Here is a 144,179-nt window from a genome sequence, read left to right as displayed (position 1 = left end):
ACAAATCTTTGAAAAAAGAAATTGAAGAGGATATCAGAAAATGGAAGGATTTCCCATGCTCTTGGATTGGGAGGATCAACATAGAAAAAATGGCAATTCTACCGAAAGCAATCTATAGATTCAATGCAATCCCCATCAAAATCCCAACAAAATTCTTCACAGACCTTGAGAGAACCATAATCAACTTTATATGGAAAAATAAAAAACCCAGGATAGCCAAAACAACCCTATACAATAAAAGTACTTCCGGAGGCATTACCATCCCTGACTTCAAACTCTATTACAGAGCTACAGTAATGAAAACAGCTTGGTATTGACACAAAAACAGAGATGACAACCAATGAAATCAAATTGAAGTCCCAGATATTAATCCACAAACCTATGAACATCTGATTTTTGACAAAGGAGCTAAAATTAGACAGTGGAAGAAAGAAAGCATTATGATCTTTAATGAAAATCTACAAACATTGAAATTCCAGTGTCTGTGAATTTCGCAGGTATGGTCAGAGAGTCATTGTTTTTCATGAATCCTCTACACTTTATTTGCATCAGTATAGAAAGGACCTGAAACCCTGTTACACAGGGCCTGTTCTAAGTACTGGCAGTGTCTTGGAGGTCAATCTGCAACTATAACAATGCACAGAGACCAAGACATGAGGACCTCAGAACAAGACAGGAGGCAACAGACACGGTCAGGCAAACTTCATGGCAGTGCCCTCAAAACTACTTTGCAAAGTATTGCCAAGGTTTACCTATCAGTAAATCTTAAATGTCAAAGGTTGTAAGATTAGATAGAAGGAAGTAAAATATTCATGTCAACATTCAGAGGCATTGGTGTACTGGACAATTCCTAACAGATCCATATTTGAACCAGCAGAAGATGAGTATATATTAAAGCTATGCTGTCAGAGTTTTAATACAGCTTTGTTATGGTTCTAATGAAATGTTCCTATGGGCCTACACATTGAATATTTGGTTCTGTAACTGGTGGTGTGCTTTGGGAAAATGATATAACCTTAGGGTGTCATGCCTCGATATAGGAAACAGGCAATTGGAGAAATGCTTTTTAAGGTTCTACCTAGTCCATAAGCCTCTGCAGTTTTTGCTTACTGTTGTCTGTGAGGTTAGTAACTCCAGAGCCATACTCTGGGCTAGCCATGATGTTCATTCCAAGTGTGTGGAACCAGAAACCCAAGAACAGGACCTTAAAAATTGTGAGCCAAATAAAGCCTTCTACCCGTAAGAAGTAGGAGTATGTTTATGCCACCAACTTCGGTCAACGAACTTCAAAGTGACTAATGGTGTTCCACTGGGAACCAAATAGCTGTAGTTCTGTTTGACTGGCTGCAGTCACAGGGTTAAGTAAACGAGTTTGACCAGAAGAACGCAAAGGACAAACATGGCCCTAAGGGGAAAAGTATGTAACTCTTTCCATTATCATGTGGAGAGATTTCAAAACAGTTTTGTAGCTCAGAATCAAAGTGTAGGAACAGTCAGATCTCTTGATTCCCTGGCTTCACAGATCAGAGAATAGAGTAACTAGTGTAAAAAAGGTATGTCCATATGCTCTTAACTCAAAAGAGATTGCTCAAGAATGAAGTACCATTCTTCTTCTTTCTCATTTAATATCAATTTATTAATTTATCATTTATTATATAATGTGTCAGGCATTAGGAATATAAGGATTTAAAAGCAAAATTTTGTCTTCAAGCTATCTAACATATCATGAGCGGATCTTTCTGCTTAATGCTATTTCCAGAAAGAATTCACTTCTCCACAGCTACAAATGTGCCATTGACAAGAGGAAATGCACAGTAGAAACAAGACAAAAGCATGAAACATGGACCTCAACGACAGGACTTTTCAAGACCTTTGCATAGTTCCCAAAGTCCACTTTTATTTGGGTCTAATTATCTAGTCTTCTGATTTGACAAAATTCCCTTGTCTATACTATGTCCCTTGATTGGATAGTAGAAGCACCGTTCTGTGAGATAGGGAGATATTTTTAAAGGCAGATGTCAATTCTATCAGTTTTTCTGTTAATATTTTTAAAATTAGAATGGTGATCGTGGAGTTAGAACTCTTGACAGAGATTTCTAGATTATTTGCACGTAGAATTTACTTTTAACCCCCACTCCACATTCACCTGTTTTAAATCTTTTATACAGGTACATGGCAACTTTAAGTTAAAAAAATCTTGACTCTTATTCCAGAGCAATCTTAATTCATCTTCTCTCCTACATTTTAATGATCTCCTATCATTTTAATGATAAAATCATTGTCTATTTATTTGCTTTGTTTTGCATTCATTGGGCAGTGAATGGTACCTAGCAGATGCAAGTGTGGCCAATATGACATCTGGGGTCTAGTGATCCATAGTTTTGCTTTACCATGGGAAAAGCAACAAATGAATAAAATGTGATCCAATAAGTATATTTTTTCAGCATAAATCATAGAAAGAATCTCACTGAAACTATTTTGAGTGCACACTGCTAACAATTGTATTCAAATCAAAGAGTATGCAAGTTTATTCTTAGCCATAACTTACAATGAGCTTTGGCTAAAGTAATTAATCTCAGGAAGATTCTGCTAGCTTTGGGGAAATTTTATTTCACTGTATGATTTCATGGAACTCTTTGGGACCTTGTGTCAGATAAAGTAAGAAAACTCAGTTTAAGGAATGTACAGAAGCTAGATACAAGTAAGTATTCAAGCAAAGCTCTGTTTGGTCTTTGGGCATTCCTGCCATCAGTGTTCCAGTAACTGATTCTAAGGAGAGTCACAAGCAATTGCAACTTCCACAATCAGTGCCTAACAACTGATTTTTTTCTTTGAATGAGAGGACAATTTGGAAATGTTGGAAGGAGTATTTGGTTCAATTGATATGCTTTTTATCTGAAGTCCATGTTGGGCAGGCTGAACGCTTCTGCAAAGTGCTTTAGACGCAATCTATTGCTACTCACCTGTCAACTGATTGTCATTCTTTCCTCTGGGCCAGTCTTTCCTGTTCTTAACCAAATCTTCTGAAAGAAAAGAAAACTAAAGAAGAGGGGACAATGCAAAGAAACTAGGTACATCGCTACTATTTCATCTATCATTCTGCCTTATATACAGCTAAATAAACTGTCCTTTATATTTTATATTTTATTTTTATAGTGGAAAAATATAAACACACTCACTACAATGGGTTGGAATGAAATATCTCATCAATCACAGAGTCCAATAGTGCCCTGCAAATATTGGCTTACTACACTCTGTGAAGTCTGTCACCTTTATACACTATGCAAATGCTAGAAACTGCATAATAAATACAGATGAAATAAACAAAAATTAAATGCACAGAATTAATCCAGAAGTCATTATATATGTAGATTAATTTATTAATCTAATACTATAAAATATTAAGCCAATACATTAAAAATGAAAGTCATTGAACCATAAGTAAACCCAAGGATTTAAATTACCACTGATATTATTAATGCTTTGTCAAATGAGAGCTACCAGCCAGCCGACCTTTGGCACAGGAAGTATTTGATATCACTCTCACTTAAAGACATACACACCATTGGGTGAGATATCTGCCTTTTTATTTTCTTATTTCTCTTTTTATTCCCTCATTTTTGTGTTTCCCTCCACTTACATCAGTAATTTCTAATAGGTTATTGAATAAGTGGCATTAGCAGTTATCTAATACTTAGAATTAGAGTATGTCTCAAAAATATTTGTTTCAGGATCAGAAGCTGATATTTTGATTTTTATCTCTGGTGACAATATCTTTCTGATTTCCATTTCTGCTTTGAATAATGGTAGGTCCCTGTTGGCAAAACCTCAACTACTAAATCTTTGAAAACAGAACTCTGAGATGAGAGTTCACACACGTACTCTCATCGTGACTGAGTAGGTAATAACCCATTCTGATGTTCATTACTGCGTTTACTGATAGATTTCTGATTCCCTGCAACAGATACTATACTTGTTTAAAATTTTGTTATTTAATTTTTGATGGACAGTAGCGTTTTATTTGTGGTGGGGAATTTATTTTTTAATTATTTAATTTCCTCTTTTCGTCTTCCTTTCCCCTCTCCCACCCCTCCCTTCTCTTTCCCCCCCATCTTCCCTCTGCTTTCCTTTTATCCATCATCGCTGTCAGCTCTCTTCTTTTCCTCTCTGCCGCCTTAATTTTCTACCTCATCTTTCTCTCCCATCCTTCTTTTCTCACTCTTTCTCTGTCTCTCTATAATTATTTGATGAATGTACCAGTCAGTACCATCTAGTAGATTGACGCTATCTGAGAAGCTGCTTATGCTGGAGAAGTCTTTAGACGTTCCTGGGACTAAACCCCAGAGTCAGTTCATGTGTGCCCATCCGTCAGCAGACACTGCTGTTCTCCACCCTCAGGCAGTGCTAAAAGCTCCTGCCTGATCCCTCCAGTACATACTGTGAGCACTTCCAAGCTGCTCCCTAAAGTGACACTGGATGTACTCAGCATCCTATCATCTGCTCAGGGCTGTTCCTTTCACTTCAAGTGCCTGATTGTGGTTCATTGCCTCTGCAGAAAGATTTAGTAATTTGTTGCAATGATGATCTGCTTTCAGGAGAGCATGGGGGCAGCTCAAAATATTTGCCATTGAGTTTTAATCAATGTCGTGGGGGAAAAAATGTTGAACGTCTCATGCGAAATTGCTGTGATCATCTTTGATAACTACCAGAAAGAGCAGAAAATTGCAGAAAATTGTTTAAAAAATATAGTTAAAATGATTTAGCGTTAGTGGCAACCTCACTTTCAACTCTGGCTGTTTCATCATTTACTTAATGTAATCTATGATTTTATCTATTAGCTTAAATTTCTCTTTCAATTTTCTTACTTATGTCAAGATTGCCTGAGAGCCCGGCATCTGGCTTTCAGGAAACAGCCTTTGCTGAGCCCTTCTTCCCAGCACCTGGCTATTTGCATACCCAGGTCTGCAGCTCCAAACAGCGATGAATGCTTACTCAAGACAGCCGTTCTGTGCAATTATTTTATAAGCATTTGGTTTCCATGAAATTGAAAATATTTCAAACTCTTCTGCTAGCATTTTAACTAATCATGGATATTTGATTTCTAATAATCATTAAGCTCATAACTTCAAATTTACATAATAATGATTATATCCATAGATTTGTGCTGCTCCCAGCCCTGGGCAGAGAAATTCTTATTGCCAAGGTTAGTGGTTAATGCAGAGATTCATAACTGTTCAAAGCTGAGAATAAGGGACTATGAGTGTTCAGTCATAAGTGGAATATCTAGACCAACCCTTGGCCCACAAAGCTTAGGGAAAATTATGGAAGATGAGTCAGAAAGATGGTAAAAGGCAAAGGATGGGGAAAAATGACGTTAAATGATGTTGTGTCCTTTGGACTTAATATGGCTGTTAATATGAACATTCATAGGAGTTGTAGTACCTGCATAAAACCTGTACAAGATAAGTCAGTTAAAATTTCCAGCACACAGGGTAGGGGCTCTGGAGGCCCTTAGCTGAAAACTAGGGAAGTTGTTATCTGCTGTGCCCAGGGAGAGGCACATGTTTTTAGGAGTGTGACCACTGGTAGATTATCCAGGCCTCAGTGAATGACTCCTACTCATGTATGCATGGGCAATACTGCTCAGACTCCGGGGATTTATAAAATTAAAATGGTTTTAAAAGGAGGACATGAAGTTTGGAGGGAGAAGAGACAAACGTCTTGAAGGAAGCTGGATGAATAGAGTGAGGACTAGATATGATCAAGATACATTATATATATGTATGCAAATTTTAAAGAATAAAAACCAACTGAAAAAACCTTAGGTATCAAAAACCCATTCAAAATCATATATAAAAATTTAACAGGGGCTAGAGAGCAGTTAAGAGCACTTGCTACTTGTCCAGAGTTTGACTCCAAACCCCACACAGCAGCTTGTAAACACTCATAAGTCTAGTCCTAGAGGCTCTGACACCGTCTCTTGGGCTCTGCAAGCACCAGACATGCATGTGATGCAGATAAATACATACATGCAAAAACCTATCAATGAAAAATAAATAAGATATTAAAAACTTCTATTTAATAGGGGCCAGTGAGGTGGCTCAGTTGGTAAAGAGGCTTGCTGCTAAAACTGACAACAGGAGTTGGAATTCCAAACTCTATGTGATAGAAGAAGAGAACCCACTTCCAAAACAGTGTTCTCTCATCTCCTCAGACATGCCTGATAGACACATATTACCCTTTCCCAATAAGCAAAATAAACAAACAAATGCAGAAACTCAACTTTACAAACTTATCATTTAGCATTCAGACAGTGATTTCAATCATCAAATTTTATTTTACTCATTGAGTGTGGGGTTGTGATTTTTTTATTGAATTTATTTCTTCTTGATCAATTCTGGTTGATACTTTTTTCAGGATATAAGTAAGTTTGAGGATCCATTGCAGAACTGCAGCCATGCAGAAGACAGAAAATAACAGTGTGGTTTTCCTAAATGATTCATCATGGAAATAAAAAGCACTAGGTTCTTAACGTGAAAAGTAAAAGTCCAGAATCTAACATTTAAAATAAAACTGGGAAAGAACTTTTATTCCTGCAACAAAAAAGAAAAAAGAAAAAAGAAAAAAAAGAAAGAAAAAGAAAACAGTCCTTCACTTTTTAAGTCAGTCAAAGACACTAGAGAAATAAATAACACATACGTGGTCTGTAGACAAAGAAAGTGTTCTAGAAAGTAGAAAGGTATACCAATGATGTATCTCCCAGGAGAAATCTTTTATTGTAAGAATTAGTTTTAGTTTTAGCTTCTTTTTTTTTGGTAATGCTTTTTCTTTTTTCTGATAATTTTTTATTACTTTAGAAATAATACCAATCAAAATTTTCACTTCTTCCCCTCCTCCCATTTCCCTCTGGCACCCCCACTCACCCTCCCTCCTCCTCCTCCAGTCCTAAGAGATGGCAGGGTACCCTGCCCTGTGGGAAGTTCAAGAATTTCCCCCCTCCATCCAGGCTTAGGAAGGTATGCATCCACATAGAATAGAATCCCAAAAAGCCAGTACATGTTGTAGAGACAAATCCCAGTGCCATTATCATTGGCTTCTCAGGCTGCCTCAATTGTGAGCCACATTCAGAGGGTCCAGTTTGATTCCATGCTCGTTCAGTCCCAGTCCAGCTGGATTTGGTGAGCTACCATTAGTTCAGGCACATTGTCTCAGTGAGCGAACCAACCCCTCGTGGTCCTGACTTCCTTGGTCATATTCTCCCTCCTTTCGCTCTTCAACTAGGCCTTGGGAGTTGAGTCCAGTGCTCCCATGTGGGTCTCTGTCTCTATCTTCATCCATTGCAGGATGAAGTTTCTATAACAATATTCAAGATAGTCATCAGTCTGAATATGGGACAAGGCCAGTTCAGGCACCCTCTTAATGTGTATGTTGTGTGCATATGTGTGAGTGTAGGTCACCTGTGTGCAAGTGCCTGTGGTGGCCAGAAGAGGACACCGGATGCCCTAGAGCTGGAGCCATTTGGTTGTGAGCTCATCATGAGTTGAGCATGTGCTTTTGACAGCTCAGTCATCTCTCTGGCTCCGGGGAGAACGTTAAAAACAGCAAGATACTTCTAAATCATGGCAATGCTTTCAATGATATAGGGAACATTCTGTAACAAGTCATTGAAATCTACCAGAATAATACCAACTTATTCAATTGTCATATTGGAACAAAAGGCAGTATTCTCAGACTTCCTAATCTGCCCAGAATATGGCCCATTGCTCTCATGTTTCTTCTCATTTCAAGGATTAGCACAGTTAAATGGAAATAAAATGAAGGTTTTCAGGATTTAAGTAGTGATTAGGCTTCTAAAATTTAAGAAATTGATACTTCTTAGAGCACAAATATATTCAGATAAACTGATATGTAAAATTCCTATATGTAAATGTACTCATCTTTTTTTTATTTAATTACCAAGTATGTATTGAGTTGTTCTCATGCACAAATCAATGTACCAAGTAAACAAGGAGTGTAATAAGTGCTCAGTACTACTTAGGCTCAATTTTTGCCTCTTACACACAACTAGTATTTTTATCCAATTGATATCAGCATATGCAATTCATCGAAAAAATTTCATCCACATTATAGTGTTTGCTATTCTCCAAACCAGGAAGCATCATGTTTGTTGTTTTGGGAGAATGTCATATAAAGTTTATTTAGCACTAGACTGTCAGAAGTGAGGATGGAATCTACATATTTTGTTAGTTTGGCTGGCTGCATCCTGGTCCTCGCTGTTGGAGGAACAGGCACAAACCTTTGATACAATGAAAGCTGGCCAAAGGTGACTACAGAATGTCCTGCAAGAAGAAAAACATGTGTGGGATGCCAATTTCATAATTTCCTAACATTTTTAGATTTCTTCCATCAAACTTGTTTAGAGGACTTCTAGGCCAAATCCAAGTAAACCCAATTTTTAAAATTATCTTCTATTTGTGTCTCTTTAATCCTCTTTATCTATCTTTATAGATTCAGAATTCCTGAACTAATATTCCCTTCAATGGCCAATTTGAGTAACTTGATAAGAACAAAATAATCCCTTATTCACGGTCAGTGCTGGAGAAATTTACATATTTCCCATTAAACTCCTTATATATTTTCATTTGTTTTCATCCAAACATTGAAATATGAGTCTAAGTTTCCTGATAGTCAGGGCTATCAGAAATCCCTCCCCCATCCAACATACTGTTTAAAGCATGACACAGGCACATGGAATGTAGAAGACTGACTCTTAAAAGGTTGGCCAGCATCTAGTATTCACCATTTTAATCTACTTTGGATAATATGTGGGAAAGAAATTATGGGCTCCACTCAAATATATGGGAAAGTTCTAGATTGACATTGTTATAAATTTTGAGTAAAGATGTTCTTTTTATCCTTTATATTGTGAAGACCTCTTTCTATATCCATTCATGTAAATAAAGCAGATTTTCCTTGTCAAAGGGCATCTATCTCAGGACAGGGTGAATATTATCATGAAACCTTAAAAGAACATAAAAAATCCAGAACCTCTTAGAAAGTAGTACTTGTAAGAAATCGGTAGGAGTTTGCCTATGAAGAGAAACATTGGAACTATGCAAATGAGTTGTTGTGAACTCAAGATAAAAGATGCAGTTTCTAAATTCTGCACTTGGTGTAATAGCTCAAGATGGAAAAGGATCTTTTCTACTCCTTCTCTTTATGATTAAATACATTTGCAATTAGTTCTTCCCTAGAATAAAATAAAAAGACTTTTGCAATTTTAACACTTTAAATTATTTAAAATTATTCTAAATAATAAGTTATTTTTACTTTGCAAAAGTGCATATAGACGAGAGATCCTCTTTCAGCTAAAACACTTAGACATTTTAATATGAAAAACTGGAGTTGGAAACATATATTCCATGCAGGAGATTTTGCACCTGCAGAGGAGAATAATTTCTCAACTAAAGTATGATTTATGGAGCAGAGTAATTGAAAGTAACTGTTTAAAAGTTTTTAAAACAAGTCTTGTGTCTTGCACAACATTGCAAACACAAAATCTTGCAGAAGTTTCTGTATCTTCTGCTACTCAGGAAAGGTTGCTTTGCTCATAGTAGAGCAGGGATCTCTTCGATATTTAACAACTATTTTTTTTTTGCCACCACATTCTGTCTCATCAACAAAGTTTGCAATGCTCCTGTATGTCTTCCTGTAAGAACCATCCCGCTCAGTTTTCCTTCTAAGGCTTGTATACCATGAAGCAATGTATGCAGATCCACTGTCTACTTATCAGCTTGACTACAGGGAAGGCCCCTGGTAACAAGCTTTACATTTGGGGACATTTGCTAGTGTAAAGCTACTAGACTCTGTGTTGGTTTTTTCAAAAAGGTAATTCTGGGTTTAAAAGCGCTGACTGATTTTCTTTGTTGAACATTTGTACTGTTTGTTTATTACACACAGAGATTTACAGAGATGCCTTTCTTCTGTTTTTCTTTTCTTGCTGTCACCTATCAACTTGAACTTGAGGAAGCAAAGCCAATGGTTAACAGATAGAGGAAGTGGAGGTTGATTGTTTTCGGTTGAAAACTGATGTGTCCCTCTGTGGGAGGAAGACTGAGCTTCTGACTTGGTGACTGATAATGGGAAGTATGAGGGCTCCTCAGGAAATACTGAGGTGGAGGCAGTCAGCGGGGATGTTTTAAAGGTCTAGCCACGCACTTAAGGGCAGCTGTGACAAATGAGACAGTTGCCAGCCACCCAGCCTATTCATCCCACTCCCAGATCATGATGAACTCCAAATCTCTTGGAGAAGTCTTCTTGTTCCTCTTCTGAAAACTACCTACCTCATGATAAATATGCATGGTTCAAATACAGCATTAAATGCAAATTTTCTTTTATTATTGTTTTACTTTTGATAATATCTATATCCTTTTTTATTTCAATCTCTTTATTATTATCTTAGATATTTCATAGAGGTCCATTTACACCAGATACATGAAAGTTATGTATTGGAATTTTTATTTTAACACTATATACTATACTCAAAGTTTTATAAAATTTTGGAACTATGGTTAGACATATTATGAATGCTACATGTAGAAAATGGAGGTTCGGGGGCTTGTGAGGAAATAAAGCTTTATGGAAACAAAGGTTATTTTCTGTTTCAAACAAATAGAATAGGAAAGAGACACTTGGAAGAGGACAGATGGGAATATTTGAAGGTCCTTCAGCCAAGGTAAAATGCAATGGTACTATCACAGCAGTTTGAAATTGTGAAACATTGCTGCAAGTTCAGGAAGGAGAACATGTGCGGGTATCAGCATATCAAGAGGAGTCTGAGAGGAGAAGGGGAAGGATTATGATGTTTATGTAATGGGAATCTACTCCTGTATGTTAGTCTTGGCTAACAGGAGGTTGGTGGCAATTTATTACTAACGTGGAAAGTCATAATAAAATCCTACAAGGACATTAATAAACAAATTCCTAGAAATATGCATGTAGTGTCTTCATTCCCACTAAGTGGTGATGGGGAACTGTTTGATGATACATTTCTTTCACAATACCCAGGACAGGGGGTCAAACGTAGCTCTGAAAGAATTCTATCAATAAGAAGATACAGATAATAATAAAGAAAAACAAAACAAACAAAAACAAACAAAGAGTTTAGACAAAGGCCCAAGGGAACCACAACAAATGATACTACCAAGACTTCTCCCATGACCAGTTCCTGTCTAGACAGAAGTGTGATTCCTAAACTTGACTGTTTGAGACTCATCCACTATGTAACCATGTAGATTGTCCATGTTATGAAAGAACACTGAAGCATTTATACCTGTCTGATGTCAGTATGTTGCTGAAATGTCAGTGTGCAAGAAAATTCTATCATATATATGAGAGCATACAATGCCTAGATCCGGAAAGATAGGAATCTTTTCATTCTTGGTCCTACTCAAGGCGATCTCTACATATAGAGTGTTGTACAGATGCTTAATTTTATGTATGCAAGAATTTTGATATCAAAAATTGTCATTTCATTCACAATGAGAAAAAAGACATACTTGAGGCAATGCAAACTCCTTAAATTAGTAATATATTTTTCTATTTAACATTCTGTCTTTGTTAAGACAAAGACATAAATAAATATATAGAAAAATATATTTGAAACTTTAAAATTTTTCAACACATTCAAAAAATGCATTTTTCAGGTAGATAATATGTGACATCAAAGGGTTAGTTTTTCCACTAATAGCTACTTCTATTTATTTGTATTCATATTTACTGCCCTATTATTATCTAGAAATGGTAGCTCTTCTCCAAGTAATATGCATCTTAAGAATCAGAAAGCCTCCTCTGACATACACTCACTCACTTCCTCTTTCTTTGTTTCTTTCTCTTTTTTTGCTTGTTTCTGGTAGTTTGGGGTGAGAGACTTTTGAGGATTTTCCTACTTGGGTCCTAAATACAATGGTGAGCAAGGCGGTATATGAGAGAGAGGAGTGAGACACGAGAATGAAAGGAGGAGGCCATGTTTCCATTCAGTCAGTGGTAGAACTGATACAGTCACCATATGAAGGAAGATCACAAACATCTACAGCTGGAGGTAGAAGGACTTAGCACTTATGTACGCTAGGCAGGAGAGCCTGAAGTTTCTCCCTGGGCCGATGCTGAGGTGTGTGAAGTGCTTCTTTCCTTTCTGGAGATTTTAGAGGACAATCTTAATCTGACTCATCCAGCTGTTCCACTTACTCTGTTTTCTGACCCCTTCTGCTGAACAGCTGCCCTTGATGGGGGTACTGAATGTTTCATCCTTATTTCTGTCACCTTAACATCTTCTTCTCCTTCCTTTGTATACTGTAAGGGATCAAGTAATTGCTTTGGGCCAAAAGGATTATCTGGGATAATCCTTGTCTTTTAAAATCTGCTGAATTACACCTGTAATTTCATTTTGCAATCTCTGTAGTCACAGACGTTTATGCAGAAACAGTCATTTATGAATGAGAATATGAAAATATTTAATGGTTTTTACTTTTTGATGGTCTTGACAAACTTTTTGAGGTTTTTTTTATTTGTTTGTTTGTTTGGTTTTGGGTGCTGGAGATTGATCCATGGACCTTAATATACTAAGTAAGCCATTAGTTTACCATGAAACAATCACTGGCATCTTATTTTGTGTGTTCCAAGCGAAAAACATTTGTAGTAAGGAGGAAGCCATTTATTCATTCTGTCTGCCCAGAACCAAAATAACCAAACAGAAACTATATTATTTAAGTCACTGCTTGGCCTATTAGCTCTAGCTTCTTGTTGGCTAACCTTTACATCTTTCTTAATCAATGATAATCACAACATACAGAGGGGAATCCCACATCAAATATACATTCAGGAAGTCTTTCTAAATCCCTAGATTTAATGGGTATGAGATAATGTATTCAAATGTTTCAGTTTCTGTGTATATCATACTGGATATCAGCCAATCCAAAGTATTTCCTTCTATTTCGAAAATGTACCCTTAGATGTTTTTTTTTTCTTTTTTCTTTTACAATTATGAAGTACTAAAATTTTTCAGAAAGTTCTTTTGGTATGGTCTCTTCTCAATTTACTAACTATGGTCATTATAAGTAGTTGTAATGTAACAATTGCTTTTTTCTTTTTATTGTCTAATGTACAAAATTCAAGTCTGGTGTAATGAACATGCAGAAACATTGGTTTAATAATCTTGACATTGACAGTCACTAAAATGCATTTTTATTCACATTGACTTAACTATTAGTTTAGGACTCTGTAAGATATCAACTATTACATTTTTACTATGCAGTAGTCTACAGTATACTACATGCTAGTTACTAAATATAGAATGAGCATGTCATGTGATTCTGCAATCTAGTGGTGGGGCAGACATGATAGACAGTTCATTCCAAATGAACTGGGGAGAAAAGGAGATAAATTACAAGGAACTTCCAAACCTACCAAAGTGAACACCATGAAGTTTTGTTCTGTTTTGTTTTATTGGTGTATGTATGTATGTATGTATGTATGTATATTGATTTTATCGAGCTATACATTTTCCTCTGCTCTTCTCCCTTCCTCTCCCCTCCCCTTCAACCTCTCCTATCGTCCCCATGCTCCCAATTGACTCAGGAGATCTTGTCTTTTTCTACTTCCCATATAGTTTAGATCCATGTATGTCTCTTTTGGGGTCCTCATTGTTGTCTAGGTTCTATGGGATTGTGATTTGTAGGTTGGTTTTCTTTGCTTTATGTTTGAAAACCACTGATGAGTGAGTACATATGATATATGCAGGTGTCTTCCCTTTACCACACAACCTCTCCAGCACAAGCTGTCATCAGTGTTTTTAATCTTGGTCATTCTTTCAGGTGTAAGATGGAATCTTAGAGTTGTTTTGATTTGCATTTCTCTGATGGCTAAAGATGTTGAGCATTTCTTTAAGTATCTTTCAGCCATTTTAGATTCCTCTGTTGAGAATTCTCTGTTTAGATCTGTACTCCATTTTTTATTGGATGATTTGTTCTTTTGATGACCAATTTCTTGAGTTCTTTTTATATTTTGGAGTTCAAATCTCTGTCTGATGTGGGGTTGGTGAAGATCTTTTCCCATTCTGTAGGCTGCTATTTTGACTTGTGTGATCATTTTCATTGAATTTTAAGAAATCTTTAATTTCTCTCTTTATATCTTCCATGACCTATTGATAATACAGAAGAACATTGTTTAATTTCCATGTGCTTGTAGGCTTTCTGGAATTAGTGTTGCTGTTGAGTTCTAATTTTAAGCCACGGTGATCTTATAAGGTACATTGGCTTATTCCAATTTTTTTTTGTATTAGTTGAGGTTTATTTTGTTACCAAGTATGTAGTCAAATTTTGAGAAGGTTCCATGAGGTGCTGAGAAGAAGGAATATTCTTTTCTATTTGGATGGAATATTCTATAGATGTCTGTTAAATCCATTTGAGTCATAACATCTGTTAGTTCCTTTATTTCTGACCTATCCAATGGTGAGAATGGAGTGTTGAAGTCTCCCAATATTAGTGTGTGGGGTTTAATGTATGATTAAACTTTATAAGTGTCTCTTTTACATATGAGAGTGCCCTTTTATTCAGGGCATAGGTTTTCAGTATTGAGATTTCCTCTTGATGGATTTTTCCTGTAACTAATATGAAATGTCCTTTTTTGTGTCTTTTGATTGATTTTAGTTTGAAATTTATTTTGTTATATATTAGGATAGCTACACCAGCTTGTTCTTAGATCCATTTGATTGGAAAAATTTCCCCAACCCTTTACTCTGAGGTTATGGCTGTCTTTGAGGTTGAGGTGTGATTCTTGAATGCAGCAGAAGGATGGATTTTGTTTTTGTATCCAATCTGTTAGGCTGTGTCTTTTTATAGCTAAGTTAAGACCATTTATATTAAGGGATATGAATGATCAGTGATTACTATCTCCTGTTAGTTTAGGTTTCATTGTTGGTGATATTTTGTGTGTTTCCCCTTCTTTGGGATTGGCTGCTGTGAGATCATCAATTGTCTGTGTTTTTGTTTATATAGCCATCTCCCTTGGGTTAAAGTTTTTCTTCTAATAGTTTGTGCAGGGCTGGGTTTGTAGCTAGATATTGATTAAATCTTGTCTTATAATGGAATACCTTGTTTTATCCTTTTATGGTGATTGAAAGTTTTGCTGGGTATAGTAGTCTGCACTGGCATCCATGATCTGTTAATATCTGCATAACTCTTGACAAGGATGTTCTGGCTTTCAATGTCTCCAATGAGAAGTCATGTATAATGCTGATAGGTCTGCCTTTATATGTTACTTGGCCTTTTTCCTTTGTAACTCTCAATATTCTTTCTTTATTCTGTATGTTTAGTGTTTTGATTATTATGTTGCATGGAGACTTTTTTAATCCAGTTGATTTGGTAAACTTCTTGTATCTTCATAGGCATATCTTTCTTTAGTTTGGGTAAGTTTTCTTCTATGATTTTGTTAAATATATTTGTTAAATATATTTTCTGAACTTTGAGTTGAACTTCTTCCCCTTCTTTTGTACCTATTATTCTTAGGTTTGGTCTTTTCATGGTGCCCCATATTTCCTGGATATTCTGTGCCAAGCTTTTGTTAGATTTAATGTTTTCTTTGACCAATGTGTCTATTTCTTCTATGTTTTCTCAGTGCTTGAGATTCCCTCTTCCATCTCTTGTATTCTGCTCTTTATGCTTGTATTTTTGTTCCTGATCATTTACTCATGATTTCTGTTTCTATAATTCCCTTGGCTTGTGTTTTTCTTATGGTCTCCATTTCCGTTTTCAAGTATTCAATAGCATCTTTCATTTGTTTGATTACTTTTTCTTGATTTTCTTTAAGGGTTTTTTTGATATCTTCCAGTTTTTTGTTTGACTTTTCCTTCATTTCTTTGAGAGTACTTTTTATATCCTTTTCCAAGGCCTCAAACATTCTCCTAAAGTTATTTTGTAGGCCATTTTCTTCTGCTTCATCTATATTTGGTTGTTCAAATCTTGCTGTTGTAGGGTCCTAGTTTTTACTGGTCTTTTGCTGCTCTTTGTGATGTTGCGTATGTTCTTACCTTGTCTATCCATCTTTTCCTCTGATTGGTGTAGTTGTGGCTCTAGTGATCAATCTTCCAGGTGCCAGTGGATCCAAGGATCAGATGGTTGCTCCTCATGGTGCAGTCTGTGCCATGATTCCAGTCACCCCATTGGTCACTTCATGTTCCTGGTAGTCCGTAGGCACTCCCAGGGTTTGCCCTGCTTCTGTGGAGTTCATTTTATCAGAACTGCCCCTGCCTAGGTTGCTAGTTCACTACTGTTTCTATAAATGTCCCTGATCTTGATCCACTTCTACAATGGTCCCTGGCTCCAATCTACTTCCTTAAAGGTCCTAGACTCAAGTTTGCCTGTACCCACAGAGGTTCTGGCTCAAGACTATTCCCTCAGAGGTTCCAAACTCACACCCAGACCCAGAGAGGTCCTGGCTCAGGCCTTCTCCCCTGGATGTCCCAGACTCATGCTTGGACCCACATCCCTCTGTGGTTGCTTCCCTGTGGAGTTCTGCTCCTATGGAGTTCACTAAGTGCTGACTCAGTCTTGTTTTCATAAATGTCCCTGGTTTTTCCTTATGGAAGTATTACAGATCTGAAGGGAAAGGTATTCTAGCAGTCAGAAGACAGAGTCACACTACACAACAAACATCACACAAGAGATTTTTTTGTAGGGAGAGGGAAGACACAAGAAGGTCCCTGGCTTTGCTTGGGAGAGAAGCATTCTAATTTGTTTATTTATTTTAATACAATCTTTTCTCATCCTACACAGCCTTCCCTGCTCCCACTTCCTCCCACTCCCATCATACCTTTCCTCTCCGTCCTCCCATCTCCTCCCCAGAAGTGGCAAAGCTCCCCAATGGAGAATCAACAAAACCTGACACCCCATATCTAGGCTGAGCAAGGTATCCCTCCAAAGAGAATGTATTCCAAGATGCCAGACCAAGCAGTAGGGAGAAATCCTGGTCCCACTGCCAGTGCCCCCACAGACAGCCCAAGCCTCACAACTGTCCCCCACATTCAGTGGGCCTAGCTTGATCCCATGCAAGTTTCCCTGAGGTTTTGGACTCTTGATAAAAGGACTTCTCAATATTTCAGGATGGCATCATTGACATTGTTGAGTCTTACCCTCATCATTCTAGGATAGGAAATGCTTACCCCTGGTTTCTCTTATGCAGCCCCTGACCCACAACACAAAGCAGATCATCTCCAGAACTTCTGCAGGATGCCCATCTGCCTTGTTGAAACCAAGGCAGTATTGCCAATAGTTTCCAAATCATCCTTTGGTTCATATTTGCAGTTCCCTTTCATTCATTCATTTATTCATTCATTTGTTCGTTCATTCATTCCATTTAGTACTCTCTATCAGTGTTTCTGCTGCTATAGTTCTGGTATTAGCAAGCTCTTCCTAGCTTTGCCAATTAATTAAAACTATGGTTCATGCTAAGGATGGTTTGATGAAAAGTTGGCCTATCACACTGATAATGTTCTTTTCTGAACAGTGTGTGTGTGTGTGTGTCTGTCTGATAGGAGATCCAAAACTGTCTAGATATTTAATTTCAAATCTGTTTTTGCCTAATAATTCAATCTCAGATCATTTTTTCCTCAATTTTACTTCCATTGGTTGTTTTTTTCCTTTCTCTCTCATTGCAGACCGCCCCCACCTCCCTAGGAGCCTAAACTAGCACTCATCTTGGATTTGAGCTGCAAGTGAACTGATTGACAACAAGATCAAAACTAATGCTATTCAACTGTGAGTCTCACAGGAATGACCCCCTCTGCCAAAATAAAATTTTCTACCACAGCAAGACTATATGCTGGAGCAAAAGTAATTATCTTAGAGGACTCAGGGTGTCCCCTTAAGAAGTAAGGATGTCTGAGAGCCACTGAGGCTGAGACAATGATGAACAAGGCCATGCTGTGACCAGATGGCTTACTTATGCATACTTCTTCATCTGTTAAAACTAAAGTTCTTATCAGTGCTGAGAAAATGACTTGGGGTTCACAGTACTACATTCTGTTTCTCTTTCTAGCAGGCCTCTTTGATTAAGTCTCCTTGGTGTGTTTTCCTTATTAGTCATCACTTTAATTGGCTTATTGCTTTGGATTCCTAGGATTGACAGAAAACTCTATAAAGTTTTTGTAATGAGCTGTGTTTGATTCCAAGATCAACATAGAGGCTATGTCTATGAGCCTCATCCTACATAAGTCTTCAGGTTCTGGTCTGGTTATGACATTGAACTCGCAGGTAAAGTCTTGTCCCACTTTTCATACCCTTCTTGCAGGAAGCTTTCTTTCCTTTTACTCTGTTGCCTAAGTATGCATCAGTAATAGTAGTAGCTCTCCTAACCTCCTCCTTAGGGTTCAGTCTTCACAGGTGTTTGACTAGTAGCATAGTGCTTTACCCAGCATTGGAGTACACTCTGTTGGTGCTCATACTGGGCTCCAAATATAAGGTGTAGACTGAAACATCTCATATCTCCATGCTGGGTGTCTTGAAGTTTAGTGAGGGGTAATGGCATAACTTTTTCTTTATAGCTTTATTCTATATGGCTTCTAATATTTTTATGTAAAATGTAGACACTGTGACCTTTTGTCTTGGTTCTTTTGAAGATAATGTGGTGTTTGAATGGGTGTCCATTTTGGTTCAGAGTATATGAGAACTTGCTCATAGAGCTACTTCTCTATTTTCTACCACATAAATTTTAATAGAGGTAAAATAGTTGAAAGAAACTATTAGAAAGCTTTAAATACATACTTTATATATCTGTAGAAATTAAATGATACCAAGAAACAATACCTATAACCTTTTCATATGTAATATGAGCTACACATGAAGATAGTGAAGATCTGAAGCAGAGGAAGATGATGGCAGCCCAGGACAAAGGGATCAGATCCTTGATGCACACTTTGTTTCAGCTTTGCTCTATGTGCTCTGTTTCAAAGGGAAGTCCTAATGACTCCTGAATGAGTGAGGACAAGATTCTAATAAAAGTCAGGGCTTTCCAAATTGAGAAGAACAGGATTTCAGATCTCCCTCTATGAACTGTCTCTGAAAGCACTTGTAAGAAGGCAGACTCTGCGGTCAGTGCCCAGTGATTGTCACGTTAGCGTTCATAATGACCATAAGAGGCAGTTCTCACAGATGGTTTGGAAAAGGTAAATAAAAACTGACACTTAGACCTTAGGTGATTTGGGATAACACAAAAGCAGAATTAGTATTGGATTTTGTCAATTTTTCTCACAAAGGCATGTAATTTTAGAGATAGTGGGGAGAATTGTGTCACCTATGCTTTGGTAAGCAAAATGATGCTTACTCAACTAATGAGAAAGAATATAATGTTTTATATTATTTAAGTGTTATGATTAAAATGACCAACATGACAAAATTTAGAGTTACTTTGAAAACAAGTCTGTTAGGTATACCTGGGAGGAACGCCCTAGATTAGCTCCCATTAGGAGATGCCTATGAAAAGTGGTCTAGACTAGGTTAATTGATGTGAGAAGACCTTTTTTAAATTGTGGGCAGTACCACAGTACCACAATCTGATATCCTGAACTGCATAAAGAGGAGAAAGTTAATAGAACATTCATTCCTTTTCTTCCTTGTGGATGTAATGGTACAAGATTGGTGTAGGAGGGTCTTCTTTCTATGTGTTGCTTTCATTGATTGAATAAAGAAAACTGCCTTGGCTTTTGATAGGGCAGCTCTTAGATGGGCATGGTAGATGGAACAGAATTCTGGGAGGAAGAAGGCAGTGTGGCAGATGCCATGAATCTCTGGGCCGAGACAGATGTAGGTTAGGATCCTTGTAAGAAACAGTCATGTGGTGACACACAGATTAAATAGAAATGAGTTAATTAAGATGTGAGAGTTAGCAAAGAAGAGGCTAGAGATAATGGGCCAGGCAGTGTTTTAAATGAATACAATTTCCCTGTGATTCTTTCAGGGGTTAAGCTAGCTGGGCAGTTGGGAGCCTGGCAGGATGCAGCCCACCACTACTTTTACTTGTCTCTGTGACTTCTTTAATAATGGGTATACCAATGAACTATGAGCCCAAATCAAGTCTTGCTTCCTCACTTTGGCCTTATCAGGCAGGCCCTTCCTTACAGCAAGGAGACAAATTGTACTGTATATGACATAAGGAACCCAACTTTAAAAGGTTAATAGGGAAGTTCAGGGGAATCAAGTTACAAATAGTTTATTTTACATAGTGAACAACTAAGAGGAATTTGAGTGCAGTAGAAAACTCAAAGTTTTAAGGAAACTGATATATTAAGATGTTTTGTGTGTATATATGTGTGCACATGTTATTTGTTCATTTCTGGATATTGAACCTGTCCTGGAGTGTGATTGATACACGTAGTAACAATCCACAAGGGAAAACTGATTTTACCTCTCTCTGCAGGTATCAATTACAAACAGCTTCTAAGTTAAGGGTAGGACTTTGTGTTCACTTCCCCTTCTCAGTGTTTGATTGTGTCTGGTTGAATTTGTACAGATTTTGTGAATGCTGTAACAGTCTCTGTGAATTCATATGTGTATCAGCTCTGTTTGTCTGGGGGCATTCACCAACTTGGTTCTTAAAATCTTCCTGCCATGCCCCTGAGCCTTCAGGGAAGGGTTTTAAAAATACACTTCATTTAGGAATGAGTGTTTCTAAGTTGCTTACTCTCTGCACATTGTCCATTGTCGGTTTTTGTTGATTTCCATCTACTGCAAGTAACTTCTCTGATGAGGGTTGAGTGATGCTCCTTTCTATAGATGTCCCAATGTATTATGATGAGTCATTTTAATACTAAAAATTGACTCCTTTTTTGTTTGTTTGTTTTGATAATTTATCTTTTTGACTTTCTAGTATTTTAATCTTATTTTAAAATTTGTTTTCCCCCTTTTTATTGAAAATAGATTCTGATTATGATTTTTTTCGATATCATCTCCTCCCAGACCCTCAACACTTCCCTACCCACCCAAATCCACACCCTTTCTTTCTGTCCCTCTCATTAGAAAACAAATAAACAAATATGCATCTAAAATAATAAAATAAATATAAAAAGACCAGAATAGAACAGACAAACAGAAAATGAAGAGCTGAATAAAAAGTACAAGAAACTCATGCAGATATTGAGACAAATATTTGCACACACAGAAAATTCATTAAAAACAAAACCAGAAACCAGAATCTATAAGCAAAAGGTCTGTAGGGTTAATAACAATCTAAAAAAGCATTGTCAGACAAAAAGTTCTCAAAATTTCATTGTTTGTATGTTTTATTGTTATTGTTGACCAGCTCCTTCTCGACAGGGGGCTGTCATTAAGAGTATTTTATATACATAATGAGACTTTGTCTGAGAAAAGTGTCTTTCCCTTTGTGAAACTTCCCCTGTACAACTCAGGTGGAATTTGATAGCATTCTTGGCTATAGGGTTCATGGAAGCTATAGGTCTTTTAATTTGTTGAGTGACAAATTAAAAGTTCACCCACTTTACTAAATAATGTTAAAGTTGGACACAGAGCCTGGCAAATAAAGGGACTAAAGATCACCTAAGATAATTTGTCTCTCCACTAGCATCATAGTATCATTTCATCCCAAGTTCATACTGTTCTACTCAGCTAAGGTCAAATTGTCTGTAGGTCTTTAGTATAAATGTGACATTTTTAGATGTTCTATTGTAGCCTGACTTCTTGGTAAATGTTTTTATTTATGATTGTTTTTTGTAAGTATCAATGAAGGAAGATATAATAGCACACTCTTGAGAGTTACCGTGGACCCATTTTCCCAAGCATTGATTGTCACTCATATTTAGCTCCTAATAAACTCTTACTTCCTTTGGAGAAAGACTTGTGTTTTACAATGACAAAAGTAATTAGTTTAAAATGCAAGGTCTCAGAAATGAAACAGCATCCAATTTCTTACTACTCTAAAAGATATATAAAACAGGAAAAAGGAGAGCAGTGTGACAGACAATTTAAAATGAAATTAAGTGAGAACCAGAAGGAATATGAATGTTTAACTCAGATCGAAAGCCAGGTCAGTGAGCAGCCTAAGTACTAGGTTGTCAGATTGAATAAAGGACATTCAGTTCAAATGAAGTTCAGGTAACCAATAAATTAAATCTTAATATAACTAAGCCCTTTATTTCATGGCACACACTTGTACTCTAAAAATATGTGTCCTCTACTTTTCCTGTCTCTGTCTCAGTCTCTGTATGTTTCTATCTCTGTGTATGCTTCTCCATCTCTGTTTAATCTCTGCCTTCTCCCTGCCTCTACTTCTCTGTTCTGTGTGTTTTCCTTTGTCTCTGTTTCTTGGTGTCTCATTCTTCTCTGTCTCTCCTCTGTGTCTCTCTACTGTTTTCTGTGTCTCTGTATCTCCTCTGTGTCTCTCTCACCTTTGTGTCTCTGTGTAAGTCTTTCTCTACATTTCTCTCTTTGCCATGTCTTTTTGTTTCATTGTTGCCCTTTCTGTCTCTCTGTGTATGTGCGTCTTTGGGTGTGCATCTCTCTGTGCGTCTTTTTCTGTGTGTTGTCCTTCTTTAAGGGATTGTGGTACAGTAGTGGTGTTGGGATATCCTGACTTGTTGGGAAGCCAGACTACCTAGAGCCACAATAGGACAGCTCTAGAGGCTGGAGTTGCAATAGGACAGCTCAGTGCTGGAGGAAAAGGTGTCCTGACGATCAGGAAACCAGGCTACCTGAAGCTGGGGTGCAGTGGGGGATAGTCTCCCCGCAGGATACAGGGATCCTGCTCAGATCAGAGAGCTGCTACAGCTGAGTTCTGCTCTGTTCCCTTATGGGAGTGTCCTAGCAGAGCTTTCTGCTTCTTCTCCAGCCCAAGATGTTTATTCTGCTAACACTGTGCTAAAGGGAAGCCCCCTGCAGAAACACAGTAATCTCTTCTGGCTCTGGTGAAAAGTTGTTACTCCCCCCACCCCACCCTACGCTAGCCTTGCTTAGTCCCCTTAAGGAGAGTCCTAGCAAGGTTCTTCTGTTCTGCCTGGCCTTGCTGAGGCCCCCTAGGGAGCATCTCAGCAAGGTTTTACAGCTCAGTCCCCTAAGGGAAGTCCCAGCCAGTTTCTTCTGCTCTGATCCTGTGAATGAAGGTTCTCACCTGAGACTCTTTTGAGAAAGAGATTTACCTGGGAAGGAGAAATCCAGGAGAGTGACTGCCTCTTCCATGGAGGTATTAAAGGCAGCTTTTAATGGAAGGAGTGGAGAGGCTTATATAGGGCTTCTTAGGGGTGGAGTTTTCCCAGGGAGAAGGGAGATTGGTTAGTTTTTCCCTGGTGAGGTGCAGAGATGGCTCTTACTTCATGACCAAACTGTATTTCTTACACTGCTCCTTTTTTGTTTTTTGACCCTAATCTTAGGACCAGGGTATATTTCTATCACTGACTCTGATTCTAGGGACAAAGTGTATTTCTTTCACACTACTTTCAGAGCCAGGGCACATGTCTTTAGTCCTGGGTTCAGGGATAAAGATGTTTCTCTCCCTGGTCCAGGTTTAAAGGACAGGGTGTTTCTTTCTTTGACTGAGTTCAGAATCAAGGTTCTCAGTGATTGGTTGGTTTCCTGCTTCAGTTGTTCCTTTCACTCTACACTCTCTTGGTGTGTGTGTGTGTGTGTGTGTGTGTGTGTGTGTGTGTGTGTATGTGTGTGTGTGTGTGAGAGAGAGAGAGAGAGAGAGAGAGAGACTGTCTCCGTGTATTTGTCTTTCTGTGTGTGTCTCCCTTTGTGTCTCTGTGTATCTCTCTGTGTGCATGTCTCTCTGTGTGTGTTTCTCTCTGTGCACGTCACTCTGTGTTTGTCTTTGTGTGGATGTGTCTCTTTGTGTGTATCTCTGTGTGGTTGTGTGTGTCTTTCCCCCTTCTCTCTCCCTCACTGTGCCTCTTTCTTTCCCATCTCTTTCTGTTGTGTCTGTCTCTCACTGTCTGTGTCTCTCTGTCTGTCTCTCTCCCCCAACACACAATTATCAAGTTATTTGGATATATACAACTGTCACATACAGTAGTATACAGCTGAGCCTAGGTTACAAAAAGGGGACGGGAAGCATTATCTAGAGATAGATAATGATGGTACCTACTTTTGTTGTCTCTTCTGCATGGATTTTGATAGCTTTGATGGTAAATCTTAACTTTGTGCTATGGAGTGTGAACTGCACAGATTTATATGTTATAGTATTTGATTTAAAATTTGGAGTGTTTTAGTTACAACTGGCATAAACGTCTAAGAAATGAACAGTTACCACTTGATAGTCACTGTTTTTCAAAGTTTCTTAGTTTTTTTCTTTCAATATGAGAACTGCAAGGCAATTCGACCTGCAGCTTTAAAACAAATATACACTAGTCATTTTAGACTGAGATTGTGAGTCCTATGCTTGCTTTGGTGCAAGATACTAATGCTAGAGTAAATAGGATGTGAGGGCTTTGTTTGTTTGTTTCTGTTTTTTGAGTTTGTGTGTGTGTGCGCGTGCACATGCACACTATGTGACCTGGTGACAATTTTGGTCTTAACTGCAGCAAGCAGTATATCTTTGTTCTTGTTTTTCTTCATTTAATTATAAATGACTCCCCCAAACACGTACTGTTTATTTTAAGTTCAAACATAACTAATCATGTTGTGTTACTATTTTCTACTTCTGGCGTCTCTATTAAGAGCAGATTGCCCACTAGATCTCATTTTAATTACTAGCATTGTGTATGTGTTTCTCATCTTTGCATGTTAGTATGACGTTAGGATTGCACCTTCCTTTGTGATAATTTATTTCTGCCTTCACTTTGAGAACAGTATTTCCCAGACACTATTGCCAAAGGATTAACATTTTTTTTGTAAGCATTTAGTTAAATACTTAAGCTTGGCTGCTTGCTGAAGAGACCACATAGTCTGACAATGTGTTATGCACAGATAATGTGTTTTTTAATTGTGATTGTATTTATTGAAGGCAAAGGAAGTATTAAATGTGTTCTCATGGCTGAATAACTGCAAATTGAGGAAGACTTTTCCAAATCTTCTCTTTTCACACTACTTTACTTTTTATGTTCTTCTGCTGTCTCTCTCTGACTTTTAGATTCCTTCCTTTTTTAGCCCAGTGGTTCTCAATTTTCCTGATGCTGTGACTCTTTAATACTATTCCTCATACTGTGGTGACCCCTAATTATAAGATTATTTTGTTGCTATTTCATAATAGTATTTTTGCTACTATTATGAATCCTAATGTGAATATTTGATGTACAGGTTGTCTGGTATGTGATACCCAAAGGGATTTCAAGCCACAGATTGAGAACTGTTGCTCTAGCCCCTTAGTGGTGAGTCAACAATTACTAACTCCTTCATTCTTAACTCTTAGGTGCCTACCATCTTTATTTGCTTCTTCTCATTTATGTGAGGTGACCTCTCTAGCCCCAAGCCATCAAAGCTACTATAAAGTGTCAAATGTGTAACCAGAAAGACTTGCCATGCTGGAGTTGCACCTACAGAAGGACTGTTTCCAGTGCTTGCTGAGTGTGACAGTTGTGTGTGTACACAGGGCAAAGCATGTATGGTAAATCTGTGCGTGCTAGGATGGCTTATGAACCATATCCAGGCCATACTAGCATGGAGTTTGAGACAGGACACTGGCATACCACTGTAATCTGTAATCCAAGGACTTGGGAGTTGAAGATGTGCATATTAGGAATGCAGGATTTTTTTGTGACATAGTGAGTTAGAGGCCAACTTGGGGACACATCAGACCCTGTCATAGAAAACAAAAACCAAACAAGGAATACAAAGCAAACAAATTGTAAACAAAAGGAACCCATGTTCCCTTGGAATTAATGAATCTTTGTAGTTCTGTCTCTTCTTCAATTTTCACCTCTTTATAAACACCATGCTACTAGTCCACTCAAACTACTGTGAAGAATAAAACGAAAATAGGGTTTGAAGGTTAGCTGGTGAGAGAAAAGGTGTCTGTATGGACAAGGCAGTGGATTAGATAACTGAAATTAAATTTTCAAAACAAAATTTCAAGTCTAAATAATATGGCAGATTCTTCCACTAAAAGACTCTATCAACTTGGCAAGTTTGTGCTCTCAGCAGCACTGGCTGCAATTGACGTTTCCTCTTTCTGCAAACAATCACTTTCAACTATCGTACAGCTATGGAATGGAAGAAATAAATGTTTGACCACTGCATGCATTGGACAGGAGATTATTTATCTTGGATAAATAAAGACTGGCAGCAAGATGGCACAGCTGGTCAAAAATGTTTTCCCCATAAGTATAATGCATTGAGTTAGACACCTGGAGCTCTTGGTAGAAATTGAAAACAAATTTTCAAAGTTGTCCTTTGGCTTCCACAGGCATGCATATACCTGCATACATCACACACACACACACACACACGTACTAATACATAAAATACAATAAATAAGATCTATTCCTAAGTAGAATTTTAAAAACTGAAATATTAAACATAAATTATCAAATCAACATGATGGGAAGATCGTCACAAAACCACACTCCTTAATAAAGAGCTACAGGTAATTAGTGACTGTTAAGAGAAAGAGATTAATTCTTCTTCAGGGATGAGATTCTGATAGGTTAACCAATCTTATATACATACAAACAAACTAAACTAAATAATTCTCATACTAAATCCTATACATATAAGCAACACTAAATGAACTGAGCAGATTGCACTTCAAATTTTATTTGCATGTACATATGTAATAATGCTAAAGAATAAGAAGGGGTCATAATTTTGAGAAGGGATCAGGGTATTCCAGAAGAGATGGAAGAAGAAGAGAGAGCAGGAAAAATATGTAATTACAATAGTCATATATAAGATTCTTAAGGAATAAATAAAAGAAACTATGCAACCAATAAATGAGGTAATAACTAAAAGACAACACTGAAATAAATGAACCACATACAATCAATAATTCAAAGGGAATTATATATCTTTAGCTATTAGGGAAATACAAATTGCTTAGAGATTCCATCTCCTGTCATTCAAAAAACCCAAAACAGAACTACTGTATTAATGAGCTATAGTCCTCTTTGGTATGTACTTGAATAACTCTATAGCAACATATCACAGATGTAATTGAATACCCATGTTTATTGCTGCATTGTTCCCAACAGTCAGGATGTTGAACCAGCTTAGGTGGTTCATCAACAAATAAGTAAATATGTAAAATGTGGTATTTTCGTATGCAGCCACTACGAAAAATAGGATCACAATGTTAGCAAGACAGTGGATATAACTAGTCATCATTAAGTTAAACAAAATGGGTCAAACTCGGAAAAACAAATGCCATGTCTTATGTCACGGCAGAAAGAGTTCTAGATTCAAAGAAAGTAGGGCACAGGTGTTATGAAAAGATAAATGGGAAAATTCGGGAAGTATCTTATCTGAGGAAGAGGAATGGAGGGCAAAGAAAAGGAGAGTCTGAGGACAGATAAAAAGACTAAGGAACTTTGGAAAAAAGACAAGAAAATATTGTTTTATGTTCACTTAAAATACGTGTATAACGTGCATATGTACATATATAAATGATTTAAATGAGGTTATGTTACTTTGGGGGATAATGCTCCCAAGAGCCAGAGATTATCTAACATAAACTCCTCCAGTTTCTGGCATGAAAAAAACTCCCTCTGAGCTGTTGTTCAGTGGAGTACAAAACATTTCCCTCCAAATATATGCTACTGCCATTGGTAGCCTTCCAGAACATGACGGTAAGACCTTATTGCTAAAGACAACATACACTTTAAATCTAGGAACTGGAAGAACTGAGCCAGAGAAACAGGACATCTGCTGAGAGATCATGTCTTCTAAATGTGACAGGCAGCTGTACCCAAGAAATTATAAAAATATGGTGACTAAATAAGACCTGCATAATATAATATCAGTATGGCACTATCAGTTGGCATGCCAGAATGGTGGGGAAATCCCATAAACACTACCCCTAGAAAGATTAAAGGAGAAGAATTGCTCTTCTCCAGGGATTGTCCCCTCGTAGCTTACCCAATCCCAAGTGGTCATCCCTAATCACATTCACTTATTAGCAATACTCACAAATTCAGCAGACTGTATTTATAGATCAATTTGTACCAATAATAATTTTTAAAAATTGGTCATAATCTTGAGAGGATTGGGTAGAAATAATATAAATACAGCACACAAGTATGAAAATCTTAAAGTTAATAAAAAAACAACTTTCCAACTAAAAATATATGTGTGTATAAATGTGTACCTCTCTATATGCATATGCGTGCACGTGTATGTGAATGAGTGTGTTTAAAGTAAAGCAAAGGCAAGAAGAGGGGAGGAAGAGATCTTGTAGGATCAGAAAGAAAATATCATAATGGATTATAAAAGATATGAAAGTAGGATGAAAAATCCTGAGGGTAAACGGGAATCAGCCAGAGAGAGTTAGCCACACAAGATACAGCAGTGGGGGGCGGGTGAGGAGGCAAAGAATGTAATAATGCCTATGTATGATAACCTACAAGATAAGAAAATTATAATACTATAAACTATCATAGTCCTAAAATATGTGTTACTTTAAAACTACAATAACTGAAATCATGAAAAGATGATAATAATAATACAATGAAACCTAGGAAATAACTACTTAAATTGAGTGTTAAAACAATGAAGCTGCAAAGGAATCTTCACACTCCTGATTCTTTCTCTCCTTTTCTAAATTTTCATTTACTGCTGACCAGTTTAACAGCGTATTATATATCTCTACCATCTATCTGTCTGTCTGTCTGTCTATCTATCTATCTATCTATCTATCTATCTATCTATCTATCTATCTTCGCACTCACTTTGATCATTTTATATACATGGTCAGCATAAAACACAATCTTTACTCTCAAAAGGAATTGGATATGGTTCATTCTGAGCTAAATATTGCATAAATTAAACACACTACAGTATTGCATTAAAGAAAGAAATCAGAACACTTTCTCCTGGATTAGTTTGATCCAGGGCAAAACAAAGTTGCATTCTGCCCTTTTCTGCCTGTGTCTATAGCTCATTGTGGTTTTTTTGTTTGTTTGTTTTATTTTGTTTTGCTTTTCCTTTTGATATTTGAGACAAGATTTCCCTGTGCAACAGTCCTAGCTAGCTTATGGTGTTTTTATGTTGATGTTTATAATACTTGTTCAAAGTGTTGTGTGTTTCAGTTTATTTGAATATGGTTGTTTTCCTCTAAATCAGGGGCCAAAATTAAGTCCAACTATGAGATATTAGGAAGTGGTGGGATATAAAAGAATGATCAGAGCTCTACCTTAAGTATAAGTTAATTCATCTATGTGATAGATGGATTATTTCTTGAAAGCCATGTTTACTATTTCTCACATGTTCTCCATGACTTATGATGTGATATTCTATGATGCCTTGACACATTGTCAGCAATAAGGTTACCAGCAAATGCAATCCCAAAGCCTTAGATCAGAAACACAAACCAAAATGAAGTTCTATTTTTTTATCCTTTACTTAATCTGAAATGCTCAGTTGCAGAAACACAAAATCAAACTAAGTATGCATTATAGTTTATACATGTTCTTATTTACTACATATTTCCTAGGTAACACAAGGAGGCTAAAGTAGGAGGGTTATCAGTTTTGTAATACATGAGACCCCTTCCAGTGGGAAAAGAAGAAAAAAAGGGAAAAAGAATGGAAGGACAAAAAAGAGAAAAGAAAAATCAAAAGAGATAGATGACCCAATATGAATAAATGTAACTGCAACCATCTAATCTATGAAAAGATAAAAAAAAACCCACCACCAACAACAGCATAAACACTGAATAAAAGACTATATTTTCAACAGATGGTACTGGAAAAACTGGATGCCAATGTGTAGAATAATTAAGTTAGTCAGTATTTATCGTACTGCATAACAGAAAATTCTAAATGCACTGAAAATCTCTATATAAAACTTGAAGTGTTCAAACTACTAGAAGAAAACATGAGTACCCTGTAGGGTACAGGGGTAAAGAAGGACTTTCTAAATAGGACTCGACTTATTCAGCAACAAAAGACAATCACTGATAAATGGGACCTCATAAAACTTAAAAGCTTCTGTACATTAAAGAAAACAATAACTCAAGTAAGGAGAAAGCTCACAGAGTGTGAGAGAATCAACTTGTTAATTATAAATAATATATGTCATGCTTCCAGATCCATGGTCTGTTGTTTTTAAGTGTTATGAGACCTTAGTATGTAAATTTAATAACATATCCAATGAGTTAGCATTCCTACATGTTTGTAGGATTATTATTATACTAATATTATGATATCCTGGACAGTTTAGAAATGTTAAATAGTTGCCCAAAGCTATCATGCTGGTGAGTATTTGCCAGTTTGACACAAATTTAAATCAATGGTACTTAAGCCCTGGCTTATGACCCATTTAGGGTTTGAAAGACTCCGAAAATATATTTACATTATAATTCATAGCATATAAAAATTACATGTTTGAAATAGCAATGAAAATAATTTTATGGTTGGGGGTCACCACCACATGAAAAACTATATTAAAAGGTTACCACATTAGCAAGGTTGAAAACTACCTCTCTAGAGTCACATGAGAAAAAGGAACGTCAATACAAGCCTCACCCCAATCAGATTGGCCTGTTTCAATGTCTGTGAAGGACTGCCATGATGGATGATTGATGTTGGAGGGCCCCGTCCACTGTAGGTGGTACCATCCCCAGGTAGGTGCGTATATGAGTATATGAGTCAGAATCTTTCTTCCATGGTCTATGCTTCAGTTTCTGCTTCAAGGTTTCTGTTCTGAGTTTTTTTTCCCCTGAGTGATGGATTTAAACCTGAAAGTATAAGTCAAATACATCCCCACTTTTATTGAATTATGGTGTGTTTTTTGCTACTTTTCTTTGGCTGTGGTGAAATACCATGTCCAAAAGCAACGGAGGGAGGAAAAATTTTATTTGGCTTACATCTGTTGAACCACAGTCCATTGAGGGAAACCAAGGCAGGAATTTAAATTATTCACTAACCTGGGTGCAGGAACTGAGTCAGGGATCATGGATAAGTGTTGCTTACTAGCTACGTCCTCGTGTCTTACTCAGCCTGCTTTCTTACAAAACTTAGGACCACCTTCCCAGGTGTAGTACCAATGGACTGGGTCACTATTAGTCACTAATTAAGAAAATGCCTTACAGCAGTTTCTATACCTAGATCTACTGAGGCATTTCCTCAATTGTGTGTCCCTCCTCTCTGATGATTGTAGCTTATGCCAAACATGACATAATACTACCCATCACATTGTGTCTATCACAGCAGCAGTAAACCAACAAGAGCAGCTTTCTATGTAGTAATCCTGAGAAACAGCGTCAATGCTTGAACTCGGGTCTCTTAACTTTAGATTTTGAGTTACTTTCTACTGTGCAGTGCTTGACACTACCATGTGAAACACTGAGATCTCTCATTTCTATATTCAGCCTAAAGCTCAGATGACCTCATTCCATTCCAGATATTTTACTGAAGAGAACTGACCAAGTTAGACAAATTCCTACCATCCACTTCTTTCTGTATGCTCCATTCTGCTCCACTTGGAAATGGGGTACTAGATTTATCATCCCCCAACACTCTACCTGATTACTGAATCCTGGGGGCAGCATAGATTATGAGGGATGCCACAGCCTTCCTTCTTATTTCTAGCTTCTTCTATTTCTATTGCATAAAAATGAAAAGTGATTCTTGTGCTCCACTACCTTTTCTTTGAGAGAATGTCCAGCTGTAAAAAGAAATTACAACTAATTTATTATATTTCCAATCTGTCTGCTATTTAAATTATAAATGCTTGCATTAACTTTAATTTTAAAATATGCTGTGAGTGTTCTGGAGATGTTCAGGGGGACCAGTTAATATGCCCTGGCATCAACAGTCAGGGAAGATTATGCTTCTTTGAGAGACCACATGATTAAGTCATTTAGGGCTTATTTTAAAGTTCAAAAATAAACTTATTGCAGTACAGGGACATTAACACTATGCTCAGACAAAGGGTAAAGTAAGAAAGCAAAGGGTGATTGTATGAACAAATACTTTTTATGGTCTATCAGCAATTCTGGATTTGATTTAGTAGTAATTCATATTATTTTCTAAATGGAGTATTGTTTTAAAACTGTAGACTATAAAATTATATATTTTTTAACCTGTAAAGTAAAGTTAAAAAAAGAGTTTAAGTTGTTTAAAACTGGAGAGACACATCACAGGCTCAGTGAATTAAGAAATAAGATGAGCAGGGAGTGAGTGGGTAAGGGAACTTAAGCTCTTCAAAGTGCAGAGTGGGAAGCATCCAAAAGATTGATATTCAAGTTGAACCCAAATAATAAGTGATATCAAGGAAATTGGGATAGAGACATATAGCTTTCATAATCTGTCTCAAGAGAAACAGAATTACAATTAGGGTTTATTGACTCAAGAATATCCATTTGGACACAAAAGGAAAATGCATTGAGAACTACTAAATGGGACCTTAAGAACATATAAGTTTGGGCAGGACTTGAGAAGCTGTATAAGGAAATAGCAACATTTTGCTAGCTCGATACTGAAGTCACAACCCGGTAGTTTAGCTCGCTGAAAGAGGCAACTTTGTACAAAGAGGCAACTTTTTTGTACTAAGAAGGCAACTTCTTATGTCATGGAGATATTTGAGGACTTTTAGACTAGAATGGACATCATCTGCGCTTGGCATGTGATCACATTTCTTTGGTGTAAGTTGACATTCAAATTGCTTCCAAAAACTAAAGAGAATGGGTTAGTAATTGCTAACACTGTGGTGATTAATTCTGATTGCCAGCTTGATGGGACTCAATTAAAAGACAGGCTTCTCGGGACCTTTGTTGAGATTTCTCTTGCTCAGACAACTAGAAGAGGAAGGTCCACCTGAACATAGCGAGCATCTTCTGGTGGTCCCTCAGATAAAAGGAGAGGAAGAAAAACTGTGATTTACTTCATTACCTTCATATCCTACTAGCAAAGTTCATCTACTCTGTGAATTCATCTACCTTGTTGCTACATTCCTTTGTGAATGTCAAAAGGCAGCTTTCTATAAGCTCCAACACAGCCTGGAGACTAGTAGCTTTCTTCCACTGTCTCATTAACAGATGCTAAGGTATTCAGCATCAGGGATTAAGAAACCAAGAGGTACTAACTTCTCCAGTGTGAAAATAGCCATTGTTGGACTGGGAAGACCATATTATATCATGTAAGCGAATTTAGTGAATGGCAGTACACATGCACACACACACACACACACACACACACACACATACACACACACACAGCAAAACATATATACACACAATACACACATTTTCTCTCTCTCTCTCTGCATGTATGTATGCATGTATATATGTATGTAGTGGAATATTATTTTAAGATGTGTTACATTAGTTTATGCTGAGGAACGTTTGTGTTAGTCACATAAATATGTGCTGCAAATCTTTTATTTGCATTTGTTTTAACTCTGTAAAGCTGTGTCATTTTGCCTACCTAAAACACCTGACTGGTCTAATAAAGAGCTGAACGGTCAATAACAAGGCAGGAGAAAGGATAGGAGGGGCTGGTGGGCAGAGAGGACAATAGAAGGAGGAGAAAGAGAACCAGGGGAGGAGGATGCAAGGGGCTAGCCACTCAGTCATACAGCCAGACACGGAATCGAAAGGAGAGAAAAGGTATATAGAAATAGAGAAAGATAAAAGCCCAGAAGCAAAAGATAGATGGGATAAATTAAGAAAAACTGGCTAGAAACAAGTCAAGCTGTGATCGGGCATTTATAAGTTAATAATACGACTCCATGTGGATTTATTTGGAAGCTGGGTGGGAGGCTCCAAAAGAGATAAAGAGCAAAAGAATAGAACAATCAACATGATAACACACACACACACACACACACACACACACACACATACACACACACACACACACACGCACACACTCACACACCACTCAGTCTATCAATATTTTCCTCGAGAGAATCCTGACTAATACAAAGTTATTTTTTACAACGTCCTTCAAAAATCTAGGTAGTAAAATCATAGTGTATCTGATAAGACTTTTTCTGTTTACTTCGTATCTGCAGATGTACTTTCTTCAGATTCTCTGTCAATTTTCCACACTGTCCTTATATAATACTTGCTTCACTTTACTTCTTAATAAATGCACATGGTTTTACTATCAGTGAAAATAAGTGTAGGATAGAGGAAAACATTGTTTGAGTACTCTGAATCAGTTTCTCTGTACAGAATGGTCACTGAAGCATACGATTTGTGCAATTGTAACAGCTGAATTGTTGGAAGTTAGAACAAAAAAAGTAAAACTCAATACCAAGTAAAAAGTGAAATGAAATGGAAGTCTGGAGTCTTCTTAGTCCATTTTAGATTGCCTGAGTAATTTAGAAGGGAATGAATTTTCATTTTTTAAAAGTATTTTTGAGAATTTCATATATGAGCTCTGTATTTAAAGAATTTCTCCACATTGTTCTCCTCATTCCAACTCATCTCTGTCCCCTCTCCCTCTAAAACTCATGGCTTCTTTTCATTTAATTATTGTTCTTACAAACGCATGCATACAAACACATATGCACATACATGTAAATATATAAACATAACCTGCTGAGTTTGTTTAGTGTTGTTTATAGCTTTATGATTTTACGGATGCATGGTGTCTAACCTCGAGGAAGACCAACTCTCCCTCTCAATAATTCTTAATTGCTTGCCATTTTTTGCCTTGAGTTGGGACCTTTTGAGATTTCCCCTATCCATGTTGGTATGACAATGATGGTATCATCTTCAGGTCATGTTTAAGCAATCATATTGTTGGGGTTATAGAGGTAAAGGTTCTCTGTCCTATATAAAGGGTAAAATCTGACAGCAGATGTCAGGCACTCTGACTCTTACAATCTTTTTACCTCCCATTTCACTATGTTCCCTGAGCCATAAGAATAGAGGATTGTGTTGTAGATGTATCGGTTGTGGCTGAACACCCCTTGGTCAATTATTTTATGTATCTTGACCAGTCATGGATTTCTGTGATCGTCTCTACCTGCACTAAATAGAAGTTTCTGTGATGAGGCATGAGGATTACATGTATCTGTGGGTATACCAATAAACAACTTAGCTTGCAGTTAGGAATGGTTTAGGAATGTGGGTATACCATCTCACCAACCACAGGCAATGGCTTAGAGTACCAGGCATGAATTCACTCCTGTTTGAGAAGGCCTTAAGTCCAATTAGACAGCGGTTGGTTAACCCCCAAATATAATTGCCACTATTGCACCCTTTCAGGCTATCATACTGTACTGGTTATTTCTGTGATTTGTAGACATTGCAGTTGGGTAGGGCTTTTCTCCCTTGGAAACATGTGCACCGTTTTTTTGTTTGTTTGCTTTGTTTTGTTTTGTTTTTGTTGTTGATGCTGCTGTTTGTTTATTTTTTTGTATTTTTCTTTGTTCTATGAGAGCCAGTTCTCAGAGAGGAGGCTTCCAGGGCAGTTTCAGGGTAGTTCCCCCAAGACCCCTGTCCTAAGTGTGTGGTGTTTTCAGTACATAGAGACTTATCTTCAAATTCTGATAGACAGCCAAGAAGGGCAATGGCAATATTCTATTTTGGGCGGGCGGTGTGGGCTCTTCTAACAAATAGCTTGAAAGGAGTTGTCCCAATGTTGATTCTGGGTTTTGTTAGTCTATGACTCTTAGGAGAATCTTTCCAACTCACATGACCTAACACTATTTAAAACACACACACACACACACACACACACACACACACACACACACACACATCTGCCTATATACATACCCACACATATATACACAAAATGTAATTTTTGGTTTTTTTATTTTTAAAACAATCTTATTTTACATACCAATCTCAGTCCCTCTCCCACCCATCCTCCAACTCTCCCTAACTTCTCCCTACCCCACCACCCATCCACTCCTCACCCTCTCTGAATATTCACAGTCTCAATTTTTTTACAGCTAAATAATACTCTGTTTTGTTTTTGTGTAACATTTTCATTGTCCATTGGAGAATACTTAAATTGTTTCCACTTTCTGGCATTTATAGAGAGTAAATAAATATGGCTGAGCAAATATCTGTAGATCTGGTGGAAGAGTCAGTCCTTCTGGGCTATGCCAAAGAGTGGTCTAGCTGGATCACACGTAGTAGACTCATTTTCATATTTTGAGAATTCTCCATATAGATTTTCAGAGTGGCAGCACCAGTTTTCAATTTCACCCCCAGTTTTCAGTCTCACCGTCAGTGAGAGAAGGTTTCCCTTCTCCCTACATCTTAGTAGCATTTTCTGTCAGTTATTTTCATGATCTTAGTCATTCTGACTGGGGTAAAGTCAAATCTCAAAGTGTATGTTTTTGGCAACTTTGTCAAATATCTAAAGGTTCTAGTTACATGAATTCAAATGTTTTGATTTTCTGTTTTATTCCGTTTGGCTTCATGTCTGTTTTTGTTTCAATACCATGCTGTTTTTATTACTATAACTCTGTAATATAACTTGAATTCTGGTATGGTAATTCTTCTAGCATTCTTTGTGCTCAGGATTACTTTAGCTCTCTGGAATATTTTGTGTTTTTTATGAATTTTTGATTTTTTTCTATTTTAGTGAAGAATATTGTGGGAATTTTGATGGGATTGTGTTCAAACTGTAAAGCATTTTTGGTTGAATAGTCATTTTCACAATGTGAACTCTACCAATCAATACATAGGAGATATTTCTATATAGAAAATAATTTTATTTATGTAATATTTTGGATAATTGTGGAGACTCTGAAAAAAATTCAGGAACTGCACATGGTGACAGTCTTTTTTTGTTCTTTTTCACAGCACACATTGCTCTCTCTTCACTCCAATTAAACAACTGACAAGAAGAGCAATAATTTGGCTTGTGGTTTAAGGATTCAGACATTCTGCAAGGATAGGAATGGCAGCAAGGCTGTCAGAGAGATGGTCACTCTGAATTTTTGGTGAGAAACCAGAAATCGATGAGAGTAGGACCAGGCTACCCACCCCATGCCCAACTTCAGGGAGTTATTTCCTCCACCTACGTTCATTTCAAGACCTGACCCCACCTGAGAATCAAGTGATCGAAGACATAGTGGAAATGCAACATTAAAATCAGAGCATATGGTGAGAGAGTGAGGACATACAGACTCTAGTTGTTTTTCTTTTACTAATGAAGATGCCAATGCCATCATGATGGTTCCACTCTTGTGAGATCAGCTCACTCTAACTGTAGCCTGAACATCTGATATTCAAAGAGGATAAATGTAGAATTTCAGGATGATTTACAATACATGTACTTTTGTTGTTTGTTTGTTTTAAATTAAACAGAGTCTAACATCATAGTCTAAGCCTTTTTAGACCTCATTATATATCAATATCCTGGCTGTAGTTATGATGATGGCCTACTCTGCTGTGATAAAACAATGATCGAAAGGTACTTGGGGAAGATAATGTTTATTACTCTCACCAGAGCCCATTCTGCTAGTCTTCCAGAGCCATCAACTTCTCATCTTCTTCATGAACCAGTTTCCTACACTTGTTCTGTGTGTAACTGTGTGTGTGTGCATGTATGTGTACATGTGTGTGTGCACACATGTATGTCTGTGTTTGAATTTATGTCTGTTACTGTCACGCTGTGGAAACTGTAATGTGGTCCTTACTACTATTGTTTAGCTAAATTAACATAGTATCAATTTCCTTCCAAATAAATGGTATCTATTCCCATTCCATTATGGAATCTATAAGCATTCTACTGTCACCATTAATCACAAAGTTTTTAATGAGTTTATGATTTTGTATTGGGCCATACTTATAACTATTGCTGGCTGCATGTAGTATTTGTACAACAGTTTGGGTATAACTGGTAAATATTATAGGAGCCTAGGACTTCCTCTGCTGGTGGGGAAAGAAATCAATTTGTCAACTTGAGAGGCTTTTGAAATTTATTACCTATCAATTTTAAATCACAAGAAAGAAATTCCCTATATATTTTGCTTTCCTGCTTTAAGATTCAATATAGACCTGACTGTCAAAAAAAATTAGCTTTTTGATAAAGCAGAAATTAGCTACTGACTATCCAACTGATCCTTTGTAGAATATCAAATAAACTATTATTTAAAAAATACAGATTTTAAATCTTCTGATTTCTATAAAAATCCATTTATGATCCTTCACAGTGATGAGTATTCTACATTAGCAATCTGTTGCTTACTTTAATGTCCTAAAAATAACTGTTGGTTTTCAAAATTCATAAGAAACAATACTATTAACTATCTACCTAAAATGCCTACAATACACAAAAGTCAGTGTATAAATATACATATAGTTTAAATAAAATGTTCCTATCTGGCCTGACAATGCTACACCCAAGATCCATAGACCATAGTGAAGACCCTAATACCAGTCACCCCTCTTTTGAGTCAGCTCTATCTAAGAGATTTTCAAAACCTTACAGGCTATTGCTATTATCATTGTTTATCCTCAAGAAGTAAAAGTTTCTATTGCTGAAGATACCATGTACTTCCAACACAAAGTCCAGAGGTCTCTGAGATGGAACCGACCTAAAAATCTCTTTCATGAGGACTAGGTTTCATGATACTAGAAGGTGCAACAAACATTCAAAAGAGGAAAGCAGCTGCCAGTCCTACCCAGTTATGACATCTATGAACCACAACAATGACCACCATGATATTAGAACCTTGAGTATAGTAGTTACTGCATACCTTGGAGGTAGCCAACAGTTCTCTAATTGGACTTAAGACCTAATCAACAACAGGAAAGTCATGTTTGGTACTGGAAGCCAAGTCAACTGTCCCAAGCTAATAAAATCTTGGATCCTGCAGAAGAACCTACAATTGCCAGTTTACTACCAGCATAATCGCTAATTACATTATAAATATTTGTACTTGTCCCTACAAATAAGTGGAGTCTTTACTTCACATTAAGGAAATATCTCTTTGCTAAAGATGAAAACCATTATTGAAAGCCACAACCAATTAAAATGTCATTCCCAGGGAAAAAAATAAAATAGTCTACACCCGCAATACAGAGAGTACATAAATTGGTTTTCTAATACCAATTGGCCCAGCCTGAAAAGGTATACATACATGTAACAGTATGATGTAGGATTCCCCTCTGTATGTTGTGTATACCACTGGTTAATAAAGGAACTGCTTTGGGTCCATAGCAGAGCTATAGGGGAACAGAGCTATTTAGGGAAAACTAAATGGAATCCTGGGAGAAAGGAGGAGGAGTTAGAGAGAAGCCATGTAGCCCCACCAGAGACCAGATGCCAGAACTTTAGCTGGTAAGCCACAGCCATGTAGCAATACACAGATTAATAGAAATTGCTTAAATTAATAAGTAAGGGTTAGCCAATAAGAAGCTAGAGCTAATAGGCCAAGTAGTGATTTGATGTCACAGTTTCTGTGTGGTTATTTTGGGGCTAGCCAAGCCAGGTGGCTGGGACAAACAAGTGGTTCTCCAACATTATACAGACTGAAAATGTTGCATTTATGCATTTAGAGATGTATATACATAGTATATACACTATAGAGCCTAGTTTCAGCTGATAAATTTATACTGCAACTCTTGCACCTAAGGTTCAGGGACCATTGCCGAAGAGGGGTGGAAAGGCTGTAAATTTGTAAGAGCCAGAGGAAAAGGGAGTTCACTCTGAAACTGTGTCTCCTAGGGATGTCAGAAACTATATCCAAAAATTCTCACCAGCGTGGCTAACTAGCATGATCTCAACAAGGATGACATCAATAGGCATACTAATGTAGAGGGGGATAAGTTTGAGAGGCTTCAACCTTGCACAAAGGACTACAGGCAAATAAAAAATGATGAGAATAAGAAAAACTGTCTTCCAGAGGGAAGACCACAACAAATAGTTATCCAATATCAAATGGTGAGAAGTGAAAACATACATATAAATCATATTATACAGACTGAGAAAGTTGTATTCATGCATTTAGGGATATACACACATGCATGTATTTAAAAGCAGTTAATGAAGAAGAAGTCACAAATTTGAAAGACAACAAAGTGGGACATATAGGAGGCTTTGTAAGGGTGAATAGGAATGAGGAAATATTTTATTTATATTATGATTTCAAAATATGTTTTTAAAATGGGGTAGGAGCTACAATTTCAATACAAAATAATCTGAATATGTAAGTCTGTCCATTCTCCTTGTCCCCAGAGCTTTTAACAAATCTTCATACTAAGTGTCTTTTTCTATTGAAAATTCCTCTTGGAAATGATTTCATATATAGAGCACTATTCTTCAAAATTCAGTCCAAATTGCTCTTACATTTTCCATTTTATTTTATGCCTTCATATATATCTGTGCATTAAGTGCATGCCTGATTCCGACAGAGACCAGAAAACAGTGTCAGGTCTCCTGGGACTAGAGTTACACATGGCTGTAGGGTGACATGAGGGTACTAGACATTAAACCTGGGTCCTTGGAAGAGTAGCTAGTACTCATCCACTGATTCATTCTTTACAACCCTACATTATTTTGCTGATTTTTATAAAGTGTGTGTGTGTGTGTGTGTGTGTGTGTGTATCTGTGTGTATGTATACACGTGTACAGTTCAGTATAAGATCAGTTCAGTATAAGATCAGGCTGAACTATGATGTAAGATCCTGTTTTACATGTACTAGAAAGAACCCTTAAATTCACAAGCTGATGGATTTGAAGGCCAGGCAATAACAATATGTGGAATTCAGAGGATAACTTTCATTAGCTGGTTCTCCCCTCTCATTGTGGGTTCCTTGATCAAACACAGGTCTTCAGGCATGGTTAGAAAGTGGTTTTACCCACTGAGCCATCTCACAAGTTCCATTTTATTGACTTTCAAAAAGAATGTCATTAATTTCGTGCCGTATCCATGATGCTCATGGATGGAGGGTGATGATAGAAACTAGCGAGTGTTGGGACTACCTTGCATCCCAAATCTTTGGCCATGAAACTGAAAGAGCCAGTGACATTGGTGACATATTAGTCCAACTGCTGTGCCCTTTGCCAAAATAATTCCCCTAATATTTTCCATACAATCTTGTACTTTTTGTATGCCAATTAGGACCTTAGGCTCTTTAAAGAAATTACAGAAATCAGAGCAGTTTCCGTTACTAACACTGCTGACATCCACCAATGCTATCCATGAATTATAAAACAAAGGGAGATAATTACACCCAAATGACTAATCAGAATTATGAAGAAACTGGTATTGTTGTCAAATATTAAAAATTCCCCATGCATACCTATAATTCTGAGTAAAGAATTAGGCCAAAACATGTGTACTGAAAAGTAAAACAGTCTTTCCCTGCCTCTTTCTAGACAGCAATAATAAAAATAATGAAACTAATTTAAATATTATGAGACTGCAGTGCTTACACACACTTTCACAACATAATCTATTCTTTCCAGTATAATTTCTTTGAGGTTATAATAGAATGACATAATTTTTCCTTTCCCTTCCTCCTTCCAAACTCTCCCATATACTGTACTTCCTTGCTCTTTTTCAAATTTGTGGCCTCTTTTCTTTTTCATTAACTGTTGTTACAATTTTTTTTCCACAAATGTGATACTGTTAGAGAAAGGATCAAAACATTGATATCTTATTTGAAAAATGAAAAGGTATTCAGTATTAGAAAGGAAGCATCGTTGGTTTCCATGCTCATCAGAGGTCTGGCTGAGCTTCCATTTTATAATTATGCCAGTTTTAGAGACTGCAGAGCATCACTTCAGCTGAAACAAGCCCTGCTTAGACGGCCGTACGCCCACCTGCTCCCCGAAGCCTTCAGAGGCACCATCACGTAGTACCTCCATTCCAACACACTTACCCTCATTTTCAGCTGTTGTTGGATCCAATTAAAAACTTCTGGGCTGCAGTTTCCACCCTTGTGCCGATGGCTTTGCTTGTCACCCTGAATGTTTAATTATGTCATGTACTGCTTATAAAAATCATGATAGAAACTACATTCTTCGGATTCTAAGAACTTCAAAGGCAGGTTCAACTTGCTTTCTTTTTGTCTTTCTGTCTCTTACTTCCTTGCAGCTTTCCACAACCTGTCTGGAATCTGACCATGGCTTCTGAGGACTCGCTTTGAGAGAAGTTCCCAGCAAGCATTCTGTAGATCCAGCCAACCTCCCTGTGACAGCATTTAAATGAAAAACTGCAATTTTTTTTCTGGAGAGAAGGGTAGGTAAGGTAAAAGTAAAGACAGAAAAGAATTCAAGCAAAGAGAAAGATTGGGGTGCTTCGGAAAGTTCAAGGAAAACTTATCAGGGCTGTTTCTGCTACCCTCAGCCTGCCTCACTTACTTCACTGGACTTTTCATGGTATGAGGGCTCACAATAGTTCCACTTAGTATCAGTTGTTGGGAAAATTACCCTTTCCCTGTGTGCTTTATTTTATTTTAATATTTTTGGTTTTTGGACCCCTATAAAGTCTTCAGGTAGGCGTTCTCCACTGTCCTTGCCAAGGATCTCCAGGAAGGATTGGAAATTCTCTCTTTATAGATTTTTGTCTTCGTCAGATTGAAAACCACTTCCTTCACTGTGTTATACTAATCTGAGTTCCACATTATTTTCTCTCCTATCATTTTCCTATTTTAATTTATAGAGCAGTATCATATTTTTAATCTTAATGAAGAAGTGACACATGGCAGTCTAATATTAAGTTAAAATAAATAAGGGTTGGGATTCAGATGGGAGGGGAGGCAGAGAGGACCTGAGAGGAATTGGGAGAGGAAAGACTGTATCAGAATATATTGTATGAAAATAATCTTTCTGATGTGGGATTCCCTTTTGTATGCTGTGAATATGTTGTATTACTGTTGGCTAATAAAGAAACTGCTTTAGTCTACGACAGGGCAGCATAACTCCAGGTAAGAAATCTGAACAGAGATATATAGAGAGAGTAAGCAGAGTAAAGGAGATGCCATGTAGCTGCTGAAGGAGGTTCTGCTTTTGTTTCCATAAAGGGGAACCTATGGATTCCTTTCAGGCTAATGTGGTTTGATGAAATAAGACCCCGGAATGGTCTCTATAAACCCTATAAATACTTTGCCCACCAAATAGCAGGAAGCAGTTTGGAGAAAACCATACCCAAATTCTGAAAATAATTGTTTATAAATGTTTGTTTTCATTTGAAAGGGGTTAGGTATAAATGGTCACAATCAATCTCTTTCTAAAATGTGGGTGTGTGTTATATAGAGGTGAATATTTTGCATTGATATGGATCTTGGTTCATTAATACAAATTTAAGGTTGATTTTGTTATGCTGTATATATATATTTTTTGCTCTTGTTCAAGGTATTGTATTTGTGAAGCTCATCTAAAAATATAATGTATAATTAAAAATTCAGATTAATAGATAGTCATCTGTAATAATCAATATTTAATTTTGTTATTAGGTTTTTCTAGATGTATACAGATATATTTCAGATGGATAGGTACTTTTCAAATCTTTCAAAGACCTATAGAATATGGCATCAAAATATTTTAGGAACTTAGACTTCTCAATAGTGAGACATGTCTGCTTCTCTCATCACCACTTGCGCCAGAGAGGTTGATGGGCATTGAAGAAACTCATTATGGAATTTGCCTTCAATATGACAAGAGTAGCCATTTAGGCAAGAAACTGCTCTTGCCTGCACTGCTTGATAGTATGCTGTATAAACTTGACATGCAAGACCCAAGGAGAAATGACTGCTAAACTTGTCTAAAGAATACAAGACAATCTTTCAGTGTTCTGGCTTCAAGAAAGAGTCTGCCAAACATTCTGCAGGACACAGAAAAGAGCGATTGACAAACTCTCAATAGAGGCAAAACAATCTTTCAAATTTTCTGCTTCATGGAAAAATCTGCCAGATACTGTGGGTCTGTAGGCTGAAGATGGAAGCCTCAATCTCTTGAGAAAGAGAAATGACAGCTTATCCATAGAGGCGACAACCATACGTGTGGTAAGAAAAACTCATAAGAGTTAGGACAGGGTTCTGTTCTTGCCTTTGCAGGAAAATACTCATCTTCAGAAAATCAAGAGACCCTGGTCATCTAGATGCCTAAGGAGGAAAAGATAACTATCCAGATAGGATCACCAAGCAAAGAAAATTACCACTTATGAGGACAGGCCATCTGAGAGTAAGAATCTCTGAATATTAACTAGAATAATAGTCATGACTCACTTAAAAATCAATGCTGGTCTTGGAGTTGGACAATGGCTCTGTCATTCTCTAAATCCAAGCATGTTCTTAAAAGAAATATTCAGAGTTTCTGTCTCATGTCAGGAGCTGTCTGGTATAGGATAGAAAGGATAAAGAATTTGACAAAAAATTTTTTACTTTTCTTCATACCTATTTTTGTCTGTATCATACCTTTCACTGAATATGTTTGTATAAATAATGTTTAAGTTTCCCACAATGAACTATAAATTTTCCTGCAGTGCAGTAATCTTTGAAGTTTTTAGGAAGAAGATGGGGCTCCGCAACAACAAATCTTCTGTTTGATATGACATCATGATGCTGATAGCCCTACTTTAAGATCTGTTTTTGGGTACCAGCTGCTCAGGATGGTTCCAACTTGGTTAGCTTAATTGGTGCGTTTTTTACAACATTCTGGCCAGAACTCCAAATGCGAAACTCAGAAAAATCCTATCTAATATTCAGAGACTATTTGCAATTATACCAGACAGTAATCTTGAAACTTAACCATCATTTTACTTTCACAGGATCCCATAGAAAGAACATCACTCCTATGATAGCTGGAAGTAATTCTAGAAGATGACACCCCTCTCCCAACAAAATTTGTTCTCAGGGTTAGAGTTGATTATAATTGGTATAAGATTGGGGTTTGGGGGAAATTATATAGGCTCAAGGATCTCTTTGAAAAATAAGGGAATTTGGATTGGATAACAGATTAGTGTAAGCTTACTCACACTATTAATTATAGTGAGTAATAGAGTGAATACTTGTGAGCTATTATTTATAGGCAGTTTTCATTGGTATAGATTATTATATATTGATATATAAACTTAAATTATATTGGATATGTTTCTATTTTCACCTACAATATTCGTATATCTAGTCAGTTATTTTGTCATATTGTATGCATGCTTCTACCTCTGTTTAAAACATTTTTGTATATTGATAAAATGTTAGAATATATTTATCATATTGCAATATACATTTCTACATCTGTTAATTAAGATACTTATGCATTTGAGGATATTGTCCTCATTTGTTATATAGTTGTTTAAAGATTTTTTAACATTCTAATATGAAGTCTTAGTCTTTAATATATATAGGTATTAAGAATTATAGGTCAATAGTCATATATGTTTGTCATACTTATAGTTAGACTAATCATGTTCTTTAGATACATAAAGATCATATTCTACATAGATAGGTAATCTTCAGCCTCTTGAATAAGCTGTAGAATATGACATTTAAATAATTTAGGACTCTGTTGAACTGAGACACAATTGTTTCTGGCAGCATCAATTTATTTCCAAGAAAATGTTGAGTACTAAAGATATTCCACTTGGAGCTTGTTTTCTTCTTGGCAATACTGGCCTTTGGACAAGGAACTGACCAGGCATCAGCCATGACTAAATACGTGATGGATGGACAGGACAAGCAGGATACAAGAAAATAGACTGTCAAATCTTGCCAAGACAGGGTAAAACAGTTTTGAAATTTTTCCTGCCTCTGAAAATGGCCTGTCAGTTACCATAGGCCTTAGCCAAGGTTGGTTGCTCCAACGTTGCAAATTAGACTTTGGGAGATTGCTCAGGTAGGCAGTTGTCTCTGTCATTTGTTACACATTTTGGAAGTTACTTGATTGCTTTTCCTGATTACTCAAGTAATACTATTTCTCTTCTTGGATCTTTGATGGGGTTGAAGACTAGATAGTTATAGTTATTTTCCTCTCATGACTTGACCAAGTTATTTATAAAACAAGACTTAAATTCCTTAAGATAGGATAATTATTGAAACGTTTATCATGTTTCTTGCTTGATATTGTTTATGCTGGTTGTAATTCTAATTTTTATACTTGATATTTGTTCTTATTATATATAATTTTGTATTAGACTTAGAATTCTCTTATTTAATCAGAAGGGGGAGATGTTGTAGGAAATTCTACAACCAGTAGCCTTTAAGTTACCCGCCCACTTGGGTGTGGCCTCTTATACTATAAATGCTCATGTAAGCACACATTCCCTCTCCCTTCCGATTACTGGATTCATTTCCTGTTTGTTCCCCATTCATGCAGATGATTGTGATCTGTGAGTCTATCCCTAAATAAATAACTCTATTATACTCAATTTTGGTCTAGTGTGGTATTACTTTTTAGTATCCATCTTCATACATTAAGGTGTTTTTACTATTAAATCATTTTATTAGTTTCTTTCTTTATTTATTTTTTATTTTTCTATGTTTCCCCCCGTGCTCTCCTCTCCCTTTCTTCCCTCCCTCATGGTCCCCATGCTCCAAATTTACTCAGGAGATCTTGTCTTTTGCTACTTCCCATGTAGATTAGATCCGTGTATATCTCTCTTAGGGTCTTCATTATTATCTCGGTTCTCTGGGATTGTGAATTGTAGGCTGTTTTTCTTTGCTTTATGTCTAAAAGCAACTTATGAGTGAGTACATATGATATTTGTCTTTCTGAGTCTGAGTTACCTCACTCAGTATGATGTTTTCTAGATCTATCCGTATGTCTGCAAATCTCAAGATGTCATTATTTTTTTCCTGCTGTGTAGTACTCCATTATGTAAATGTACAACATTTTCCTTATCCATTCTTTGATAGAGGGACATTCAGGTTGTATCCAGGTTCCAGCTATGACAAACAATGCTGCTATGAACATAGTTGAGCACATGTCATCTTATAATACAAAATACATTTAGTTTATTTTTAGAGATCCCAAAGATGTAAGAGTTTTAAAATCATTATAATAGAAGTTCAGAATCCCTTCTGAGAATCAGGTAATTTCTTACCTGTAAAATCTTAATTTTTAAAAAGTTCAAATAACATCTTCCATTATATAATCTCACAGAATAAATATTCTAAACCAAAGGAGATTAATTGGAGCATAGGAAAGAAGGAATAGTCAAAGAAATACTGAAATCTATTATGGTGAATGTCAATTCACATAATTCCATGTTAGGCACATTGGCCCCTGAAGGAACCATCTGGGTTCCTACAGTACTGGATAACCTATATAAACTCTATTTCTGCTTTCTCGGAAAACTTAAACTTACTCTTAAGTAGTTCCACTCTGTACCGTAATCTATTCTCACTCGATTATCTCTCAGTCTTTGCAGCCCCACTTCAATTTAGGCTTCACCTTCACACTTCACACAATGTCCTCTAGGGGATTTTTTTTTTTTTTTTACAGGAAATCTAACTCTAACATGTATTTCCCGGCTTCAGTGTCTTCTGGCATCTTGGTGCAAACCTACATGAATCCCTTGCTTTTTTATTTTCTATCATATGGATGAGGCTTCTAAGTTCTGCTACTATCTTGAGATGCAGGGTAGCCCCTTTCTAGTCCACCTATAAAGATATATAGATATAAAGATCAGTGTATATTGCTGGCAAACTTCTCTAGGCAATTGTTTTCTAGCATAGAATACCTTGAACAGAATTTTCAGTTCAATTTCTGTGCTTTCAAATAAATTTGTTTTTTTTTTGTAAGTTGGAGACTTTCAATGATTTTGCCCTTAAGTCACCTTTATTTTTTTTTCTACTGAAAAATGTGAAGTTTCTTGTTAATTTTTCTAATCGTTTTAACAATCACAGTTCCTTTCTATTTTACTTCTTTGTCAGCAACTTTAGAACACTGCATGCTGATATTTTGCTAAAATTGCATATTTTACATATTTTCCTACTCCATTTGTTGCTCCTTTTTAATGCAGATTTGGATAAGAACAGAAATTTGCAATAATCTTATAGCCCAAACCTATTATATCTTAGAGTTTTATCAAAACTAAAGATATTAGTCCATTGTTTTTTTATTTAGTCTTATTCCAAAGTCTCAGAATACAAATAGAATGAAGTCATAGCAGTTGTCAGGATGCACTACAAATGGACCTTTCCAGTTCTTTTTAGAATCCTTATTTCCTTTTGAGACCTCTGAAAACTGAGTTTCAATATTTGCATTTTTCTATCCATTATGAATTTCCAATTTCCTTCCATAATAGTCCATTAGGCTCCGTTAATAGCATTCTAAAACATCTGTAGTTTATGACTCCAAACTTTCCTCCGCTCCTCCAGCAAATTAATTCAAGATTTTTACAAGCTACAGTCAGGTTATTAAAGCTACAACCCCACTTCTGGTACAAATTTTCTCTATCCGATTTTTTTTCCTTATTGTTATAAATGAAACTTGAGGAAGATGGACTTCTTTTGAGTCATGGCTTCAGACAATCCATCTCAGTAAAGAAGCATGATGCAGATAGTGAATGACATTGAGTTCAAAGTTAGGAAGCAGAGAGAGAGATGAATGATACTCTACTGGCTTTCTTCTTTTCCTTCTGTCTACATCCCATACACATGGAATATTCCTACCAACATTTCTACCTCTGTTAAGTATCCTCTTAGAAATAATCATATTCTTGTCACTATAGGCATGTGTAAATTCTGTCAAAATGACAATCAAAATTAATGGTTACAAGAAATTAGAATATTACATGTAAGGATATAGATTAAATTTGATGTGTTTAAATACCTTTTCCAGTCACTTAAAATAATTATTTCTTATCTTTATTGTAAATCCATTTACTATTCATGGAAATGACTTTAGTGGAGCAGGGTGACTAAAATAATTTTACAACAGCAATTTCATAAATGTTAGTGAAAATATGATGTATTATGAAGTACACGTAACTCCAGCATCTTCTGCATGTGAACAGACTAAAACTCCCCATTGCCTAATGTTACAGTCTTCAATAGATGATTCTCTCCCAAAACACATCACTTCATTCAGCCATATTGGACCAGTACCTGCAATAATAAAATATATCTCCATTAGTAAGTGTGGCTAAGTGTTCATGACTGATTGGGGTAACATATTGCTTACTCTTTACATGCAAGTATTAGGAATATAAAATAGGCTTTCCTGCCTCAGAAAACTTTGTACTTTGCAGGCTTGGAAACTACTAGACTGCAAAACAGTAATAGTTATAAAAGTCCCTGCAAATCCTGTGAAAGCCCAGATGATAGGGAAATTGATTGTTTTCCTAAGAATATTATTTTGTTAATCTAAAAATAAGGAAGCATTGAGAACAGTGGATCTGTGTAATGACATGATGATTGAAATGGTCTTTGATGCTGGAATTTGATACATACCTGGAGATGAAAATACTGCAAACAAAAAACTGCATGGCAGCAATTTCATTTCTTCTTCAGCTTTTAGCTGTTAGTGTATTTCACTGAGCAGTGCCCACTTTACCAAATAGCCTGCCTATTTTAATTAAACTACCATTATTGATTTAGTAAAGTATGCGAAAAACCATTCTATAAGGGAACCCTGGACTGGAAATAACGTTGATTTTAAAAACAAGCAAATAAGAAAATGGTGAGGTTAAAACACATTTACTTGCTCTGAGGTCAATTCACAGGTTCGTTTAGTGGAGAATTGCTTACTAGTAGACTACCTAACAAATATTTAATTTAATAGATAAGCAGACTAAAGTTTCACAAGAAAACAGTCATTTTTGAAAAGAAAGTTGGGTTATAAAAAGATAAATTTTAAAATAAATGCTAGAATTTTTTTCTGTTATTCTCTGAAGACTCTCTCTTTAGTTTATCATTGTAAACTTCTTGTTTTTTACCCTTATGATAATAGAAAACAGAACCCTTAGAAAATTTATAAACATGCTTACATGAGATTTTGTTGGGTGCATTTCAAACCTCCAGATGAGTTTTCCAGAACAACAAGTAAATGGTAAATTTTAAACATAATTTTTATGTTTTTTTAGTTTTTACTAGGAAGATCTAAACAGAAGACAATTTTAGTTTGCATTATCATGCCAATAATAAATATTGTGTTTTTCATGTAATAATTATTAAATTATCAGAACCCAAATATTTCCTTTATGTTTTGATATATTTGTTTTAGGTTTTAAATTTGGTGATTGGGGAATTGAATCCAGGATCTTGGGCATGCTAAGTTCAAGTGATCTGCTCTTAAGGTACACCTCCAGCCCACAGTGTTCCTACTGAAAAAAGCAAAGAATTTTTGAAATGCTGAAATATAAAAGTAGTACTAATAAACTGGAGAATTCAAGCATTTGAAGAATGTCTCAAGGGCACTGTTCTTTTGTGATTGGAATGTGGAGAAATAAAAAATAACATAAAAAAGATAATTTCTAAGGTAGGAACCTTGCCAGGAATGCTTTTTAGTTCTCTGATTCTTTATTGGGTATGACGTGGTGTTTTCTGTATTTGTGAGTATTTGTGAGTGCATTTTTTCAGTACATAAAATCTCACAGAAAGTTCTGGAAAGCCCTAAAGTCATATTCAAAAACTGCATGCAAATAATAGCAATGTACGTTCACTCTTATGCCAACATGCAATGAAGACAAAACAGAGAAATTTATCAATTGTACTTCTTTACATGCAAATGTAAATAAACAGAAGTGGAGAAACCATGGTCTTGCTATCCTTCTGGCAAGAGAAGAAAGGAAAGGCTCGTGGCCTTGGTACCCACGCTACTGGGAAAGGTTAACTATGATTTATTTTGTATTTCTATTCATTTGGTCTTAGCAATGCAACTTTTGTCATACAGTGAAAGGGAAATGGGAGTGAGTAGAATTCCATTGGCTGTACCAATTTCAGTTTAAAAAAAAATGACACAGCTAATGTGCTGATTTGTGAGCTCACATGGTTTTAGAAACTATGACCAAGCAGTTCCTGAGTGCTAGAATCCTGAGGCTGTGGTGCTGATAACAGAAATGCAGGATTATTCTTCCCGGATTTTCTATGTGACAGGACTCACTCATGTTTTATTTCATCATGCACTAATATTTAAAAAAATAATATTATTTTTGTTCTAATTTTCTACTGACAATACTGAAAATCATGCAGAAATAGGGACTTTACCCAAAATCACACCGAATCCTTGTGTTATGGCATCCTAGAGCTAATCGTTATTATTAGCATTCCTATGTATTTCTTAGATTTAATGCTACCAGGACTCTGTTCTGAGTACAACGAATCCAAATCCATCTTCACTTAGAATTGCTACTACCTGGGGCTTGTATTCTGGGTAGATAAAAACAGTTGATGTCACCAATGTGGTAGCAGAATTTATATTAGCATCCATAGCTTCTGTTTATTGTTCTGGACCTCATAGTGAGGACAGATCCTCATGATAAAATATAAGGTCCCTTCAATGCCTGTCTCTTTTGCTGGGCAGAAAGGACTCAGAAACCGTGGGAACATTTGGAGTGTTCGAAGATGATAACCTAGGTATTTCCCCATCTAATTCTGTTTACTCCTAACCTTTAAAATAAAGGCAATACTTTCATTTCACAGATAAATAAACAGATGCAGACTTTACAACGCTATCTCAAAATAGCAGAGAGCAAAGCCAGGCAAAACCACGGAGACACCGAACCCAGTAACATTTACTTGACAAACAGAAGCTAAATAGAGGGAAAGAAGTAATTTATAAATATTTGCTTTATTTGTGTATTAATATATTCAGAACTATTGAGCCTAAGAGAAAATTTTATTTAATATATGTTTTCCAGCTTATTCCAATTTATTTTATGGCTTTAAAAATTATCTTTATACAAAACTAAAAGATTAAAAAGTAGATTTGTTTCTGTTTCTTTTGATATCAACAATTATTCAAGGAATTCTGCTGTTGTTGCAGTCACAGTTGGGTGTTTGTTTGTAATATATTCTTTGTACTCATTGGGAACATATGTGAACTGTGAGGAATGTAGTAGATATGCCTTCCAACCAAACTGTTACTCCGTTGACTTAGGACAGTTATCCATCATTTATCTTTCTATACATCTGTCTCCTATCTACTTACCTATATATAATCTCTCTACCACACCTATGTATGCATCTATATATTTATGATTTATTTCCCTTGAAATTTGATAGCTGTTAGAGAAAACAGAGAGCATGCTTTTGTGTTTCTAAAAACAAGCAAGAATGCAAGTGTTATCAATGGTTTCTGGAGTTTTATGATCCTGGTTTATACTGCTGGGTGGTTCTATTTCCTTTTAACATTGAAAAGGGAACAATATTAGCACTTTTGGAGTGACAGATATGTTTAATCTTCCAATTAATCCCATTTTAAAGGGAGAATAACCGTCATATTTCACATATTAACTGGTACATGGTGAGGTGATAAGATTTTCAGTCAGTTGTTTAGTAGATGGACTTGTTAGCCAAAATATCTCTGTTTTCTCCAAGTATCTGGATATATTTTAATTTAGCTAGTTGTAGATGGATGATATCAATTCATATTACTTTTATACTTGTAGCTTTGAAGGTGTTGTACAAACATTTTGCTTTGGGGAAAAAAAACAATATTTTGTTTGAACCTGAAACAACTTTGATAGCAAAATAGAAAAGAAGATGTTGGCTCTGTGGTTCAGAGTCTTGTATTGTGGTTCTGAAAGGTTATATATTTCCCATAATTTTGTCTTATATTGAATCTAAGGGCTATCATGATTCTGAGATTCCATTTGTTGTTGGTATTCTATGACATTAAGGTTCTAAATGAACAAGTTATTTAGGGCAAAAAAATATCATTGACAAAAAATTTAGAAGAATTCTGTCTAATAGAAAAATTAAACTATTGGTGCTGAATTAAGATGTTAACTTGCCAAGAAATCCTTAATTGCCTAGTGATTGAAAGTTTGAGCAAGTTTTGTCATCTATACTAACTATAACTACACTATGAAAAAGAGTTTGGACTATTGTGTATATTTCTCATAGGCTCCTACCTGTGATCCTCAAATGAGATCATACAGTAAGGTATATGATGGCAATACACACTTGGTCCTGCCTTTGCTACTATAACTAGTAAGACAGGCTCCATGATCTCTTCCATAACACCCAACTTTCAAATGTTTGCATTTTAAAATATTTACAAAATACGCACGTGGGCAGGTGGATCGGAAGCAGGTATGTGCATATTTGGGTGTGGGTGTGCGTATATGTGAGTGTATGTATGCACGTGTGTGGAGGTAAGAGGTCAACTCAAGTATTCTTGAATACTCTTCATCTTATGTTTTAAGACAGGGTCTCTCACGGAACCTGAAGCTCATTGGTTCATCAAAACTGGATGACCACTGGGTTCTGGAGATCTGCTCATCTCTATCCCTCCCAGGACCAGCCTGACGTAAGCCTGCTGCCACTACACGAACTTTTATTTAGGTACTGGACTATAGATTCAGATTCTTATGGTTACTGGGCAAATACTTTATCAAAAGTACCATATAGCCAGCCAGCACATTTCCAAATCTTTAACATAGAGGGATGGTATGATTTTAACAATCGAGTTACATCACGTTAATTTTTGGGATTATTTTTAGAACCATTCACTGCAATATGGGTCAAAGATGTAGAGTTAAGAGTTAAATTTGGGTTGCTACCTCTCTTTTTTTGCATTTTTTTTGAAATATTTCACTGGAAAACTAAGTGTTAAAAGTGGTAGCAGTTAATATAAAACAAAGATTCGTCTGCTAAGAATGAGCAAGAGACAGTAATATGACAAGAATTTTCATTTGTTTCTGTTCTAAAGTTCAGAGCTTAGCATGCTTAATTTAGGAGAAAGTAAACATATACTTTTGTTTCAGTTCTCACTTTCATGAGTGGAATCCCGGAAAAGCACCACTGATAAAGTTCATCTTTGTTTGCTGCTGAGTGAATACAGGAAAGAAGATGGGAGAGCCTGGACAGAGAACAGGGTCCTTCTCCCTCCTACAACAACAAATGCCAGATGACTCTCTTCACTGCCAGAAACTTACCAGTTTCTATTACTCAGGAAAAAAAAATTCTACCTTATGCAAACAACATATGCAAATGAAAGAACCTATTTAAAGGAGCATGCTTTAAGCTTTATTCCAATAAATCATTTTGCTTGCAGCTGTAAAACTAATTGTTCTTAAAGCTAACGAGGATTATCTCTGGTAAGTCAGGTTTGCTATTTTGAAACTTGAAAGAAAAAAAAGGAAATATGTGTTGGAAGAAACTGTGTCCAGAAAACTACATTCTCTCTGAAATGGAGGAATTGTACAAAGTGGATGAATTAAAATTTTTCTTCTTTTATTTAAATTTTGGTGATTGTAGATGATATAAATTAACTGGATTCTTCATTTCCAAAGCAATTAGTAAATAGTTAAAACTCACAAACATGTTTGTCTTTTGCTACATATCATTCGTTCATATCTCTAGGCTTTCTTCTTTGTCTCTATTCTGCAATCAGATTTGCCTTTTCCCCACCTCCTGGGTGGAACTGTAAGTAAATGTGGAGAGGTATTAGAACAAAGTCCTAAATTTCTTACAAAAATTGTTGTCCATGGGGTTTAATCCCAAAGTAGCATACTGGGAAAGTGTGTCTCATATAATATTCCATGATGTAGACCACGACACCTATATTTCAAAATGCTTTTATTTTTTATTCAGAACAACCCATCTTCATTTTGTTTATCCCTGTTTCCACACTCACCTTGCTTCATTGTTTAAATTATCTAATCATTGGTAGTGAGTTCTGCAGAACTGAAAGGAGAGTTGGGCTGATGTGGAGCAGTCTTGTCAGACTGCTTTTCTCACAGGGGAAAATTGCATCTCCCTTTCTGACTCACAGAATAGCTCTGGCTATAGATTTGGCATTTTCTTTTGCAATGAAGACAGCGATTAAGAATACAAGTTATCTACATGTTGTTATTCTGAACCTGAAGTAGGGTCAGCCACTTACCAAGAAAAGAAGCATCGAAGCAGAAATGGCATATTCTGCTAAAACCAGAGATGCTGACCTCATAAGTGACCAAGTCTTTGAATATATTTTATTTATAAATATGTTTTACATATTTATTTTAAAACATATTTGTATTCTATTTTTTAAATCAAGCAGATATTTGTTTTTCCTACAGCATATGGACACTCACACTGCCATTTCAGCTCTTTTAGCTCTTCTCTTAGAAAAAAATTAACCCATTGACAGAAAATATTTTATTCTAAAAAGTAAATTTAAGGGTAGAAGGATGCTTAACCTCTACACATATCATTGTTGCTCTTTTCATTTGTTTTATTTATTTGAGAGGGTCTTGACAGATAGCCTAGGCTGTCTTTGACTTCATATCCTCCTGCCTTTGCATCTCCAGTGGTTTGTGTAAAGGTGTGGGATCCCATACTAAATAAAATCACAACTTAAAGGTAGAATAAAAGTCCCAAAGGTGTGACAGGGAGGAGAAGTTTGTAACCATGTCAACCCACGGTATTATGGTAAATACAGGCATTTTACATTTCCTTTGCGTTTTCAATTCACATCTTACGGCACAAATTGAATAATAGCTAACCAGGAGCTTAATGAGTGACCCAAGCTGTGCACACCAGGAATCTGTTATCTTACATGTGGTTTCTTCACCAGATAAAAGCATGCATGTGAGGACATAGCATCTGGGGTCTCCGCTCAAATCCATCTCTTATTACCTATTATGGGAGTTAATTTAAGAAAAGGATGTAATCATGACCCATTGTCAATACTATTAATGGGCTCAGCCTAATATCAGGTCCATAGTTATCACTAAATTGTGGTATCATGTCATAAGTCATATCTCTCATGGGAATATTAAGCATCTAATCTTATTCTAGTATTGGGTTATGATAATTTGGTGTCTTTCCAATATTGAAATATATATGAGATGACATATGACTTTATAATTTTGCATAAATTTCTTCTCTATTCTTTTCTGAATGACCACATGCATCAGGAATAATAAAACTATAAATTTACAAAAGCTAGAACTTCAATGCAGAGAAACTTATTTGAAGGCTGAAATATCTAGAAAACATAGATGAAAATGAAAGTGCATACATGTTTCCCTAATCTCTTTGTTATCCAGAATCAAAACATTTGTAGATGTTTAGGATGTTTAATTACACAATAGGCTTATTATAAGATGCAAATTTACATTGAAAAACCAATTTACAGTGAAATTTTTATGGGTGTACATTTAAGGATATTTTCCAGTGTACATTCTCTCCTAGCTCTTTAATGTAGTCATAGAACCGGTTGCTGCCATCAAGGTGAGATATATTCGCATATATGTAGCCAAAGAAGTATCCCACGTTTTCCAAGCCAAATGAGGGGATGACAAACTTTACTTCTGTGGCACTCAGAGATTGGGACCCTCCTCTAAGTCCGCCACGAACAGATTATAAGTCAACACAAATGTTGAACAAATGTGTCCAGAATCACTTGTGCAAACTCAGCCACCAATGAGTTACTACATTCTGTCGTTAACTCACACTTCATTATCCTGACCAATGGTACTACTTGCTTTGCCAACTAACCAAGCAAGCTTAAATAAAATCTTGATATTAGGTTGTCAGGAAGCATGATATATAAGTATATAGTATACTTATATACATATGCATACATAATATGTATATATATGCATATTTTCTAAAGGCATCTTCTTTCCCTCAAAACTTTTGTGCAGAATTCTCTTTTGGCTTACATGCTTCTGTACCTACTTGATTTTCAAATGGTAAACAAACAAACAAGCAAACAAACAAAAAATCCTGCCTACTTTGGAGAATTTGGACAAAGGGTGGAGGGAGTTGGAGGAGAAAGGGAGGTGGTGATGTACATTCAGTCCTTGTGTTTGAAATTCCAAGAATTGTTTTAAAAAGCCAACTTCAGGTTTTAAAGAAAGAACCAGATTTTCGGTTACCTTGTCCAAAGTGAGCTCTCTTGTGCACGGCTTGGACACCTTGGTATCCTAGACTCCTGCAGACGACTTGTCCAGCACGTATATCCCAACGGTCATCACAGACTGTGCCCCAGCGGCCTTGGTGGAAGACTTCCACTCTGCCCTCGTGAGGTCCAGCGCCATTAACCAGTCGAACATTCTTAAGAGTAGCTGTAACATAGGCAGCAAAGACTGATTATATGCATATTGCTGCACTATTTTTTTTTTAGGTGGTTAGAGGTGAACCCTGGCCCTTTTATTTCTTTTAAAGAAAGTTTTTTGATACATTTCTTCAGTTAACGAAAAAATTGGAAGAATGATTAACCTTTTTCGCCACCTGTTGGCAAGAAAGTTTAACTGCAAGCGTTGCATCCCTGTAAAGCTGAATTGAAGTCACATTTAAATATATTAGAAGACTTCACATTTCTCCAATGACCTTAATGCACACCAATCTATTGCAGCTTCATAGATTTCTCACGTTATTTGTAAAATGAGCCACGGAGTGTGTCATTATTTTCCTCATTCGCTAATGTTTAATCCATAACTCTCAACAATTTGGAGGATCAAAAAAGCAGATTGTCAAATTGTTTATCTCATTCAGGGAAAAGCAAGTAGTTATATTTAGAAATACCAAGAGCATCCCCTGTTTTGTGACTTAATAGATTTTTCCCCCTCTAAATGTTAAAAATTTCTCATCCCCTAGGGAGCAGGTGCCAATTTCTTCAGTGGTGTAGCCTCTGGTAAGCTGGCCATGTACCAGTAAATAATCTCCCACATATGCCCAGACAAGCAATCCTGAAAAAACCCAGTGAGTTTCACACACACACACAAACAGACAGGACCGCGAGGGGTGCGTCCACCCACTGAGACAGTGAGACTGATCTAATGGGAGCTCACCAAGGCCAGCTGGACTGGGACTGATGGAGCATGTGATCAAACCGGACTCTCAGAATGTGGCTGTCAATGAGGGCTGACTGAAAAGCCAAGGACAATGGCACTGGGTTTTGATTCTACTGCATGGACTGGCTTTGTGGGAGCCTGGTGTGCTTGGATGCTCACCTTTATAGACCTGTATGTAGGGGGGAGGACCTTGGACTTCCCAAGGGGCAGGGAACTCTGGCTGCTCTTAGGACTGGAGAGGGAAGGGGAGGGGTGCTGGGGGAAGGGGAGGGAACTGGAAGGAGGGGAGGAGGTGGAAATTTTTAATAAATAAATAAAAATAAAATAAAAAAAAACAGACAAGAAAGTAAGAGAGGGTTTGGCTGGGAGAATAGGTTGTGAATGGAGGGAACTGGGGATTGTGAAACATGACCACATTCATTATATGCATAAACCGTCAAAAAACAAAATAATTTAAAAAATATGTATGGTAACAATATTATCATCTCTATAATCACAGCAGCCATTGAGTAAGTCTATTTAAATCCAGTTTAATATTTCATGTATATGTTATATTTGATTTAGGTACACTGTATATATAAACAAGTAAAGTAATATTTAAATGTATCCTTTCAATTAAAGGTCTGAGTCATACTAAATTATAAAACAAACCGGGGAGTGCTGGATAGAAAACTCAGTGATTAGAGCACTTGATTTTTTTCCAGACTAACAGTGAGCAATCCATACCATCCACACAGTGACTCACACCCTTTATCACTGCAGTTGCAGGGGATTTCTTTCTAGCATTTATGGGAACAAAGCAGCCGCATGTGTCACAGACAAACATGCCTGCAAGACTCATAAAATAAAAATATCAAATAGTTCTCAAGTGTTGAAGTATAATTTTGGTGGTTTTGGTTTTTAGAGTTTATTATATTTAAGAAATTTTTAGAAGTATCATCAAGAGAAAAATCTGTGCAAGGAAAGCTTTATCAAGATACTAATGCATAGGTAACATTCTTAAAGAAGAGAGTTAGAAGTCTTGTGTAGCCAGGAGAAAAATATGCTAGGCAGAGAAGACAAGGCAAAGTCAATTTTAAAGAATACTGCAAGGCCTCGTTGACCAATCCTCCCCTTACTAGCCATCTTGGTCTTTCAGTGAAAACAATATATGAACCAGGGAGTAAACCAACCTCCTTTCAAAAGCCTGGAAGGCCTGCAATAAGCATGAAGGTTTTCATGCTACATCATTGCACATCAAGACCTGAACTCTGTATACTCCTCAAACGGCTCAGAATGACAACATGATGAAATTTAAATAAGGGGCAGGTGAACATCTTATTCATCTATGTGCTCACTTCTTCTTGGTTCTGAAAATAAAAAACTTATGAATAAAAATATTATATAAAAAATATAAAAAAGAAATATTCAGGGACATTTTCTCCTGATTCAAGAAAATTTTGTTGATATAGTAATACAATGATATTTAAAGGAAGTTGAAGCTTTCATATAATAACTAACTCAATGAACCCTACAGGAGCATCATAGGTGGTGCGGCATGTAGATAGGCATTATTATAACTATGTTCTTTATTCTACAAAATGAATGGAATCATTCCGAAACACAAATCTATATTCACTCAAGCCAAAAATAAAAGATTTAAAAATATAAATAGCCTGCTATGACAGGATCCAAACTCCCAACTACTGAGAAAAGAAATCATTTATTAATCATTTAAATCAAGAGATTTAAATAAGAGAATTTTCTAAGAAAGATTTCAGAAAGATTTCTATGTTAATACTGTCATATTTTGCTCAGAAGTGTTATGCCTGAATGTTCGATATATATATATATATATCGAACACACACACACACACACACACATATATATATGTGTGTGTGTGTGTGTGTGTATATATACACATATCATTCAGGAATAAACTGACATATTCAAACATTTAATTATGTATGTTTGGCTGTCTCCAAACTTGTGTATAGAAGCATTCTTAATATCTTCCTCTGCAGGTACCATTGATGAACCTTGCTTGTCCTGGGGCAGCGGTTCTTAATTCTTGGTATGCAGCAAAATCCTAAACTTCTGGATCGAATTTAGTAGGACCTGAGTGGAACCTTATATTGTCCATGTGCAACAAGTTCCCAGGTGGTGTTGATGTTGCTGGCCCAGCACCCACTTTTTGGGATGCACGAACGAGAGGATGATATTGTACACTTAAGAAGGGAGGCATGTTATAACAGAAAGAGCCCTTAGTGGGACACCTATTTCACCCACTCCAAGGCTCAGAGGACATCACAGAAAATCAGATGACAGGGATGTAGGAGGAGGAAAATGGGAATGAGTTTTATAAAATGCTGTCTTCTAAATATGGTATGGCCAAAGCAATTATGAGCACAGAATTTTTGACTAACTGCACTAGACTGGTGCAGATGCACACACACACACACACACACACACACACACACACACACACACGGGAATGGAAAGTGGGGTCTACTTGGGTAGCATAAAAAAGTGACAAGAAATGGAAGGACACAAGAGAGGATAATGGTGGTAGAAAGACCCTGACATCAATGAATTGTATGCAAGTAAGTAGTAATCAAAGATTTAAAAAACTAAATTTAAAAGAAAAGAAAAAGCTCTAATAGTGAAATAATTCTTTGTTTTTAAGGAGAATGACTGTAATATGTTAATGCAAGCCTATCATGTGGATGTTTTAATTTTATACTAATTATTGACACGTGACTATCTCTGATAACCCTGTGTCACTTCTGAGATAAGAAAGAGGCTCCGTGTAGAAATCGTATCTCACCTCCATTCAGTTTCTCGGAGTCAGCTGCTTGTTAGATTGAAGTGGGAGACTTAAAAAATTCAAGGCTTGCCTTTGCTCTAAGTGTGAGCTCAAGGCCAGGCCAGGCAACTTAATGAGATTCTGTCTTGAATTGAAAACCACAAAGCAAGGCTAAGGATGTACATCAGTGGTGCGGTGTTTCCCTCCTATAGGAACGCCTAGGTGTAGTCGCTAATACCACTAGGGGCAGTTTGCATGACAGACCAAAGCTCATAGGCCCTATGCATGGCATTTCATACCCAAAATATTGACTTTAATATTTGTCTGGAAGGCTGAAGGTCAGAGTTCCTCCTGAACTTAGCTAGCTTATAGTTACATGAATAAAACCAACACAAATATCTTTCTAACATACTAACACGTTTAGCAAGGCAGATATCTTCCCCTGGGATGTCCCAATTCCAGAAGGTTGCTTCTCTCTAGTTGCAGGGTGAAGCTGTGCTAACACCCTCTTTCAGTAGTTTTCTTAATAATACTTTCAAACTATGCAGACAAGCCTTCCAACAACATGGAGTAGGCTAGAAACCTTTCTGTGAAATAAACAGACTGGCCAATAAGCAAGGTCATGTGATAAACATGGTGTGTTTAGAGAGAGGGTGGAAAGCCATTTCCTTGTCAAAGGCAGAGTTTCAAGTTGATAAATTTCAAGTTGTTTTCATAAAAATATTTTAATAACCATGCTATATTTGCTCAATATTAGTTGTAATTAGATAATTATCCCTATATTCTTTTTCTTTCCCATGTTTACATAGTATAACCAAACTAATAAACTCAGGAGGCACTCTGAATTTAGGATCTGCTTTCGACAATGTGAGTGGACATTACTACATGTGCTGAACTCTGTGGGTCCTGATTTTTCAGCTGTTTGAAGACAAAATATTATGCATATTAGCTAAATACATGTAATTAAACACAATCCACTGCATCAGACATATTTCTGGGTTCTGGGAAGAATTTTACTTAAGCAACTATCCTTCCTTTAAAGTTACTAAGATTTTTTAGAAGGTTTAAAATAGACAATGAATTCCTTAAAATTTTGTGCAAGCGCAGAGTTTTCATTTATCTAGAATTTAAAGTTTTTATTTTGTGGTTAAATCTGCAGAAATAGCATATGATCTGTCTGCAATAAAACCTTTATATTTATGTGCATGGCTATTCATGTTCACCATTTTCTCATGAAATGTTTGTTCTTGTCAAACAGGTACCTAGAAGTCAACTCTGACGAGCAGCTGCAGGAATACAAGACCTGCTAGATAGTTTTAGGTAAGAGTTTAGATAGCCATTTCTATAATGTACTGAATAATGTTCTACTACTTTCTGGAGCTCTTCTTAACCACTGAGGAATATTTTAGCCTATGGGTTATTCCAACCTGCTGTTTGATCTTCAGGTCAAGTTTGTTTGGGTGTATGTACAACTATTCGTTTGTAGGTTACCTGTAGGTTTCAGTATCCAACAGTGTGAGTGAAAAGTGACAACCATCACAGAGCATGAAAAAAAAAATATTTGTTACCTGGTCACAGAGCCGGTTTTGTATCTTGAGTAGCTACAAATACAATCCTTTAGAATGATGGCAGGTTCCAGTAGGAATACGTCTGCCCAATAACTAAGACTCCTAGAGTAACTCAGGCTGTCATTTAATGTCTGATCACTATCTCCTTTGATCCATTGAAAAATTATCTTCCATGTCTTTGTCTTCTCCTCTTCTTTTCCTATTCCTCTTCCCCTACTCCTCCTCCTTGCTCTTCTCCTCCTTTTCCTTCTCCTCCACCTCCTTGTCCTTTTCCTCCTTCTCCTTTCTTCATCAGTCTTGTGACTCTCCAGTGTTCCAAACAAGCCTTTATAATTTTTGTATCTGGGTCCTCATCTTAAATGTTCTTTGTTTCCCTCACTACCTTCCCTCTCAATTCACCACCCTGTATTCCAGGTGTGCATGGGTTATTTTTCCCCCATGTGATTTATACCTTTGCTATATTTCCAGCAAACAGTAGAATGCAGGTAGTACCCTAGGGCTCATATGACAATCAGCTACCAGAAAGGCCATATGTGTTGATAAATAATGAGATCTTCCTGAATGAAGGACTTCAGAAGATGACGTAATTTAATTGTTAAAAATCTTAGGAAAAGAAACAATAGAAGGATGGACTATTGTTTGTCAAGGTCTCTCGATTAAGCAGTTTGGTGCGTATAGTAAAAGTAAGGTACATCATGAAAAGAAGATTGATTTAATTTACATAGTTTTTAGTCCTGTTAGGGGAGTAACTATCAGTGTTGACTCCTGTGAGCTTGCCATTAGCAGGGTAGGGGGCTGGTGGGAGTCGCTGAACTGCAGCTATAAACATTGTGATAGATGATTATCTTCAGCTCAGAGTGAGGATTTTTTGCTTATCTGCTGACTCTTGGTAGAAAGAAATCTTCTGACCGAATGTTCACTTAGCTACCTTAAAAACAAGGAGATTTGAATCTGCAAGAAAAGGTCACTGTTCCCTCATGGGGAAACTGCAGATGATGACAACCAAAATCAGTGAATTATTGGTTTAATTAATTAATTAACAAGGGGACACTGTTATTGCTGCCTTTGGAAACAGCCAAAATTTGCTCTTATGTATGTTAATGTACTTTATTTGGTTAAGGAGTTAAGGGAAGACTGTGGTTGTAATAATTTTTATATCTCTAAAGTCTGTATAGAGAATAAAAATCATCATTATACAAATATTCCATCTATATTTCTATAAGACACCAAAAGAAATGTAAGTAATAAATGAGATAATATAAAATATAATCAAATGAGAGATCTCTAATTATAATAAAAGTTAATAATTTTAGTGATTTATTTTTATTTATTAAGGAATAAACTCAAAGGATTAGCAAAAAAATATGCTAAATATTCAGAATAGAGAAATGTTTATCATAATTTTACTATAGCATGTCTTAGTCAATGTTCTATTGCTGTGAAGAGTCAACATGACCAAAACCACGCTTATAAAGGAAAACATTTTGTGGGGGCTTGCTCTCAGATTCCGAGGTTTAGTCCATGATTGTTGTGGCAGGGAAGCACGATGACACGCAGGCAGACATGGTGCTGCAGAGGCAGCTGATGGTTCTGTATTTTGGTCAGCAGCAGGAAAGGAGAAAGACTGGTCCTTGAGGCTTTGAAACTCCAAAGCCCACCCCCAGGGACACATTTCTTCCAAGGAGGCCACAACTAATCCCTGTCAAGGAGCATGACTCTCTAATGATCAAGCACTCAAATATGTGAGCCTATGGGGGTCATTCCTATTCAAACCACCACATTATGTATTTTAGAAACATTAAACATAACGGTTAAACTAAACACATAGGAAATAGAGAAAAGAGTGACAACATGCTGATATATATTAGGTGACATATTAAAATTAACGTATGATTACACTTACTTAAATGTTTTTTCTCGATCACAACACAGGAGGTTCCCTATAGCATTATTGCATATCATGACAAAACTTACAAAGATAAAGCTAAAGACCTAGCTGAAAATGAGAGATTATCATCCATTTATGATGTAGAACAAACAAAACAATACAATCTATTGTTTATATGTACAAGTATACAAGTCAAAATAAATTCTATGGTTAAGTTTTACCCTAAGCAGCCCGGAAGGTGGCTACAGTAAGGCCTTGGCAGTGCTCAGATCAAATACGTAGTTAATATGGTAAATATTGACATCTTACCAGTCCAAATGATAGAGCATCTGTGGCCACTTAGCAGCAATTTTTTGTAAATAGTCTTCGTTACATTTGAAATACATTTAACTTAAAGAAGTTAACACATTCACAGCAATGCTGACAGAGCCACAGCAGATCCTAAACATTTATTTAGGATGAATAATGATGAATAAGAAAGGATGAAAGTGCTTCGTGCATAAATCTTTCTTTAAAGTTACAAATGGCCGGGGAGGAACTAGTCATTAGTAACAGTTCTCAACCTACAGTGGTTTGTTTAATGGTTGTTAACAACACAATGCTACAAAAGCAACACATGCTCAACAGGAACTGAACTGGGAGGTTTGACCTCTGAGTTGGCTTTCTCTCTCGTGGCACTGACACGCAATCTTGTGCCCTCTAGAAATGCAGAAGAGCGGATGCAGAAGACAGCACCCAGCCAGCCTTGAGTTCAGAATAAAGGACATACTAAGCCCATAGTGTGTTGTGTTGCTGAATTTAGAGGATTGGGAGCTTAGGTGTATCCTTTGCTTATTGATTTATGATATTTTCAGTTTATGATGAGTATACCCAGAAAAAACATATGTATTGCTATAATCATGCGTGTAATGGGCTTCCTTCCCTCTTTTCCTCTCTCTCTTCATCCCTTCCTTTCCTTTTTAAATTTTTTTCTCTCTCTTCTTTGTTGGCATTAGATTTTAGGGTTAAACTTATTACAGTGGCAGTTGTCATATTTGAATCCTGAATGTGGATATTTAAGTGTGTCTTTACTTGGTTGCACTTTGACCTGAAAGACGTCACAACACGGGAAACTTCTGCAAAGACCTGAGAAATTTTGGTAGTCAATTGCTTTAATGAGATTTTTAATCGATGAAATCCCAGATGTTGTGTTTATTCAGCAATCATAAGACAGATTTTGGATCTTACTTCAGAAGTCAGAAGGGGCAGGAAGAGAGCCAGAGGATGTGTTGAAGAGAACTGTGAGTGGGTTTGCTGTGGGGGTGGACGCTGCACTACAGAGATGGCCAAGACAGCGGGTTCCAGTCTAGCAGAAAACTTCAAGACAATTTAGTGGTGGTTCAAGTTAGCATTCTATGAGATGTGTGCTTCTACTTCTCTTATGTAGGGAACATAGATGCCTAAGCAGAACTTTTACATGTCCTCCAATGAGGAGTGAGCTGTGGACTGATGGTTGGAATGAACTTTGGAGAGAACATGGAACCGAAAGTATTTTTCCAATGGTTGTCATAACAAATGACTGCGGCTGTGTAGCTTAAAGTAGAAAGTCACAGTTTAGGAGCTCATAAGACTAAAATAAAGGAGCGTATGGAAACACCTCTTTTTTCAAGGTTCTGTGGAATCTGTGCTTGCTTCTTCCCAGCCCCTGGTGTCTCTTACCGTATCTTGGTGGTTTTGGATGCACTTACAGTATTTAGATCTTCTTCTCTGGGTGTATTCCTATCTTCATATATGTGCTCACTGAAATAAGGGTCACCTTAATCCAGTGTGAACTAATTTTGATATATATACATATATATATCAAATATATATATATCAAATATATATATAGGAAAATATATATAATTTTCCTAATTCAGGTCACTTTCCGAAATTTTCTGAAATTTTTAGTGGATGTGACTCTATTTTTGAAATTCTATGAAAAGCAGAGATGGCAGAAATTTGAATAAGAAAGAAAAACATTATTTTTACCAAAGTATTGTTGATTAGAGGAGTTTTTAACCTCTAAAGTGATATTGATGCTCAATTCTATTTCCTTTTTATTGTTTTCATTGAGCTATATATTTCCCCACTCTTCCTATTTCTCCCCTGCTCAATTCTATTTGAATATTAAAAATCAAATTGTTGAACATTTGAAGTCTACAAAGTAAGCTGCACAGTAATAGTCTTGTTTGTGCTGGAAATGAATAAGTTCTCAAAATCAATCATGGTTTTTAAATACACACTGTAGTAAACATTACAGTAAATACTGAAAAAGTATTTCTTAAAAATAAATTATAATACACTTAGATACTACTGTAAGAACAATTTTGAGTAGCTTATTTCAATATAGAAAGATTTTTAAAAGCTACTATTCCTATATTTAAATTGCCAATACTAAAAATTTGAATCATGGAGGTTTTAAGATACTTTTGCTAAGAGAGGGGTAAATACTTAAAATGAAAACAGTACTGAGATACTTAAATTCTGGTGAAATATATTTCTGTAGTTGTGTGAGAGCTCATTTGTTAGGATATTTGCCATATTAGAATTATCTGGTATCATTTCTAAGTGAGTCTTCATTTGTAAAGGTATTTAAAGGAGAAATTTAAAAATTCTACACAGTGGAATTTACCTATTTAGGGGCTATTTAGTTTGTTTAACTATTTGCTTATCATTTCAGACCCTGGGACCCCCCAAATCATCAGGTCCAAATTTTAATATTTGAACAAGGCTCATTTAGGGTTTCAAAAGTATGATGCAGGGCACTGTATATGCTGATTTTTAAACTTGTACATTTCAGACATTTTGATGAAATTCTCATATCCTTCTTCATACAGAATAAACATTCAATCATTTGTCTCTTGGGATTGGAGTTATGAATGTTATAACATGTAAAATAAGTTATCCTAATATGTGAGCTACTATAGGAACTGTACAATGAAAGTTAACTATAATTTATTTTGAGAATTACTCTGTAAAGTTGTAGGTTGTAAGGGGTTTTAAATGTAAGGCTTAGGGAGAAAAAACTGTTTTCAATCTGTTCCATTAAAGTTTAATCTGTTTAGTTATTGGAGTTCTGATTTACTACAGTGTTTCCCAACTTATATGAGAGAAAAGTGACTTCCAATAATTACTGAGTGTTTATAACTTCAATTGGATTTGGAGGCAACTGAAAGACAGTATTCACTCATATGGCGTTGTTGCTATATTTTGTTTATATTCACAAATGTTTATATTTCTGCTAACTGTAGTCAAACTGACTTAATGGAACTGGTAGAAGTCAATTGTGTGTGTGTGTGTGTGTGTGTGTGTGTGTGTGTGAGTGTGTGTGTGTGTGTGTGATCTTCATTATATTGGTTTCTAACAAGAGCAATCATAATCCATGGGTCACTGCTGTTCCTAAAAGTATTTAGAGACAGAGTACTTGAAACCTCAAAAAATCAACAGAGAACCCACTCTCCTTACCCAGAATATAGCTGTTTCCATTTGTTTGACCAGTCAAACTTTGACTGTAAAAATACAAATGAATGTAGATTGGCTTGTTTTGTTTAGGTGAGAAAAAGAACAGAAAAATAGACCTAGTGTATGGTGGATCTCAATAAACAGACTCTAACTTAGATGAAAGTATCAAATACCTTAAGAATATCCCAAGTACAGGCTCAGAGGTAGGTGAGTTTCTAGTCCCTACTGTGATACTTATAATATGAAAAAGCAATTCTGATATTTGCATTTTTATTTATTATTACAAATATCTCCCATGGAATTGTACACATTGTTAGAAACCAATATAATGAAGACCACACACACACACACACACACAATTGGCTTCTACCAGTTCCATTAAGTCAGTTTGACTACAGCTAGCAGAAATATAAGCATTTGTGAATATAAACAAAATATAGCAACAATACCACAATATATTGTAAGGATGTTTGAGGGGAAAAAGCTGGTTTAAGGGTCATTATAATGTTGTCTTTGAGTTGAAGACTTTGGGCTGAATGTCAACTAAGCCAGGTTTCAAAGTGCTTAGACCAACCACACCTATAGCAGGTTTTACAGAGGTTTTTAATTTTATTTTTTTAAGGTTCTTAAATACTCATGGGTAAACCACAGTGACAGATTATTTTTGAGGATTGAATGGAGGAGAGAAAGTATTAGAGGTGTATTGAAGAATGCAGTGAGAGATTTTTTTCTAACTTTGATTCCTTTTTCTTTCTTTCTTTCTCTTTCTTTCTTTCTTTCTTTTATTCTTTTATTTACTTTTTTTTTTTTTTTTGGTTTTTCGAGAACAGGGTTTTTCTGCATCTTTGGAGCCTGTCCTGAAACTAGTTCTTGTAGACCAGGTTGGCCTCAAACTCACAGAGATCCAACTGCCTCTGCCTCCTGAGTGCTGGAATTAAAGGCTTGTGCCACCACTGCCCAGCCACAACTTTGCTTCATAAAAGTGTTGATACCTGGCTTAATGCTTAGCAAAAGGCGATGGCGGCAGCAATGCGTTACATAATCAGTGTTTAGTCACTTCACCTTTCCAAAACCACGGGCAGCTTTTATGAAGCGTCTGACCCAGCTCTTGGCACAAAACCCATGAACAGGATCCCCTATGTCAAGTCTGCTGCATACGAGTAACAGAATCCCCAGAGGTTATTCTTATGCTCTCACCAAGCTACGAGTAACTTGTAGACCAGTGGCTCCTCGGATGCAGTGTGATTCCTTGATTATAACTCATTTCCACTGTGAAAGAACTGAGCTGCTAAAATCACCGTCCAATGAGCAATCAGGAAGATTGTTCCTAAATGTTATTGAACCAAACTGTGAGGGCTGTTCAGTGTTCTGTGTCCTTGTATCCTTGAGATTCTGAAAAGGAAATCACGTCTTCCTAATTACTAGGCATTTAGAGCATTGTTAGGAAATGAGTATACCCATCCCTAAATACAGTAGCCAAGTAAGTTCAGCCCCCAAGCAGAGAAGAATCAGAGGATATTTTTTAAGGAAAACAGTAGCAAGTTGTAAAAATAATATGGCTCAGCATGAAGCTATTTGCAACAGAGGTGACAAATATGAAATCTAAGAGCCTTGCAGAGAGACTGAGTCCAGATGATTTAACGTGAGCTCACTCCTGTATTATACTTTGTTTTAATGTCAGCTTGCCACAAATTAGAATTGCCTGAGAAGGAGCCTTACTTGAAGAAGCATCTTGATTGCTTTGATTGACATTAGAAGACTCACACTGGATATGGACAGTACCTTCTGAAACCAGCATGGATAGAAAATGTGGCAGAAGGGAGTTCATCTTACCATTTGCTCTCTTAGCCTCCATCTTGCTGGGATTAGTCTGCCCTGTTGCTGCTTCTTTCACTGATGGCAGAACCATTGTTTCCCAGCTGTTGTCCTGGACTAGGACCTTGGAACTTTCTAGACTTCCAGTGCCAGATTGTGACTAGGAGGCACCCAGTCTTATAGAATGAGCAACTACTGGTTTATCTGTTGATCAACTTATCCCCATGGAAAGACAGCCATTGTGATACTATTCTAAAAGCTAAGACACCCAGCTTCAGAATACCAGGTTCTCAGACCACTGAAGCAATATTTTAAGTGGTACTATTTTAAAACCTACCTCTGTGTATGTGTGTGTGTGTGGGGGGGGGGGTAAGAAGGATATACACATACATATTCATGTGTATATATGGATATATATATATATATATATATATATATATATATATATATAACTAATGGGATATATATATCCCATTAGTTTTTTCCTTTAGAGAAGCCTAATATATTATATATCCTGCTATTTATGAAGTAAAATCCATTTTGTAGAATTCTTATGTGAGCCAATACATTCATTTCTTTAATGAGGAAGTTTATTAGATCTTGTAACTTTTCATTTAAGGTATTCAGGGGACTTTTGGTTTTGTTTGTTTGATGTTTTTCTAAACACTGTTTCTTTGCACAGCTCTGGTTGTCCTGGAACTAGCTCTATAGACCAGGCTGGTCTCGAATTCACAGAGATCCTTCGGCGTCTGTCTTCTTCATTTCAGTTTTTTGTTTGCTTTTTTTAAACAAAGCTTCCCACTATATGCCCTAAGCTTGCCTCAAATTTCCAATTTTCCTACTCCAACCTCCCAAATGCTGAAATGACATGGTGGCGCCAGCATTCTAATCCCTCTTAACTGTTCTCACAATCATATTGGTGGCAATTATTTGAGGAAGAACATACGGAATTGCCAAGGTCATTCTCTTTGACAAGAGCCTTTTAAAAATTGATTAGTGTATATTCAGGTAAAATTTCCTGGATAGTAGTTTTCATTTATGAAGTGGCATAATATTAAATAACATCGCTGAAATTTAAAATTTAAAAATTAATAAAAAGGGAAATACAAGTGAAATTGCTCTTGTATGTTTCAGCATCAATATGACTTAAATTTTACTGATATATTAGGCCTCCCCTAAGGATAAACTGATAGAAACCAACAGAAAGACTCTTTTCCTAGTTTTGTATAAAGGTAGATATAAGCTGACCCATAGACATAATGTCAATACCAATTCACTCTTCTGTTGTTGAAGAGCATGGGTCAAATTTTTATATCTTCTGTTAGGACTACAGTATGTTCTTCCTAAGTTCATATAATGAACTAGTAATTTCCAGTGTGACTGTGTTTAGAGCTATGGCCTTTACAGAGGAATTCATGCCTAAAGACTTGATAAAAGCAGAGTCCTAGTTCAGTATAGTTGGTGCTTTAGCAGGGGAATGTCATATGATCCTTAGAGGTCAGACTGCCTTTGTGGCCAACAGCAAGCCAAGCAGAGAGGTCTCCAGAGAAATCAACCCTGCGGGCACTTCAGTCTTCGACTTCTAATCTCAATAAGACCAGTCAGTTTATTCTGACAGTACAAGAGCAGTATCATGTTTTACGTTTCCCTTTTTCACATATGTTTTATGTTTGAGTATTCATAGGTAAGAGAGCAAATAATAGGGAAACTTGAAAGAGCAAGCTTTTCTTTCATTTTTAGGTGGGAAATAAAGGTATCACATCTGCTATACTGTGATTTGAACACATCAAAAACTTCTTTAAAAGGATTGCTCTTTAGCTGGGCATAGTGTAAAATGCCTTTAATCCTAGCACTCAGGGAGCTGAGACAGAAGGATCTCTATATTGAGGTTAGACTGGACTGTTTAGTGAGTCTTACCTCAAAAGGATATTAAGTGGATTATTATATTTTCTTACTTAAGGGTTTGGGATGTTGGTTAACATCGTCAACCTGAGAGAAACTAGAATCACTGGGGAGACAAACCTTTGGGAATGTCTGAAGGAGAGTTTATAGAGTGCATTCAGTGAGACAGGAAGACCAACCATAACTGTGGGAGACACCTACAGAAGTTTCAGGATTCTCAGAGTGAATAGAAAGAAGGAAAGTAAGCTCAGCACCAGTATACACCTCTCTCTGCTTCCTAACTATGGACAAAGCACTGCCAGCTTTCTCATGTTCCTAACTCCAGAATTTACGTGCCATTACGTTTTATGACACCCTCAAACTGTGAGCCAAAGCAAACCCTTCTTCCTATAAGGTGCTCCTGTCAGAGCGATGAGGAAATTAATTAACAGATAATCCAACTCAGTGGCATAGCATTTACTTTACTGTAAAAAGCCCCAGATATGCTTACAGCTAAAAAATGCCTGATTTTAAAATTTCAAAATATTCATTAAGTATCTATTAGGCTTCTTAGCAAATATTAATAAAATTTATTCAACTGGTTTCTTTCTGTGACTGGAAATCGGTGTTCTCCTGATGAACAAATTGAATTCTTGTGCGTGTTGTTAGTGTGGTTCTGAGAAATGGAGAGAGGATCATTGCGGAAGAAGAGGTCTAAAGAGTGTAAGAGTGAGCAGTGCCAATGACGATGAGGAAGCAATGTCTCCTGGATATAGGAGGACAGCTGCACATAAGTCACAGTGGCTGTGGCAGCATGCACAAGACTGGTTCATGCTCAAGTCAGACCAAATCATGGCATGATAAGGGGGGACTGGGAGAGAAGTCACACCCCAGATAAGGAGCTGGTGATTGATAGCTACTGGAAGACAGAGCGTCAATTTCTCCTGGTAAGTTGATGATACTCCTGTGGTTACATCCAAGAATAGATAGGTGACACTAATTGGTCTTGATATATTTTTTAAGAAACAAAGTTGCGGTTTGTAGAAAAGCACGGTTGGATCTTGGAAGGGTTGGGAGAAGGATGGTAAATATGATCCAAACACATCACATGAAATTATCAAAGAACTAATAAAATATTAAAAATTAAAATTAGAAGACTAAATGTAGTTATGATAGGAGAGAGTTTCGTTTAGATGATAGTTTATAAGAGAACATTTAATTAGTTTGCTGGAGACTAATGAATCATGCTATAAACCATATGGAGCTTTATGAAAATATTGTGCATAGAAAACTGAATATTTGTGTTCTGTTACACTTGTCAGCATTCCAAGGAAGTGAGAATTCAGACTTCCACAAAATATCAATAAGAAACACATCCATTTTACCACACAATTCACAATGGAGGCTTTTAAATTGTCCTGCAACATTCCAGGAATTCACATATTTTACTCTGAAGTGTCTTAATCCGGGGTGCAGATTTAAAGGAGGGATAGAATAAGAGGGACCCAGCTTAAGTCCAAGCTCAGTATTGCAGAGATCCTCCTGCACATGTCCTATGCAGTCAAGCTTGCTTTGGTCTAGGGAATTGAACTTGAGAGCCAGTTTCTAACTGTGGCTCATTTCCAGACAAGACAGGATGAGAAGACCAAATAATAGGCTGTATGTCTCTACTTATAAGGCACTTGAATGGGAACAAATAGATGATCCTGTGTTCCTATGAAGCATAATTCCCCACTGTGGCACAGAAGACAGTATTTCATGACTAGAGATGGGTGCAGGGAGATTCTTGGTTCCTCCAAGGTTATAGAAGGATGTATAGCATCCATGCTAGGCCTCTTTTCTCTTTCTGAACCCATGTCCACACTGGACATACTGGATGAACATCAAATCTGCTGGTACAAATCCTGCAAAGAATTATAGTGACTTTTCCTTTCTAGTTGGATCTGGTGAAGTTCAGGCTGTGAGAGTCTTTGGGGAGACATACTGAACAGGGCAAGCTAACTACTTATCCATTGCTGATTTAAATCTCTGGTTCCATTTACAAGACATATTAAATAGTGTTATTAAGGACCACACATAGTGTGTTAGGGAAATGTTGTATGCTTTTATTAACAACTGGGAGGATCATTAGAAGCTATAGACAAAACGCAGTTGTCGTAAAAGTAGGTAGCATTTGTCTAATTTACGGAGAGCTATTTCTGCTCTGCTATAATGTACCTTGTTTTGCTGGCCCATAAGTAGTGCTCCTGTGAAAAGTACATTCTGGAACTTGAGAAAAAGAAAACACTTTAAGTGCAAGGAGGCATCAAAGCAGCCAATGATACCAGAAAATGTGAACACTGAGTCAGTTACCGAAATAAAGGTACACTATTAGCAGGTAGCTTTCCCCAAGGTGCAAGTAAGTAACTCTCATTAGTGATAATGGAAGTCTTGAGAGCACTTTCAGGAAGACGATGTGTCTGAGTAATAGACTTGAGGGAGAGAATGCAGGCAACGTGTGCAGTAGTTATGTTGGTGGAAACATAAACAAAGATGACTCAATAGTACACCTTTGGAATTTGACCTAGTCTATAGATTTTCAAATTATATGGCTCATTCTGGAAAATGGAACTGCTAATTGCAAATATCCTCTCTCTTCTTCCACCTCCAAACCCTCCATATAAAATATTTGTAGTATTACCATACATAAAAAATTTGACTCTTTTGGAAGCATTTCACAGAGTCATGAATATTTGGAAACTGGTTTGAATTTGCCCTGTTTTCCTTTATTAGCAGTTAACATTAGATTCCAGTTCATTAAACACCGATACTAATAGCACTTACCCCAATGGCTTTCTGAGTATTAGGTATGAAGATGCATCAAAAGTACCCTGTACACAGCAAGCATCCTCTGAATGTTCATTATCATAGTTAGTGATGGGAGAAGGAAGTTTTAACTTAAGTCAACTGAATGTTTTGAGACAGACCAGAAGTTTATTTACGATTGAGTTGAGTTCTCAGTACAGATCATAGCAAATGCATTTTTTCACAACATTGTAGGAATTTCAGAATAAGATTCCAAAGATTAACATTGAATCTCTCCTTTTGATAATGTGCAGAGCTGGCTGACGCAGCACAGATAAGCTTCAGAACTCTTTAAGATGGTGCCTCCCAGTGTTTGCTTATATGGTACCCTTGCTTGACAAAAACACTCTTTCTAGTTAGCAAGGCATTGAAACATGTCATTTGTCACTTTTCATCATATATGATAAAAGTTGGGATAATTGATGCCTTTGAACAGGGCACTTGGAATCTGTTTCTATCTGAAGAGAAAGATAGAGCTGTCTTTGTTAATTTGGGAAGTTCAGGTTAATATTACACACTTCAGCAACCATGCTTAGTTTTGGAAGACAGATGCCTTGAAAACGGAATTCCTACAATTTTCCTCTCAGCACACCTGGGACCAGGGTCATTCTGTATGAAGCCAAAGTTGTCCACAGCAATGCTGTCTGGCACAAGAAAATAGTCACACACACTCCACAGCCCAGCCAATTAAGTTGCATGCCCAAATCCAATTTTTTTCTAGATGTTTGCACAGAATTGCTAGTCTGTTGGTACTGTAGACTACTACAATCACTGGCTAATTCCCTTTTCATTTCCTTTATGATCAGATTTGATCATATCTTGATGGCATGCAGACACAGACAGAACCTACTACCAGTGACAATGCCAATTTTTTGCTACCATTTTCAAAACTTTCTCAGCAAATGTCCTGGACTCAGGTTTCACTCTATGAAGCCCAGACTCTTGCTTTATTAGATTGACATTTTGTTCTGACCTCTGTCAGCAGACACGGCCTCTGGTTTAGCTGCTTCTCTTACTTGTAACTAGTACTCTTCTGCTGTGCTAAGACAAATTTACTGATTTATGATCTGGGCACACTTGCACTGCTGGTCCATCATACATAAAAATACGGTCTTATTCTCTAACATCTCTCTTTTCTCCCAAAACATATATACGACTCCTGGCATTTCTATTTTTCTTTATGTTCTAATATGATTAGAGATTTAATATGTCTGCATTAAACTGGCAAAGGACAGCTGTTACATTCAGAAGGATTGCTATGAATCATTCCTTTGATTTTAAAGGTCTTTATGATTTTACAGAACATTTTCACACATGTTGTTTGGTCCCCACAACAACCCTGTGAGGTAGGAAGGGACATCATTTGGCAGAGCAAAAAATGGAAAAAATGAGATACACATAGGCATACAATTAGAATTGTGCTGCTATCTTAATGCTGTGGACCTTAGGGTTTAGTGTTAAGACATGAAAAAAAAAAAAGAAAACCCTGGCAAATATTCTTTGTTGACTCACAGAGAGGTATCAACATGAAAACTTCATGAGATCTTATGTCTTTATTATTCTTATATTTTTCTTTTCTTTCCTTCTCCTGTGATGCATTTTTCTATAAAATATCTCCATGTCTATTGTAATATTTATTTTCTAGTATATACACTTAAAACATAAAATTCAAGTAAATGTAAAGAGCTTTCTAGAATAAAATCTTTGACTTTTTTTCATGCTCAAATGTTTTTGTTTGGAATGAATAGGCAATTAATGAAGTTAGGTTTGGTTCTCATTTAAACATATTGAAGAAATTATCAAAGTATGTTTTATCTCTTTCTCTACTCTCTCTCATTTGATTTGTATTGGAGAATAAGAGCGTAGCATTGTGAAATAAGCAATAAAAATAACGTTATTTCTAATATAAAAGACACTAAGAGTATCTATCTTCTTTCAGTGTCTATGCCTCCCTATTATTTTCCTAGGGTAGTCTTTTGTGGTTTGTTTGTAACTGGTATATTTATATCTATAAGTTTAGAAAAACATATTTATTAATATTTCTGACTTCACAACATACACGTTGAACTTATGCTAAATGAATGAGTGAAAGAATGGATGGATAGATTTTCTTTTCTTCTATCCCTATTTCTATTTGAGAATGATGTCTTGATATTAAAGAACCCAATGGGATAAATTGAATTCCACAAGATTAGGTGAGTGAGCAGCAGAAGGGCTGAAGGAAGCAAGAACATTCCAGTAGACAGCATATGAGTGCATCTAAGTGAAGGGTGCCAAGGGATGGTGGTTATTATAGCAGAGTACATGATGGTATACATATGGATTTGGGAGCCTTCACAGCACCCAGAGTCATGGGAAGAGGTCTTGAAGAGATCAGGCAATGACATGACACAGGAGCCAAAGTCATTTGAAGGAGCTGCAGAAAGATCCCAGAAGTCAGTTGTTCTGATGGCTTGTCCAGAAGTGAAAGGTCTTTTAAGGAGATGATAGTGGAACATTCTGCTCAACCCACCTGATCTTAAACAGGTCCTGACCCAATGTGATCAGGTACATAGGTAAAAGAGGAAATCAGAATTATTTTATTATATTTCAATAATACATGAATTATTAAAGTATACTTTGAATTAATTCAATATACATTCTAAGATCATGACTAAAATGTGGAGATCTGAGTAATTTCATACAGAATAATCTATAGAATCACTGTTGAGGCATTTGCAAGACCTCTTTGTAAAATGCATATAACCTTCAACTATTGATTATACTTCTAGTAATTCCTATATTTCACAACATTCTCACAAAGTATCGTAGGAAATGGTGAACAGAACATTGATTATTAAAGCCAAACCAAAGCAATAAAAAATTATTGACAATTTAAGAGTAAGGAAATAAATGGCTACATTGTGGTAATTGTGATATCTCTGTAATTTTTTGTAGTATTTTGAAAAATACCTAGTCACTGAGAGAAAAGAGGCCAAAGCACTTGTGGTTCATATTAAACACAGAAACCCAGGACCTTTTATGTTAGATGCGTATGCATATTATTGTTTCTTCTTTTGGAGTGTTGTGGAATTGCTTTACATTCTCTCTGGGGGACATGGAGAAGAATCAAAGGGCTGTTTACAATCAAGTGATGTGGTTTACAATCTATAGATTAAAGGTAGAGAAGTTCTTTATGTGCCACACTCAATTACGGTCAATGTTTCAAGGCTCTGACAAAGTCTCAGGGAAAGGTGATGAGATCAAGACACTTTATATAAACTGTGAGAAAAGAAAGACATAGACAAGGATACACAGAAACTGAAGAACTAGGGGCTGATAAGAGATCAACTGAAACTAGATGGGATGAAAGAGAAAGGAGATAAAGGGCCATTAACAAGCAACCAGCAGAGAAGTGGCCACCTGAAAGGAAACAAGGACAAGGGACTTTATGTTGCCTTAATATGCTAAGAGCAGTGGGGAAAGCACCCAAGTACTGAGGATTCCACCACTCCTATGTGTTGCTCAGCTTTGAAAACATCATAGTCGGATTAGACTGCAATGGTTCATAACAGTTATAACCCCATGTTGCCTAATTGTGCCATCTGTACAACATATTAGGCTAAAGTAACTTTTTGGGTAACAAGGAAATACTGATTCTATATTTTGGGGAAAAAAAAAAAGGATCCCAGCTAAAACCAGCAAGGTTTTGTTAATAAAGACTTTACCATGATCTGTCTAAAACAGACTTCCGAACAAGGAGGGCATGGCTGTGGCTCATACCAGACATGTTCACAACATGCATCTCACATGTAGACTCTCTTTGGAAGACAGGTTGGCACTCTTTGATTTCAATAACCCAAGTGGGGTATCCATTTCTCTTCACAATTATTACGTTAATGTATATTCATCCTATACACATAACAAAATTACTTAGAGCCTAGGAAACTATTACCATCTCAGTAGATACTTAATTTTTAAAATCTGATACTCAGGTCTTTTGCATTTCAATGAAAAGTTTTCATTACAATGGAGCTTCCTGATGTGAAAGATATTCCTTTGAAGGTTGGAAAGTCTTGGATGTATAATGTGACATTTTCAAGGTTTTAGTAAAAACAAAATAAAACAAAAGCCCTAGCTCCCTGGGAATTGCTCTGTTAAGGTCTTCAAGTTGCCCACATGTCTATATATGAGCTTTTCATGGGCTCACGTAGTGTGTAAGTGGACTGTGATTGTTTCTATTCAAAAGCTTAATTTTCTTTCAGAGGGTAAAAATTGACTTGAAAATTGGACAATTTTCTATGAGATTTTTTTTCTTTAGAAAATAGTGCTAATCAAAAAAGAAGAAGAAAAACAGAATACAAATGCATAATGAGTTTGAAAGAGTTGTGTAATCTAATCTATTTGTTTTATTCTAATTAGCATGTTTTATTTGGAAAAAACGGTGGCTGGCTTCTCCAGAAGCTCTGTAGATCAATGCTAAATCTCTCAATTTTTGTTTTAGGCTTACACTACTAATATCAAATTCTAACTTTATTTTAAAAAGAAAGTGACGTAGAAAACAAGAAGTCATGAACTTACTTGATATGCTTGCACTGCCCTTTTCTCCCTTTTGGCCTTTAGGTCCAGGATATCCTTAGGGGGGAAAATAACAAAAGAGAAAAGAATCAGTTCAACAGAAAATGCTGATATCTTACTCTGCTTCTCCACCACCTCTTTCTTTTTCTCTTTATTATTTTTCATTTTGGTGTGCTGGAGATTGTACTCAAGGCCTGTGTATACTAAACCCATGCTATACCACAGAATTTGTTTTAAATGGAAATAGGACACCACAAAATAGGATACCAATTTACAGCAACTTATAGTTAGTCAAATATAATAACCATCCCATGCTGATAATGATGAAGGCCACTTCTGAAACCCCATTATAATTTTAGTATTATAACATTTACAATTATTTACAAGGGTGTGATATATCCCCTTTTCACAAAACAGGCAAAACTGAATTGTAGTATAATTTCGCACGTTCGTTTTCATTTTCCTCTCTATCTGACCTTCCTTTTCCCTCCTCCATCAGCTCAACATCTTCTAACTCATCCCACATCTTTACTATTTCCCATTACAAATTTATTTTCTGTCTCATTATTTATTCATTTGCACCAGAACATCCTAAAGACTAGATTTTATAAGTCCAGGGACTTGATGGAATTCTAATGACTCCTTTCCTAAGTGTTCATTGGTCCCTTAATTCTGTAGACTAATCACATCTGGCTATGAGAATACCTACCTACTTACATAGGGATTGTAGCCCAAGTGTTACATAAGGGTCAGTGATTCAAACTTAGAAGTAAATATGGAAATGTTCATCATGGGTCAGACTCCAACATTTTAATTTTTAAAGAATACTCCTCCTTAATAAAGAGTATTACCAAATTTTCAGTTTGTTCAAGAAGAAAAATAAAAGATCTAAAAATGTAAATGGGAGAGAAGTAATATTTATTTATGATGAACATTTATGATTCACCATTTCTTTTCTTCACAGAGAAAGAGCCACGATATAAAACTCAGTTTCAACATTTCAGCTCGAATTTCATGCTTAGGAAGGAGAAATAGTTGCGCAACTGCTGCCACTGTTTCTATACAGTGATGTCTATACAGTAAAGCTACGGTTTCTATACAGTGTAACACCAATGTTACACAGAAAATGATTCCAAGAATACCCTCTGATCTGCCTAACCATCATGGCCCGTTCTCTAGACACCTGGAAACCAGAGATGTATTTCCTAACTCCACAACTTTGCCTTTTCCAGAAGAGCACACAGTTGGAATCTTCAAGTTTAGTATTTTCAGATAAACTTCTTTCAGTTGGCAATATGCATTTAAGATTTTTCCATATAATTTTGTGGCCTGATTGTCTGTTACTCTTTGTCGCTAATTATGATTCTGCTTTCTGCCTTCTTCACAACTTATTTATCCATTCATGTATTGAAGTGTGGTAGAGGTTGGTGTGTTCGTAGTGTTTAGGTGGATCACAACTTATCTTGCAACTAAAAGTCTATTCTGTAACACTATAGAAATGAAATGTTGCTCACGTGCCAGACTTCATACAATATGGAACACAAGGAGTGAACCATAACGTACTCAATGACTTCTGTTAATAATTATGAACTATTACTGGCTTAATACTTGTGTCAAATGTTTCCTCTGTATGTTTAAGGAGAGGTGTATGAGAAATGAATGCCTTCCTTGACATTTTCCTATAAACCTATAAGTGATAAAATCTATTAAAACTATCTTAACAATATAGACTGTATTCCCTTGGTATTATTATCATTTGAAATGGGAAAATAAGCTTATTACCTGCTGATGTTGTTATACAAAGAACACAATCCAATATTAGTCTATTAGTATAATTAGTTGTAATAACACTTGCTTTCTATGCAAAAGAGACATTGCTGAGCAATGTTGATTATTATGCACTAATATGCAAGATAAATCCATTAATTTTGTTATGAATATGTTTTTCAACTGGGACTTACCAAGATTTAGCCAATTGTATTCTAAAGGTTATTTATACTGTTTGCTTCTTTTTCTTGGTAGTCTTTTGACTATGCTTATTGTATGGTTCATAGTGTGCTGCTATTGTGTAAAATGAATAGATTGTGTGTGTGTGTGTGTGTGTGTGTGTGAATGTGCATGTATGATCTGTGTATAAAATCTGTGAACTATTGTATTTTTGGAGCATAGGAAGTTTACTCTGATGAGTAAAAACTAATTTCAATTGATTTTAGACTATAAATTTTACTATTTGAGTGCTGCTATTTTATAAGTACAATTTTTTTATGCAAACATTTTAGAAACACTACCAATGATCCAGTGTTTATTTGCATACTCTGTGATAACAACCATAGCTTTACAATACCTGACCTCCCCGCCTTTCCAGGTGGCCCTGGGTATCCTCTATTTCCAGGGATGCCAGCTGGACCCCGATCACCTTTAAGGCCTGGAGGACCTGCATGGTTAATAAAGAAAACAAAAATGTCTAGCAATTAATTTTCAAACATATTTGAGCACCCACACCCAAAATATGAAGTAAGTGAGTCTCTGAGGAGAGTATGACATTTTCTAACCATTCACACATTCCATTGAAAGATAATATAATAAATGATATAAATTTGTTGCAATGAGTGTGTTACAGTCAGTGAAAAGCACATTGTTAATCAACAAAAAGCACTACATTTTCCGTTTTAGCCAGAAAGCTACTATCATCTGTCAGAAAATATCAAGTGGCAGATATATCTATAACTTGTATAAAAAAATTTTGAAGCTAAGCGTTTTAATATTTACATTAGTAAAAATACAATAAAGCAGTAAAAAGTGAAACGAGTGTTTATTTAAACACCACAACCTTGAATTACTTATGACTATGAAATACACACTCATATATTGAAATCTGAAAATCACCATTATTTTAGCTTATTACTTCAAGGTGACTATGAACACTCCATGTGCAGAAAAGTGGCTGCTATGAAATAAAGTATTTGTCGTAGAGTGAGAAAGTTAACATAAGCTAACATTAAAAGAGCTTGTGTTCTGTTTTACCTTGTTTCCAGTGTTGTTATCAGTTTACTGAGAATCATTAATGCAATTTTCATTTGCTTCCTCATGGAATCATGTTATAACAAATTGTTTGTACCCCTTACTTCAATGTCAAACTTTATAAATATTGCCTTTGTTTACAAGATGAAGCAGAATTTGCATGTATTTAACCCCCTAAAAATGTTTTCTATGCATTTACACATATATCTAAAACTGGATAAATTATCTTTAAAATGCTATGTTTAAGAAATATATAATGGAGCACCAGATCCAAGATGGCGGCCAGCAGGAGGCTGATGAAGGAGCTTGAAGAGCTCCGCAAATGTAGAATGAAAAACTTCCGTAACATCCAGGTTGATGAAGCTAATTTATTGACTTGGCAAGGGCTTATTGTTCCTGACAGCCCTCCATATGACAAGGTGGCCTTCAGAATTGAAATCAACTTTCCAGCAGAATATCCATTCAAACCACCCAAGATCACATTTAAAACCAAGATCTACCACCCTAACATTGATGAGAAGGGGCAGGTCTGTCTGCCAGTAATTAGTGCTGAAAATTGGAAGCCAGTCACCAAAACCAACCACGTAATCCAGTCCCTCATAGCACTGGTGAACGACCCCCAGCCTGAGCACCCACTCCAGGCTGACCTAGCTGAAGAATACTCTAAGGACCGTAAAAAAATTCTGTAAGAATGCTTTAGAGTTTACAAAGAAATATGGGGAAGAGCGACCTGTGGACTAAAATCTGCCATGAGTGATTCCAGCAAGTTTGAGCAGAGCCCCCCAAGCAGAGCATTCAGACACCCCGCAAAGCAGAACTCTGTAGAAAATTGACACGTGCTACCACTTGGCATCCGCTTGTGGCAGTTACTAACTTTCTACAGTTTTCGTAATCAAAAGGGGTCTAGGTAACCTGTAAAGTAGGATTAAAAAATTCAGATGTTCTAAAAAAAAAAAAAAAGAAATATATAATGACAAATAGTTAAAAAATATTATTCAAATCATTACAAAATGTTTATTCTAACAGAAATTAGGCATGTAATCTAAATAAATGGCATTATATAATAAAGGCAGGCCATTATAAATCACCAATGAGCAATACCAAATATTGCATGTACACTTTGTAGTGTATATTCACTTGAGTTTTTTAGCATGTAATCTAAAATAGCTTAACTTAGTCTACCTGGGAAAACTGACATTTAGATATTTCTTCATTATGCCACCTGACATCTGTCCTTACGGTTATTGAGAAATGTGGTTTGCATGTACAGTGCCTCCTAAAATGCTCAGATAGTGAAGTTTGGCAGTGTTCTCATGAGTGGAAGGCATCACAAGGGGTTCTGACTTTACAGTGCGTTTTTAACCAACCAATACCATCAGTACTGATTACTAGTAAGTAGGGCATAACTTAATACCCTGCAAGCTCCATGAAGGACAAACTGTACAGCTGCTTCCTTGTTCTCCATATAGTACTGCATGCAACCAATACACAGTATATACTTTTAGAGTGAAAAGCAATACACCATTCTCTAGACATATTTCCAGGAGACTGGTACTATAAAATGAATTATTATTGTATTGCCTCAATAAAAAGTACATTTTAATCTACTATGCACCCTAGAGGATGTCTAATGATTGTAATGCATTAACTACTTAGGGTCCCTATTGTAGGGCCCGGTCTCCCCTTACTCCCTGGGGTGCGTCTCGAGGACTGTTTTGGTTAGCCAGCTAAGCTTCCTGCTAGTTTCTGTTCTCTCTGCCATAGCCTGGTGATTTAGCTGTAGGGCATTGTTTCATCTTTGGTATGGTAATTTCCCATCAGCCCAGGAGGAGTGCCTATAGGGTGCCAGGTTCTTTCTCCACTGCTCTCTGCCCCCAACCCCCTGCCTGGGAAGGAATCCCCACACAGCACCAGGTTCCTTTACTGGGGCCAAGTATATTAGTTTGGCAAAAAGGTGAATAAAGTGGCATTTGGCTCCTGACGAATGACCCAGGTCTCTTGTGTGTGTGTGTGTGTGTGTGTGTGTCTTTATTTCAATCTCCAGGCCTTTGCCCAAACTCGCATGAGGTACGGAGGCATGCGAACCGTACTGAGAGGGCAACGCAGAATTAGTGGTACACCCTATGGTAACCACTACAGTTCTTAAGATATTTCTATCACGGCTGTAGGAGGAAGTATTTGGTATGCTGAGTTTAAAGATTTAAATAACAGTATATATGGGGCTTTGATGAAAGCAGAATTATGATTATCATCTATCGTTTAGTTCCAGTGTTTTGGTATCGAATTTGAAGCAACCAGACCAAACACTGAACAGAGTACAGCAATTAAGTGTGTGTTGGGGGAATCCTATCTGTTTTACGTTTGGATAGTCTGATATTTTGTCAAACATCAAATCAAATATCAGCCCTCTACCAGAAAGGGCTGTTATCAACCAGGAACTATAATTGACTGTTATGAGGAAACTGCACAGTGCCTATTTGTGTAAATGAGCAGTGTCATTTTATGATAAACCCTTGTTCTAATTCATCTTCACTGCCATCTTGATTGGATCTGGAATTTGAGTAAAAGAGGAACCCTTGTGTGTGTTGGGGGCAGAGGGTCCAGTGAGGGCATTCTAAGTAGAAGCAACCAAGGGAGAGGGAAGTCCCTCTCCTGGACTGCATGGCACCTTCCAGCAGCAGCTCAGCAGTGATAAACGCAAGAGGATTGCACCGTGCTGCCTGCTGTGTGCTTTGCTTCTAGCAGATGAGAGTTTATTCTGCCGATGCGGCTACTGCTACTGTTGCTGTTGCTACTGTGGCCAATGTTCTTTCCTGACGTCAAACTCCAGCTTCTTGATGTTTCAACATGAACTGAAGAAAGAATTTTCTAAATAAACTTTAGCTCCAGATGAGGATTGTTAAGCAGTCAGCATTATGAACTGAGTAGCCAACGGGTTCTCTTCCTCTCCAGTGTGAAGATAGCTGTTGAATTATTTAGCACCTATTGTGTAAGTCAACTTAATAATTCTGTTTTTCCTTTTCATTGAAAGTAGATTTTTCTTTCATACAGTATATCCTTAGCATAGTTCCCCCTCCCTCCACTCCTTCTAGCTACCTACTTTCCCTCTCCTCCAGATTCACTTCTGCTCCTTTTCCTCTTCAGAAAAAAGAAAAAAGTCTCCAAGAGATGACAGCCAGACTTGACAAAATAAGATACAATAAGATAGACCAAAAGTCATCATATCATGACTGAACAAGCAAGCCAACAGGAGAAAAAGAGTCTCAAAATTAGACAAAGGAGTCCAAGACACACCCTTTCCTACTGTTACGAGTTCTAAAAAACCACCAAGCTAACAGCCATATCATAGTCTCAGAGGACCTGGTACTGACCCATGAAGGCTCTGTGCTTGTTGCTTCAGTCTCTGTGAGCTGATGTTAACCCTTCTCAGTTGACTCGGTCGTCCATGTTTGCCTGGTGTCCTCGATCCAGCTCTGACTCCTACAGTCTTTCCTCCCCATCCACTGTGGGGTTTCCTGATGTCTGAGGAGAGAAGCCTCTCTCTCTCTCTCTCTCTCTCTCTCTCTCTCTCTCTCTCTCTCTCTCTCTCTTTCTCTCTCTCTCATATTGTGCATCATTCTGTTCAACTGGATGACCCTAATTAATTTGGTAGGAGACATGGTATATTTGATTTGACATGGTGTCTGTTTACACTAGGAACTTAAACTGAAAAGTTCAAATGCTATTCTATCTCACACATCTGCATACCAGAAACTTAGAATAATGCCTTCTAGATGTTGCTTGTACAGTAAATCATGAACCACACTGACTTTCTATGCTTGTGTTACAGGGTTTTAGAAACTATGCTTCATAGTAGGGGTAGTTTCTTACAGACCTTGAAAACAGTGGTTTGGGCAATAATGTTGACTGATTCTCCTACTTAAGATATGATTGAATTTTTTCTTAAGATGTGTAGATTCTTCAACAAGTAGAAGGACTTCGTGGGATAAAAACACTTATCTACCATTATTGTCAAATACACACATTCACTGGCTTACAGAAAGAATAATATACACTCTTTATAAATAGAGGTATGAATATATGTGAGAGATGATAAATAGGTAGATACATAGGTAGGTAGGTAGGTAAAGAGTTTACTGCTATTTTTAGTATTTCAAGTATAAGATACACAATAATATAATTATATGATAGATTTTATTCTTGCTTTTCAACTTGGGGCATTTTTTCTCATGTGATTTTGGCTAGTCAAAATATTTATAGAAAAAAGAATGTTTATTTCATCTAAAGAGGAAAAACTAAGAATAAATCCAAGGTATTTAGATAAATTGACTAGTAAGCCTTTCTAATTGTGTTTAAATCATTCAGTCTATTTTATTTGCAAACAGTATGAAGGGAATTTGTTTGCAAAGGATGGCAAATGAATGCATGGCAATAACATTGTTTTTATTATTGGCTACAGAATTGTTTTTTGAGCAAAGAAAGTTCATGTTCTCGCTCCTTTTTTATGTCCTCTATAATCTTTATTCAAAACATTGCTTTCAAGACTATGACATCCTTAGAGGAAAATAACTAAGCACAATTTTGTGACTCATTAATGTTTCTATATAACTGGAAAAATCATAGCTTTCAAATTAATTCAATGTGAAGGTGATTTTCTTATTCTCCTTCACATTTAGGTTTACATGAACAATATATTGCATATGGTCTCTATGAAAGCCATCAGACTCAAAAACAAGCTCATGTAGTAACTGTTGCTAAATCATTAAATAATGTACAAGAGTCAGTAATTAGTGCTTGGGCTAGAGAGATGATCCAGTAGTTAAAAGCACTGGCTGCTCTTCCAGAGGACACATGTTTAATTCCTGGAACTCATATGGAAACTAACAATTATCTGTAACTCATATTCTCTGAGATCAGATACCCTTTTCCCATCTCAAAAGATACCAGATGTGCACACAGTGCACAGACATATGTGCAACCAAAACATACACATAAAATAATAAAATACTTTAAAATAAACTAATGCTCACCATTTAATTTGCCATGTGGTTAGGATGCTAGAACACATTACATTTTTCAACACATGAGACAATTTACAAGCACTCACACACAGCTACACCACAGAAAAGATGAAATGGACATTCATCCCTAATCACAAACATGGATACACATCATTCAACCTCACGGTATATGATTAAGTGATTGCTATGTCCTTACCTTTTAAACCCGGAATGCCAGGTAGACCACTTACTCCAGTGAGCCCTCTGTCTCCCTTTTCTCCTGGAGGTCCAGGAGGTCCTTTAAGAAGCACAAGTATCGACTATAATTATAAAGCATGGGTAAAATTATCATTTATCAAGATAGTCATATGGAAATCCAAATATTCCTATTTGCTGTACATTAATATAAAATGAATAACTCTGACCTTTCTAAATGGCTAAGTACTCTGATGTTGAGAACTGTAATGGCCTCATCTGAGAAAAATGTCATATCCTCAAATTAAATCACATAAATACTGTTGTGAGGTTAATATTTTGCTAGGTTATAATAAACTGGTAACAGAGAAATGGTCACTGTGACAGCACAAAATAACATAAATATTGTGTACATATTAAAACTTAGATTTGTAATACTATTGATGGGAATAAATATACATATGTATATGAATGTGTGCATGAGTATGTGGGTGAATGTATGTACTTGTCACAACAATGAAAGGAATAGAAGCCATAAATTTGAAAGATAGGAAGTAGGGTACAAGGGAAGAGTTCGTCAGAAAAAATGGAATGGGGGAAATTAATGGATTATATTTTAATTTAAAAACCTTAAAATCTATAAAATAATTGTTGATAAAGTTGGGCTATTCCTTTTCTAGGTGGAATGAGTAAACTGTAGACTATGTAGGCAATTACAAGGCTAATACAACAAACAAAACTGGAAAATTGTGAAAGTACAACAAATATCTAATATAAATATTCTCCACCCAAAATTCCAGATTTGTGACCTCACAGACATTACAGACAGAGAGAGAAGAAGAATGAAGTTAAGGGCAACCAAAACCCACAGGAATAATTTCTACAAAATACACTGGGACATCTTATTATCATTTTGTACCTCTTATAGTTTTAAACAATTTCCAAACAAAATATTTGAAATTACAAACAAAATCAGATGGCTAGGTGGAATTCAATCGTAGAGTACCAACACAGCCTGTCCAAGACCCTAGGCTTTATTCCTAACAGTGAGTGTGAGAAAATGGTATATGTGTAAGCATGACCGTTATTTTCTTGTGTTCATTCCCTAAGAGAGAATACAGAGCAGATATCACACAATATTTTTCTTTTATTAGTTATAGTAACTAATTCTGCATCATTCAAAATACATAGAACAGAGAAAAATGCTGGGCCTTTTCAGATACTTGGTATACTTGGTATTCAGAGGCCCAATTCCCATGAATTATTATCCTCATAAAATAACCAAAATAATTATGAATGTAAAAATGTGTATGGAGTAACACAGTGAAAAATCAAGAGCCAACAAAGAAAATGATATCAAGATCATACCATTGACTTTTGCTAAGTGAACTTCCAAAACATTTTATGAATAAGGAAGATAACCTAGAAGAGTTGGATGATATAGATTTTTTAAAGGACTAATTGGCTAGTTCATGGGCAAGTTTTAATAAATTACTTTAATACAAAGTAAGATGAGCAATACAGACTAAACTCTGGTTTGTGAAAGTTCATAGCATAGGAATGAACCGTTAACTCATAGAGAGGGCACAAGGGAGTGTGTCATAAGCAAAGAACTTTCAGTTCCTTATATAACTCAGTTACCTTTTAAGATGCTGACCAGCATTAACGTATATTACAACATTTCAACAGCAATCAAGGCATATGGAGTATATCATAAAGTTTCCAAAACTTCTTTGGAAACTTTGAAGAAGAGAAAATTCAATAAAACCAATTCAAATCAACTATTTAAAAGACAGAACAAGAAAATGAGAGAGACATAACTCAAGCTGGAAAAAGAAAAAAAAATATATAAAAAAGGTAGCAGAAATAGATACAGGGAAAAGAAGTTATCAGGTCTTCAAATTCAAGAATTTTTACAAGAGATAAACTATAAGCACACAAACCAGAAAGTTAGAACTACAGAAACATATTCATAATGTGAAAATTATTAAAATTTATTATGTAGGCATAAATGATTTCTGCTTGCTAAAAGATGAGTAAGGTTCATTGGCACGGTAGAAGATACTGATATATCTAAGATTATCTTTAAGAATCCAAGAGGTGTTTCTAAATGACAGTATAGTCAGAAAAGAAGAAAAGAGATTTTTTGTGCTTTTATAGTTCTCTCTTTCTGATTTTTTTTGAGACAAGCTCTCACTGTGAAGCTTAGTCTGGCTTCAAACTTGTGGTGTCCTCCTGCCCCAGCCTTCCCAATACTGACTCACCATGTCTAGTTTTGCATTTCTCTTTAAGAAATTCTAGGGTGTGGGTGACATTACCATGCTTGCCCTCATATTAACTGTTCTTCTGTGCACAGTAACTGCATATTAACTGTCTGTAGTAACTACATTCTCAAAAATCATTTCCTTTAAATGACAGGATTTCAAATACCAGAGGTCTGCATATAAGGATATATTTTAATGTCTCATTTTTGGGACAAGATGTCTCACCTTGAATTAAGGTGATATTTTTCAATGTCTGTGAGTGTTCCCAGTCCTTCAGTCTGAGGTCATTAGTGATGTTATTCAAAACTTTCATTTCCTGTTTTACTTCCTGTTTCACATGTTCTTGTTCTTCTTTCACAGACTGGAATTCTGCTGATGCTTTGCGCACACGTTCCTCTAACTTATTGATGTCCTAAAACACACAGTGAGCATCGCAACCTTTGTTACATGCAATTAGGAAATATATAAGTGAACAGAGTTTTGGAAATTTGAATGTTGTAAAATCACATAACATTGGGCAAGTGCTATAAGATAAGAATAAGGAAATAAGTATTCAAAATTGCAGCTCTCTGGCTGCATAGCATTTCTTCTTCAAACTAAATGGTTCACTAAGATCCCTAGTCAAAACAAACAAAATCAGTTGCCTATACATCCAAGAATGCTTCTACTCTCAAATAAACTAATGTCAAATACTGAGAATTAAAAATAGCATCTTATCATAGGGGTTTTAATTTATCCAAAATGAAATTTCTTCACAGTTTATTTGGGGTTAAACATTCTTATTTTGTGATATTGTTTTATAGCAATAACTGAAGTTTAATGTAATTCTCAGTGATAATGATAGTAAGAACAGGGTTTCATATTTAGTAAGGTGTGCAAGTTGCATTTTCATAACATTTTACTCTCAAATTTTATTGCCTCTGCCATTGATACTTTTGTATTTTCATCGGTTATAAATAGACCATCTGTAGATGTATACATACATGCACACACAGTGTACAGATCTTTTCTTTTCTATATTTCTTTGGGATAGAATCTCATGTACCACTTGGCCTTAAATGTGCTATTTAGCTAAGGGTGATCTTCACCTCCTGATTCTCTTCGTCTAGCTTTTCAGGGCTGAGATTTTAGACATGTACTAGCCATCATGCACATATTCACATGTAGAAAATAGGAGCACAGTAAAGTCTCTCCAACATGACTGCCCATATGTTGGCTGAACAAGGATGGCACCAGTGAATGTGCCAAGCTGGACATAGAAAGCACAGGAGAAAATAAGGCTTCCACCCTACAAAAAGAACTATAAGTGACTGAGGAAATGGGAACAAGGAGCAGTGGCCCTCCCCAAGGAAGAGCATACCAATTGGTTGCCCAGTGCCAAATGGTAAGTCTGAAAATATACATACAGGTAGTGTTATACAGACTGAATAGGTTATATTTAGGAACACACATGTACATACATATATACACATAAAATAACAATTACTGAAAAAGTGGGTCATGGATTTGAAGAACAAATGGGAAAAGGTGTAGATTCTTGGAGGGAGGGAAGTAAGGGAGTTTTGTAATTAAATTGTGATCTCAAAAACAAAATTGCAAGAGCCTTTGCTGCTGTAATACTGTTACGTCTGCTTGCTTGTTTTGCAGTGCTGGGCTGAGCCCAGGGCCCTATGTCTGTTCTGTTATCATTCTATCACTGAGCAATAATTTATTATCTGGAAAATAGCTTCATCAGGAGTGTTCTTTTGTTGTTGAATCTCAATTTTTGAGATTGTAATTTAACTGCAATGTCTTCCCCCTCTTTCCTCTCCAGAAGCCCTCCCTGGTCTACTTCAAATTCATAGCAATTAAAGGAAAAAGAGACCATGTATGAATTTGAAGAACGATTCCTTACAGGGAAAATACATCATGCTGGTATTGTTTAAATATTGATAGAAATAGAGTTTTCACAAAAAGATTCCAAGTTTTAGATAATTTATAATATGTAGATTATTTTTTTATATGGGTAGTAAAGTTTCAGCCAAACACTTAGCATTTTCTTTTTCTTTTCTTTTGGTTTTCCGAGGGAGGCATCTTTGGATGCCTGTCCTGCTAGCATTCAGGAGGCAGAAGCAGGCAAATACTTAGTTTTTAATGAAAAGAAATAATAGTAATTGCTCAACAAAAATAGCATCATAAATACTTGTTGTTTTTTTTTTCATTTTTATCTTCCTTTCATTTTCTAAGATCTATTTCAGGAGAAAAGATAAACACAAATGTTAGTCAGGATTAGCTATAAAATGATCTGGATCCAAGGTCATAATTTACAGTACATGGGATGTAGTACACAGGATAGTACATAATTTACAGTACATGGGTTTAATGTACAAACTAGTTTTGTAAAGAATTATTTATTGTATCATATGTCTGCATGTTCCAGCTGGTTGTTTCTACACTGAGCCATTGCACAACCTATATAGTCCCTGAAGTCTAAAGTTTCTCTCTCTGACCTAGAAAGAATCTTTACTAACAACTACCCTAAACTATATTGTTTCTTGGCAGTCATAAAAGGGGATAGATGGGTGATCATTCTATAGTCTGATTGTGTTCCGGTTTTTGTGTGGCTGTTTTGATGGTTAATGAATGCGAGAGCTCAAACAGAACTAGAAAACAATGCATATTAAATCTTATGGTGATTATAAGTATACACTGTAAGCCTATTAAGAACTCAAGTTAAAATATATTTATAATTTTCAAATTTTAATTTTAGTTACCAGTGCAAAAAAACTTAAGTGAATCCTCTAGAAACAGCAAAATAAAGTATCTAAAAATTCTACTTCATAAGATATCCATGTAAAGAACATTCATATTACTTTGATGTAAAGATAGTTAGATTATTTATAAAGTTCACACAAACAGGTATTTACCTTACTAGACATGCTCAGGTAATCTAAATCATATAAGTGGTGTAGTCTCACAAGGCAATAAATGGTATTTATAATATAAAAACACTTTCGTAACCTGGATCCTTTGGAAAATAATATTCTCCTTTCTCTGGGGGGTTTGGAAAAGGCCCCAGTTACATCTATAAAGATCTCTTATTAGATTGTCAGAGGCATCTACATCAGTAGGTAAAGTAGAAAACATTTTGTGTCCCCTACTTTCTGAATTGCCTGAGGAAACAGAATCTGTATGAATTTTGTTTTAGAATGAACTACACCATTGTATTCTGAAATGCTTACCTCCTGTTGCTTCACGGTAGACTCACTGACTTTGCGATTCAGTGTTTCTGTTTGGAGCTGGGCATCAAGCAGTGTGGTATTGAGACTCAGCAAGGATTTGGAAATTTCATCTAGTGAGTTCCCATGTTCCTGGACTGACGAAATCAAGGAACTTAACTGCAGCAGAACATCATTGAGTCTTTGGTCAGTTGCCATACTGAAATTCTGGAAGCGTTCTGTGTCCATGAGGTTGGCTTTAAAGTCTGAAATGCTTTGGATTCTCTCCTCCAAGTCCGTCATGTGTTCCGTGATGGCTGTAAATCTCTTTTCAGCTTTATTTGTGTCTTCTTCTCCAATCAGACTTTGAGATGTATCACTTGTGTTAACTGAACCAACTAAGCAGTTCTTCATTTCCCTATTGATAAGCTGAGCTGAATATTTAAATAAAAATAAATCAAATCATAGCCTGTATCAATTTTGCTCATCACTAGTTTCTATGTCTCTGCGTTACATTCCATTACAGTATGTTGAATGCTATCCTAAATCAAGAATGTATTTTTTAAACATAAAGCAAAGAAAACCAGCCTACAAATCACAATCCCAGAGAACTTAAACAACAATGGAGAAATTAAGAGAGACATACATAGATCTAATCTACATGGGAAGTAGAAAAAGAGAAGATCTCCCGAGTAAATTGGGAGCATGGGGACCTTAGGAGGTACTAAAGTACTATCTCTTTCAACAGTGGGTAAGATGGAGTAGACTAAATATGTAAAACTTATCACTGGCAGCTGATAGCCAAGGAAATTCTACTTCATTGCAAAGTGGATTATACATGAAAGAATGTCTTATCAGAATTTTTGCAGCCTTTACCCTCATAGAAAGAAATGCCTGATAACTGATTATTATTTATACTAACAATAAGTGTTACTATGTTTTTTAATTTAAAAGCATGTTATATTTCTGTGTAAAATTAGCTCATTGAATATAATCATATATCAATGGTATTTTGATATGGTCTATAACAGGAAACACTATTATTACATGTCAGTCATTCTGTATTTCTTAATCAATAAATTAGACATACAGGCCAGCTCAGGCACCCTCTCCTCCACTGCCCAAGGTCCTAGCTTGGGTCATCCCCGTGGACTCCTAGGATCCCCTCCAGAGCCAAGCCTCTTTTCAACTCCAAAATGGCTCCTTCAGTTAAGATATCTCCTTCCCTGCTCCCATATCCATCCTTCCTCCATCTCAATCATTCCACTCCCACAAGCTCTCCCCAACTCTCCTCTTTTCCCCTCTCTCTCCTCCTCTCCCCTTCCCCCCAGCCCACCCCCATGCCCCCAACTTTTGCCTGGTGATATTGTCTGCTTCCAATTTCCGGGAGGATCTACATAAGTTTTTCTTTGGGTTTACCTTATTAGCTTCTTTAGGATCATGAACTATAGGCTCAATGTCCTTTGTTTATGAGTAGAATCCACTAATAAGTGAGTACATACTATATTCATATTTTTGGGTCTGGGTTATCTCACTCAGGTTAATGTTTTCTATTTCTATCCCATTTACATGCAAAATTCAAACCTGAACTGGCCTTATCCCGTAGTGAGACTGATGAATATCTTGAATATCATCATAGAAACTTCATCCAGCAATGGATGGATATAGAGACAGAGACCCACATCAGAGTACTCTCAAGGTCCAGTTGAAGAGCAGAAGGAGGAAGAATATGAGCAAGGAAGTCAGGACCATGAGGGGTTGGTTTACCCACTGAGATGGTGTGCCTGAGCTAATGGGAGCTCAAAAAATCCAGTTGGACTGAAACTGAATGAGCATGGGATCAAAAAAGGACCCTCTGAATATGGCTGATAATTGGGACAGACTGGGAAGCCAAAGATAATGGCTCTGGGATTTGTCTCTACTGCATGCATGTACTGGCTTTTTGGGATCCTATTCTATTTGGATGCATACTTTCCTAAGCCTGGATGTAGTGGGGAGGGCCTTGGACTTCCCACAGGACAGGGTACCTTGCCCTTTCTCAGGACTGGAGGGAAAGGGGAGAGGATGTATGGGGTTTGGGAGGGAAGTGGGAGGAGGGCAGGAAATGGAAATTTTGATCAGTATTATTTATAAAGTAATAAAAAACTAGACATACAGTATGTTTGCTTGCTACAGATAATCATATTTATTAAATTCAAACTGAGAAGCAATTTTTTATGTAAAACTTAATCAATTTAATGTTTTACTTATAGAGCACCTCTGTGTGAACTATCAGTTGAATAAATGGCAATAAAAGTGTATGCCTCATCAAGAAAACTTTTCTTTGGAACAGACAGAGATAACTACACAATACCACTATCAATGAAAAACCATTGGAAAGTTTGATTACAAGCAATGAATCTACAAAACACTGTCATGTTTAAGGTTCAAGGAACATCACAGAAGAGGACACATGAAGATTGCAAGAGCCAGAAGATCAGGGGCTTCTGTGAAACTGTGTCTCCTAGTAACATCAGGAGATGCAGCTGTAAAGTCTTACCCACATGACTGCCCAAATAGGAGCGGAACAAAGAGGACACTAACTAAGCAAGCAAATTAAATAAATAAATAAAATTTGAACTAAAGATTACTCCCTGAAAACAAAGGAAGATAAAGAATGTCACAAAGACGAATACTAGTGAACATAACAAAACTGCACAAGGAACATCCCACAAGTCTCAACCCTGCACAAAAATGCACAGGCCACTGAATAAAACTAGGATCAGGAGAGGTGCCCCTGCCCAGGAACGAACACAACAATTAGTTGCCCATTACCAAATGGTCAGACTTAGAAACATAAATACAAGTAGCACATGGACTACTCAATAGGTTATGTTTGGGAATACACATGTATATACAAATACATGTATGTAGGAAAGAACAATTGATAAAAAGGAGATCATAAGTTTGAAGAAGCTTGGGGATAAGTATATGGGAAGGTTTGGAGGTGGGAAAGGGGAGGGAGAAGTGTTGCTATTAAAACACAGTCTCAAAATTAAACAAAGTAAACTGGATGGGGAAGGGATTTTGTCCCTAACAATAATAAACTTTAATCAACAACATTTAAAAAACTGTTTCAAAATTGTCCCATGGTGAACATTGCTTCATTTAGTCAGCAGTTATGACGCAAAATTTTTGAGTGGTATACACTGGATTAACATTTAAGACTGTGTTGATGAGCAGCGACATTGAACTAGTGACTAGTGTTCAAGCTTTCATTTCACCATCTGTGCAAATAGAGTGTTAGTACTACTGTTACCAACAAATGAGTATATAAAAAGTGTATAGATCATTTTCTATGCTTCAGGATTTAAGTTTCACCTTATATTTACATCCTTAATATTGATAAATTCCATTATAATGATATAATAACTATATATAGTATAAATATATTACTTAAGTAAAAGTAATTAATTAACAAATTATACTAAATATATTAATATGTTGTATAATATAAAAACATTCTTGTAGGGAGCAGTGTCAGTAAACACAACAGTTTGTGCTTTATTTTACAAAATCTATGCTCTACTTGCTTCATCATAGAACTTTGCTTGGAAAACAAGCTTTACTTCACATAACAAAATAGTGTTTTTTCTCAGCATAGAAAAAAGCCTGATGTTGCTAAAGGCTGCACCAACTATGATTTTAATTTGACAACATAGATATGAGCTGATAGTAAAGGCTTTATTTATTTACTTTAACAACATACTTTTCCTTGTCTCCTTAATGATAAATAAAACTAACTTCACCTTTACTTTATTTAAAAATAGCTCATTCAAGTGCTGGAGCAAGGAGCTTTATGGTACTTGCTGGGCATGCATGTGAACCTTCGAATCTAGACTTCAACAATAACTAACTCTGGCGGCCTTAATGAGACTGGATTTCAAACACTCTTATATTTATTGTTTTGATTTCCCACTTGGTATTATTGCTAAGGAAGGATTAGAGAGTGTGATTTTTGTGGAAGAAGAACATCCATAGAGGCATGACTTGAAGTTTCTAAAGACTTGAGCCTTTCTAGTTAGCTCTTTCTTGCTCGTGGTTGTGTCTCAAGCTGTGAGGTCTTAGAGTCATGCCTGCCTCCTTCCTCCCATGCTCTTTGCCAGGATGGTTATGGACTCTAATACTTACAGTTAAAGTAACTGTAAGCTTCACATTAATGCTTTTTTTTTATAAGTTGCCTTGCTCATGGTGTCTTATCACTAACTAAGCAAATTAAATAGGTAAGCAAAAATGTAAAGTAGACATTACCTCCTTGTAATACAGATACATAAAGAACGCCACCAGGACACAGCCAAAGGACATGCCAATGTAGACAGGAAAAAACCCATGAGTCCACAACCTTACCCAAAGAACTTTAGGCAACTGAAAAAGCTGGGAGTAGGAGAGGTGGTCCTCCCCAAGGAAGAACACACGAAAAGGTGGTACAGTGCCAAGCAGCCAATACTGAAACCATCCACACAGGTAATATTATGTAGAGTAAGCAGGTTATATTTTAGGACTATAAATCTATGTATATATATACATATATGCAAGTAGTAACAATAGTGAAAACAGGGCATTAGTTTTAGAAGAGTAGGGAGGATATGAGAGGGTTTGAAGAAAGGAAAGATAAGGTAGAAATGTTAAATGTAAAATTATATTGTAATCTCAGAAATAAAATCAAAAGAGAACATGAGAGTTCATATTTTCTAAAGTGTATTTCTTTTCATTTGTTTCTGGAGAGATGGCATTATGTATCATCTCTATTTTACGCAAAAGAAGTCAAACTTTTACTCATAGGCAAATACCTAGGGAACTGGTGATATTTGATTCTACAGATCAGATTTACTCTCTCATGTTAGCAATACCGTAGTCTATCCAAAATTTATATTCCTTAAAACATGAAACAGCAATTTATGCACATCCATTCTAGAACATATCCTTTTGCACTGCTCCAGTCTTATGCTGTTATTTTTCTGTCAGGAATGTGTCAATTTTTTTTTTAAAAAAAGCTGTCACATATAGTAGACCATGAAGAGAACAAACAACTTTTCACACGGGTGTTACTTCAAATTTGCATAGCTTTACGTCCACCATTCTGCTTCAACGATCAATTCACGTGTTGCACCAGTACTTTCGGCAATCTACATTTGTGATCTACTGATATCCCGTCTGTCTATGCAACATATTTTAACTTTTTTTTAAAGGATATTATGACCTGGTACTAAAAGTTACGAGTGCACTAATCTACCTATTATTGGTACATGACAATCACAACGAGTTTTGCTTAAAATTCTAGTGAATTTGGTACTGGTATTAATTTACAAGATTAGAATATCCTGTTCCTTATATGTGTTAATAGGTTCCTACTGTAATTTTAAGAAACAGAAAATCACACATCAATTAATATCTATTCCAGAATAAATGTTTAAATTAGTAATATTTCCTAATGACTCAAAAACTTTGAACTTGATTACAGGCATGGATATTAGAAATGTCAGTTCTCTTCATTCCATAGCTGCCATTTGCTTACTGTTTGCTTTGGTTGTTATATTTGGATGTTTGTTTTCTCTGCTTTTCATGGCTAAAACAGGAGCTGGGTTTTTTTTTGTTTTTTTTTTATTTTTTCTTTTGCTTGTTTGCTTGTGGGCTTTTTGTAGGAATATTCTTTTGGCTAACATTATGACAATTCTATTTTCATATTTTTCTGGACAATCATGTTTTATTATAATAACCAAATTACAACGGGAGCCAGTAGACAAGAGAGGTTAGGCCCCAAAGCCATAGATGGGAGCACATGCTCCATTACTGAGGAGGTTCAGTTTTCTGGGATGGATAATGAGGATAATTATAGTGTCGGCTGAAAGGGTAATTGAAGAGACATATTAAAATAATATGCTGAAAGTTTAGAGCCCAGTGCTTGGGCATAGTAAATGATGTAAAGTGATTAAATGATAGCTACTTTTACAATTGCTGTTGATTTCCTTAGCTTTTCCTTCTGAGGAGAATTTTGAATCTGTTTTTGAGATACTCTCTCAAAAGTTTCATTTTGCATTTAGGAGTATTTTCTTAGGGAGATTAGAATGCAGATTCAAATGAACTTTTCCTAAGCCTTTCTCTTGATGGTGCAAATAGCAAATATGTGTGGGGGTATCATGGAGAAAACAATGACAAGACCAGCGAGTTTGAAAATCAGCTGTCTGGAGAGGTAGTTCAGTTGGTAAACTGCCTTCCTAGTATGCAGGTCACCCCGACTTCCATTCCAGCACCATGTAAACTGAATGTGTTGGTGCTGTAATCTTGGTACTCAGAAGCAGAGGCAGGAAGATATGAGCTCAAGGTTGTTCTTAGGTACATAGCAAGGTAGAAGAGACAGCCTGGAATAAAGGATTTATTCAGGAAAAAAAAATATTATCTGAAAATGTTATCCCTGCACAAGCAGACTTCTTAGAGCAACCCATGTCCGGAGAACATCACAGGGAACCCAAGTTGCAAATCCTACTTTAAAAAATCCTAATGGATGTTGCAGTGTAATTATTAAAATCTGTTTAAATAATAAAACATTAAATACATTGATTAGATATTGCTGTGTTTTAAAAGTATATTACCATCTGATTTTTGCATTTGAAGCATAAAAATTTTCTGAAAAACAGGCAGGCATGTTTTTCTGGGATAGACATTGTTAGAGTAAATGACCATGCTTGCTTTCACATTGACACACACCTCAGAAACAGAATATTAGATTCCCTAAACTATTTGAGAAGACACTGGAGACCCGCTAAAGAACCATGGTTGACTTCATTCTCTTTAAGGGGGCATTTCTATTATGCAGTAGTTGGAATTTCAGGAGTGCTGCAGTCCAACACTAGAAGTGTTAAGAACTATTGAGTATATTCTACTTTTGAAATAGTCTAAACCTTATCACCGCACTTTCTTTTTAAAAAATAACAGAAAGTTTAATATAAAAATCCAATTACATTTATATGTAACAGCAATGAGCAATGGCAGTGTAAAATTCAAGTTCATTAGATTTGCAAAAGCAAGAAGAGAATCTAATCTCAGTCATGTCTACCAGTACATGTACATGATATATGTCAAACTCTGAAAGAAGCTAGCAACACTCTAAATAAGTGAAGATGCACCCCATGCAGTATTTTATGATTGCTTAAAATTACAGACATGCATACATGCACACACAGCCACACACGGCTTAAATGAAATTTTGCCCCTTGGGGTGAAAATACTCCCGCTGCCCCCCTGCATCACATCTGCCGAAATCGAGGAATGTTTTACATACGAAGTTTCTTTATGAATCCAATACAAAACTGCTCTAGTTCTGTTTTTACAATAAGCACATGAGCAAAGTTTCCAGACTCTAGGATACTGTACCTGCTACTATCCCAATGAGTGGTATTAGAACTGCAAACACGAGAAGGTAGAGGGCCACTAGGGCAGTTTTGAAGGACTTCAGCTTCTCCTGAGGGGAAGAGCCATTTTTAGGATCTAAAACAAAGCAAAAGAAAATAGAACAAAACCCCAGCCTGTTATTAAAAAACAAAAAACAAAACAAAACAAAACTTATTAAAGTCTTGGTAACAGGTGCTGGGTATAAGGTTTAGTAGATGAAGAGCTTGTTGTACAAGTAAGAGAGCATGACTGTGTATGATCTCCGATTTGTACATCTCACATGGTTGGACTATATCACACAATTTTTTAAATGGGACAAAAAGTGAGTCACATTTTGACAAAAGTTCAGAATACATCAGTGAAACCCATCCTCTGGATATATGAGAATGTAATAAATATACTTATCCATTTGACATACTTTCACATAGAACAGGAATTTTTATAAAGGGCTATGGATTGCAGTGGGATTATGCTGACACAGAGGGAAAATGATACATTGTTTCCATATTTATTGTGTAGGGAGTATGTGTGTGTTCATGTATGTGTATGACTGCCTGTGTACGTCAGGATTTCTTTGAAGGCTCATGGTCAGTACTTAGATGTCCTCCTCTATTGTTCTTCACTCTTCCCTTTGGAGAGAGGGTCTCTCATGGAACCTATATTTTCTTGGTTTGACTAGACTGGAGACCAAGGAGCTGCAGGGGTCTGCCTGTATTTGTCTCCCCAGTGCTCTGTTCAGAAGAGTGCTCTGCCACCCTCTGCTTTCTACACAGGTTCTGAAGAACCAAATTTAAGTCTCTCTGCTTGCACAGCCAGCACTTGACTGAATAAGCCACCTCTTAAGCGTCTTCCTAAGAGAGTTTTATATAGCCCAGGCTAGCATCACACTCACTTTGCAACAAAAATGGCCTTTAACTCATGATTCTCTTGCCTCTACCTCCTAAGTTCAGGAATTATAGATATGCACCACTTAGTTCAGCTCTGTTCAATCCCATTTTGTGAGACATGGAAAGGGAAAGAAACGAACTTTTAAAAAGGTACAGTCAAGAAAATAGTAAAGAATGGAAATGCAAAGAACAACCCGTTATAAAAACAAGTTGGAACTGTCTGTATTTCAGTCTGACTAAATGGGAATCTCGTTTGTGCACCTTATGTGCGTCTGATGCATAAGGAGGTCAGGGGTCATCCGGAACTGGAGTCACAATAGTTATGAGCTGCCATGTACTTGCTAGGAACCAAAGCCAGGTCCTTTGAAGGAGCAAGTGCTCTTATACATGAAGTGACAGGTTCTCTCGCTGAACCTGGAAATTACAGATTTAATTAGATGGACTGCCCAAGAAGCCACAGGGGTTTTTCTGTTGCTTTCTCTCCCACACTGGAATTACAGGTGTCAACTACCACATCTGATTTAAAATTGTGCATGTAAACTCATGGGTTTTGCATGCTGTTTCCTCTACCTGAAAGGCTTCTGTAATTGATGCTTCCTTTTTCACCCATCTCCTCAGATATGGGCTTTAAGGCTTAGTAGACAGAGAAACAATTATGTTCTGTCATCTCAAGCCTGGGCAGAAGCTGGCGAGCACTGTTTCTTCTGTGTTCCTGTCCCAGTCTGATTCATCAGTTGTAAGTGGAATTTTTATCGTCCAAAAAGATATGCAGAAGTGCTAGCTCTAGATAACTATGAAGACGATTTTATGGAACTAGGGTTACTGCAGATGTCGTCAAGTGTAAATAATGTCTGGTGGTGTTATAACTCTTCTGGTGACTGGATCTTTACAAGGAGAGAAAGAACATACATAGGAAAACAAACCCTCTGAAGCAGGAAACAGAGGTGGCAAGGATTCACTTAAAAGCCAGGACTACGAAGAATTACCAGAAACCACTGAGGCTGGGAAGAGACATGGCCTTTAAATGACCTTTGTCCATTTGGATACCTTGATTTAAGGTTCCTAGGATAGATAACTGTGACACAACAAATAAATCTGCCCTGATTTAAGCCACCCAACTCAGGACCTGTGCCACTGTCATTTTCTACTTACTGGGAGGGAGCAATGTTGTCATTGAGCGAGCATCAAATTTTACAGATTCTGAGTAGCTATCAGCATCCTCTGATTCATCGGGGAAGAGCCTCTGTTGCTCTATGATCTGTTAAACACACACAGAATACATGAATCCCATATGAAATTGCTGAGGTTTCTCATGGTGTTTTAAGTCATTTATAATTAATATTCAATTTTAGCACACACCTCATATAAAGCACTGTATTAATCTTTCTCTTGACTTTTCAGTGAAGTATTAAAAAGTTAAATTTATAGGGCTGTGTGGATAGTTGCCAATAAAACATCTGCTCATCAAGCATGAATACCTGAATGTGGATGCCTATCATCCCCCCAAAAGCTAGATGTGGCACAGTTCTAGTGATCAGGTATGGAGACAGGAGGATCTCCAGCAGTATGATGGCCAGTTAATGTAACCCACTAATGAGTCTCAGAGAGAGTCAGGGATCCTGTCACAAAAGAGATGGTGCAAAGAAGCAGGAGACAATATCCAGCATTGACCTTTGGTTTCCACATACAGGTACACGCACATACAGGCTCACATGTTCAGCTTCACCACCTCCAGACGTGTACTCACATGCACCCAAACATGCACTCACACATAAGTTACAAACACGTGAAAAACATATTGAAGAGGTCTGATTCTGGAAGACTCATTGTGCTGTTCTCGATGGAAAGGCATCTGTGTTTACAGGCATGTGGTCTTTGCATGTGAAGAGGAGTAGACTTACTTTTCTTTCTTTTTTAAATGAGTTTGATTTTACTTTATTTCTTTTTTTATTAAAAATTTCCACCTCCTCCCATTTCTCTCCTCCTCCCCCGACTCACCCTCCCTCTCCCTCTCCCCTTCTAGACTTACTTTTCTAATGACAAAAAGATTCAACTGGCAGAAAAATAACTAGGTAAAGAGAAAACAAATGATTTCCCTTAGAACAAATAGCCCCATGTTTTGGGACAAATATTTCCTGTGACTTTCTGGATGGATTTGTTAAACACAGCTTAGTGAACCAGACTTCCTTGCCAGGGCATCTGCTTATCTGTTTAGAAAGATAAAGTCAAGTAATTAGATTTAAATGCACAGGAAAAGGTAATTTTTCTTTCTTTCCCTTCTAACTGGCGCTCTCTCCCTCATTTCCTCCCTTGTCCTCCTCCTCTTTTCTTTCTCTCTCCTCTTTCTCCCCAACTCTTCTCTGTTTCTTTATATGTTTACATTCCACAACATAAGTCTGTCCTTATGTCATTTCAATTCAATTACTATTCTACTGAGCAATATATACCTTTATCTCTAGTGGCAGTTTTCAGTTGTCAAAGACCTTGAATGTCTTAATATGGAGCTAAATGAGCCACCATGACAGACTTCCTGATATCTGAGTGGAGAGGGTCAATAATGTGCAAGTCATAGTGAGCGGAGCAAAAGTCTGGCCTGGGATTGCACATTGAGGTGACACTTATGACAACATTGCACTGTACATTCAAAAGGTAGCAAAAAGAATCCTGAAAGTTTTCACTAAAAGGAAATATTTAACATTATTTTAATTCAACACAATACATACAAATTACCACATAGTACTCACTAAGATGTACACTTTTATATTTACATTTATAAATTTAATTATGACCAAGATTAGCTCAGTGGTGAAACACTTACCGAGCACGTAACAGGTCTCATTCTTACTTCCAATTATACAAAATATCTTAATTAGGTTTTCTATTGCTGCAATAAAACACCGTGCCCAAAAGAAAGTTGGAGAGGAAAGAGTTTATTTGGTTTATACTTTCACATTGCTGTTCATTTGCCAAAGAAGTCAAGACAGAAACTCAAACAGGGCAGGAACTTGGAGACAAGAACAGATACAGAGGCCAGGTGGTAAAAAATTGGATGGAAAAGTGTTTGCTCACTGTTACTGGAATCATTTTGTTAATCGCTGTCACTGGTCCTTCTCCAAATGAATAAAGAAGGCTCTAGCATGCCCTCTTGAGATATCCTGAATTCATTTTCCCTTCAATGCAACGGAAACATTGCAGGCCATTCACTCTATAGCCTGTGGAGGAATGTTTATGAACAAAGATGAAGACACTTGTACCTGAAACATACTTCTAGAATGTAAGCTGGCAGATCCGTGTCCGGTTTTGTCCAACATTGTATTACCAGAGCTTAGGGCAACTTGGAATTTTGAATATCCTTTATAAGTGTTGAGTGGATAACTGTTAGACTTTCTAAGACTCTAATCTCACGCATTTGTCTTTGCTTGCCAAGTGAGGTGGACATTTAGAAAACCAGGGAGCTGCAGTGGTAAGTTCTTTTGCATACGGAAATTCTTCACAATTTTTGTTTGCAATCCAGATTCTGTGGGGGATTTTACTTTAATTCTAGGGTCCCTCAGTACCATCCTTGACCCTGTATGAATGTAACAGGCTCCGCAAGAACTTAGTATTTCAATTCTCTTTTTATTTTTTAGTATTCATCTTTTTTTATAGGAAATATCTTGTCATGCCTTGAAAATTCATATCCTGATTGACAATCTGAGGCAGGCTTATCTTCTAGTTTAGGCAGCCTGAGCTTCCATGAAAACCAAGGTGTATATTTCCTAGCTTTGTCTCAGCCTCTCCACAAGTTAGAACAGTAACATGAGGAAGATGGAGCCAGACTGAAATACTTAGGATAAAATTGTACTAGAGTTATTTTTCTTTTTCTGTATATATATTTTGCTGTCTTTTGGATTCAGAAGTGGACTTGCCCCTTAGGGCTTAGGAACACAAACTGCCTCTGTCCTGGTCCTTGTCTGCAATCCTTTGATTCTTGTGAGTCGCAACTGACCACTGGTTTCATCCACATCCTACTGACATTTTTCAGGGACATATTACTAGCTTTAGGCCAGGGTGATGTGAATGTGGGAGATTAGCTTGATAGGAAGTTTATCTAACGTAGGTTTTACCCTCTAAACATCAATAATAGTTTTTAAATCACCGAATCTCTGATTCTCTCGCAGTGTTATTCCCAGCTACTGAAGTTTCTTGTGGGAGATATAGGAACTATGTCTATTCCCTCCTTTTAGAGACTAGTGATAAATGAAAGCGTAATTCCAGAACAGCACAGTTCACACTGGGAAACAATGAGTTTATTGGGCTTACTTAAAGAGCATGGCTGATGGTTTGTTTTTGTTTTTGTTTTTTTTTTACAGAAACATGGCTGACTTCAATGAAGCTCCTCTGGATGATGGCTTCCTGTGCTTGCATAGATGAAGCCTCCTTTCCATTCTAATTATGAGCCTATATGCCTTAGACCATCCCTGAGTTCACAACACCACTTGCATAACTACATGCATATAGCTGGAAAAGAGTCCAGATACCCTGGTCACTGTCCAGAAGCCTTCCCACTCCCTCATTCACACTTTGAAGAAAGGATGACAACAGTCCACAGGCTCAACGGTGACAGACGCTCACAAGTAGGCACAGAGGATCTCAAAGATGGCAGCAGTGTGTCTGGGAAGACAGCAACTTCTAATGCTCCCAATCTGCATCCTTGTATTTTTTCAAACACAGTATTCTCCTTGACACCCACATTTCTCTCTGCATTCTGAACATCGACTCTGAACATAGATGTAGCGATTTCATCACTGTGGGCAACATCTGCTCTCAGCAATCTACTGCTGGGATGCCTTTAATAAACATTCATATTCGTGACAAAAGCATCTTCATGAACAACAGCAGCAACAAAAATTTGTCCCATTCTGGGAGAATTCTCTCAATTTACTCCCGATAGCTTTAGCCCTTTAAAGTGTGTTGGAAGGAAGAGAAACAGGAAAATAGAGAAACCTTCTTTTCCAAAAAACAAAACTGAGAAACAGAAACTTGCGAAAAAGCTTGATTAGTAGACAAGTAAGCAAAATGATCCTGCATTTTCAGATACAGACAAACCTTTGGTTATGTTCTGTATGATTTTGCTTTGAGACAGTGTGTTACTAGCTCAGCCAGTCTTACCTTAACATGCACTCTTCCTCGCTCAGACTCCTAAATGCTGTGATTATTGGTGTGCTATTGTGCCTTCCCCCATACCTGGACAGTGAGCTTGCCAGGCTTAGCTCTTATCCTTTTGTCTCTCCCTATTTGCTCCCCTGATGACCTCAGTGCTTGCATTTCAGATCCCCAGAGCCATAAAATGAGGATAAAGATAAAGCAAAACAGAATAAAAATGAAACATTACATACAAGAAAACGACAATGTTTTCCAGGATGATTGGCCTTCATAGATCTGTATGTACCTCAAGGAAAGTTTATATTTCTTAAATGCAAAATTTAAAATTTCTGCTTTTCCATGGAAAATGGAAAATGTTTCTTTCTGGCTTGTGTGAAGTTAGTTCCCTAACACAAAAGATATCACCAGTGCATCCCACCTCACCCCAAAGGAATTTATTATTAAATTTATTGAATTATTTTAACTTTCTTCTGATTATTACTATGAAAATTTTGTAAATGTTAGAGCACATACCCAGGTTGAGTCCTTCCTTGTCAGCATTCTCATGAGATGCTAAATGCACTTTCCGAACACCAAACAACTTCACATCAAGTGACTTTTCCCACTACACCCAGCTGCACTGATAAAGGATCGGGGAGTTCTTTGAGCTTGTACAATCTATTAACAGAGTGTTCCCATGAGAAGCAAAACACTTCTCTGCCATGTCAGCTTTTTATAAAGGGTCAAAAGTTCATGGAAGTAGCAACAGGAAAGCCATATGAAAGAACTCCATGATTAGCACAAACCACAGTCCTCATTTTTGTTTTCCATTTTATCCTTAAAACAATGAGGGACACAAAAGCCTGAGGAAGAAGTCAACTTCTACCATCCTGTCGTTTTGATACAGTAAGATGCCATCATTCATCACAGGTCACTTCCGTCTTTGAGCATATGTCTGGATTTACACAGTGAGCACTGCAATGTGCATATTGATGGGTGTAACACATTTCCCTTAGAAATCATGTTTTCCTCCTTCTTTGATTTTCTTTTTTAAATTTAAAGTAATGAATTACATGATATTTAACCAAATATGAGAATCTATTTCTATAGACAGTTTCTTATTCCCCCCTCCCCTGCTTTCTGGAGCACATGATTTTTCCAATATAAACTTTGATGTCATAGCTATTGTGAGTTAGATTTATTCTTTTGATATTCTTTTGTTGAACCCCTAGACTAAGTGAAAGCTACTTCAAATACTGGCATATACTGTGGTATAATACCACATATGTTTGAACAATATGTAAGTGAGGAGATTATACATCGAATTCATCACCATAGACTTGCTTAGATATTATCAAGAGTTGTGTTATTTTTAAGACATCTTTGTTTTCATGTTAATAATTATTGTAGAACAGATGTTTCTGCTCAATCATTTCTTAATTACTGTACCCCTTAACTATTGTCTGTTCATATCCATTGCTTGAACAATACAGGGACACTTTCTTAACCCATATGTAACTAAGCAAAGGATTTGTGTTTGTCATCTATTAACTATCTGTTGTCATTGTTGCTGTTATTGTGCTAGCATTGGACTAGCGAACAAACGTCTGTTCATCAAAGGGTGGTTTAGGTGAACTATACCCCCAACACTCTTTTACTTTTAATTTTGAAACAAGATCTCACTAAATTGCCCAGGCTGACCTTGAACTCACACTGTAGCCCAGGCATGCCTAGAGCTTGTTGTCTGACTGCCTTGGCATTCTAAGTAACTGGATCACAGACTTGTGACCATGCTTACTGTCACTCTCTTTTCATATTCACTATGCAACATTTTTTCTAAGGTTATTATTTTAAAATATTAAGGTCGAATACACTGAAGCAATTTGTCCCAATGTTAAGAATTTGCTTTAGTATATTTGACCTTACTCTTTTAAAATAATAACCTCGGTTTTATATATAAGTAGTTGACAATTTGTATCATTTTTTTAAAATCAATATATTTGTGCAAGCATTGTTTCCATGCTGAAGAGATGAGTGTGTAAGAATTTCTGTTAGCAATTGACCATATATGTGCCTGATGGTAGTGATAATTATCCTTTGAAATAGAAAGAGCATCAAAGTTTGAATCTAAGACCAGAAAGTGACTAAAAACATGTGATGAAGATACATTTTATAAAATTATCAAAAAATAAAAGCAGAAAGATAAAGAATAAAGCATTAACAAACATGCAGAATGGAAAAGAGAATATGCCATATTTTAGGTAAATGATATTTAAGAAACCAAGCACATATTTTAACAACTTTGAATTGTAATTTTATATATGTAAAATATATATTCATATATATGTATATCTATGTAAAGGAATACTACAAAGGATAAAATCATTTTAAGCTTGCTTGGTATGCAGAATAATATGCCAATATATAACTCAGCACCTCTTTGCAATTCTGTATTGCCATATTAGACTTACTTATTTTAGCTTCAAGGCAGCTTTGTGAGCTATAAAATCAGATTTTCTCTACTTTTCTCCTTAGGACACTAACACCTAAATGGTTTAGGTACTTACTCAGTGTTATATAGTTGGAAGTGAAGTGGTGGACTTGAAGAAAAGCAGACAGTGTACTTATACAATGTGAGCTCTCAGCTACTACCCTAAACATTCATCATTTCAGCTCCATGACTATTCTGTACCAGTTTCGCATGGCCAGTGATAACACCAGCCCAGTTTTCTGCTGTGTAAGCCTTACTCATCAATCAATATCACTCTAAATTGCAACATCTCCATTAATTTATTTTTATAGTTCTTTCTCTTTTTTAAGTAAGAGCCCCTCCTCTTCATACAGTAGTTACTTATATCAGTTTTATTCTATATAGGATGCTCAAATTATATTAGTTGTGCTTAGGCATAAGCGTTATATTAAGAACTTCAAAATTAAATGTATTTTATTCTTTGTATCCCTTCCCCATATGCAATTCAAAAAATATCTTCAGGAGAGACTCAGACAATAATCACTCTATGAGGGGCTGGAGAGATGGCTCAGCGGTTAAGAGCACTGACTGCTCTTCCAGAGGACCCGGGTTCAATTCCCAGCACCCACATGGCAGTTCACAACTGTCTGAAAATCTAGTTCCAAGGACCTGACACCTTCACACCAATGCACATAAAATAAAAAAAAGATAAATAAATCATAAAAATTTAAAAAAAATCACTCTATGAACAAGCCAAGATTAATACAATCATCTGGTTAAAACCACACACGTCACGTGAAGAGAAAGGAACAAGCTAATTTATTAACCATACTTTGAACAAAGCCAACATTCTAGCAAAACACACATAGTTACTTTCTAAGCTGACTATAAAGTAGTTTGTTTCGGGCATATTTATTATGTTTTCATTAATGAAAACCTTGGCAGGAATTTTTGCTGGTATCTTACCTGTTAAACAGCAAAACCAAACTATTAGTGATAGAAGAAGAACTGTGCAGAAATTACTAATCAGCACTCCCTCTTTCTTTTTTCCTCTGTCTTTTTCTCTCTCCCCTCACACACTCACATGTACACAGACTAGATTCACACCATCAATAGAAGTAATTTCAGAAAAAATGAAGTAAAATATACCTCTTTTGTCATTGCTGGTAAAGAAGACTGCAGTGATTTATCTGCTTCCCTCTCTTTACAATTGAAACCTAAAATCTTTATCACATAGTATTTCAGCATCTGGCTCACAAGGAAAGGAAATGACACAGTTGTGTGTTGAAAATCCTTCTTTGAAATGTGTTTCAATAGCCGTCTCATCAAGGCACAAGTTTGCAAAATCTAAATTTGTCAGATAACTCATTCCCCTTTCCTCACAGGATATTGTAAAAAGAAAAAGGGAAGTTAAAGAAAAAGAAGAGCAAGAATTTTGTAGCAGAGTTCAAAATTAACCCCATACCAGTCATCCCTGGTGTATAAGTTATGTATGACCTCTCCAGCATCTGTTATTTCCCATTGCATTGTCTTGCAGTCATACAGTGCTGAGAGAAGAAACCCCCCCTTTTTTTCTCTTTGCCATTCTTTTCCCCTGGTCTTTTTAGAAAGAGTAAAGCAAAAGCATAAAACAAAATATAAGGAGAGTCGTTGGCAACAGCACTGCTGCTCACTCCAGCTCTCTCTATAATGGTGATAGCAGTATCGATTTCTTTATTATCTAAAGCAAGCTGAAGCACCAGCTGAATGGAAAGGAAAACCCTTCACCTTTCTGACACGAGGTCAGTGGTTTGTACGTTCTGTTTTGTTCATTCACTCACATTCCACAAATTCAAATATGACACAATTAAAAATTCAATATTGCATTGTTAAGCTTTTATAGCTATTATTTCTGAACGGAGACACATAGATTATGTTCCACAAGCAATGGTTGCTGCTCCAAACAGAAGGAATCTCGCTTCTTCTTTTTAAAATAAAATATTCTTCCTTCATACATTACATCTCTGCAGCAGCTTCCCACCCTGCACACTTGCCAGCACCCACCCCCTGTGCCTGTCTCCCCTCCATATCTACTGCTCATCCCTTCCCCTTCATAAAAGAGGAGGCCTCTTGGGGTTATCAACTGAATACAACATAACAAGTTACAGTAAGACTAGGCATATACCTTCTTATCAATTCTGGGCAAGGCAACCCATAGAAGGCAAAAGGTCCCAAAAGCAGGTGAAAGAGTCAGAGACACCCAGCTCCCACTATTAGGAGTCCCACAAGGCACCAAGCCAACAACTGTAATATATGCTGAGTATCTGGCCTAGGTCCATGAGGGCTCCCCAAGTTGCCATTTCAAACTCTGTGAGCCCCTATGAGCCCTGTTTAGTTGATTCTGTACACTATCGTCATTAGAGGCTTCTTCTGGCATCTGATCGAGCACATGCTGAAAACCAGAGTCAAACATTAGGCAGAGAGAGATTTCAAATTGGAGATTTTCATGGAGTTCCTCCCCTTGGAGCTTGGAACCTCATGGAAAAGGGGGAGGAATAGTTGTAGGAATCATGTTTCTTAATCAACAATGGATCAAATCAGTAAGCCCAAAGGTACCTGCTATCAGTTGACAATGTGTGGTAGAAATAAGTCAAAAACATTTGAGAAAACACAAATGACAATGTAATAGTACTAGTGTTTATGATAACAGTATGGTGAACCCATTCGAAAGGTAATTATTAATATACTAAGAGTGGGCAGGTGTATAGCTAGTGGTAGAGCATTTGTGTAGCATTAGCCAAGGTGCCTTGGCTCAACCCCTGGCATCATGTCTTTTTGAATTAAAAGAAAAATAGCAAAAGAAATATTTAAATGGGGCATATAACTTCTAGCCATGATGTTTTAAACAAAAAGTAGAATTATAAATCCATCCACACTGAACTAGCCCCAAAACTATTGGACTATTTCATAGATACATGAAAGAAGTTTCTCATAAAATTTTAAAGAAAAAGGAACCGTGAACTGACACAAGATCTCAATCATTTTCCTTTATTATTATTTGTGAATGAATACGATTATAGGGCATGGGGCCTGTGATATTGGGAGTATAAGAATCACATCCTTCCCAGGCATGACAATGCAGGCCTTTGAACCTAGCATTCAGGAGACCGAGTAAAAAGATACAGAGTTCAAGGTCCCCTAGGCATCTAGTGAGATCTTGTCTCAGGAAAAAAAAAGACTTTCTATGTTGTTAAATGGAGATAATATTATAAGATCTTTAACATCACACTCAAGGAGTCACCAATTATGACACCGACTTTCCAACTTTCTTTCTTTTTTTTTTTTTTGAGAACTTAGACTCGGATCAGTTGCATGTCTAACCTCTCTGCAACAGCATTATATATTTAGTTGTACTTCACAGTGCTAACCACTTCCCGTCTTCATTGTTTCCTCATTTCCTCGTTTTCTGGTTAATCAAATTGTTCATGTAAAAAAATCCTATTTCTTCTACAAAATATGCATTATACATACATTTTGTTTGCATTTAAATATGCTTATCTATAATTCTATAATGTGTTATATTATATTATCTATTAGATATCGCATAATATGGTACAATATTTAACTCTTTACCAGGAAATCAGGGAGAAGACTAAACTCAGATCGAGGGCTAATTGAAATTGTGGAAGGAATGAGGAAGGTCTAAGGACCTGGGGCTTTACTGTCTTATTTACTTACAGTCACTCTGCCAGGCCTGATTAAGAAAGTGTGGTAGGCCAAGAAGAAGACTCAGAAAATAAGGGTGCTTGCTCCCACACTTGACCACCTAAGTTTGACTCCCAGGATCCACATGGTGGAAGGAGAGAACTAATTCCTCAAACTGCCCTCTGACCTCCATGTGTGTACTGTGAAGTGTCATCCCACCCATCTCCTCAAAACTTAAATGTTCTTTAGAAAGGAAGTATGGCTTTAAGACATAATTAAATAAAGTTTCAATATCCTTGAGCTATGAGTTACTGGAATTGGTAGTCTAATATTCTGATTTCAGACTGTTTCAAAATACATTATTTCTTAATCTTGGGTCAGCGTGTGTACCATAGAAGGGTGTGTGCAATCATCATCAGAAGCATTGCATGGAAAATCAATCACAAACTTAGGCGTATTTCATGCCTTTGGAGTGGTCACCTATTATTAGTCTTGTGATACATGGATGGATCTAGTCACTTTAGCTCTTCTATCTTTAAACATGTATCTACAGTGAAGACTGCAGAAGAATTGCCTGGTATTCAGTAAAAGTTCAACATCAATTAGGGAACTGGACTGGAAAAGCTGAGTTGAACGCTTTAGGGTTCATTGCATCCCAAGCTTAACAGCATAACATTTTATATTCTCTAAGAGCTACTTGTATGCTAAATTTGCATCTGGTCATTAGTTGTAAGAGATAAAATATGAGATACAGAGTCTGGAGACAAGACTCAGGAATTCACAGTATATACTGCTTTTCCAGAGGATCCAAGTTTGATTCTAAGCACTCATGTCAAGTGGCACACAGCTTTGTGCAATTTCAGGTCATGGCATCTAATGCTTTCTTCTGCACTCCACAGATACTGCACTCACATGCACACACACACACACACACACACACAGAGTCACAAACACATGTAATAAAATAATAAATGTATGTTTTGACATAAACATATGATATTTTCTACTAATATTTGTGTGTTCTGAAATCAAGCAAATGAGTTCTGACTTACATACAGAGCTTGAGAATGCTGGAATGGTCATATATATATGTTCAAGTGAATATTATGACTATATAGAAATAGCAAAACAATGCAAAATGTTGGCAAATACAGAGAAGTTGAGCAGAAATTGGTTTACCTCAGGCAGAATCCATTGGAGGCTCAAACTTGTAGGAATATAACATAGAAACTCCTTTTTAAAAAAGAAACTATGGACTGCTCTTTTGAGCCCCAAAGCCTACATTTTGCATTTGTCTCCTTTAGTCTTCTTTAGATGTTTTACTGTGAGATTTTTACAATGTTCTGTTTCAGACCAGAGAAGGAACACAAATCTGAGTTTATATTGGATTCCAGGAGCAGTACCAATCATAACTATATTTATGACAAAGGACAAAGACAATCCCCACAGAGCTGTCACAGGACAGATCGCACCTCACATTCTGTCGAGCATCAGCGAAGGCACATATCAAGTGCAAAACACTCTACTGGAGCAGGAGTGATCATCTTAGGGAAACCAGAGGACTAGCCTCAGGAACCAAGCACGTCTAAGAGCCAACTTTCTGAGTTAGAGCTGGGATGAAGATCATGTATGTCCCTACCTTTCCAGGACCTCTTCTCGAAAGACAAACTTGGGACCGCTGGACTTTTTCTCCTTATTGGGATCCATTGGGTGCATCTCTCTCTGAACTAAATTATTTTATTATTTGCCCCTTTAGTTGATAGGTTATTAGGGTGCTGTGATGGTTAATCTTCACTGTCAGCTTTAAATGCCTCTGAGAATGTCTGTGTGGGTGTTTCCAGAGAGATTTCCGTAAAAAGGGGGGAAGCCATTCTGACTGCGTTGGGCCACCATTTGACAAGCCAGATGGGGCTTCAGGGCTGACTCAAAAGGATGCCTGCTAACTGCTAGCAGTTCTCTCTTTCTTAGCTCCTAATCTCTCAATGTGATCCGATGTTGCATGCACCCATTGCCAAGTCTTCCTCCTCATGTGGTTTCTTCTTAAACCACAGCACAAATGAAACCTGTCTTGCTTTTGGTCAGCTATTTTGTCACATAAATAACAAACATCACCAATATAAAGCCTGACTAACTTTGGGTATCTGGTGAGTCCTAGTCGGTTGATGCTGATGGACTCAGCATTTGTCTTATAACAAGTACACTTAAATATTAATTTTGAAAAGTAACAGAAAGCTGAGATAAGCAAAATGAGATATTCTAGAACTTATGGCTCTTAGGAGCCCCTAAACATTCATGATTTTACCTAAAAGCAAAACAACAAACAAACAAACAAAAAATCATGACTGTGTTCATGAGGGGGTCTCAGGAGAGATGGCTCAGTGGTTAAGAGCATGGGCTTTTGCCAGGGTCAATTTTCAGTTCCTATATGGCAGCTTTACTACCCTCTGAAACTCCAGCTTCAGTGACTCCAACATCTTCTGGCCTCTTCAAGATCAGGATAACAACTGGTTTATAGACACACATGTGTATGTTTGTACACATATGCTTTTATAAATGTAATCTACCAAGTCCATGTAATATCATTTGTATGTATATTGAAGGTAGTTTTTAAAAGGAAGTATATAGGAAAAGTCAAAACCAAAAGAGAAAGCAAAACGAGAGTATTATAGAGGGGGTTTTAGCTTCTGAAGGCTTTTACTACAGGGAACATTAAGCAAAGACCAACACCTCACTAAAGCAACCTCACATAAGTGTATTCTAAACACCACAGCCCACACGGTTCTTCAACAATTAAGGAAGTATAAAATAAGCATTTACAAAACGATAGTGGCGGATTTCCTTGCAAGATCAGCTATCACAGCAACCAACATCCCCGGTTCCCCCTTTCCTTACGATTACACTTTACTAAAAAGAACCAGAAATGTAAGAAAAAATGTGGATATGAATCTATTGGGGGTACTATTTTGAACATATGAATACACATTGTACTGAATTTAGGCAAGTATGATTTCAGAATCCTAAGGAAGGCAGGGTTCAGTTTAAGAAAGTTTAAGTGCAGTTAAAAAAAAAAAAAAGTCCACTAAGTAAAAACCTAAGAAACAGCAAGCAAATGCTTGCCCAGAAATGCTGAAATCTTGAGATGTCAACCTTTGGATTTCACAAACAGAATTCAGGGTCTGCAGAGGTGTCTCATTTTGCAAGGGATCTAAGGACCAGAGTTTGATACCCAGCACCAGCTTTAAGGCTGATCACAACATGCTGAAAGGCAGAGGCAGATGAGTCCCTGGGGCTCACCGTGCAGCCAGTCTAGCTCGTTGGGATAACTTGGTAAGGTTACCTGTCCTCCAAACATAGTAGCAGCAACAAAATATGGAGAATGATTAAGGAAGATACTGATATAGAACTCAAGTTTCCATACAGATGCACACTCATACGTGCACACATATGTGAACATACGGGGGGGGGGAGAGAGAGAGAGAGACAGAGATGGAGACAGAGACAGAAACAAAGAGACAGAGAGAGAATGCGCAAGCTATACCTTGGATGAGTGGATTGGAGTGAATTAGAAACCATTTATTCTACAAACATTTCATGCCTTCCATTTTATTTGTCTCTATTTTAAAATTAGAAAATTTGACAAGAAGTTCATATATTCTCTAGGGTTGCCAGGTCAATAACAGAATATGCTATCAGAATGTATATTCTTTGAAGTTTTCCCCACTGAATCACCAGAGTCACTTAGACCCTCCATAATCACACACAATGGCATATTCTATGCATCTTCTCTGACCTTAATTTCTCCAGACGTTATTGCTCATTTTTCTCAGTAGGATCTTAAAAGCTAAATTCCTTCTTTTGTGCTTGGATCTGCCTACAACTGGACAATAAAGGTTGGCTTTTCATGTTTCCCGCATCTCTTATCATGAGTCACTAGCAAATTTTCAAGAGGAATAGTGGGGAAGGTGATGAGAATCACAGAAACGCTCGCTTGACACCCAAGTTCCTGAACTAAGAATATCAAACCTTTGCTTGACTGCCAGCTGACTAAGGCTCTGCTTTGGGGAAAATGTGCTCTTCTGACTTTCTCCCTAGGAAACTAAGGTATGTCATTCAGATTCAGTTTTTTTTCTAGTTCACACCTGACAATAGACTGTGATATTTCTCTCGTCTTTTCTTTTTTCTTTTCCTACAGTTTTCGCTACAAGCAACATAAACTCTTGAGTCTCCCATTTGTGCCTTTTATGTATTTGGAAAACAGGCAAGCAAACACTTTTAAGTACCTAATTGTTAAATGACTAAAATGGGATAAAAATCAATTAAAGAGAGGATAAATATTATACAAATATTATGTTTTATATTATAGGAAAAGTAGTGGAATCATAGTTTATCCTCACAGTTTCAGTCAATGTGGATTTGACACATTAAAGATCAGATAAGTTGTCTTTTTATTTTTAAATAATTTCTGAAGGACGTGAAAGCCCTTTTGTTTAAGAGTAGTGTTCGGGGAGAATGTTGCTTCATGTTCTCAGTGAAAACAGAAATTTTCTCCTTTGTTACCTCAGATGCTTTCTCTACCTTGTGCCAACCTTCTGCTTTGCCCCAGAAGGCTGACACATTACTCAGAGTCACGCGGCTGCCCGACCACCAGCAGACGGCTCTGTGTCAAGGGGAAGCCAAACAGCAGATTTCCAGGAGGAAGAAGAGTTCATCTCCATATGAACTTCCACATAAAGTACCCAAAAATGAAATAGAAAAGCAGAGTCATAGAATTCTTATGGAGTTTTAAATAATTACTTGACAGTATAAGCAAGCAAACAAAAATGTCTAGATCTCTTTTGTAATATTTTGATAATAATATCTCTTATATTCACACAGTCTTTGACACTTCCTATTGTTTTTTTCTTTTTTAAATTACTTTTTATTTGTTTGTTTATAAAAATTTCCACTTCCTCCCCTTCTCCCCATACCCTCTCATTCCCCCCATTCCCTCTCCTCCTCCCTCTCCAGTCCAAAGAGCAGTCAGGGTTTTCTGCCCTGTGGGAAATTCAAGTTCCTCCCCCCTCCCTCCAGGCCTAGGAAGGTGAGCATCCAAACAAACTAGGATCCCAAACAGCCAGTACATGCAGACGAAACAAGAGCCAGTGCCATTGTCAATGGTTTCTCAGTCAGCCCCCATGTCAGCCACATTCAGAGAATCCGGTTTGATCACATGCTCGTTCAGTCCCAGTCCAACTGGCCTTGGTGAACTCTCATTCGATCAGTCCCCTTGTATCAGTGGGTGAACGCACCCCTCGCGGTCCTGATTTCCTTTTTCTCCCTCCTTCTGCTCCTCATTTGGACCTTGGGGGGCTCAGTCCGGTACTCCAATGTGGGTCTCCGTCTGTATCGCCATCCATCGTCAGATAAAGGTTCCCTCTGGTCCTGCCTATCTTGCTCTTGTTTCCCCCCCTTCTGCTTCTCATTTGGAACTAGGGAGTTAAGTCCAGTGTTCCAATATGTGTCTCTGTCTCTATCTCCATCCATCGCCAGATGAAGGTTCTATGGTGATACGCAAAATATTCATCAGTATGGTTATGGGCCAAGGCCAGTTCAGGCACCCTCTCCTCTGTTGCCCAGAAAAGAATCTGGGGACCTCTCCTTGGGCCTGAGAACCCCTCCAGAAACAAGTCTCTTGCCAACCCTAAAATGGCTCCCTTAGTTGAGATATATACTTGCCTGCTCCCATATCCATCCTTCCTCCCCCCCATCTCATTCCCCAACGCCATCCCCAATCCTCCCCCTCTCCCTTCTCTCTAACCATCTCCCCTTACTTACACCCCCCCCCCCGTGCACCCAAGTTTGCCTTGCAATCTTGACTACTTCCTATATCCTGGAGGATAACTATATGATTTTCTTCAGGTTCATCTTCTTATTTAGCTTCTCTAGGATCACGAATTATAGGCTCAAAGACCTTTAACTATGGCTAGAATCCACTTATGAGTGAGTACATACCATATTCCTCTTTTTGGGTCTGGGTTACCTCATTCAGTAAAGCGTTTTCTATTTCCATCCATTTGCTTGCAAAATTCAAGATGTCATTGTTTTTTTTACCGCTGAGTAAAACTCTGATGTGTATATGTTCCACACCTTCTTTAACCATTCTTCTATTGAGGAGCACCTAGGTTGTTTCCATGTTCAGTTCTCAAGTTCACAGGTTTAAGCTCTACTATATCTCAAGGGACGGAGAATTGAAAGAAAGTTCCAGAAAACTGGCAACAGGAGTTTTGGGAGTCAGAAAAACATTGTCTAATAGCTCTCTCAGTTTGAAGATGTCCACATCCTACTTTGTAAAAAAGAAGTACCCATTTCAGGGCAAAAGTGAAACCACATTTGTATGTGGAATTACATTTATGTTGAAATCACTCAGGTGACATGACAAGATTATTCTGAATTACCTGAGTGAATCCAGTAGGATCACAGTTATAAGTAAAAACTGAAAACAAAGAAAGAGTAGGAGAATCAGGGGAAATATATTCTGAACGAATGCCAGAGAGATACAAAATCATTGGCTTTGATGATGGAGAATGAAGGCTGTTTGCTGAAAATTGTGACTGGGAACTAAAATGGGGAAGGGTAAGAATGGACACAGATTTTATTTTTCTCTCAAGCATCCAGAAAGCAATGCAACCACATCAGGAACTGGATTTTCATCTCTGGGAGACCTGTTTGGAACACATAATCTATAAATTTATAGAAGAGGAAATTCTTGATTTTTAAGGCACTGTTTGTGTAGACATGTCGCAGCAACAGCAGCAGACCAATAGAAGTTTTCCTAGTTTTCTTGAGTGTAGTAACAAAGTAAAAGCCTGGGTGGTTTAAAAACAGAAGTTTGCACTTCACAGGTCTAGATGGACAATGCCTCAAAAGGTTTGGTTTCAGCCCAAAGTCTCTGGCTTTGGTTTTCCACCAGTTTTTTTCTGCGTTTTTATATATTATTATTCTATGTCTGTGTGATCTTAGTGAATATTTATGTCTATATGTGCATGTGTGTGTTAACCAGATTTCCTCTGGTTTTAAGGACATTAGTCCGATAGGATCAGGGTCTATTTGGTTTATCAGCTACTTTAAAGGTAGGACCTCTCTCCATACATGAGGTCCATGCTAATAAGATAACTCTATTTGTCCAGTAAGAATACATGCAAGAGGCTGGAGGGATATCTCAGTGTTTAAGGGCACTTTCTGTTCTTGCAGAGAATCTCAGTTTGGTTCCCAGCACTGACATGGTGACTCACAGAAAAGGGAAATCTGATACCCTCTGCAGGATCCAGACAAACATGCTCATAAATGTACATGCAAGTAAAGCACTCAAACACATGAAATAAAAATAAATTTAAAAACATCAGGACACTCAGACCCAAATTGGATGTCTTCACCATGCCCTTCCCCTCAAGGTTCAGGCATCTACGTGGAAAAAAGATGCAGAAAAATTGAGTGAGCCAGAAGTGGTAGATGACTCTCAGAAAAAAAAAAAGATTTTCCAGACATTGTGTCTACTGCACATATGAACTTACAGAGAATGAGGCAGCATACCTAAGGCACACACAGGTTCCAGTTGAAGAAAGGAAAGTGGTCACAAAGCCTACCATTAGCCGAGAAGCTTTTTGCAAATAATGGCTGCTGGAGACGGAAAACTATTCTCTTAGATGGAATGACACTGGGTGTTGTGTGAAGGCCACTTGGTCATTCTGGCTGCTCGGCAGCTCAGACCCGAATTAACCAACAGAAACTGCATTAATTAAATCACTGCTTGGCTAATCACAAGTGTATTGCTAGTTAGCTCTTACATCTAGTGTTAACTCATTTTCAGTACTTTATATTTGACCACGAGATTCGTGGCCTACTGGCAAAGTCCGAGCATCTATCTCCAGCGGGCCTACATGGCTTCTCCCTCACTCTGTCTTCTTTCTCCGAGCATTCAGTTTAACTTTTCCCGCCTAGCTGTGTTCTACCCTATCATGGGCTCAAGACAGTTTCTTTATTAACCAATGGTATTCACAGCATACAGAAGGGAATTCCACATCAATTTAGTATATCAAGTACACTCCAAGGCAGGTCCCCTTCTCGGGAACTGTTGGACAACACACCCTTAACCCCATGCTTTCCTTGTGCTGTTTTACTTTGCTTTATTTTGTTTTTGTTCTATTTTTAAGAGAGATAAAGATATGAAGATGAGAGTGAAGGGGGTGGGATAGATCTGGAAAGAGTTGTAGGGAGAGAATGTGAGCAAAATATGTTGCATAAAATTCTCAAATACTATTTAAATATATTTTAAAGATTAGCACTGACATTAGAATCTCAGAACTCACATAATTTTGTGTGCTAAGTTTTAACTCCTTTCTATGTGTCTGGATACTGTGAACCTATACTGGAATTGTTTTCCCTAAGCACAAAGCCTAAATGAGTAATGAGAAGGACTGTTTTTTAATTGGCAGGATCCACATTGGTTTGCTGGGGTGCAGAGTGACAATCCTCCTGGTTGTAGAGCCAAATGGAAGTATTGAAATACTTCCTCTAGGCAGACCCTAGGACAGAGGATGGTAATCTCTCCATGCTGCTTCTACAGAAAAGTAAGCGACATAGGTACAAAGGAAGGATTTCTGTTCGGAAGCTGTCAGCTGGATCCTTGTGGGGTGGGAGGGTGCCCTCTACTGGGCATGTATATAGAAAATAAATATTTTATGGTTTTGCCCAGTTATATTATTCGTGATCCTAGAGAAGCTAAATAAGGTGAACCTGAAGAAAATCATGTAGTTATCCTCCTGGAGATTGGAAGTCGACAAGAGTGACAGGCAATCTTGGGTGGCTGGGGGGGTTGGGGGGTTGTTGGAAGGGGAGAGGGTTAGAGAGAAGGGAGTAGGGGAGGAATGGGGAAAACTCGAGGGACTGAGATGGGGGGAGGGAGAAAGGATGGATATGGGATCAGGGAAGAATATATCTCAACTAAGGGAGTCATTTTAGGATTTACAAGAGACTTGGTTATAAATGGGATCCCAGGTCCAAGGAGAGATCCCCAGATTGTTCTCTGGACAGAGGAGAGGGTGCCTGAACCGGCCTTGGCCCATAACCATACTGATGAATATTTTGCATATCACTATAGAACCTTCATCTGGCGATGGATGGAGATTGAGACAGAGACCCACATTGGAACACTGGACTTAACTCCCTAGGTCCAAACGAGAAGCAGAAGGAAAGAGAACGTGAGGAAAGAAGGCAAGACCAGAGGGAACCTTCACCCGTTGATGGATGAAGATTGAGACAGAGACCCACATTGGAGCACTGGACTGAGCCCCCAAGGTCTAAATGAGGAGCAGAAGGAGGGAAAACATGAACAAGAAAGGCAGGACCGTGAGGAGTGCGTTTACCCACTGATACAAGGGGACTGATCTAATGAGAGTTCACCAGTTAGAGTTTCATATACAAAGCATTCTATCAAACTCACTTCGTAAGAACAAAAAATAATAGTGTACCTTATGCAGCTTTCTTCCTGGAGATGAAAGTCTTCAGCCATCATACACATGAATCAAGCATTCAATGGAGAGAGAAGTGATATAAGGTTGAAAGAGAGAGTTATCTTTTTTTTTTTTTTTTTACAGAACTGATCTGATCTGGGTCCACACTGAATTTGCCATATGTCAACAAGAGAACACATAGTGAATCTTCCTGGAAAGGCTTTACCATTCATATAAGAGTACACTGATTACTTCTAACTTCTTTCCAGCAGGTAATGATGGATTCTTATTGGACAACAAAACAAAAACCAACCCTTGGAGATGTAGGTTTAATTTTGTAGATTTCAGAGCTTCACATGATTCCATAGAAACAAACATACTGTGCAACATAGATGTATGAGACCCTACTTCTTCCTGTAAGGAGTGTATAGGTGAGTCAAATTTTAAAAATTGCAGAAGTGGAAGCATTTTAGTTTATGGAATTGTAATTGATTAAATCTGGTAATGAGCTTATCACCAGATAATACTTTCTTTTAGAAGAAGATTATATATATATATATATATATATATATATATGTATACACACACACATATATATATACATATATATATGTACACACACACACACACACACACACACACACACACGGAGGTAGCCGGAAAGAAGTAACAGAGAAATAATCATCACTAATTTTTTGATCTCCAAAATTTCTTGTTTTATTTTTTTAGTACTATTTCTTGGTCCAAATTTTCAAGCAGAGTGAAGAATAAGGACACACACACTCCTAATACATATTAAATTAAAAATTTTATACAAATACATCATATTTATATGCCCTAATACATAACTCATATTTATTGCCATGTATTTTATAAACAGAGGACTCTTAGATATTTAATTATTTATGTGTTCTGAAAAAGACCTCAGGGCCTTCTGCTTGCTAGCATGTGTAATACCACTAACCTATTGAATAATAAAAAAGTGATACATTAATACAATGCAATAATATTCAGCTGTTAAGAAAAATGAAACCTGAAGGTGAATGGATGAAGCCAGAAATGATCACTTGACTGAGGTAACCCCAGACCCCACGGTAAAAACATTATACACTTTTCTTAAATGTAGATGTTAGATTTTAGGTTTTAGATGTATGTGTTTCAGTTTGAATAATCACTGAGCCTAGATAGCCAACAAGGGACCAAGGAGAAGGAAATAAATCTCAAAGAAAGAGGAAATAGCTGATGTAAGAAGCGAAAGACACCAATTATCATTTCTTAGCTTCTATCCAAGACTATTGTATCTCTTTATATTTCTTTCTCTTATCCCTTTTCTTTTCTCCCTTTTCTGTTCTGCCTCTCCATCTCTTCTTACTCTAGTTTTCCCCAACTCTCTCCCAATTCGGTATTTAAGACACAAAGTTTAATAGTTTAAATTTTTTCAATTCCATTTTTAAATGTCATGTTACCTCTACCAAATCACAGAAGATATAACCACACAGATCTTTTTAAAGTAATTTGCCCTATTTACTCCTCTTCCTATACTTGTCATGGATATGGGATATACTTTGTCATTCTTAGAGGTCACCTATTTTAAAGTATTCTTTCAACCTGAGAGATTTAGAGACAATCATCCTCATTGACTAAGTACACTATTAAAAGTGTAGTTAGCACATCATTAAATAGGCTCTGATGGTATGATGTCCTACAGCTCTCTTCAGGACAAGTTTTTCCTAAATACATCTAAGAACAGTGAACACAGTGATGTGGATTAAATAAAACCATCACGTTGTGTCATTAGCCAAAGTGTAGGAGACCTCACAAGGACAAAAAGTCAGTTGGGTTTTTTGAATAATAAGAAAAAGATGTCTAAAATGAAAAAAATGAAACAATAATAAGTAGTTCAAGATTGCATTTTTAATAATATGATGATAAGTTTTATATTATTTATATATGAATACAAATTATATTAGGGATATATCTTTCCTATGCAAAAGCTTTTTGAAAATGCAAATGAGTTCAACTCCATCTGTTATAATGCTTGCAACAAATTTACACGCACTTCACATGGCATTATCATAACCCGAGGGAGCAGTCTTCTATTCTTGTTTCTTCATTATATGAAGAAGATTTTTTTAAATATTTGTTCCTTTTATTTTTGTTTACTGAGGTAGAGGCAGGCATATAAGTTAGCCCATCTTAAGATTTAGAAGAAAAACACTATATTTCTTGTGAGTATATCTATAAGTCAAAGGAAGATGAAAGAGAATTACCTTAAAATTGGTGCTGGGACATTATTACATTTACATTTTGAAATAAATGTCTTGCTTCCAAGTCATTTCCTCCATTCATACATAATGGAAAAGCGAATAATATAGAACGAGTAATGACAGAGTATAAATCAGCTACTGAAAATCTATTACAATAAAGAAATATAGTTTTATTATTTAAGAAACACATTATTATATCTTCAGTGTTGCCAAGGAACCAAACATTTTTATCATTAGTGATAAATTATTTATTATTAATATATTATTATTTTGTTCTGAAACAGGATTCCACTGTGTAGTACAGCCTAGCCCTGGAAGTTACTATGTAGCCCTGGCTAACTTGGACTTGTAATCTTCCTGCCTCAGTTTTCTGAGTACACAAGATTCTTAATTAAAAATATGAGTGACATTAGTGTCCATATATTACAAGGGTTCTTAGGTCTTTTTTCTCAATCCAACATCTAGAACATGATATGTAACATTAGGTAAGAAAGTTACTTTGAATTAAATTATTATTGGTCAAGTGATATTTAAAACTAAACATTAACTAAAATTCTTTTTGTATAGTGGCTGAGGTCAAAGGTTAACTTCATATTTATTCAAAATGAATAAAGGTATCTGATATCTACTGTACCTCCCATTAGTTTGCTGCCTAATAACAAACTATAAACTAAATATTAAAATTAAGAAAAAACAAATATAGCAGAAGAAGCTATGCATGGTAGTTCTCGCCTTAAGTCTAGCACAGTGAGATTGAAGTAGAATAACATATGTGATTCCTATACCACAAGCATTGCCTGTACAGTGTGATACTTTCACAAGACATAACAGAAATAAACAAAGCAAACATGCAAACCAAAGAAAAAAATTTAAATATCTACTAACCTTCATTAACATTCATATTGTTTTCCCATATTAATAATCTCTTTAGAAATATTATACTAACTTACTGATAGCATTTCTCCAATGTTTGTACCTGAGTGCTAAGGTGAGAGTATTGACAGGACTATGTGGTAATTGAATCAAAAAAAATTAATTGCACAGAAATAAAATGGGCAGTTACATGTTCTACTTTTAATTTATTAGTCTTTTAAATTTTTGAAGGTTTATTTTATTTTATTTTACTTTATTTCATTTACCTGAGTGTTTTTCCTATATGAATGCCAGTATATCATTCACATTCACAAAGGTTGGATGAAGGTTTTTGATTCCTTGGAGCTGGAGTTAAAGATTATTGTATTTGCTAGAAATTGTATGTGCTGGAAATAGAAATCTAGTTAACTGAGCCGAATCCCTAGCTCCTTATCTTTAGTCTATTAATGAACTGTTTTTCCTTGACCATTCAACAACTGAAATACAAGTTTCAAATATAATGTAGTGTTAGAAATATTTTGATCATTCATATAATTAACTAACTTACTTATAGAATCTGCTGTTACAACCTTATGATAAAAATTGATCCAAGAGACTTTCTATTGGGTACTTATTTACTATATGGCTTTGTGCAAGCTATTTAAGCCCTGTACCTACCATTTCTTTTTGGAGACAAGTATAAAGTTTGTTGGGCCAAAATTATCTCAGGGTCTGTACCTCAAGGTCTGTAGGGCAGAGAAAAGCCTGGCTCGATTTCAGGGCCTGTACCTCTAGGCCTGAAGGACAAAGAAAATCCTGGCTCAAGTTTGAGGGAACTGAGTGAGGATGAGACAGCAAAATCTAGGTAGATGCCTCTCCAGCCAGTGGGAGGGTTTGGCTATCTCTCATTGGCTAGAGTTACCCCCACATCACAAAATGTCACTTAGCCTATATAAGCTGATACTCACAGTAATAAATTGAGTTCCTGCTTTGACTTGACTCATTGCATCTGATTGTCCTGCTTTGTGAGACTGGACTGTCTTGCTTCACGGGGTTGTGGAATGGACAGATAGTGCACCCACTTTTCCCTGGGGAATAAGGAGGCTAAGGAAGCCTAGCAAAAGGCTTCCTTATAGACTTGTATGATCAAAAGGACTTAATAAAGTCCTGCTTTTCCTACTGAGTAAGCATGGGTTTTCAGGCATCATTGTTATTAATATAATCATCCTTGTGATAGCCTGTTTTTATTTTTTGGTGCTAATTTAAAGGCCTTCTTGAATGGGTAGGTACTATTCTGGGTAGATGTTACTTTCTTTTACATTATGTAAAATCTAGTATATAAGAAATCTATTTATTGATAAAACCCAGGATTTGAAAATAAAATTAACATAGAGGTTTAGCTAATAGTTAATGACCCTGATAGACAAATGAGTGAGAAAACATAAAAACAAAGGACTACATTTAGACTTAAAATGTAGAGCTAATACTCACAAGTGGTAGGTGTTACATGACTAACAAAAATCCAGAGTCAACAATATAAATGTTAAAAATTGTGGTTCAAGCTAAAGATCAGAAAAGCAAAGCAGCCAAGCAACTAGAGAGCTCTTATCTCCATAAAATTTTCCAACTGAAAAGAAAGCAAGTTCCTGTATCATCCAGTCTTATATTCCTCTCTAGTGCTGGTACTGAAGGCATGAACCACCACCTCCAGGCTTCTATGGCTAATTAGTGCAGCTGCTGGAATTAAAGGAGTGTGCCACCACTGCCTGGCCTGTATGCCTGACTAGTGTGTCTAGCCTTGCACTCTGAACTTCAGGTAAGATTTATTTGTTAGAACATAAACAAAATATAGTTGAATAGGCAAGAAGTACATCAACAATGTCTAATCAGAGATAAGGCTCCATTATCTATCCCATCTCGGAGAGTCCAAAGTCTTAAACATAATTTACTTTCTATCGTAACTTGTAGTGCAAAAGATATACTTTGATATCTTTCAACCTTATACACTTTATATTTTTTAGTGAATGTCTTTTATGAGTCTTGTAAACAAGGAAAACAATAATTACCTAGTCTTTAACTACCTCGGAGACTTGAGAAGGAATATTGAGTAAGCAGGAAGTGCAAGCAAGGGAATTCTTAAAAATATGAGCAATGACAGAAACAGCTGAATGACTGGACAGTCATCCAAAGTTCCTCTGCAGCTTTGGAACATCCATATTTAGTCTAAAGGCCTAGAATATTCTGCAGACTTTTCTATGAACTAAGAATTTTGAAAGACTGTTCTGTTTTGTCTTGACAAGATTTGGTAGTCACTCTTTTGTGTGTCTTGAGGAAATTACTTATGTATTATTTCCAATGACTGACTTACAAAATATTGGCACAATATGTGGCTATTTAACATTCTCTGTGGAGAATCTTCTGTTGATATCTCAGCAGGTTGAGAATTACTATAAGAAGGCACCATGAAGGTAAATTGCTCTTTATTTTTTTTGTAAAGGTATAATAAAGAAGCAATATTTTAAATAATTAACTGTTAGAGGCCATCTTTAGGTAATAGAAAAGGAAAAAGAATGCAAAACTGTAGAGAGTCCATTGGCTGAATCACCTTATTAACAGCTCTAAGATTTGTTACCATACCACGTTTTCCAGATTTCTTTTTAATAATAAATACAGAAAAATTTCAAGGACTGGTTGATTCTTCAATACGCTGAACATTTAGATGCTCTTGTACTAGCTGTAATAAAGCCTTCAGTTTCTCTATTGTTAAAGACCACTGATTAACCCATACAGGTTTGTATGCAACCATTTTAAAGATAGGGATGCTGGTGTCTTTGGAAGATCAATAGCTGTTATGCCCTCTTCTTGTACAACATGAATGGTCAGTGACTGTTCTTTATAATATCTTCTAAGATTTTGTCAGAAACATTTGTTAGTTTATGGTTTGTTTAGAAAATTGGGGAAATGTTAATCTCAGTATTCTAGTGCTGAAACAAATCAGGCCCCCACAAATTCATTGCTATATTAGCAACATATGACTTTAATTATCCTCTCTCTCCTTCTGACTGTATACATTTAATCCATTTCATGTTCTGCTTTTCCTGAGATAAAGTTTCCATTCCTAAAAACTGAACATTTAACTCCTAAAGAGGACAATTTGGATGTCTTGATTCTGGTGAAATTGTTTTTACATCTGTACCTGTGTCTACCAGTCCTTCAATGACAATGTCATTTATTTGCAATTTTAAATTTGTTCTTTATTCATTTACAGAAGTTTTCCAAAATAATAACTTTATGGTATCTCCTGATTTTTTTGTTCTGTATTCTATAGCTGCTTCATTATACAGAGCAGTATTTGTTTTGTTTTTTCAAGACAGGGTTTTTCTGTAACTTTAAAGCCTGTCCTGGAACTAGTTCTTGTAGATCAAGCGGTCCTCAAACTTGCAGCCTGTTTCTGCCTCCAGAATGCTGGGATTAAAGGCATGGGCCACCATCACCTGGTTAGCAGTTTGGTTTCTTACAATAGCTATTAGATTCTTTAATTTCTCTTGGAAGTACTTTATGATGGCAGGAATTGACTGAACCAGATTTTGTGAAATGCCCCTCAAGGAGTTCTATGATTGCAGAGGGTGTCCCGAAATATCTAATGTTCATCTACATTCATTAGTCCAATGCCTCTCTTTGCCATACCTTCTGCATAATCCAGAAGGGAGGAGTATTCTGAATGGATTATATTTAGAATAAACCTTGTTTCTAGGAACAACCTGTTTGCAATCCCTTTTAAGGTGACTTTGTTTGCCGCAATTATAACATTTGAGATTTCGACTTTTTTTTTCCTCAAAACTCTGGAAATTACCTCTCCTATGCAAGCATCATCATGCTCCTGACATTCAATATTAATTGTATCTCAAGTCCATTCTTCCAAGGATGCTGACCTTGTCATTAATGGCCTAATTATCTTTTTGCACTGAGCATTAGCATTTTTAAATGTCAGCAATTTAATTATTATTTGCTTAGTTTCTGAATATCATTCTATTTACTGCTGAAGTCAATCTTTGAAAGAGTTCCATGAAGGCTTCCTTTGGACCCTGTATAACTTTAGTAAATGATTCAATTTTCTTTTCTATTTCTGAAATTCTGTCCCAAGCATTCAAAGCTTCTGTGCGGCATCAAGCCAGAGCATGGTCATTATATAAAGATTGCCTTTCTACAGTAGCATAATATCCTTCTCCAAGAAGTTGATCTTGAGAGATTTCCCTCCCTCTAGGTTTACACTGTTGTTCAGTAGTCTTAGCCTCTTCTCTGATCCAGGCACCCCATTAAAATTGTGGAACAGGATCTAAAATAGATTTAACCAAATCTGTCCAGTCTTTAGAGATAATTCTATTAAAACTAACCACAACTTTAATACTTGCTTTATAAAAGGTGAATGTATGCTATATGAGACTATCACTTCCTTGAATCTCCTTAAATATAGCATTGGCACAGGATCAAAATGATGATTAGCAGTGTGCCAATCTTGGTTGATTATCTCTTCATTTAGTTGTTTCATTTTTATATCTTGAATTACATAATCATACAGAAGCCTGACTTTCTTTACTGTAATTGCATCTTCCATTTTTTTTTAGTGTGGGAAAAAACTCTAATTTTTAATTAATATTTTTAACCCAACACTGGGTGTGGAGAGACAGGCTCACTTGCCAGCTTCTATATTACAATCAGCAAGCCTGATACTGAAGACAGAGACCCTGTTTCAAAAAGCAATGTGAATGGCTCCTAAGGAGTGAGTATCAAAGCTGTGTTCTGGCCTCTGACTGTGTTCTCATGTAGATACCACCCTGACTTTCTGTACATATTCAACAAGGTCCTAATTTATATATATATATATATATATATGTGTGTGTGTGTGTGTGTGTGTGTGTGTGTGTGTGTGTCTGTATATATAATATAATATATATAAAATATATATATTAGAAAGACACAGAATCTTTTATTTTTTTTCCTTTCATTTTTCTTTTTCTTTAAAAAAAACAAAACCAAACAAAACTCCCAAGGCAAAATTCGTTTTGGTGTAGTTACAAATATTTTAGGGGTCGGGGAGGGGAGCCTACAACAGAAGAGAAAAGCACCCTAAGATGTCCTTCCCGTCTTCTCTCCACTGGGGGAGACAGCCAATACACTCAAGTGGCTTTCATGCCCTTCTGACTTGGAAAAAAAAGGAACCAAACACTTAAGAACTTTGAAAAACGTTGTGTGTGTATGTGTGTGTGTTGTGTGTGTGTGTGTGTGTGTGTGTGTGTGAGAGAGAGAGAGAGAGAGAGAGAGAAAGTCAATGCTATAAATCTAAACAAGGTCTATTTTTATGGTTTTTTTGTTTTTTTTTTTTAAAGTTCTAAAACAACAGAAAGATAACACATGGAAAAAACCCTTGGTGGATCTGGTTAATTTCGGAAGAGGACTTTTGTAAAGAGAATATAAAATGCGCTGGGCCTCTTTCCCAGGCAGTCGGGACCTAGTCTGCAGTCTCTGCTCCTGTCTTAGCCGCCCTCTGCTCCCCTGTCACGTCACCCGTCCTCAAACCCTCTCTTGTGACGTGACCCTGACTAAGTAACTGAAGAGGTACTTAGTGTCCAGTTTGATCATCTCCTGTACGTAGACGCTGATGCTATCGCTGTCGAACACCAGTGTCATGGAAGGGGGCTGACATGGCTTTGAGGGTCGACTGGGTGGCCCTCTGTTTGGGAAAGCAGTTTCTGCAGCTGGGAAAAGACAGGAAGGCGACGGATTTAAGCTTCTTGTCCTCTGCTGCGGACAGGCAGTTTTTGATGGTCTCTTCCAGCTGTTCTTCACATTTGTCAGAGCTCCATTGGGGGATGTGACAATGGGTGACAAATTTGGCTGCGAGTCCACTGGATTGGCTGACGGCGGCTTCCACCACGTCCAAAGGGCCTTGGGATTTGCGAAGTTCCTTTATGTTTCTAAGAATTATTTACCCCCAGCCTCTTCCAAGGCTTTACCTATCTTTTCCTTGAGGTCGATTTCGGCTGGGGTTGGGTGGAAGATGCCCTCCACCTTCATAGAGCCAATATGGCTGATGTCACTTTGGGTCAGCGATATTTTCTGCCCCAGAACGAGGCTCTTGAAAGACAAGATGGTGAAACCATCCGCAGGCCCATCTTCTGAAGTGGAATTTGATGTTCCTTCTTTATAGCTGTCCTTTGATTTGGACTTCTTGAACGTCCGTGGCTTGGCGGCCTTGGATTTCTTACCCCCTTCTCGCCTGATGCGGCCTTCCTTCCTCTTTTCTCTGGGGGTAGCAAGAGGATCATTTGGTTCCTCGTTCTCGGCAGGGCACCCTCCCTGGCGATGGTCACTCCCTTCAACAACTGGTTGAGCTCCTCATCGTTGGCGATGGCTAGCAGGATGTTGTGTCTGGGGGGCTAACCAGGCCTTCTTGTTGTCCCTCACAGCACTGCCAGCCAACTCTAGGATTTCCACTGCCAGGTTCAAAATGACGGCGGCCATGTAGACAGGAACACCAATGCCGATCGGTACTTGAATGCCCCTTTTTTCAGGTAATGCATCAACCAATCTACTGGAAAGATGACACCGGCCCTGGCTGACCGGGACAGCTTGGACATTTTCTTCTTCCCACTCCGGCCTGATATCTTGCCTCAGTTTCCCTCTCAGCTTACTGACACACTGTCCTCCTGGCACCAGGACACAATCTTGGTGCTGCACTGTGGGCTCAGGGCGCCTGGCGGCCTAGTGTGCGCCAATCCCTGGCTGCAGGTTCGGCCCCTGTGCTGCCGGTGTCTGGCAGGACTCTGCCTTTCTTGGGGTTGTATCTGTCAGTCTTAATTTATCTTATCTGGATAGTATATATATGTGTGTGTGTGTGCACGCACATATACATGCATGCACTCATACATATATATTTACATCCGATTATATATTAGATATATACTAATGACATATATATCGGTTTGTATAAATAAAATTTTGTTAGCCATATCTTTAACATGTTGTTGTAGCTACCTTCACTACATCAGTCTGTACAGTCTGGATATTGTTGAGAGATATAATACAAACTTCAAAACCTAAAATGCATACTGTCTGACCTTGACAAGAAAATTTTTCCAATTGTAGATTTAAATTTTCTATTCGTTCATTATTTATTTTACCTTTTTAAAAATAAGCTTCAGTGACCTGAAACAAAAACCTATAGTCTCTCATTTATTTGGGAGTTCTAAGCAGAAATAATTTTCTACCTTTAATTTTTGCTCGTTTGTCTTTTTCTTTCATAGAATTTTACTTTGCAAATTTTTATTTAATTTATTTCCACACAATATATTTTGATAATCATCCTCCCCTTCCCTAACTCCTCCAAGATCTTCGCTATACTTCTACCTATCCAACTTCACGTTTCCTCATTCTCAAGAAATATAATAAAATAGAGTTCAAAAAAGATAAAAGAAAATCAATTTGTCAAAAAGTACAAAACAAAACAAAATGGACAAAAGTCATGGAATATGTTTCTTATTAGCCAGGTTCTTCTGGTCATAAGACCTGCTCTGGAGTACAATTGGCATACCCAGCGATTCATCATTGAAGACAACTGACAGCCCTTCTCCAAGTAGGTATCAACTGCATAGAGCTTCTTGGTTAGCGTGGAATTTTTTTTTAACATGATTGACTTTGTCTTGTTTGAATCTGTGCAGGCCTTTGACATCCTGCCACATTCTCCCTGAGCTCTTGAATGCATCAATTCTCCTCTCTAGGGCAGACACAAGCTCTTTGGAGTCACCAACCATCTGTGGCTCTTAAAATCTTTCTATCTACTCTTCCTTAGATATCCCTGAGCTTTGGAGAGAGGAGTTTAGTAAAGACATCCCATTTAGAGCAGAGTGCTCCAAGTCTCTCATCTCTGCACATAGTCCAGCTGTGGGTCTCTTGTAGGGGTCGCTGTTCCGCGCCACCCACCTCCCACGAGTTCCATATTGTCCTAGGGGTTGAAACACAAGAAGCACACACACAGATACAGAGTTCCAGTCATCCTCAAGAAGAGAATGCCCAATTTATTCAACTTGATCAGGGTTAAATACCTTTGGCCCCAGTAAAGGAAAACTCCTCCCACCCAGAGGGGGCTGGGGAAACTGGCCTCAGGCAGGTGGTCGAGGGTGCAAGGCAATGTCAGACAGGTTAGATGGACCTTGGCCCTGAGCTTCTTTTAGGCTGGTTGAGAAATTACCATTTTAAAGCAATATAGATCCCTTAGGCTAAAGTACCAGGCTGTAGCAGAAGCAAGAACAGAACTTAGCAGGAAGCTTAGCTGGTTAGCGTAAACATTACTTGCATCCTGTGTTTTGACCTCAAGGAACAGGGAGGACAGGGCCCTAGAGTCTCTGTGATTTTAGATCCTCTTGCAATACCCATCATTTTATTAGCTCTGGAAAATTAGCTAGGTTTTCAGTACTGCACAAGGTATCTGTCTTGTTGAGCAGGTCTTAAATTCAATGAGAGAGTAGGTGGCTACCACCAAGATACTTGTGCCACTACTGAATCCATAAGATTATTGTGCCATGCTAATCACTGATGTGGTCCATAGGGGTCACAACTTCATCAGAGTGGTGGTTCCCTCTCTCACTTGGAAGCTTGAATGGTGCTTTCTGCTATTAATGGAGGTTAGTTCTTAGGGAGAGGGAGTTCATGGTAGCTCCAGCTAAGAGGCCTCGGGGCCCTGTTTCTAAAATGTCTGGTATAGCAATAGGGACTTACCTTCAACCTCTGGTGGTAACCAAGAGCAAAAACAATAGGCTGTCTTTTTTGGGAGTCTATTGGAGAACACTGGCCAATAACTCAACTGAGGGCTTCTTATGTCTGGTATTGGGGTTTTGTTAAGTGGTCTTTGGCTATTACAGGGACTGCAATCAGTCTAGATGAGAGAAGTTAAATAAACCCAGATGTGTATATTTATACACTGAATTATGTGCATTTTAGTGTGTGTTAGCTTTATGTCCTGTAACTTTGCTAAAAGTGTTTATTAGCTGTAGAAATTTCCTTGTAAAATCTTTATAATCTTTTAAATATAAAAGTGTGTCACCTCGAATAAAGATATTTTGACTCCATCCTTTCTATTTTTTTAAGTTTTTCATTCAAAAATTTATACTTCGACCCTTCCTCCCATTCCCCTCCTTCTCCCCACTTCCCCTCCTCTGTCCCCCTGCCTCTTTAAGAGAGGGCAGGGTACCCTGCCTTGTGGGAAGTCCAACGCCCTCCACCCTCCATCCAACCTAGGAAGGTATGCATCCAAATAGACCAGGGTCCCAAGCCAGTACATGAAGTAGAAACAGGTCCCAGTGTCATTATGGATGGCTTCTCAGTTGGCCCCCATTGGTAGCCACATTCAGAGAGTCTGGTTTGATCACATGCTCTTCATTTCCTGTGCATTTGGATTTGGTGAGCTCCCCTTAGATCAAGCACACTGTCTCAGTGGGTGAACCAACTGATCTCCCTCAGTTGCCTTATTGCTCTAGCCAACATTTCAATTACTTTGTTTAAAAGGTGTAGACTTGTTATAAATTACTTTTATTATAATGAGATATATCTCTTTTATCCAGAGTCTCCCCAGGACTTTTGATCATGAAGACGTGTTAGATTTTGTCAAAGGTTTTCTACTTCTACTGAGATGATTAAGTGGTTTTTAGTCTTTTTGCCTGTTTATCTTTTAGTCTCTTTATGCTGTGGATTTTTCTTATTTATTTACATATGTTTAATCATTTCTGCATATCTGGGAAGAAGTCACTTGATTATGATGAACAATCTTTCTGATATGTTCTTTAATTTTGTTTGAAATATCTTGCTTAGACTTCGTATCTATTTTTATGAGAGGTATTGGTGTGTAATTCTCTCTTTTGTTGGGTCTTTGTGTGGTTTTGATATTAGGGCAATAGCCACTTTGTAAAAGGAATTAGACTATAGCCTCTCAGTTTCCAAGTTCTTTAAAGGTCTGGTAGCATTCTTCTCTGAATCTACCTGGTCATGAACTTTTTGCTTTGGAGGATATTTAATTACTATTTCTATTTCCCTAGGGTATATAGATCTGTTTAAACTGCTTATTTGATCTTGATTTAACTTTGGCAGCTAATATATATTAAAAAGTTCATTTATTTCTTTTTAAGTTTTCCAATGTGGTAATTTTTAAAGTATGCGCTTATGATACTTTGAATTTCCATAGTGCTTGTTGCAATGACTCTCTTTGCATCTCTAATTTTATTAATTTGGATCTTGACTCCACCATTTAAATAATTTGGTCAAAGTTTTGCTAATCTTATTGGTTTTCTCAAAGAATTAACTTCTTTTTTCATTGTTTGTATTGAATTTGCGCTGGCATCTAGGCATCTGGGCTAGAATATTTGAAGTGTTTCCTAGTATAGACATCTTGTTTTGTCTTTGTTAGATGAATGCTCTCTTTTTGGTTGCTGTTGCCAACTCTGGGTCCTAGCCAAGTGTGGTAGCTGTAGCTTCCCTAGGTTACAGCCAAGTTCTGTTGTAATTGGGTGCCTGGTGGAGATCTATTCTACTGGTAAGTGAGGTAGATGTAGGCTAAAATGGGTCTTCAGAAAAAGTTACTGGGACCCTGTGTCAGGCTTAAAAGTGAAGTGAAGAGATGGTATTCAGCTGGGAGGAGAGACTCCTGCAGCCAGACTAACAGTAAGTCTGGAAGATCAAAACAACTTTGTTTGTGTGTGTTTGTGTTTTAGAGACAAGCTCTTCTTGATTAGCCTAAGATGGCCTTGAACTTGCCTTTAGTTTTCTTCCTTCCCATGGATGTCAGCATCATAGGCTTATGTCACCACCCATGGCTCCCAGAAACATATTTAGTACAGAAAATAAATTCTCAATAAATTTACTAGAATGGCTAAGGTGTCCAGATTTAAACTCAGAGTTTAGAATGTATTTCAGGTGAGAAAATGATATCAAAATGTGTTTATCTTTAAACAATAACTTAGTATGGCAAATTAGGGAAGCATGGCTCAATCTTCCAGGTATGATTTTGAAGGAATAAAAGAACTGTTTATATAATATTGTCTTACTTTAATCAAACAATGTTGTGAAATAGGCAAATATGAATCCTTATTTAGCAAAGTATATGTGCATTAAAAACATATCTTCATTAAGTACACAATATTATCAATCATACTAATGGCTTTGAGGGTTGGGAAAGGAGTTATACTTTAAAAGAGGATCAAATTACAGACTTTAGGAAGGCTGGGAATGAGCAACTTCAGGGTTTGGGGGATGAGTACATAGGTATTCATTTTGTATTAAATCAATGAACTGCACATAACTTTTCATTTTATTTTTGTGCATGTATCACATATCACAATTGTTAAAATTAGTAAAGTAATGATTCTATCTTCTTTACAATTTCCTCTTAATTCTTTGACAGTGTAATGAAACAGACAAATTTTCTCCTCTAATGTTATTTCTAGCTCCATGTCTGCTCTGCCCATTTTTCAGTGTTTGTTTTCCCTTTGCCTCTGAAGTGGAAAGTTATTTAAGAAATATATATTTATTCATTTTATTAATTCACTTTTCTACATTAAAACAATGATAGTATGTAGAAATATTTTTCTTGTAGTTATGCTACATCATTATATTTTCTTGTATTACTTAATGTGTGATACCAATCATACATAGGTAAATTTAGCCTATTCATATTCCTTTTATCTTTTCTAAATATAGCATATTGAGGTACCCTTAGACATCTACCCTATCATTTTCACTTCTGAGGAGAGGCTTACCTTTATACCTTTTGCTAGTGATAGAACCCAAAGATAAACGCAGGCTGAACAGCTCATAAAAACCACAGTAACTTTCCATATTTGGTTTCTTGATGTGAAATGACTCAAAGGTTCAAAATATGCAACAATCTGTAAATATGTTGAAACAAAAATCTAGATGATATGTCCTGTAAGATGATATGAAGGAGTCTGGGCTCACTTAGTTGGTTAGAAAATCTGGTCAATCATCAGGATTTGTCCAAAACTACACTTTTAATGTGATTTTACTATTCACTTATACAGATAGAACTTCTGAATTTTCCCTACATTTTATCAACAAGAACCTTCAGAAGTATGTAATCATCTTGCATTGATACAGATAGGATACACATAATTAAAAACTTAGATAGTGGTGCAATAATTGTCTGAATTAATTTAAATTCAAAATAGTGATTAAAGATAAAAGATAACATAAACATTGCTTTTGGGCTTCTCTCTCTCCCATTTTACTCACAGGTCCTTGTTATATATATTATAACTTCCAGTTTAGTGTTTCTATGGGATTCCTGACTGTACGAATGATCGGATATCTTCTAATTGTGGCTTTTCTTGACTTTCTTTTCATTGTTTGTTTTTTCCTATTATGATGTTTTAGTTTTTATTCTATCTCATTATATTTTATTTATTATTAGCCTTTACAGGTCTGTTTTTTGTTTGTTTGTTTGTTTGTTTGTTTGTTTTTAAATAAGAGGCAGAAATGGAGTGACTCCAAATGGGAGGGTAGGATAGAAGAAACTAGAAGGAGTTTGGTGAGGGTGTGATCAGGATATAGTACAAGAGAAAAAAATTATTTTCAATAAAAAGAAAAAAGTCTAGGACACTACGTGAGGTTTTCTGTGTCATTGGTAATATGTGTTAGTTTATATTATTTCTTCCTATTGTTTTTCTACCTTTAATACCACTGCTTTCAGAGCCAGGATTTTATAGAAGTGTTTGTTCTCACCTAATTTACATGAAGCCTAGGATTAAGCCCCCACTTTCATTACCTTATACAAGGTCTTGGCTCTTGCTTCTCCACCTTTGCATCAGTTGCAAAATATTCTCTGAGTTCTCATCAGATGCTTCTTCTGACTCATAAGTTAGGAATAGGCACAAACTTAATTGGAAGTTTTAGGAATTTTAATCATTTCTCTTGAGATTTTTTAGTTTTGTTTTATCAAAGAAAAATTATGATTTAAATAAATTCAAATTTATTAAAATTATTTTATAAACCCAAGTATAATCTATCTTCATACATCTTTTGCATGCTTTTAAAGTTTTATTTATATTTGTTATTCTCTCTGTCTTCTTCTATCTCTCCACCCTCTTCTTTCTCTCAGTCTCTATCTGTGTATGATGCATGTGTGTGTGCATTATATGTTTTGGGGGTTTGTGTGCCATGGCAAGTACCTGGATGTCAGAGAACAATTTCTTTGTGATGTCAATTCTCTTGTTATAGGGCTTGAACTGTACCTGTCACACTTACAAGAAAGTACTATTTGCTGAGTCATCTTGATGATCTCGTATGCCTTCTGTTATTGGTTTGTTTTTTAAGTTCAAATAGTATTCTTAATTCTTCATTTAACTAAACAAATATTTGACAGAAGCAAGCGATTGGATGGCAGGTTTATTTTCTCTCATTATTTTAGGGAGATGCCTTTTACTAATTGAAAAAAAATGACAAAATGCTTTTAAAAAGAATGTGTCTTTTACTCTCAAGAGTGGCATATTTAGTAAGTGGTGACATGGTTAGCCCTTAAAAGAGCACTCAAGTTATTTCTCCATTTCTTTTTTTATTGAAATACTTATTTGCATACATATGGAAATATATATATGTATATATATATATATATATATATATATATATGTAAATGAAGCGGCAGGCTGTGTCCCGCCACCTGGCTCCCGGCTAGCTTTATCCGAAATAATTACATGGAAACTGTATTCATTTAAACACTGCCTGGCCCATTAGTTTCAGCCTCTTATTGGCTAATTCTCACATATTGATTCAACCCATTTCTAATTATCTGTGTAGCACCACAAGGTCTTGGCTTAGTGGGAAAGATTCAGCATGTCTGATCTGGCAGCTTTATGACGGGCAGCTCTCTGCCTCTGCTTCTTTCTCCCAGGATTCTGTTCTGTCTTCCCCGCCTACCTATATTCTGACCTATCAGAACAAACAGTTTTCTTTATTAATTAACCAATGAAAGAAACAGATAGATAGAAGACCATCCTACATCATACATATACATATATATATGTATATATATAAATATATATATATACACACACACATATTCTATTCCTTCTTTCAAATGTAAAGATCTTTTAATGTGTTTTATGTTTGCATTTAGTGTTGTACATTTTCAAAGTTTTTATGTTTTGATTTTATCATGAACACATTATGAAAAGACTGCCATATTTCTTGACATTCACTTTTCTGGTTTTAAGGTAGCTACTGTGAGCTGGGGGAACTAATATGGAAGATTTCTTTAACTCTTGAAGTTTAACCTATTAGTGTTTTAATAGGTACACTTCTTTGTATGAATTATTCTAATCAAAACTACTAAATATTACTGCTTCATCTACAGCATAGTCCAGCTCTCAGCAGTAGGTGGTTTCATTGTGATTAGCTTTAAAAGGCTCAACCTCCCTCATTGTTTAGCTCATAGACTGTTACAATGAACAGCCAAAGTAAAAGATTAACACAGCCACTTTTTCTTGATTGGATTTGCTTTTGCTTTTGTTTTGAGATAAGACCTATGTAGTCGAAATCAGCCTTACCTCCTGCCTCATCTTCTCTCATCTGGGATAACAGGCATAAACCACCATGCCTAACTCAGTGGTTGATATCCTGTGCTATGGGACAATGGTTTTTATCCTGTAAAGATTTGTTTCTTGTTTAATAAAATGCTGATTGGTCAGTAGCCAGGCAGGAATTATAGTCAGGGCTACCAGGCAGAAATAGAGGCAAGGCTATGAGAACAGGAGAATTCTGGGAAGAAGAAAGATTCAGTCTGTAGTCATCATCCAGACATAGAGGAAGCAAAATGTGACTGCCTCACCGAAAACGGTACCAAGCCACATCGCTAACACATATAAGAATTATGGACTAATATATGTTACAAGAGTGAAGTCTGAGCTAATAGGTCAATCAGTTTATAATTAATGTAGGCCTCTGTGTGTTTATTTGGGACTAAACGGATGTGGAACCAGATAGGACAGAAATCTCTGTCAACAGTTCCTTAGTGTTTAATTGATTGCTCATTGCATAGTCTCTAATTTCATGTGTAAAAAAAAAAAACAATGAAAATGGTTCTGTCTGCCTATTTTTCAGTAAAACTTCGCATGACAGTTTATAAAAATTGGATACAAAAGGAGGAAATGCTGAGGAAAATGAAAGTTTGGTGAAGAAACAAAAACAGAGAATCCTTGATGTTAATTTCAAACTGAATACAAATAGAGTTACACAAGAACTATTGAAATCAGGGACACTGAAACACCCACTGTCTAGAAGTGTTTTCATTCAGTAACAGGAATGGAACAAAGGAAAATTTTACAAAAATTACCAAAGTAGCAATAAAAATAATTTGAACAAATTGATGCTATGAATCACATCAAAGGAACTCTCAAGAATATTGTACTACTTAAAAGCTAAAGCATCAAATGTTTAAGGAAAATCTAGAATGGCTTATAATGAATTATTAAAGCAAACTTAATGCTTCCTCTCTACAACTGAGAAAAGGCATGTCTGATGTTTCTTTTACAAGGAAGTAAATCACTTAAATCTTTAATGTTTCTAATATTTATATTATACTATATTTATTTATACTACATCTATTTTTCTAGACATGGCTGTAAAAGTTTCTTAAAAGATTAGTATAGAGTGTTTAAAAGTCAATGGGGTGAGTGAAATCTCCTACATACATTAAGGTTCCTTCTCATCCTTTGAACCTGCCTGTTTGGTGACAAGATGCCCATTACTGCACCCAGAGGACATTGCCTGTTTCTAAAGTGAGGGGTCCCATAAGATAGTGAATAGTTTTCAAAAAAAAAAAATGCTATTGGGGGATCTGACCAGTTTGTGAAAACCAAACAACAGTGGTTTAACAACAACAATCTACTAGAGTAAAAGTGTTTAGAGACTTTTTTTTTTAAGTCTTGTCAGAGATTGGTAGAGAGAAAACTCTCATTAAACACAGTTCTCTGATTGACTGGATTCTGTAGCAAGATGGTGTCGGTGTGCATGTTATGATCTGAGCACACTCAAGAAACTAAAACAGAACATGTTGTTTTCCATATCAAACAAATTATGGCTAAATGGAAGTGACTCAGTTTTAATGATGCACTCAGTGAAATGTGTGCTGAATCATGCCGCTCTCAAAGACCACAGCAATCGGGATTCTTGGACGCAGGCCAATTGGTTCTCACTTTGTAAGTTCCGTCCATCTGTAAGCACTATCAATATTGACAGTTTCCGGTGGCACCACTATAACATTTGCTCAACATTTTGCAGATGTGTGCCCATGGATTAGAAGAGAAGACCTAGATGTTAATCTCCTGGCTTTTGTCCTTACATTGTCCCTAGCTCAACCTTTATATCATAGAATTGTCAAGACTCACGGTGTTCTGTTCAGACATTAATGTTTTCCACATTTCTGTTTCTTATCTGAGGATTCTTTACACCTGTACTTCTTCTTTTAAAATATAAGTCTTATTTCTGTATGAAAATTCAATGTGGACTCAACATTCACATATTAACAACTTAGAAATTTAAAAAAATCATTGGTACTATTATTTATTTTACATTTATTTGTTTGTATATATGTGTACAGACAACATGGTGGGTATGCGGAAGGGTCAGAGGACAATTTGCAAGATCTGGGTACCTCCTTCTACTATGTGGTCCACTTAGTTCTGACTCAGGTGACATGGGAGTCCCCTCTATATGCTGTGAATATCATTAATGAATAAAGAAACTGCCTTGGCCTGTTGATAGGGCAAAACTCAGGTAAGCAGGGAAAATGAAATGACAAGCTGGGAAGAAGAAGGCAGAGTCAGAGAGATGCTATGGAGCTGCCGCGAGAGTCAGGCATGCCGAAACTTTGCTGGTACGCCGCAATCTTGTGCTGATACACAGATGAATAGAAATGGATTAAATTAAGATCTAAGAATTAGCCAATAAAAAGCTAGAGCTGATGGGCCAAACTGATTTAATTAATACAGTTTCTGTGTGGTTATTTTGGGGCTAAGCTAGCTGGGCAGCTGGGATGAACAAGCGGGTCCCCTCCTCCAACACTCACGTTGTACGGCTTCGCAGCAATCTTTTTCAACCAGTTGACCATCCTGAAAGCCCTCATTGCTGTGTTTGAAAATGTGAATGTGAGTGCATCTACAAAGGGAAGGGTGTCTTATGCCTTGACAACACTGTCTTTTGTATATTTAGGCTGCTATCATGACCTTCCATGGTAACTTGTAAACAGTAGAAATATAATGCACAGTTTTCTGAGGTATGGGAAGTGCTTGATTAAGATATCAGCAAATATGTCTTTCAACATATAAGATGGTAGTTTCTATGTGTGCTCTAATATGGTTGAGAGAGTCAACTGATACCTTCCGGTTTCCTAAATTCACAACCAAATAACCTTCTGAAAGACACCAGATGCTAATAATATCGCCTTGATATGAATGTCAGAGTTTGATGAACTACTTCTGAGAGGACATGAGTGATACACTGCCAGCCGCTGCAGGTTTGGAGGTCTTAAGGGGAGGACTGTGAAGGACTGGGTTACAGAAAGTGGTTCAAAAACAGAAAGAAGGAAATCCTCACTCTTTTCCTTAGTTTACTAACTACCTTTAATCTAAAATATTTATAACGTGTTTTTTGTTGTAGATGTAGCCATGAATCACTAAATTAGCATATGACTTAGTTCTTCTAGAAAAATGGAAACAGAACTTCTCTCTTTTCCTGCTTTTTCTTTTCGTCAGAAATCTTGTGATTGCTTCTAAATCAACATTAGGGACAAGTCTAAAATAAGATCCATCACTTAGAGACATGAGTTCCACGAGGCAGTAAACGAGCTGCAGGTGTTTAGCCAGGATGAGTGCAGATTTAGCTAATGTGTCGTGTTCACCTTTAGCCTTCAGTTCATGTGCTAGAGAGACCTGGGTTCTCTTGACTACTGGTTGTGAAATCTCTGTCACTACTACTCCTTATCAAATTTCTGATATCAGAGCCCTACAGACCTAGACACACACATGTGTAACAGTGTACAATATTTATATATAAGTCTACATATATATGTCACTATATATTTATAATATTTTCATCTTGTGTTAGTCCAAGTTCGTAAAAAAAAAAAAAACACACTAAGGGGCTGGAGAGATGGAGCGACATTAAAGCATTTGCTCTTCTGGCAGAGGAGCCCAGCATTTATTTCGAAACACTCATTGAAGACCTTACCTGTAACTTAGATCCAGGAAAGTCAACTCGTTTTTTTGTTTGTTTGTTTGTTTGTTTTTGTTTCTTTTTGTTTTTATTTTCTGGCCTCTGAGGTCTCCGCACAGCATATGTTTCATGGTAACTAACACATGCGCACATACTCATAATTTATTTTTAAAAGGAGACTCTGAGATGGAACAAGTTAATTAAAAATTGTCTTACAGAATCATTTGGGATAAAAGACAAGAGTAGAACCTCAGAAATCATCTAAGGCTTTAACAGAGGAAATGACCTGTGGGCACAGCTGTGGGGGACTGTCTTGACTATTTCATTTATGTCCGAATGCCCAGGCAACTGTGCCTGGCACAACCCTGGGCAGATGGTCCTAGGATGATTAAAGAAATTAGCTGCGCATGAGCCAGCAAACAAGCCAAAGAGCAGGAATCAAGTGGTATTCGTCTTCCTGATCCAGATCTCCAGGCTGGCAGTTTGAAGAACTTTCAGTTCCTGCAGTGACTTTCCTCCGTGACAGAGTTATAAGATCTAGAAGTGTAAGGCAAAGATAGCTGAAGGTAGCGAGCAATTACAAGTGATCAAAAGTCATTCACAAAGACAGTTGCTATTGATTGTGTCCCAGCATCACCTTTTTACCTAATTTCCTGAGGCTATTTTCTGGTCTGTTTTTACTTAGTGTCCACGTGCACACATGCCTGTCATAGCCGGAGAAAGATGAAAAACGTTCTGTCTCACGTATCTGTTTAATTGTTCACCTCCCTTTAAGGCACAGTCCAGAGCAAGTGTCAATGACAAATGTTTGAAAGGATGGATGAGTAAATGAACAAACAAGTATACTCCAGCCTAGACAGTCACCAGACAGTTGGGGACTAAATTGACTTCTCCTTCTACTGAATGATAGTTCAGATGGGAGGAAATCAGTGAGACGCAGAGAACATAGAATGTGTTTCTCTTCTAATATTTATTCCTTATTAAAAGCGCTGTGTGGGGTTCATAGGCTTTACTTTAGTTGGACATACCACCCAAGGCTTTCAACATAGGAGCATGAGAACAGTATCCTATAAAGGCCATTAATAAAGCCATGAACTGATTCTTCAGAGATAAAAGGATTTTAGTATATCACATATATTAAGCCATATGTGGACACTAGAAACTATAAATATTTTTGCCTTTAAGAAGAGGAAGTAACATTATGTTGAGAAGAAGAATCACTGAAAGGGGATTTCAGAAAGCATACTCTGT

At 36.8% G+C, this 144,179-nt stretch overlaps 1 protein-coding gene and 2 pseudogenes across 3 annotated transcripts; 1 reads left to right on the top strand and 2 right to left on the bottom strand.

The window, feature by feature from the left end:
- Positions 1-48,854: 48,854 nt before the first annotated feature.
- On the bottom strand, positions 48,855-109,700 carry Msr1 (macrophage scavenger receptor 1). 3 transcript variants are annotated; one of them, XM_085680207.2, is made up of 11 exons: positions 106,432-106,574; positions 103,843-103,985; positions 101,926-102,031; positions 99,869-99,982; positions 92,483-92,892; positions 89,487-89,673; positions 87,020-87,100; positions 81,126-81,215; positions 78,785-78,838; positions 57,042-57,230; positions 48,855-49,116 (listed from the first exon to the last, which is right to left on the bottom strand). In XM_085680207.2, the coding sequence occupies exons 2-11, from the start codon at positions 103,855-103,857 to the stop codon at positions 48,983-48,985; spliced, it is 1,380 nt and encodes a 459-aa protein (XP_085536333.2). In that variant the 5' UTR covers positions 103,858-103,985; positions 106,432-106,574; the 3' UTR covers positions 48,855-48,982. The 3 variants fall into 3 exon arrangements, with proteins under 3 accessions (XP_085536333.2, XP_048312559.3, XP_085536332.2); XM_048456602.3 differs by lacking the exons at positions 103,843-103,985; positions 106,432-106,574 and adding an exon at positions 109,517-109,700; XM_085680206.2 differs by lacking the exon at positions 103,843-103,985 and having other exon boundaries at positions 106,432-106,590.
- Positions 82,067-82,579, top strand: LOC125414531 (ubiquitin-conjugating enzyme E2 L3 pseudogene; annotated as a pseudogene).
- A 20,529-nt stretch (positions 109,701-130,229) lies between the features above and the next one.
- Positions 130,230-132,345, bottom strand: LOC125414292 (core histone macro-H2A.2 pseudogene; annotated as a pseudogene).
- Between the last annotated feature and the right edge of the window lie 11,834 nt (positions 132,346-144,179).

Source organism: Myodes glareolus, chromosome 23 (genome assembly GCF_982192425.1).
Source record: "Myodes glareolus chromosome 23, mMyoGla1.1, whole genome shotgun sequence".
Taxonomy (NCBI): domain Eukaryota; kingdom Metazoa; phylum Chordata; class Mammalia; order Rodentia; family Cricetidae; genus Myodes; species Myodes glareolus.
The sequence above is the reverse complement of the archived record's forward strand: the minus strand, read 5'-3'. Positions and strand labels throughout refer to the sequence as shown.

Excerpts from the sequence above, each read along its gene's own strand:
- Msr1 (XM_048456602.3), bottom strand. The coding sequence starts at position 109,693 with ATGAGACGGCTATTGAAACACATTTCAAAGAAGGATTTTCAACACACA. Across the intron at positions 102,032-109,516 it reads TACCAGCAATGACAAAAGAG|ATCATAGAGCAACAGAGGCT; the intron begins GTATATTTTACT and ends TGTGTTTAACAG. Across the intron at positions 81,216-87,019 it reads TGGCATTCCGGGTTTAAAAG|GTCCTCCAGGCCTTAAAGGT; the intron begins GTAAGGACATAG and ends TTAACCATGCAG.